This window comes from Anomalospiza imberbis, chromosome Z, assembly GCF_031753505.1.
Source record: "Anomalospiza imberbis isolate Cuckoo-Finch-1a 21T00152 chromosome Z, ASM3175350v1, whole genome shotgun sequence".
NCBI classification, from domain to species: domain Eukaryota; kingdom Metazoa; phylum Chordata; class Aves; order Passeriformes; family Viduidae; genus Anomalospiza; species Anomalospiza imberbis.
This window is the reverse complement of record NC_089721.1, coordinates 51,175,297-51,319,475: the sequence shown is the minus strand read 5'-3', so window position 1 is coordinate 51,319,475 and position 144,179 is coordinate 51,175,297. Positions and strand designations below refer to the sequence as shown.

The following is a 144,179-nucleotide window of genomic DNA, read 5'->3' as shown; positions in this document are numbered from 1 at the left end:
TTCCTACAAATGCTGATATTAAACATAATGTGTACCAAAGCCTCTCCCTAATCCTTGATTTTGTAAGATGTGGATGTGTTCTATGGAAGCCAAAACAAGGCAAAATGTTATTGACTGAATTACAGCTCTGCAGCCAGCTAACTGAATTCAAACACAAATTCAGATCAACTTAAGTCACCACTTCCCTTTCACATTCCTCCTCATTAGGGAATGCAAAATCCTTATAGCAGCCTTTAAGTAATTCACTTTCATGCATAAAGATCAAACATATGCTTTGAGTTGCAATTACCCAGATTTTATGTTTAAAGAGCAAATTAACAGAGAGTGTGAACACTAAACAACTTCTAAATCAACTTTCATCAAACTAAAAAAATGATGGCTGCCCACTCATGCATAATCAGGGTCATTTGTCAGCATATCATATTAAAGAACATAAAGTCATAAGTAACAGTACAACTAAATATCTTATTAAAAAGAAAAATTTTCTTTATGATTCAGGTGAGGAATCCCTGTATCATGACTTTTTGTACTACCCTTCAACAGATTTCCAGATAATTTTGACACTGAAAATGGCATACAGTGTATGGCCTATTCACATAACAATGTTTTCTGCTGAAGGTATATTGTGCTTACATCTTGGACTAACAACCACTCTCATAAGTTTACTGGTGACTTTCAAGTGCTGTTTTATATCTAAAGTTTAGAATGCTTACCAGCACCTTGGAACAAAGCTGTTTCTTCCACAATTCCATTTTGCATACCTTCTCAAAAGGTATGTATAACCTTCATATAAATTCCATAAAATAGCAGTAAGATTTGTTTTTTGTTTGATGATCTTTTTGTTTGATTTCATAAAATTCTGTTAACCAATTTATTCAAAAAGTTACTTCTGGTGTGTTGTCCTCAAAAAAGTCAGCCTCTGTATTTCAAATGTCATCCTTCAATCTCCTATCAAGAATCAGATGGGTAGTGAACAAAGTACAACACCTAGGTACTTGGCAGCCAATGAAGATGATGCTTGATAGATTTTTCTAAAAAACAACGGTGGTGTTTATAAATAAAATAATTATAAGCCCTAACTTAGAAGTTCAACCTAGTGTTCCATTACACAAAGTAACTAATACCATTTGCTGAAACCAAAAGCAAGAAATAAGGTCTCCTAAAATTCACTTGAAAAGAAGTTTCATATTCATTGAGGATGCACATATAAAATATGATACATGCAAGCTCATATGACATGATGAGACCTTTCAAAGTATATAATCAGACAGAAATTTTGGATGGAAATAAAATATCTATATGTAAAGGTTGTGTTCTGTAAGAAAAATAATATTCTGTAGGAAAAATTACTTATACCTGCAATCTTTGCCCACTCCTCCTCCCACAAGTAAAAAGACCACCTGAAATAATGTGCCCGATGCTAAAAAAACACAATAAGTCATATAACAAGTTTCAGGCAAATGCATTTTCTAATGGCTGAGTTATAAACCCCTTGAAATCAAGCTTTATAATGAAATGCTGATAGACCCTCAACTTTAATGGCTCTTCCAAGTGTTTCTAGAGCAGGCATTACTTATAGTGATGTTTAAAATGCTACAGAATTTTCTCAAGGCAAATAAGCAGGTGTTCAAGAGGGCAGTGCTATTTTAACTTCACTGATTTATGGATGTGCTGTATGAAAAACCAATAAGCTTTATGGAAGCTCACAGCAGAAACTCCAGACTTTCGTAGACAGTACCACCATTGTCTGAAGATCACCAATACACATTAATTTTCACATTGTAATATTTGAGCTCCTGTGTTTTGCTTGTGTTACCAGTAGTGAAATATATACCTTAACTGACAGACTAGGGCTCCCTTTTACTGGTGCACTTTTCATAGAATATTGCATGCAATAAAATCCAGTGCTCAGCTACTTCATCATACATGGTGATGTGAGTCACCTGACACTTAGGCCTTTCACTGTTATTCAGCAACACTTCTTCTTAAGTCTTCCAAAATTTAAAGTCACTGCGTCACTTCCCTCAAAATTTTTAGGCAGATTTAAAAGAAGAAGATATATCAAAATATACCTGCCATATTATCCAGTGGTCAAAATCGTCCTTCTGAAAGTCATTTATCAGAAAAGCAACTAAGAGGTCATCAAACCAATTTCTGTAATTGATTAGCATTTTCTGTTTGTTAACACACACACGCACACAAATCAGTAAATTCATGGCTATGGGATCCAGCCTTAATGATTGAGTAAGACAGTAATTTAATCCAGCAAAAACTAAAACAAAACAAAATAGTGACAAGAAAAAAACCAAACCAAACTAACAACCAAAAAACTGATAAAAAACTTCCAATCAAACAAAAAACCAAAATTAGATATCAATACCAAACTCCATTAATGAAAACTGGTAGGAAAAAAACAGATCATTACTCCTTAGGCTGTAGTTAGCACTAAAACACCTGATATATGAGGAAAATTATTTCCACTTTCTCTTCAGGAATGAAAGCAACCCTATATTTTTAGTTCTACAAGATAGCACACCATCAGCTCCATAGTGGTGCAAGTGAGAAATAAATATTAACTGAAGAGTTCAAAGAGAATAAAAAGGTAAATTATGACAACAGTTCAATTACCTGAAAAGCAAATATGATCTGCTTTTAAAATGCTTTCTAAAAATCAACTAACCAGAATATTCCTTTAATTCTAATAAGCTTATAAAAGGTTACATGAGAATTGCAAATTATATGCACGAACAAACATCATTTTCCTAGTACACAGACTGACTGACAGGGAAAGATCACAACACATTTTACTCCCATTTGTCCCATCACTGATTGATTCTACTAGAAAACATGCCGTTTACACACCAGTAGCAGAAATAAAATGTAGACTGTAGTTACAGATGCAGTAACTAAGTCCCATTCAATCAAATAATGATTTGCAGATAGAGCATGCAAGTTAAAATTCAGATTTCTGTCACATAGTTAACATTTCTCACTGAGAAATAGTTGTGCAAGCACACAAGTAAGAACCACAAGAACTTATCCAGCTAAATATTTACCCAGAACTAACCCAGCTAAATCCTTTGACGGAATGCTATGCAAAGAAAAGATACCTTATGACTATCACAAAACTCAAAATATTTCTCAATATGGCCACCATTGAGTTATGCTTTGGCAAAAGCAAAAATCAGCACTAGAAGAGGTACAATGAGTCTAAGGTTCCCTGAGTATTATTTTCATTCATAAGTACATACAGTAGAGTCAAAACCAGTCTTCAGACTAACTACAATTTTACAGTATTGAACATTTTCTCTATACACTTGACCTTGTCTGTCATATTGACTTGGTAACCAAAAGAAAACATTCAAAATTTGGGAATTAAATTCCCATGCCCTGAACTCTCTAGTGCACCTGAAGATTCTATAGAGAAATGTTTATGCTTTCTGTGCAAGGCTGAGACCCAAGATGTGAGGCAACAGGAAACTGCCAAGAATTAAGAAGTGAGATAGTGATTCAGTGATGCTTTTCTTCGTGCCCCTTTGTTTAGGTTATTGTAACAGTCAAATTAAAGTAATGAAAAGGCCATACTTGGGATCTAAAGGAAGGTCTGTTAATGAGTACGAATTTTGATGCACTTTACTGTAAAGAATAATTTCATATTAAATTAATGTAACACTTAAAAAAAGTCTGTGTTTTTCATTTTGCCTAGGTGGTTGGAAAGGCTACAAGCCTACTCAGATCTTTCATCACAAGTAATACAATTTTTGACTGTAATACAATGACAAGGAAGAAACCTCTGAGTAGTCTTACGTTTCACAGTGGAGTTTTTTTAATTTATTTTCTTCCCAACTTCTCACTACTTTTTTCCCTGTTAGAGCTTTGCTTTCGTTAGCTTCACTCCTGAAAAAAAAATACATTGCCTTTGGGTAACAGTGAAGGATAAGAAGGGCAGGAGCAAGGACAGAAGTCCTCTTCCACTGACCTACAGAAGGGGTCACAATAATGTTAAAATTACAGATCCTTTAAAAGGTGATCAAACAAACCATCCAGAGCACAGAGGTTTGATACCATCATGAAATATTGTACTGCTACTCTGCTCTTCTCTTCCTATTCTTCATGTCAGCAGGAAACAGAATTCACAAGACTGTAGCCTTCTGAACACATCAGTAAGTTATAGCCTTGTCCTTTTCAGTCTCCTGCTGGTTCAAATAACAGGAGCCAATAGAAAGAATAGTTCAAAGATCTTATGAATGGCTGCAACAAATACAGAATCCTTGGGGTAATTGTTAGGTACTCTATACCAGCAAACTTAACAAACTTAATGTGGTTGCAGTCTCCTTCAAGTTTTTCACATTCTCAACAGAATTTAAGAAAAACTCTTTTCCCTCGGAGTGAACAAGTGATCACTGAGGGAGGACAAGTCTAGAATGTGGTTACACAAACTGAGGTAATATGAACTCATCCTTATCCTTGTTATCTCCTCCTATTTCCCTCTCCCTCCATCTTAATACTTCGGGGTTTAAACAAATGGCAAACAGAAACTTATCTCCAAACTCAATGAAAATATTTTCATCTCCTTTTCTTCTGTAAAGTTTTAGCACAAATAAGCATTTCTATCAACAAAGTGTACATGCACTTGGTAACCCTATGTACCTTTTCTAATCCTTAATTCTTCCTTCAGTTATCTTTGACATATAATAAACATGCATAAGGAATCTGTACCGTTAATTGTATTTCTTTTGTGGACAAGTCCTTAGTTCCCTTTTCATCCTAGTTCACTCACTTTATCAGTAACTCAATTGCAATTCGCTTGCAGAATTGGAATTGCAGTATTTTTTTCTATTTCCATTTAGCAAATGCTATGAGGGTAGAATTGTTGCATTATACCTCAAAGAAATTGCCTAAAGAATTAATTAGAAAGGTTTTCATCCCAGTTTTATTCAGCAAATGTTGGAGTGTTTTGCCAATTCTCACAGGAGATCAGCACAAATCTCTTTAGCACAGGTGTTTCCGGGACTGGGATTTGTTAGCAAAAGTATCTATCTATTTAACAGCTTATAACCCTTTTAAAGACAAAACAGTCTCTAACATCTTTCAAGATCATCTTGAAAATACCTGTACATTTCTTGCAGGGGCCTTTGCCACAAATCTGATGATCTGAAAATCAATGAAAATAATTTCATATGTTTCTAATTCTAAAGAGGACTTTATTTTGTGCATTTTCATTTGTTGCTTTCATACACACTTGACAGTCAATTAGCATAATCTTTAATCACAGATTAAAGATTACCTAAACAAATTATGTATAGAAGTAGAGCTGGGCTTCGGTGATGGGGAGTTATTCTGTTAAAAGCATAAGTCTATTAGTCTTATTTTCATTCCTTTTAACACACAATTTCCACTGACTTATTCAGTTATTGCCAGTCGTAAGAGTTACTGCAGCACTGCTTAATAACAATGTGTGGTTTCTGACACTTAGTTATAGTATACTAAAACCACAAATCAGATTGGGTGGTAAGAGTTTTAGACCACCTGGGATGCCTTTAAATCTTCAGCATGTGTTTAACTGCTGCAAGACCAGAAATAATCCCAAATATGCAGTCATTACACTATTGGCTGATTCACCCTTTAAAATTATATATTCATTTCAAGGAACTATTTTTCCCAAATGTCCTTTTAAAAAATAGAAGTAGGTTATTATATCTTCATCACTTAAGGGATGGAGAAATACTTGGGAAAAAAAAAGTGCCCAGTAAAATTTTATTTTAAAGAAAGGCATGTGTGGACAGCAAATTGATAGATTTTCCATATTTAATTTTCTTTCTTTCACCCTCTTTGCCTTGCATGAGAAAAGAACTGTACATTTTGTGTGAGACAACATCAGTTGTTTATTTTTACAAGTGTCTAGTTGTAAGCTTAAAATATGCATCATGCAGTAACTGTTTTAGGAAAAAAACTTATACTTTCTTTCAAGATATTCATTTAGTATTTCCTAAGTATCTGAGTGGTGTTTGAAATTGGTAATTAGGTGATAGAGTATGCAACACCATGTTTAGTAACCATGTTACAAATAAATCTACCTGTTCTTTCACCTGTATTGTCATTTTAAGTGAAGGACACCATTTTCCCCTGTCCATCAAAGCACTTAAACATTTGCAGTCTCCTTGACTTCAGTAATGCTATTCTACATGGGCCCAAGGTGAAACATATTCCCAAGTGTTTCTGGTGGATCAGAGAGCTGCTGAGCAAGGGCAGCAAAGCAGAACCTAGTAGAGCCTCTAGTGCTGGAAATGTTGCTTTGTTGTAATATAGCTTTTTCAGGTGCAATGGTTTTTAAGTTTTAACAACAAATTTGAGTGAAAAGGGAATTGTGAAATACTTCATGTTGCTATTTTAAAGAATATAATTAAAATAAGAGGAAATTTGTAGTAACCAATGTTAAAAAGCAGAGAAACCAAAAACAGTTTGATACACAGTTATCAGAGCAAGACACATCATTGATATGAACTGGAATAGATTCAGAATATTGAAAATTTCCTAATCAGTGAGGAACCTTCAATTTCTACCAGTCTCATACAAGTGTTAAATGTTTATAATTTAATTTATACTGACACTCAATTACAAGGGCTTTTCTACACTGCCAGTAAAAAAAGCTACTAGGGAAAATTAGTAAAATTTTCACATACTAAACATATCTGTAAATAAGTAGTTGATGGTTACTGTAAACAAACTTTCTTACCTATAGCTTTTAAATTATGGACTAAATAGTTTAAGTTTGAAAATTCTTTGTCTGTGAACAACTGTCAAACAAGCACTCATTCCACTATCACATTATAGCTTAGATTTTCAAGTTAGAAGAATTTCTTCTGGTGCACATTAAGGTAAAATAGTGCTTTCTTGTCTTTATTAGAGGACAATAAAAGAAGGACAAATATATTCCTGAAGAACAGCAGTACAGTAAATCTCTGGGATTTACTTTTGGTTATTTTCTTAATTTGGTTTAATTTAAGAAATGTAATCACAGGAGACAATAGCAAAGGCAAAAGCAGAATAACCTCAGATGTAATGTACTGTCTCAATTAATACTTTTCATGCAGGGTAGTTATAGTCACTACTAGTATCAAGGAAATACAGATGACATAAATACATTCTTTGAGAATTGCTCCTTTAAAAAGAGAAAAAAACAGCCAAAAAACCCCACAGACAGTTTTCCCACAAGAACCTTACTTTTAATCAAACACATTTTACTCTTCAAGCAGGAAGCCAATTTGATATTATAATTTTTTTTGCCAAGTGATGGAATGCGCAGTCACGCACCAGCAATTGAATCCTGAAATTCAGTTTGTCCATGTTTGACAAGAAATAGCTTTTGGGTTCAAGCATGCACTATATTACAAGAGGAGGCACTTAAATAAATAAAGGGGAGGCCATGCATTTTATTCCAGAAGACTGCAATACATCTTGCAGTGTGGGGCTTTGATGTTATTCATATGCCAACAATACACCATTTCCTCCAAGTGCTTGATACATCAGAATAAAAAGACATAATTTGCTGACATTGTGCTGAACACTTCCTGTCCAGAATACTGATCAATTGTCATTCAGCTTTCAAGGCAAATACACCCAAATTAGCCTTCAACATAACCTTTACATTACGCTTTTAACACTTAAAAATTCCAGTTAAAATATTTTTCGTTTTACAGAATCAAGCAATGAAACAAAGACCATAACTGTATTTTCACTCTGCTTCTAAAATGCAATTCTAGTGCCCCAGGGACTTCTTTCATCTAGTGCAAATGCTGGCATATGATGTGATTGTTAACATAGCTGGCCACCAGATGAAGTAAATTATCTGAACTGCCAAGATTCCTACCTTCATTCCAATTTAAACATCAATTTAACACAGAAACTGAAGGGTATTATGAAAGCTTTAGTATAAACCATTTCAGAAATGAAAAAGAACAGATAGATTTCTCAAGCCACCAAACAAACAAATATGTAATTCATTGAATTTGAAGACGAGTTAAAAAATGATCAGTGCACAAAGGTATTTCTATCTAATTTACTTAATGCTAGTAAATTAGAACAGTATACCCTATGCACCTTGCAAAAAAGGAGTCATCTGCATGAATCCACCATGGCATTATCCAGATTCATTTGTTATATCAAGTGGTTAAAAAGGGAACCTATTGCCAACAAGTATCTGGTTCCTTTTTCTAAGGGAAAACACTTTGAAACATATTTGAGCTGTGAGATTGCCTTACTCAGGGAGATTTTTTTCTCCAGTTTAAACAATTTTATTTCCGATTTCTTTCTGAGAGTAATTTAATCTCCTTTTTTTCTCAGCTCTTTCCTTCTCCATAGAACACTAATGCTCTAATTCTATTCAATTGCATTCCTACAAGGCTGAGAGCTCTTCAATGCAGCAGCTCCCTTTGCACAACACAAAGCAGTTAGTTTTACATAAGATACTGACACATTACCATGGCAAGGTCTAGGCAATCCAGGAGACTCCTGGAAGGCACAGAGGATATCTTAGGTCACAGAGTACAAAGCTATAGCAGAAGGGATGCATTTCTATATCCATTGGTCAGCAATGTAAGTGAACTAATTAAGGATATCAAGACTGGAGACAGCCTGGCCTGCAGTGATGAAAGGTGGAATTTGCCATCCTCAAGCTTATAGGTCAAGTAAAGATATGTCCCTGAACTTTAGCAAAGCAAACTTCCATCTCATCAAGGAGACAGTCAGTGAGATACCCTGGGAAATTTGGATAGATAGCCACCTCCAGAGGGTAGTAGTCAATCGCTCAGAGTGAACGTCAGTGGTAAGTAGTGCCCTCAGGGGTCTGTACTGGCACCAGTGTTATGTAACATCTTCATCAATGACATAGATGAAGGGATCAAATGCACTCTCAGCAAATTTGCAGATGACAAGTTGAGTGGTTCCTTCAGCACTCCTGAAGGAAAAGATGTCATCCAGAAAGACCTGGAAAATAAGTGGGTCCATGGGAACTTCCATGTGGTTTAACAAAGCCAAGTGCAAGGTACTGTCCTGTTAAGAAGGACTTGGAGATGCTGGTGGATGAGAGGCTGGACATGATCCAGCCATGGGCACTCACAGCCCAGAAACCCAAATGTGTCCTGGGCTGCAACCACACCAGCGTGGGCAGTAGGGGAGAGAGGGGATTCTGCCCCTCTGCTCTGCTCTGGTGAGACCCCATGTGGAGTGCTGTGTACAGTTCTGGGGTCCCCAGCAGAGAAAAGACATTGACCTGTTTGAGTGACTCCAGAGGATGTCCAGGAAGAGGGATGGACCATTTCTGCACTCAGTCTGAGGAAAGACTGAGTGAATAGAGATCACTCAGCCTAGAGAAGAGACAGCTTCAGGGTGACCAAATTGTGGTCTTCCAGAAGGGAATTTACAGGAAAGATGGGGAGAGATCTTTTGCAAGGGCATATAGTGACAAGAGAAGAAATAATTATTTTAAACCATTTTGGGTTTAAATTTTTTTAAACTTACTCCCAGAAGCTGTTCAGATTAGATATCACTAATAAATTCTTGACCATGAGGTTCATAGGAAACATGCTCCCAGAGAAATTGTGGCTGTCCCATCCCTGGTGTGTTCAAGGCCAGGTTGGATGGGGCTTCGAGCAATCTGGTCTAGTGGAAGGCATCTCTTTCCATGGCAGGGAGATTGTTACAAGACTGTCGGGCCTCACTCCCTGATTGGGGTGGCCCGGAAAGGTGGAAAAGTCTCTCCTTCAACCCGTGCCACCAAAGAAAGACTCAGTAGTCTTCAGTCATCCGGTCTCAAGGTAGTTTATTGTATATTATCTAAAAGATTTTCTTCCTGAACTGCTGCGGTCCATTCAGCAGTCAGGCAAAGGCACACTCCAATACCGAGGGGGCTGGTGCCTTCTTTTATATCATACATTACGTGTTAAATGTTTATGGTTTTTCCCCAATGCCCATCACCTATATTGAACAGTGACTTTCTACTCTAAACCAATCACTGAGTGCCAACATCACCATGAACATGGAGGTTAGGAAGAAGGAAAGAGGACAGGGCACGCCCAAGTCCCTCCATCTTAGAACTTCTGACCCCCATGTACAAAACTCAGACCCCTCTGTACAAGGCCTAAAACCCCCCTGTACAGCACTCAAAAATTCTTCCTTTCACTTTGTGACTACTTCTACTATAATATCTAAACTTTTGTGATTTCTTGTTCTTCCTGCAAGGTTGGTAAATTGTTCCATGGATCAGGTTCAAAGCCACAGGGGTCTGTGGCTGCATTCCAGGGTCTCAAATGCTTCTAACCTGGGCCCAGAACATCCAAGAGTGTCCAAGGGACATTCTGGGTTCCGACACAAGACAATCTGTACATTCCTTTCAACCCCAACCATTCTATGATTCTATTTTGTTAGATGAAAAAAATAAGCATAGGCATTATAAATCCATGTGCCAAGATGTTCAAACCTCAAAGTGTGTGAGAGAACTCTGAAATATTCTGGGGCAAACAAAGCTTTTATAGAGACAAGGGTCCAACTCTTCAAGGACTTATGTGACTAGCTAGTGCTTTAAAAAGGAGTGATGAGTGTTAAGATGTGATTCCTTATAGATGGTCTAGAAAGGAGAAGGAAAATAAATTTAACCAGCAAATGTACCCCATAATTCTAGTAGCCATTCCTCCAGTACTATGGAGTCCAACCAGCCATGTAAAATTGAGAAAAAGATGTTTCTAATGAGGTTAATCACAGCACACCCAGTGGGTATGCATGCAGTTTCTTGTTTCTTTCTAGGTTTATTACCCAGGAGCATATATAATCTTTGTCCTCTAGTGGGAAGAAATGGTCTTTCTGCATTATTCCTGAACAGAGGATTTTATCAGTAAACTAGCCTAAGATATGACCAAAGGGAAGGACATCATTTGAAGAAATTCCTATTATAATGATTAATGTGTTCTGGCATTAACAAGATTGCAATGGATAAAATTTACCTGGTTTGATCAATATATTGCAAAAAGGATAATAATAAGATTGCAAATAGCTCCCAAAATTATTAAAGAATGTTTTTCCTACAATTAAGGGGAATGATACAAGTGAAAAACATAATGAGAACATGAAATGAGGCTAACCTATAAAATTGACTAGATCACTAATTAAGACAAAGTAGTCCTTTTGGAGTTAAATGGCAGAGGTAAAAAAAAAAAAGCATAGTCTGACACCATTTATGTGAACAGTGGCTGTATATGGGACAGAGTGCCAAATAAAGAGGTGGTGACAATCACTTTGAAGAGATTTGAAAATTTTAACAAGATAAAATTAGTCAATGTATCAGTAAACGATGTTTGTTTCATGATTCTGTAATGCTCTCAGCCAAGTGGGTTCCAAAACATCAACTCTACAGTGTAAGCAAGAAAAAAAAAAAAAAAAAGGCGCCATATCAGAAGGACAAACACACTACTTATTATTCAGACAACATGACTGTATCAACTGCAGGGACCACTCTGCAAATACTTCAGTGCAAATCCAAATGTGTACATCCAAAATATTGGATTTACATGCTTTATCTGCCAGATCATTTTCATGCAAACATCCACAATTTTCAAAGTGCCTATGAGACAAAGGAACTCAAAAAGCTAGCAGCATTTACACCCAAGAACCAAAATTTTAGAACTAGATCTTAAGGCCATCCTCCCAGTTTATTACTTAAATATAAACACAAATATTGTCAGTGGAGCTTAGATTAGTATTTATAAAGGCAAGACAGTCTTCAAGAGAAGTTCCATTTTTGCCATTCATACACAAGTGTTATTCAGCCTATAAATAAAGTCAATATTTTCACTATCCAGTTTAACCGACCTCTTCTGCTTAAGGGGTACTGATGTGGCTGGAGGAAGTGCTAACCAAGACACTTTGAGAGGGGAGGGTCCAGTCAACTGGAGATTAGCAAACACGACCTCCATCTAAAAGAAGTGTCAGAATGGAAGGTCTGGCCTATCAGCCTAACCTCAGTGCTGGGGAAGATCCTGGAGCAGAGACCTTGAGTGCCATTATTCAGCACATACAGGACAACCAGAGGATCAGGATCAGCCAGCAGGGGTTTATGAAAGGCGGGTCATGATTGAGCAAATTCATCTCCCTCCATGACAAGGTGACTCATTTGGTGGATGACAGAAAGGCTGTGAATGACAGGCTGTGGCTGTGTATACTTGGGCTTTGCTGATTCCTTTGACTTCACGTCTGCCAACACTCCCCTGCAGAAACTGGCTGCTCAAGGCTTGGACAGGTGCACTGGGTGAAACCTGGCTGTGTGGCTGTGCCCAGAGAGCAGAGGGAAGTGGTGCCACTTCCTGTTGGCAGCTAGTCAATAGCTGTGTTGCTCAGTGTTGGGGCTAGTCTTGTTTAATATCTTTATCCATGATCTGGATGAGAGGATGGAGTGCACCCTCTGTCACTTGGCAGGTGACAGTAGGTTGGGATGGAATGTTGATCTGCTGGAAGGCAGAAAGGTTCTTCAGAGGGATCTGGACAGGCTGGATCGATGTCAGAGGACAAGCGGATGAGGTTCAATAAGGCAAAATACCAGACCCTGCACTTGGGTCACTAAAATCCCAGGCAGTGCTCAGAGTGGCTGAAAAGCTGCCTGGTGGAAAATGATCTTGGGGTGCTGGTCAACAGTGTCTGAACATGAGCCAGCTGTGCCCAGGTTGCTAGGAAAGCTGATGGCATCCTGGCCTGGATCAGCAATAGTGTGGCCAGCAGGCAAGGGCAGTGGCTGACCATAACCCTGCACTGGTGAAGCCACCCTCAAGTCCTGTGTTCCGTTCTGGGCCCCTTTTGAAAAGGAAGACATTCAGGTATTCAAGTGAATCCAGAGGGCAACAGAGCAACAGAGCTGGTGAAGCTTTTGCTCTCTACAACTGCCTGAAAGGAGGTTGTAGCAAGGTGGAGGTCTGCCACATTTCCCAAATAACAGGTGACAGGACAAGAGGATACAGCCTCGAGTTTCTCCAGGGTAGGTTTAGATTGCATATTAGGAAAAATTTCTTCACTAAAAGAGATCTCAAGCCCTTTAACAATCTGTCCAGAGAGTCATCATCTCTGGAGACAATTTAGAAGACAAGTAAATACGGCACTTAGAGGTATAGTTTAGTGTTGGACTTGGCAGTGCTGGGTTTACCATGGGTCTTGGTGATTTTGGAGGTCCTTTCCAAATGGAATGATTCCATTATTCTATAAAAGTGTTGAAAGAACAGATCTGAAACCCGCAGTCACTTCTTAGTTAAAAAGGAGAAGACACAAGAGCAATACATACCAGCTGAGGAGAACACCAAACCTGTAAACAGCAGCAAGCTGTCAAATAACTACTTGTTGGCATGACTATTTGTCTCTGACAAGTGTAGAGGGTAAGCTATCATTTTCAATTTGCAGAGTTACAGCCTGGTACTTACATGGCATGGGGATTTTTTAAGAGTAGCTACAAAAGTTTGTAAAACATACATTTTAAGCAAAACTATGGTGCATAAGTAGGTTTTGTTCTTATAAAATAACAACAAAAGCCAAGAAAGATACTTCAGTAATAACCTGAGAAAGGAAAGGCAGAGGGAAGTATAGAGAATGAATAGAGAGAAAAACTTTGTCCCTCTCAGAAAAAGAGATGGGATGAAGCTGGGACAAGGCATAGAATTAAATACATCATACTAGACTGTGGATTCCATCAGAATGGATCTTTGTTTTTCCCCTATCTCTCTTTTCAGAAATATTATAAACACTATGGGGTTTTTTTTAATTCTTAATTCATGCATCCACCGGATGCTTAGCCCCAGGAATAAGGGATACATTGTACTGTGTTATCATGTACTGTGTCATTTATTTTTACTAGTTATTGTAAAAGACATAAACAAATCAAATATTGATCATTTGATACCAATGCCATCCTACATGCAAATATTGCAAAGTTCTGACCTTCCTATCAATGTTGTGACTCTTGCGGTCACAATTTAAATGAATTAGTATTTTACCCTTACCTTATACACAGATAAATTTCCAGAGAGATGGAATTCTTTTAAACACAATCCACATTTTTGTGCATTTTCATTCTTCTTTTTCTGAATCACAAGATTACATGTATGTGTGTGCATTTATATGTATTTGTGGTTTATAATTACTTTGTTAGTTCTTTCTTAAGGGAATTGGCTCATTGAAAGAGAAGTCACACAAAAGAAGCACATGTCCTGGACATGCAACTACAATACAATCAATGCTTGTAAAGTGTGGAAAGGTAGGTACAAAAAATATGCAATATACACAGGATGCTTCCTCTCTAGCACTCCTTTTCAACTTCCTGATGTTGGACATTCTGATCAAATATCAAGCTATTTACATTAGTTCCAAAATGCTGACTTTGTTAATGCACAGACCTCAGCAGGACAAGGACTGTTGAGGATGATTGATTGGAATTCATAACATGTTGCAAAATGATTTCTTTGAGATAGCCAGTAGGGAACTCTTGTTTGTTGAACTTATTATTCATTCATGTATTCATGAAACAAAATACAATAAAAGCATAATCCCTCCATAGCGCCTGAATGATCACATTGAAATGAACCCAGAGCTTTGCAGTGCTAAGCAAGGTCTTTACTTTGCAACAGAACAGTTTTATATTGCAATATCATTAGCTGAGCCTAGAGTTTACATTATACTTAGAAATCAGCAAGGGAAATTTAACCTGCATTGTAATCTAAGGTTATGCTGAAAATCACATATTAAAAATACACATGCATAATAACAACTGCTTATGGGACTTTTTTATTTCCTCCTTCCTAAATGATTTAGCAATTACTGTGTTGAAATGTAACTAAGACTGTGAATCTGCTTGCATTTGGCAACTAAAATATGGGTCAAAACAAACACAGGAATAATAAATACATTTTGGTGATTTGAAAATGCTTAAAGTATATCAGTAACAGGAAAATTGAGTTGTCAAACCTGTTATTTGAAAAAAATTACTGACAAGGTTTGAATCAGACTTTCCTGTGTTTGAAATACTGATAAAATAAAGGACTAAAGTTTAAAAAGAAAATCACCGTAAAATGATCCAGCACTGAAAGTGTTTATATTCACAAATATAAATGGGATATGTATACATTTACTGTACAGAATGCTACAAAGCAACACTTGATTTTTCCATTCCTTACTAAACTTTCCTGTTGCTTCTCTTTCTAAACTAAATATTTACATGTTTATATTCAGCTTGAGCTAGTTTTGCATTCTATATTCACATCCTATCTTATCCTGAGAAGAAATATATTTACACACTGTAGGCATTAGGTTTTGCATTACTAATTTCCATAATTTGTCATTAATTTTCAACTATAGTTGATGGAGAGCCACTTGGCAAGGCACTGTTACTGACCTTGCTGTTGTCTAAACTAAGAGGACTTGTGGAAATCATCTTGACAAATTGTTTCTCTTGCTTCAAAAGGAATCCTCCCTCCTTTCTGCAAAATGCTTATAACTTGTGATAGTAGGATAAGGAGTCCTTGACTTTGAAAGGTCTAGGTCAGCTTTTCATTGAATTCTTCCTATTACTTTTGATCAGCTAGACCAAAAAAAGTAAAAAAAAACTTGAGTTAACAAAGTATATCTGGCTGCACAAATTTAATTTGATTTTGGAAGAGATAGAGAAAATAATTAGGCCCAAACATAATTTTCCAAAGTTAACCAGATGGGTAGATATTAATCTCAGCTCTCAACATAAAAGATGAAGGATCCCTGTTTATGGGACACCTAGCTGATTGTCTTTCAAAAAAACTTCTTTCTCTTGCATTAATCTGTGTTCTTACCCTTTGAACTGGGAAAAGGACTTTAGGTCGTGTGAGCTCTGTTCAGCTAGCAAAGAAAGGTAATGGATACCAAACCCCATGAGAAGCTTTTAGGTGCAGAAGACTACCTCTTCACTTTCCTTTGATCTAAGCATAAACAATTGCATGATGGCAAACCAGCAAAGGGAAAAGCATAGTTTGATCTCTGATTGGATGCACTTGCACAGCATAAGCCTGTAATCAAGAAAGATTTCAGCCTTTTTGAACAAACAACAGCCTAAGACTTGAACAGAGAAAATCACTTAAGTTTGACTTCAAAATAGTATGTCAATGAGATTTAACACCACTCACAATCTCAATGTTGTAAAGAGTGTTGGGGGGGGTTTACTTGCAAAGATATAAATATTCTCTTTTATTTACAGTTAATGTCTTGACCTGCTGTTACTCCTGGCAAGCACTTTGTTGTGTTAACGCACGGAATGATTAATTTTAATGCCTCAAAGACAATAGTATTTTCCAGATAATGGTGAAAAACCAGGATTTTAAAGTAACTTTTCTTAAGTTGGGAAACAGTGACAATTGTTATCAGTTTGCCAGCGTTTCACCAACTACTTCTGAAATAACTTCAATTTTTTTTTGCATTCTTTTCTCCTACATGTTGTTAATGGTATAAGCTATAAGTCCTCAGGAAATCTAAAAGTATTACAAGCAACTCTACATCAGCTGACAAGACATTCTGCTAACAAGTCACTTAACAATAAAGCTTCCAAGGCAGTTGGGACATCTAAAAATGTTATTTCACGTGCAATACCATTACTTCAAATGATGACTCTGACTTGAGTCAAATGGAAAATTTTCAGAAAAGTAAATCTGATTAACAAGCTCATAAATTGGAGATATTAAAATAAAAGGATATTATTTCAGTCAAATAAAACTTGTAAGATTCTTGCATTAGAATTTAATTGTGAGGAAACAGAAATGAAAATTTCTGAAACATATATATACCCTCTTAAGAGTTTCTCTTAACAGAAAACAAGGTCTTTGCATGATGAGATGGGAGAATCTTTCTTCAGCTCAAGAGTTTATGTTCTCAACCATTATTCTCATGACAAGATCTTTTTCTCATTATCAAGGACGTGCAATCTTTCATGCCAGTGTATACTATGCAGAAGTATACTCATATACCTGACTAGTGTACCTACAAGGCAGAGAATACTGCTAGGCAGGGAAGGTAGCTCAGTTTGCAGTAATTGTATTCACCCTGAGAAGAAGGATTAACTGGCTCAATGGTACTGATGAAACACTATTGATGCAGCTATAAAGTTTTCAGGACTTTTATTAGCTCACTTAGTTTTGCTTAACACCACACTGAATTGTGCATCACAAGCACAAATGTGGAATACACACACACACACACCAGAGCCCTTCTACCAGTCCTTCTCCTGCAACCAAAGCCCTTACCAGCAGAAGATTTCCTTTTGAAGGAATTAAATCCCTTCATTCTCAGGCTGTCCAATCATACTTCTGGAAGTACCACTCTCTAAAAAGCTGGATCCCTCCCTCCTCTCTTAAAAGATGTCCCAACACCTACATAAGATAGTCAGATGCAAGCCTGTCATGTTCTAAACCAAATAAGACCCTAAAAAATTAATCTTATTGTTAACTTCACACTGAAGCTGTTTCATCCAATCCTCCCCTATGTAAAGCTCCAGCTTAACTCTTGTACCTCACACCCCATGGTCATTGTGCTTGCCTTAATCTAGGCAAAGATAATTTAACCTACTTAACCAGCAATTGCTAATCATATATATATATATATATATATATATATATATATATATACATTGAATGGTTGCTTAAATTTTTATCCTGTTCCATCTTCAGGGGTTACCATCCACCATTTCCCATATAAAACGCTGACACCGGCAAATGCAAGATCTATGATGGTTAAGAAAAAGTGATAAGTCAACATTTCAGACAATAACTGTCTTCTTTAGGAACCCTCCCAAGTGCCACTTTGAAAGACTCCTGTTAGATTCTAATTATCTCATTTTTGTACATTCATTCATCTTTAACTGATCTTTCACATTCTTAGTCAGTTAAAATTGGGCTAAACATCAGAAAGTGAGAAGATCTCTGAGAAGGACTATACACCCTGTGAAGACAGCTTAGGAAAGCACTTGAAATGCACCTTTTGCTATGGTGGAGGCCTGGTCAATGGTCACCCACAATCTGTGGGAGTATATGGATTTCAGAAATCTTGCTCATTCATATTACGAAAAAAGGTTTGCCCTGTTTAGCGCTCAGTTGTTACTTATTACGAGCACAAACACTAGCTAAGTGCTCAATTCAGCCATTACTAAATTTCTTAACTTTTTACGAAACTACTCCAAACAAAAACTGATTCTGGCCCAAGAGCAGAGATAGTAAGATTTAAGTGTTTCAGAGCAGCAGTCTTTCCTGCTCATGCTCAAGTGTTTTGCATGCTGATTCCAACAGGGTGTCAAAATGACAGTGATTGGACAAGTGTACATCCCCATTTTCATGTGAAGTTCATTTTAAGATCAAGGCTTCAGTCAGTGTAGCCATAGCAATTTTATTGTAGCACTCTAATATCCAAACTGTTACCATGGAACTGAGTTACAAAGACTTGGACAATCAATTCCACTTATAATAGCTAAATGGTCATGACTTAAATCATACAAATGGCAATTTTCATACACATATTTGAATTAAATAATTCTATTTATTGAGAACAGAGAGAGTTGTGCTTAGCATTGTAATACCAAAGCATGTCATTCAGGATATAATGATATAATTTGCCCTGATATTCACACATGCTTCTTTTCTTTTTCCTTTTTTATCCTATATTCAAGTGCCATTCAAAAAGGTAGACTCCTGCTGTCTTTAAAGATCAAAGAAGCCAAGGAAATTACATCCAATCTGATCCTGAGCAATCAAACGTTCATATGTTCGATATTTCAAAAAGCAAACACATCAGCACCAACTGGAATTGGATTTTACAAGGTAATTTTTTATCTGGAAATCAAATAATAGTACAATTAAATTTCCCCATTCGTTGATTTTGGAATAAAGCAGAAGAAAAAGAATTGGTCAGGATAATCCAAAGACAGAAAGAAAAAGAATAAAAGAAAAAAAGGTAATTTTAACTTTTTTCTTGGTTGGAAGCAAGAAGAAGGAGCAAAGAGTGAAACAAGAGACTAGGCAAAATAAGTCTCCTTGACTTAATCCTTCCTTCTAGCCTTGACAGGAGACACTGAATACTTTATTAGCACATACCTAATATAATGTCAGAGAACGAAATATTGCAGCTATTTCAAGGGTATCTTTGTTTTGTGAACTCTGACAGGAAAACAAGAATTGTGAATAACTGCTTCAGCAGAGCAAGTGAAGCATTCTCCACTCACAGTCAAAGATATTTTGGAGCCTAAACATTAGCTACACTTATTGCTCATTTGGACAAACAACCAAACCAAAGCATACAGAAATCAAACGGCGGGTTGTTTATTACGTGCCATCTGCCACCAACATGACATAAACTTGGACAGCGTGATCCATTACCATTTATGCAACAATAGCCTGGATGTGTTTACTAGTGGCAAGCTTTTATTGAGAAAGTGAGTCTATTTTGCAATTGTTCAAAAAAGATTCCAACTTGCTTATATAATTTCTTGTGTAAATGTTGTGTCCATCAAGTGCCTCAAGTCTTGTTCACCTGGAAAATCAAATGTATGACAAGAACAGAAAAACTTATATAACAGCATGACCATTATGTCTCTGCAAAGTAAAAAAAAATCCTGCAGTGAAAAAACCCCACACTGATTTAAGCACTGCTGTCAATATTTGCTTCTTTTAGGCCCTAAGGACCAATAGGCTCTTACAGGGAAGCAAATCTGGGTCTTACAGACCAGAACTCCTGCTACTGATTATTCACAGTAGGGTTCCCAGAAACTTTCACCACATTTCATATTTTTCAATTTGAAAGAATCCACTGCTTATATTGAAGCCTCCTTTCTCCCAGAAATTCAGCCTATCAATAAAAACAGAACATCAGAACAAAAAAACTCACAACCATTAAAATCCCACCAACAACAGAAAACCAACCCTTCAGAACTGACTTTTACTTCTGCCTTTCCCTTAAGTGTTCAGTAAATTAATATATGACTATCCACCTGAAAAATCATTATCCACCAATATTGTCCATAACCACGAAACAATACTATTCACTGATGTGAAACTAAGCTGGAAACCTCTATAACTAACCATCTCTGTCTCAGCCTCCTTTCTCTTAATGGCATATGTATTTTGCTTTTAGGGTAAGCAAATGACACAAGGGAACAAAATTTGACACATGATTTATTGTTACAGTAGTCAATTATTAATTTATTGTAGCTGATTTTTCCATCTACTTGAACAGTAAAATGAAAATTAGTGCCTTAAAGGTTAATGCTATATTAATGGGAGGGGACAAAAAGAAAGGAATAGAGAAGAAATAACCCTGTAATCAGCGACCTGAAAACTCAGAGATTAGCTCAGAGACTTACTGATGTTGATACACAATCTACAGTATTATGGTGAATTATATCCATTCCCCTACTCTAAGAGCAAAGAGGACAACGCATAACACATTTACAATAATAAGTGTTTCTCAAGTCTACAGAATTTGAATAGAACTAGAAAGAACATTATTGATGTTTCTGATTTGTAACAAAAAACCCTCAACCAATTAAAGACTTTCTACATTTCATTCCAAATTACACCATATCAAATTTCACTTCCATACCAAATATCTTCCTATTGTCCTATTATTCTCCCAGGCAAGAGGACGAGAGGACACAGTCTTAAGCTGCACCAGGGAGAGTTTAGGCTAAAGATCAGAAAAACAATTATTTACAGAAAGAGTTGGGTACTGGAATGGGCTGCCCAGGGAGGTGGTGGAGTCGCTGTCCCTGGAGGTGTGTAAAAAAAGACCAGACATGACACTTAGTGCCATGGTTTAGTTGATGGGGAGGTGTTAGGTCTGAGGTTGGAGCTGATGATCTCCAAGGTCTTTTCCAACCTAGCTGATTCTATGATTCCATGATTCCAGAAGAAGCAGCCAGAAGCTGTATTCAGGCCAGATGGAGCCAATGCCAGCCTCCTTTAAGCCAAGCCCCTCAGTGAGAGTGGCAGCACCTCTGGGATAATAGACTTAAGAAGGGGAAGAATTTATTGTGGAGAAGCAATTGCAGCCAGAGAAGAGTGAGAGAGCAACAAGCCCTGTGGATACCAGGGTCAGTGAATCACAAATATAAACTCATTAAGGTTGAAAATACCTCCAAGATCATCAAGTCCAACTTTAGACACCATATTCCCATGCCCACTAAAACATATAATGAAGTGTCATGAAGAGGGAGGAGTTGTTCAAGCACTGGAGCAGAGATTCCTTTGCAGCCCGTGGTACAGACCACAGTGCGGCAGCTGTGTCCCTGCAGCCCATGGAGGTCCACAGGAGAGCAGAGATCTACCTGCAGCACAGGGAGGACCCCACTCCACAGCAGATACCTGATAGAAGGCTGTGATCCTGTGGGAAGCTCACACTGGAGCAGGCTCATGCAGGATTTGTGAGTCACAGAGAGGAGCCCATGTGGGAACAGGTTTGCTGACAAAACTTGTGGCCACATGTGGATTCCATGCTGGAGCAGCCTGTTCCTGAAGAACTGCACCTTCTGGAAGGGATCCACACTGGAGCAGGGAAAGTGTGCGAGGAGTTTTCCTGAGAAGGAAGGAGCAGCAGAGACAATGTGTGATGAATTGACACAGCCCACCCCCCTGTCCTCCTCCACTGCTGCCATGAAGGAGGTAAAGTAACACAAATTAAGATCTCCTGAGGAACAAGTGAGGGGTGGGGGGAAGCTGCTTTGAGTTTCAGTTTTACTTCTCATTATCCCACTCTGAGTTTTTGGGCAAAAAATTAATTTCCTCAGGTCCAGTCTCTTTTGGCCATGATAGCAATGGGTGACTGACCTCTCCCTGTGCTTATCTCAACCCATAAATGTTCAGTTGTATTTTCTCTCACCTGTTCAGCTGAGGAGCAAAGTGATAGAGCAGCTTTGGTGGGCACCTGTCGTCCAGCCAAGATCAAACCACCAAAACACACAATTAGGCATATTTCATCCTACCTAAGTAGTTGTCCAAATCTTGTATGCTTCAGTAGCAAGTGGACTGATTTGGTATCCATTCTGTAGATTCAAATGCATATTCACAACCGCAAAAACCTGGGAAAGCAAAGATATTCTATGGAGAGGATACAAACAAATTTAGAAGTAAAATTGCATAACTCATTAACTATAGGCGATGCCAAATCCTCCACAGCAGAATGATTTCTCTTCCAAAATCTTAATATGTTGTTTCCTTACTTTTCACAAGGCCTTCAGTTTTATGAATAAATGTTTTCCATACCACAAGCAGATGCATTTAAATACAAGCTTTTTCTTATAAAAGCTAAAGAAAAACATTAAAAATTGGCCTAACCAAAGAAAAGTAAGCTTCAGAAAAACAAATATTTCTTCTACTGTTGTATGCCGGGTTAGTTTAGTTAGGAATTTTAATAAATGCTAGTTAGTTTGGTTCTCTGTACCCTTTTTTTCCCCTCACAATGGTCTGCTCCAAGCTGGCTACCATAGGAGCGCTTACATGTCCATTTTATAGCCACCCCCTCTTTTTTCCTGAAAGTTCTGTGTCAGTCACCCCATTCTTGCAATCCTATTTGTCCCAGAGCGCTGTACCCACCTCTGTTATGTTCCCGTAGGTTGCCGTGATCCACATCACTCCCCTGTCTTCTGTCCCCATTGGGCGAGGGGGGCTTCCGCTCCTATGTCTGCCCACCCCCTATTTAACCCCCCGCTTCCTTTGTTCAATCGCCATTTCGTCCACGCGCGCAACCTGGGAACACCGCACCGACCACCACTGCAGCCACGCAGGAAATAAACAGTTCTCAGCCACGCGGGACAAGGTGTGCCTTCTCTCTCCCTTTGTCTCCTCTCAGCGTGTGGCTACGAAAGCTCCTTACCCACTCCGGAGTGCTCAGCCCTAGAGCCTCCAAGAATGCAGCAGCCTTGGTATCACCAGAAGGCAGTGCCTAGTCAGGCACCCCAGCTGTCCGAGACCAGAGCGAGAACAAAAGCCACATTCTACTACAACAGTTCAGATTCTGTGTTTGGGTCTGATTAAGTTGTTTGGTCAGAGAAAATCTCATACATTAAGAATAATGAAAATAACCAATAGTCCACATATGTCATGGGTTCCTTAACATTCTGAAACCCTAAATCCCTGTCATCTCAAAATCGCTCATCAATTTTTTTAACATTAAAACACTAGAGATGTAAGGTGTTCCCTGAATGAAGATGAACTGAAGCCTGCTTTGAGGACCAGCTGTACATTAATACATACATGATCCTGATGACCACTAGGTGGGTTTTGTATTAAAAATGCCTACAAGAGAAAATGGTAACCATACTCACAATATAAAAAACATAGTTTAAGCTCAATCAAAAACAGGGTCATATTTGTATTCAATAATGTTGAAATCACTTTAGGCCTGCAGCACTATTTTTAGATTTCAAGGGCCTCCTTTAGACTATTTTAACCTTGAGGGGAAATGGTGTAGGAATATTTGGGGTTGGTAATTTGGACAATTGAATTAGTAATAAGAAATAAACACCTTACATATAGAACTGATAACAATAAACATGAGGTATTTAATTAAGCCTCCATGTTTATTCATAAAAAGTTCAGTGTTCCTAAAATAAAAGGTGTTTTTTTTTTTCTGAAACAGCAGCATGCAAATAACATTTCAGTACACAAATGCAACCATTGCTTAATAAGCTGTCTTCATTAAAAAAACCAAAAACGATCAAAAAACCCCACCAGATCTAGTCTGAGTCAAATTTTCATTGGAATTATTTCTACCTCAGAATAACAAAGACATTAGCAAAATATTTCAGTCAGGCCTTCCAAATCCTACTATTCTAAATTGTTCCAACTTAAACACATTTAAATCATGTCAAAGCCCAGCAAGTATAATCTAAGTCATACACCTACCGGTCTTCTTCCCACAAGCCTTGCAGTCTGAAAGTTACCATGGAAACAAATACTACATTTCCACAAACTGGAAGAGCCAGTTAAAAACAAAACAAAAATAAAAAAAAATATTAACTCATTGCTAACCATGCCTTAATCAATGTATTAAGATTGTGGCTAACTAGTCTTTTAACAGCAATAGTGCGAGTGACACTCTAATTAATTAATTAATTAATTTTCCAGGGATTCAAAGCAGAATGGCTTTCAAGAAAGAAAGAAAGAAAGAGAAACAAGCTACAATGTTTCATTCACATAAGCATTTTTGACAGTGCATTTACAACATGCCATTGTGTCTGTTAATATTGCCACTAAAACACAAATTATTCTGTGACCTAGGTGCAGGCAGAGGCAGAACTGCTGGCTGACGCTTTAGATTCAAGCAGTGTATACTCAAAGTATGGCCTGCATCAGAGAATTACAAAGATATAATCTCTCACAGCTTTGGTTTTCTATCTATAAAATAGGGATGGCATAGCTTGTAAGAGCAGATAATACTTGGGAAAGGGACTGCTTAATGTTTATCTGCATGTCATACAACGTCATTCAATTGCCATATTGTGCTGTGCTTCTATTCTACGATGTTTATCTGTGACCTTGGGCAATACAAAGCAGCTGAACTCCCAAGGTTGTCTCTTATGTCCACAGCGGTGAACAGATGCATCCCCTGATATCTATTTTAGAACAAGGTCCAACACACTTCAGATTATACATGACCTAAAAGTATATGAAAAATTAAAACACAAGGCCTGAAAACCAAAACATGCTCAAATGAGGATCAGCTATCCCTGCTTGACCTAAGTCCACGAAATTTCTACAATTGGATAAATTACTCCTGGAATATTTCTTAGTGCAGCAGTCCTTTTCTTATCCATAAGACACAAAAATAGTCAGAAATGGTTCTGATATAACAATTGCTTGCAGAGTATCCCGCCTTTGGGAGACATTATTCCTAAAATATCCAACACTAAGGTGCATCATCATCTTCCTGTTCAGTTTAATATCTAATTTCATAGAATCATAGACTGGACTGGGTTAGAAGGGACCTTAAAGATCATCATAAAGATTTGAATGCCCTTGCTACAGACAGGAACACCTCCCACTAGCCCAGGCTCCTCAAAGCCTGATCTAGTGGAATTTATCCTCCGAATTCCCATCATTCATTTTAACCTTTTTAATCACTATATTGATCTTACACATTGTGTCTTCTGAGAATGCCCCCAATATGACAGTCCTGGCTCACACCACGTGAATTCCTATCAAACCAATTTCTAAACGCTCTCAACGAAGTACATCAGATAGTTATTGTTCTTAACATAACCCAAAAATAAACATGCAAATTTTTTTTCCCTTTATTTCAGCTGCTATTTCTAAGAGATCTTTGAAACATGGCTAGCCATATACCAGGAATTTTGGATCGTGCAGTAAAGAGTCACATCAACTAAAAAAGTTTAAGATCAGGAGTTGGCCCGGAGTCAACAGATCTTTGGAAAGCATTACAGTGCTACCCTGGCTGCACTAAGGGAAAAAAAAAATTAAAAAGCCATCTCATTTCAACCTCGCTTTTTTCATTACTATTCTTTATTTCTCACAGTTAAAAAATTTATTATAAAACAAATGTTTTCTTCAGCCTCAATGCCAAATCAATAAACATGCAAAAGCAAATATCTAAAGAATCTATACTTTCTTTACTTAAAATGTATAAACATTATGAATTAAGCAAGGAATTGAATTGTTTACTTTAATTGTATATTAGACACAGACTAACTTTTTCCAGTTCTCAAAAATAGGTATGGCTAAAATGGGAGATCTTAAATACTCAATGTTATTCTTCCATGCTGTTTCAGTACATACAGTAAAACTATTACTAGAAATTTAAACTCTTTTGAACCTATTGTAAAATCGAGTTCTTTTTTTTCCCCTTTGTTCTAAAAAACATTTTTCAGAGGAAAACCAAGAAGACATATTCTATTTTTGCTATAAAAAATTCAAATCTAGAAAAATACTTTTTTGGCTTTATGAATATCAACTATAATAGCAAATTCCATCAAATTTCCTAGGACTGTTGGCACACCATAAACATTCACTTTTCTTATTTAGAGGTATGTTTCAATGTTTGCAGATGATAAAAATTAGGTGTTTGAGTGGCTTTAAGATATCCTTCTAGTTTCAGATGAGCTACTGCCTCTAGTCATTAAAGAAAATACACAACAGAGCTGATAAGTAAGAGCATTTATCGTAATAAAAGAAAAAAGTATCAGATACTAAAGGAAAGGGGGGAGAGAGGGCAACTGAGAATTGAGTGTCTCAAGAGATACAGCACAGAGGATGCTGATTAAGTACTACCATCTAAACCAAAAAAAACCTTCTTTCCCAGCTAAAAGAATATACAGTAATCCTAATAATAAAAACACAAAACAAAACAAAAAAAAACCCAAAACAACCCAGTCTTCGATTCAGTCATCTTAGGTTTTTAAATCTTTAAAGCACCTCTGCATTTTTCTTCTCAAGTCCATTCTTCTTCTAAGGTTTGATCACCTGTAAAATTGTAGTCTCCTTCAGGCTGGAGATTCAACATATGTTTTTTCCTCCATCTTCTGTCATGCAGAAAAGAAATAAGAGCATCTTTCATTATACTTAATTTTGTTAAGTCTACCCTACAATTTTGGAAAGATTACTCTACAATTTGTAGTGTGTTAGTACATTTTGAAACTGGGTTTTCACCCAGCAATAGGGTGTGCACACATTTGATACAATCTTTAATGTGACATGCTCTAGCAATTCAAGTCATTTATACAATATTCATATGCCTATTATCTGCATTGGCAATTCATTTAATTTCCAGAAATCAGTATACGCAGAAGTTTAAAATTCTGGTTTTGTAATTTTAGAATAATCATCTAAAGTCCACATAGCTTTAACAAAAAAATCTTTGCCAACATTGGACTACAGTCCTGACGTTACCTCAAACTGATCTTCATGTGTAGGATCATCACCAGTTTGCAATTTCATGGTGTTTCTTGAAAGTTTGCTTCACCTTTGCTTCAAATTCACTTACTGCTGATCCTAGAATACTCTCTACAAATAATCCTTCTTTCCTGTATAGGAAATATAAAAACAACTTATTCCCTAAATAATGCACATTTTATCTTTAACCAGAAGTTGAAAAACAGTTTGGTTTCTCATAAATATAATAACTTGGACTAAAAGCATGTTATTTTTTGACCTGTGTTCTCTTAATGTCACAATTGCTCTTCACACAGCCTCTTGACTAACCTTGTTTGTAAAGTGTAGATTACTTCTTGTGGGAGTCCATGCCATGGCAGGCAGAAGTGGGGATTGACTGCACCAGAGACATTCCTCTCCACACCCCCATGCCAGTGCAGATAGGGGCTGAACAGAGCCAAGGCAGGGATTCCCTTTGGTCACCGCCCCTCCACAGCAAGTGCAAGCAACACACTGCCCATTTCCTTTCATCAGCAGTGGTGGGCAAGCAAAAACAGAGCTGCATTGCGGCAGCGGCAGAGCAGCGGTGCCGGAATTTTTCCGTGGCATCGATGAGCCTGCAATCACATGGTTCAACTGCAGTGCATGTCCAAAAATGAACAACAAATACACAGCAGTGCCCAGAAACCACAGCAGCCAAAGCAAACAACTTTTTACAAGCACACGCATTGCATCAAATGTCCTGCGGCAACACTGAGCGACCGGACCTCAATATTCACCCCGAAATGCGATTCAGTCAGTTGTCTTTTGAAACCAGTGCAACACAAGGCCTTCTCCAAACTTCTCCAATGTTTCTAACACCAACCCCAGAACCTTCAGTTAGGTCGACACGACCTGGTCAGCAGCTGCACCGAGCAGGTGTGGCAACAGCGTCATCCAATGACAGAACGGCCAAATGGCGACGGTTTTTTCATACCATTAATAATGAACAGATTTCCAGAAACACTCATCTGCCACAGTTTCAAGAAGAACACCAACAGAAAGACAACAGAACTCATGACATTTCTTCTCATGAGCAACAACAACCTGTGTCATCTGAGATTCCACGGGAATCTTTTCCATTTACATGAGACTTTTTGCTACAATCTTTCCTCCAATTAACAGGCTGTCCTCTTGGAACTGTGTTTACATTTGGCAATGCATTTTTCCCAATTGTTCCTTCCAGCAGAAGGTAGCCACACCCTTCCCATATCATCTGTAAATATTCCTTTTTCATCAGCACCCAGGCTACCTGCTGGACTGATGGCGGTTTCGGCTGTGGTTTCCCCTGATTGTGCTGCACAGGGACTGTGTGCTGCACAGGGAAGGCAGCTTCCCCTTCCTCAGCCAGGAGGAGAAGAAATGCCATTGCGGATTTCCAATCATCGTCCAAGAAGGAAAGAGATACCTAAGGTGTCAATACCCCTTGGGAACAGAGAGCAAGGTGGAGAAAGGCCAAGAACTTCAGTAGTCCTCCAAGATGAAAGAACCACATCTTGGCAAGGTGCAAAAAGGCCAGAAATGTCAGCGAACTCCGGGATGACAAAGGATGCATCAAGAAAACAATTTGCACAGGTGTCTGGTGTCACAGACTGGGCAGAAATCAGAAAGAGAGCATTGAAAGACAAAACCTTTGATATAGTGAACATGGACAGCATCGTATTACCAGTGACTCGTAGTCCACAGACTGCAAACACGAGATGGGAAAGACTGGACTATGAGGTTGTGAGAGACTTAAAAACAGCACTGCAAGATGGATTGGATTCTAAATATTTTAAACAGTTATTAAAGGGTACATTTGAAACACATGATTTAACACCGCACAATCTCAAATACCTCGTTTCAGTGATTTTCACTGAATCACAGATTTTTATATGAGAAGCGAGGTGGAGAGGACTCTTGAGGAGCTCAAAAACAGATATGAGGGAGGACCAAATGCAGCCATCTCCGTAGTGCAGATGGCAGGTGAACCCCTGGGACCAAATGATAATACAGGACAAGAGATTAAAGAGCTACCACGGGGTGTGTTGATTGACATCAAGAATGCAGCATGCAATGCAATTTTACAAACTCCATCAGCAGGAACACCTGAAAACATCTACACAGGGATCAGGCAAGGATCTTCAGAACCTTTTACTTTATTCCTTGAGCGTCTTACACAGGCAGTGAATAGGCAAGTGAATGAAGAAACAGCCAAACCACACCTGATTCAGGGTCTTGCTTTTACAAATGCCAACAAAAAATGCGGATAAATCATCAACACACTGCCTGGTCAACCCTCGTTGGAAGAAATGGTGAGGGCCTGCAGCAAAAATGATACACCTCAACACACTGCATCAATTCAGACAAACATCTGAAGAGAGCAACTTGAAAGGATCCTCCAAGTTCAGGATGGAATATTTTTCACAGCACTTCAACTACTGTTTCAGCGAAATAATTTTACAGAAGACACTTGAAGATTGTGGAAGAGGACCAGAAGAAAGAATCACAATCACTAGTTCCTTTGTTGTGTGACAGGTCATCATTGTGTGGGATACACAATGTGAGAAAGGGACATCTTATCATAATGAAAATTGAAATAGAAAATTAAATAGCATGAATTTTTAGTAATTTATTATATTAAGGTTTAAGTTAGGTCGTATTTTAACATTTTATTAATGATGCGATTGATTTTTATATAGTTTGGTTTAAGTCAAGTATTGTTTAATTACAGTCTATTACTTTAAGTTTTATTTTAGGTTTGGGGCCTGAAGAAGTTAAGTTTTATAAAAGTTTAATTGAAAACTAAATTATATATTATTAATTTGATACATATGGATTTTGTAAAGTTAATATAATTTAGGAATTTTTTACCAAGATTTTTTTTTATTGAGTTTAAGTACTGTTTGATTCAAAAATTATTTTAAGTTTTTCAAAGATCAAGTTCATTTAGCTAAAAAAGTTTAGTTGTTTTTCTTAAAGAATGGGAGGATTTTGACTGAAAAGGACGTCATGAAACATTGATGAACATTGATTTAAAGAGAATACAGTTTGTTGCATCCTTGGTTTTGTTTCAGTCTTTTGTGTTTTATTGTAAGTTTATCAATATATAAGAGTTTTAAAGGAATTTGTTTTGGGTTTTCTGAGATTGATTTCATTGTTTAATAGTCAGTTTTTATAGTCTGTTATTTCTTTGTATAATAATACAAAGGGTGTTTGTTGTTTTCAAATCCTTTCTTTTATTTTTTAACTATTTAAGTGTTTTTTAAATGTTATTGTTAAGAAATTTTATCATATTATTCGGTGAAGCCTTGTGGTTTGTTTTTTTTTTTCATAGCAAATTTTCGTATGTTTTACTGTCCTTTATGCAATCTTATCCAGGTTGCATGCCATTTTGAAGTCTCATTTTGGTTTTTAACTGTATTGTGAGTTTTTCTAGGTGAACCTTCTGGTTTGTTTTTATATCTCTTGTGAGTGGAATAATTGCATTTCTATTTTTTATCATTTTCAAATGTTTTTCAGAAGATCTCAGAGGGAGATGCCTCAAATATTTTGACAGCCTTTTGTCAACTGTTGATCTTATGATTTCTTCCAATTGACATCCTTTTTCCCTCAAAGAAGTTTCAAGGAAAATGAATCCTTGGGTCATCTGATCGATTTATTATCTTGAACTTCAAGTGTTTATTTTATGTGAAAATGTTATGATAGGTTGTTATGTTTTAAGTATCATATATGTATTGTTGGTACAAGCTTTGTTTTAGATAATATATTAGGGGACATCACTCCAATTTAAAGTTTGGGTCCTGGCCAGGCCCTGATTTTAACTTGGACAGATGAGTTTGCCAGCAAAATCCAGAGGTTTCTGCACAAAAATGAATAAGATGCAGGTCATTTTGACCTACCAATTCGATCCTACAGATGTAACAGCTGATGCAGCTTTGAGGTGAAACTTGCCAGCCTTGCCCGGGAAAGGATGCCAAGGATTTTCATTGGAAACAAATGTTTCAGCTGTTTGCAGACTCTGAAGTGCTGGCACTATGTTTCTAATGATTGTGCTTTGTTCAATTTTATGTATGTTATTTAGAATCTCTTTCTTTTGAACCTTCATGAATTGTTGTTGGTTTTGATAAGTTTTATGCATTTTATCATTGAGGTATTTTGTCTTATTTTATATTATGTTTTATATTTTTCAACCTTCCTGTTTTAAAAAGGAAGGAGAAAAAGGTGAAGAAGTGCCTGAAATAAGGCTGGAATGAGGCTGGAGATTTTGTGTATTTTAATATTTTGAAATAATTATTTTGTAAAGCGCACTTCACTGATCATCGAGTGAAATGTGAGGAGAGTCCCAGACACTGGACAGATCAAGTTGAAAAAAACATTCAAATTAATAACTTCGGGCAAGGATTGTGTTTGTGTTTTCACAGGGATTGAAAGTGGGTGTCAGCAGGATGTGTGAGATCTTATCAAGTTCAGAGGAGAGCAAATCCTGACTCCAGAAGCAGAGAAGTCAGCACGCAGACGTGAGCAGGTGTCAAGACAGTGGACATCTCTTCGTTCTACATGCAAAAAGAGGACTCTGGGACTTGGGTTTCTTTTGGAACTTGAATTGTCGTATTTCCATTTCAGGAAAGGGAGATGTTGATGTTGCATTCCAGATTCCCACAGGGAATGAGGCCTGCAGTTTGATCAAGTGTTATACTTGTGCCTCATCTTCTCACTGATTGCCTTAGGCAATGGGGTGTTTTTATCCATGTTTCAGCCAAGGGAAATGTTTGTGAAACTCTGGGCAGCACATCAGGTTGACACCATCAGTCTGAAACACTCAAGGCCAGAAAAGCCCTTTTCAACATGTTTGAATTTGCCAGTGAACAAATGGCTGATTCCAAAAGACATCCCTCCAACAATTTTGCAAGTGCATTCTCAGTTTGGAGAATAGAGGTGGGGTTTGGATGGGGTTTCTTTCTTCAGCTCCTTCAGAGCCTTGAGAACTGGAAAGTTGTGGCAAAAATGAATTTTTATATAACAATTCGGCTTTTTGGAGTGGCACAAAACAAAGATAAAATCATAGAAGTCACTCCAAACCACAGAATTTGTAAAGAAACATCATCTTGGTGTATCTACACTAAGATGTCGAACAAACCATCCAACCAGGTTTCAAAATAATTGCCACGGGAGATCTTTTTCATTTGTAAGAACACAGTTTGATTTGCTATCCCTATGGACGTCAGGGGCAGTCCATGCAGCACTGGGAGATTTTTTGTTAACATGCAGTATGACTTTGATAAAAGAGCAAGAAGGAAAAAATCTAATGAATGAAGTGATCCAGATTGTGACAATGATAATGTTAACTCATGGAAAAAAGGCTCAGAAAACTGGAACGGTTCTGCTTTCACAGCAGGTGGCATCAAAAAGAGCCTTGGCACAGTTGGATTAAAAGAGGTTGTGGGTGAAGTAAAGATGCCCATGCCGTTTCTTTTGCATTGAATGATTTGTTAGCTAAAAGTGTGAAATGAGAACAAAGCAGCAATTGAACATCTATTGCAGACACGGACACAAGAGTGATAAGTTTGAAGAGGTATCATGAGAGAAAACACACCTGGAGGAAAATTCAATCTTAGATGGATGGTGGGTTCAATTTGTTTTACCTTTCAGAGTTGTAGAAGGAAATTTTGAAAACAATTGTATATATTTATAGGGTATTGTAATTCTTATGATGCTTCTGCCGTGCTTGCTTCAGTGCATGCAGCAGACCATGGAGAGAGTTGTCAGAGAAGTGTTTTTGACTCAAAAAGGAGGGGGAGATGTGGGAATCCAGGGCATCCCTCTGGCTGCCCTGGAAGGTCTGGGACCCTGGCAGGGGGTCAGGAGCCCCCCTGTACAGAGCCCCGAGAGACACTGTCTCTGATCTCTGTCCCTGGAAAAGAGTTTTCAATCATACAGGATGAATTACAAGCTTTGAGTGTTTGATATAAGTAGTAATTAGTGTGGCATGGGTGCAAAAGTAGAATTTTAGGATTCTAGATAAGGGGCTCAAAGGGGGCAAGATGGAGGAAATTGGGCAAGCCTCGTCCTTTTTCTTCTTCTTCTTCATGCCCTCCATGTTTCACTGTGGTGTTGGCATTTTTCTATTGGTTTAGGCTGGGGACACACTGTTCAACATGGGTGATAGGTATTGGCATGTGATTGTAAATATACCACACGCAGTTTTTAGTATATAATGTTTGCAACATCCCACTGAGGGGCAGAGCCCCGCACACTGTCCTGTGAGACAGACCTGCTGCAGGTCAGAGAGAACTATTATAGATAAGAAATAATAAACAACCTTGAAAACCAGCACAGACAAATTGCGACTTCTTCTTTGATAGTGGGGCTGAAAGACAGAGACTTTCTACAATCTTGGGATCATTTAAATAACACAGATTCCAATACTTCTTACAGCATCCACTAATACTTTCCTTATGCATACCCCTAGAAACATGTAGCACTCTAAAACAGACAATGTGTTGCCTTTTTCTTCAGTTCAAGGCATGTTTTCTTATGTTCCATAACATGGAAAATTCCTATGCATTTTTAAGTTTTAACCAAAGTGTTCTTACATCTTGCATACGTAAAACATTCCACATCTGTCATAACATTCTCACCTGTTACAAAGGAAAAAAACATTCAGAGAAATCTGAGGTTTTCATTTTCTGTGACATTTCTGCCTCTCTGAAAAGTTTGGACATGCAATATAATTTTTACAGTCTTTTGTTCAGTCTGAAAACTTCATTCAAGTGAACTTCTGTGGATTTCAATGCGGTGTCTCTCCATCTTCTGAAAACTGGCTTTTTATTTACGCTAATTTTAAACTAACTAACTTCCGGTCATATCCCTGTTTTTCACTTGACATAAGGAACTTTAGGCAACACATGGGAAATACCATAGACTGTAACATCTCCAAGTCTCTCAGACAGGAGACAAAAATCAAAGAGAGCATTAGCATCAAGCAACATTTTCACAGACCATGAGTGGCTAAACCATCACATCTCTAAACATAGGTGACAGCTTGCTCTTATTTAAAGAAGCATTAGCAATGCCTTCCAACAATAGGCCCAAGTCTATTACACTTCTTTTCCACAGCTATATAAAGGGTTAGAGATCCCATATTCTGCTAGCTGTGCAGATCTTCTTAGCACATCCGAGATTGCCAATCAGGGCACAAGACAAAGATCAGTTAGGGTAGGTTCCTCAGTGTCATACTCCTGGTGTCATGTCATTAAGTGCTAGAGAAATCATTCTATACATATTCAAATTGTATCTATGGAGAAAACTGAAGCAGTGTCTCTTCTTCAAATCTACTTTTTGCTATCATAATACCTGCTTTAAAATTATATCCTTGCAGAAAGGCCTTCCACATTTTAATATTTTCTTCCTTGGAAAAGCATCCACTAAACTTTCAACTCACATACACACATATTTTAACTACTAAAAATATAGTACAACTGGAGAAGAAATTTAGCTAAAAAAATTTCTGTTGGGAAAAATCAGACCATAAAGTCTAACAAATAAAATTATCCTGCAGTTATGACCGAACTGACTTTTTTGCTGCTGTCCACTGAAATGTTTAACCAGCATATTATTAAATTTACCTTTTTATTAATCTTATCTACACTGTCATGTTCCAGACTACTACAAACATTGCATGAAGTCTTGTATTTATGGTAAATAAGCACTATCTGGTTACCTAGGTGCAACATAAACTATTTTCTATGAACCAAAGACAAAATTAAACATCTGAAAATGAAAACCTTAGGGAAAAAAGAAAAGTGAGGTTTGCTGCCAGAATATATTCTTTATAGTTATGCATTCATTTTTTCCTGTCAAATTTTCAAGCAATTATAGTAAACAATATTTAGTGTAATTTAATTTTAAATCTTATGCTAATTGTCAGTGACCTTTGAACCTTGGAAACAGTGCTATGGCAAATGTAATTACGGAATCTGATTTCCTATATGTTGTAAGAAATGAAACAGCTTTAATTGACACTGATATATATTTGCAATAACTTTTGTGTAAATTAAAAATCAATCCCAATATTAGCTCCCTGTATCCTATTTTTATCAGACTGTGTATTTCTTTAGAATTGGAGATATGCAAGAGCAAATATTTTGCAGAATGTACAATATATGTTTTAAATCCCAGTGTAGTTTTCATGCATGCCATTTATGTGAAAAGCTTGCACATCTCTCACTTATGTACACACAAATAAGGACAAATCCCGTCAGATCTAGGCTGCCTTCAGGAGATTTTGCTTCCAGCTGATTTTTGATTGATTGTCAAGCATGCTTCACCATGACTAAGTGGGATATCATTGTATTATCTGGTGTCAATGCTGCAGTGCATTGTAGATAGCCAAAACAGGGTTACAAAAGAAACTAAAAGTAGAATTATTCACTTTGATTGGGTTTTTTCCCAATTTTTATAGGGCATTCTAGATTTTAAGCCCTTCAGTCCTGTTGTGTATTCAAAGATATTCTTGGCAAACATTGCTAATATTTCTCTCCTATTTTATAATTTTTCTTTGTCTCTGTACTCTTTGTTTAAATGTTGCAAAGCAAACTACAAATACAAAGATATAAAATGTATTTAAAACTTTATACCAAAAAAGATATCTTTATTCAGCATCAATAAAAACATTCTGCCATCTGGATGTAAGCATTCATTAAGAATTCAGGTAAATTTCAGACTAGGCTTTGAAACAGTCACAATAGCTGCTGTGGGGAGTGGAAGGAAGGTGGTCTTTGTGGTTTGAGCCCTCTAAACCAGCATCCTGGACTGAGCATTTTCCTATTGCCATAAAAACCACAAAAAATTAAAAATTTTCCCAAAAAGCAAAAATGCTAAAGTATATTTTGAAAGTATGGTGTTAACTGTATAAGCTATATACTAAATAAAAATTGAGGAACAATGAAAAGAATAACAACACTCAAAGGTCTTGCTCTCAGACACAGCACAGGGCCACATCTGATCTCGCAGTGGTTTACCCTGCTGTGACTGCGTAGACTTCATTAAGCTTCATCCTTTATATAAACACAAATGAATACACAAATAGAAAGTAAAGATTGCACAGATTTTACAGTGGGGGGAGGTGCAGAATCTGAATTGGGAAGCATCCAGCTACAGCTCCAGTCCTGTTTTCAAAGGCTGTTTGTTCACATTGTACCCCTTAGCAAGGAATCTAATTTACATCATAGCTGCAAAGCAGCAAAAATAGTGCAGCATTATCAAATATCAGGGAAATTTTGCTTCTCAAAGAAATAACATTTTCAACATGTAATTGAAACTCAATGTGATGTAAATTAGGTCTTTATATTAGAAGCCTTAAACCATACAAGCCCCTTGTAATAATTTCAGCTGAAGCAAAGGACTCTCTTCTTTTCTAGCAGTACTAGTCAGACGTCAGGACGTACCTGATGTACAACCAGGATTCACACTCCAGAGAAGGAATCATCACCACACTTCTCACTCCATGTTCTTTGCAGCAAACTGCATTTGGGGAGAAGGAAAAATAGGGGGAAAAAAATCAGACAGCTTCACAACATTAATTAATTTTTTTAGCTTGCAGAAAGAGGTACATTTTTTGTGATCAGTGAAATAATCCGTTTTAAAAATACATCAAAGAAAAGAAAAATTCTATAAGCTAGATTTTGTAAACACCACAGAGTCCCAGCACAGTCACTGTATCTGTACTTATATTTTACTTAGAAAACAAACGATCGACCTGTAATTTGCTTCTGATGTAGCCTAAAAGCACGTTATAATATTAAAGCTTATTTATGCCTGTGAAACCCTCTTACCTACAGCTATTTCAAATGTAGTGAAATAATGCAACACTAATCACTAAGACTTTTATTCCATAATAGATGTTTTTCTCACTAAATCAATTCAAAGGCTAATTGGGGTGGAAGGTGACTATCTCTGGTGGTTATAAATACATTTGCATTGCTATCAATCTTTTACCCGGCTGATGTTTAACGAGGCTGAACCGGAGCTCGGCGCGGTGCCGCCGGAGCCAAGGCGTAGCCAATGCTGCCATCCAGTGGCACAGCCAGCGGGGGAGGACAGCCACCAAGGATTCCTCCAGGTGGATGACCGCCGTAAAGGATTCCTGCGCTCGGCTCCACCTTTGTCCTGAGGGGCCGAGCGTCCCAGCAGCTCTTCCAGCCTGAAAGTAGCGCTGCCCGAGCTCCCTCAGCCCTGCTGGGCTCCGGGAGCTCGACCCAGCTACTGCAGCCGGATAGGTGTAACAGAGCAGCAGACACCCCACGACAATTTAAAACAGACAAGCCTAGCCTCAAGGAAAAGAAAGACCAGAAAAGATTATTGATTCCTCCAGCGTGTCGTGGACCAAAGCCTATGTCTACCATATATTCTGAGTCAGTCAAAACACCTATAAGTACGTTTCATCCTCCTGCCCAGCGAGAAGTCTCTTGTCACTTTAAAAAATATGCTTCCATTCACACACAATCAAAAAAAAAAATAAAAAAAAAAAAAAACCAGAAACAAACAGTACTTTAATCAGGCACATAATTTAAGGTATTATTTAAACTCTGCAAGTTTCAGGTGTCAGAGAAATATAGAAGCCCAGATTTCTTTAAGAAAAAAATCAACCCTGACTATGTCTGAAACAGGTGATACGACTTTCCTTAAAGAAACTTAAATAAACATTTTTTGGCTGAAGAATGTTAAAAAAAAACCATTCTTACAGCATTTGCCTAATGAGAAATATGGAGATATGTGATAGAAAGCATCTGGTTTTCTACCGGATAAGTTATTGGAGGAAAGAGCTGTTTTATTTACTTAGCTTGTCTGTGAAATAGTGAGATTATCCGAGTCAGCTCAGCAGTGCTTTTCTCTGTGCATCATTTCTGTGTGGACAGCTTGCAATGAAGTGTATATTCCCCTTCAAGACAGGAGGCTCTAAATCAAGTATTTTGCATACACCTGCAAATTTTACCCATCACCAGCCAGATTGCTACAAGCATTATCCACAGAAGGATCATACATAGTCAATGGCAAACATACAATAAGCAAGCAAGCATACAATATTTATGCAGCTACATTATTACTAGATGCTCTCTAGAGTTTTACAACCAGAAACTTGAAGTAGCCAGTTGCTGTTTGCTAGCAGTCTGCATTAAGTGAAGCCAGATATTACGACTGCAGAATTTTGCTTTCATGTGCCTAATGTTGTAGTAAACGGTTCATAAAGTGTAAGTTATGATATTAAGGCAGTGGGCAAAAACCTTGTATTGAGATTTTGTACATATAGTGTCAGAAGACAGTATTTCCTCTGAAATATTAATGCTGCAGCATGGTACTTTACATGGCAAGTAAAGACAAGACAAGCCTTTGTGTCAATGAGTACACAGGCTAAAATGAGTACAGAAATAGAATTGGAAGCCCAAGGGAAAACAGCATCACAAAATGAACAAAATCAAATTAGAATTAACTACAAACACATATGCATAAGGGTAGTTAATTGCACTTTCTCTAGCTACAGTGAGAATATACATTGCTGTTTAAAAGGAAAGAGAGGGCACACTTGTTAGATGATAAAAAATATATTTAAAAAGCTTTCTCAAGACTTAAATCAAGAACACACATTGGAAAAAAGTCCAGAATAAAAGTTCACTTTTGAAAGCCTGTGGCTAAACAGTGAGTGAGCATTACAAAGAAGATCAAACTCTCTACAAATGTGGTGCATATGTTGTAGCATTAATTTTTTTTTTTAATGTGTTCAGAGATCACAACTGATGTCACACTGATATTTTTAATTTCTGCCTTGAGGACATTTAAATAGAGATGCATATAATTAGAAAGCAACTGAACAGACTGCATTTTCTCATTTATTAGCTGCTCAGAAATCAAGACCTTCACTGATTATTGAAAGTTCCAAAACATGACAATTTGAGACAAATCTATACATGGTGTAAGCAGAAATGAAAAATTAGAAACTAGGTGGAGACAAAATATGCCAGGTGTCAAAACAAGAATTCCAAGTAGGAAAGGATAGCAATTGTCCATTTCAGATTATTTTCCTTGACATTGTGAAATATTGCAACACATTCTGAACAGCAATTATAACTACCAACAACCACCACCAAAACACACACATAAACCAAAAAACCAAACCAAACCAACAACAACAAAAAAAACCACAAAGCCTAGAACATAAAATAAGCATTAAAAAGTGTTCACAACTATACATCATGAAAAGTTAATGTGTCAGGGCAATCAAGACTGCAGTCAAAACTTGCCAATTCAAATAATGTTGTACCTGTTTCTGAATTTTCTTACCACTGTCTTGTCACAACAATAGACGGGACATGTGTGAAATCAGGTCCTTTGACTATGACCAGCTAAAGCTATTCAGTGACAGTCTAAGGTACGTTTCAAAAAATTCTAGTAACGTCTGCACAATGACAAGCAGTCATTGTTTTACAGTCAACAAAACTATCCAATTCAAGGGTAGCATTTTATGATCTTGCATTTCTGATTCTCAGCTTCTCAAGTTCTGAAATTATTGCACAGAATTATCACTTATTTCCTACATTTATTTCCATATCACTCATTTCCTACATGTTCTAATGCACATTTTCAGAAAATGTGAAAAAAAAAATTTAAAAACCCAAACAAACAAAAAAAAGACAAAAAAAAATCCCAGTAAAAAACAAAACCGCCAACAACAAAAAATACCCAACCCCCTAACACTAAAAAAGAATCCCAAACAAAATTAAAAACTCCAACAAATCAAAACTAAGTTTTGGATAAGCTCTGGATAAGCTCTTTTGGATAAACTCTGTTTGAGAGCTTACATGTTGAACTCATGTAGAAAGACTAACAGCAAGACTTTCCATTAATCTAGTGTCTAAAAGAGGTACATGCCAATTCACAAAGCAATCAGGCAACTTAATCAAAGAAAAAATAAAATTCAGTGAGGTCATTAAACTGGTAAGTACTGCTCATGACTGAGAACATTCCTGAACTACTTAATGCTGAGAGAGTTGATTACCTGGAGAAATACTAGTATAGTATTTCCTTTACTCACTCACTTTCTTAGGTATCTGATGGTAAACACTGACAGTGACAGACTACTCTGCTCAATACACATTCAGTCGGCTGCTACATGGCTGTTCTTCCAGTGTGACTTTCAAAACTTTACCTGCTTTCACTCTTAATATGAATTAAGCATATTTGGAAACACTACATTTGAAAAAAACCACAAAATTTCATTAGAAATGTCCTTGCAATCTCTTGACTACGCTAAGACTACTTGTGGTTCCTGATAAGCCATCTTAGTTTAAGAATATTTCGTTAAAAGCTTCACAGTTGCTGATCCAGACAACCTTGCATCTTCACATGACACACGGACAGGAAGTGATCTGCTGAGTTTCCATGCAAACTGATTTTGCACTTCAGCTCTGCACCTTCATTCACAGGCTGTGATGTCTCACTGCCACACTGCTCTGACATCACTGTGCTTGCTGAAGGGAAGGGTGCAAACAAGCACGGTGTTATTGATGTCCACACAAGAACACTTTACCTCTGCTAAAAGGAAATGTCTGAATTTAAATCACTAAAGCACTTCAGCAACTACAAAGTTCAGTGCATGGGTATTCTAAAGTTAAAAATTGTGACAAATGTCTATTTATTTTTGTTTTATTTTGTTTTGATCTAAGAGCGGCATTCATATTTTTTAAAAAGTTAGTTTTTTCTTGCATGGTAAGATCATCCACATAGAAGCAGATGCAGTTTTTCTGCTGAATCAGATACTAATTTATAACACATTTATCCAGCAGAAATGCACTAGTTTAGTTGCACTATGTCTATTGAAACAAAATTGTAATCTTTTCAGTACAACAGATTTCCTTAAAAGGGTCGCATAGCCAGGTTTGATCTTTATATTTTAAGTTTCATTTCATTGTAAGCTCTTACATTTATATTACTGCTTAACATGAACTGTCACTGAAACGTAACCTGAAAATTTATATCTGTATTTATTCATGGTAAGCTTTCTGCTTCACAGCTACTGAAAGTGTAGTATATTCATCGCAGAAATAATACTTCCTGTTATTTCCAACAATGAAGATCACACCAAGCTTCACATGAAAGGAAATGTAATGTTTTGTGTTTTTCAGTTGAGGCACACCTTTTAAATTCCTTGTTATAATCATCTTTAATAGAGCATTTCTGTACATTTCTTTTTTCCCTAACTCCATTTTCTCTCTTTTAAGTCAGGAAAATAGTTTATGTACATGACCCAAATAGGGGAAAAATTAACAAACACAGATTAAAAACTTACTGAGTGATACAGTTAAAAACAAATAAAGCAGCCCAAACCACTGAGACTTAGGCCTGTCTGTGCCTGAGTTTCATTCATGTATTCTTATCCCATTAGCAAAATCTTACATTTTCAGGGTATGCAAAGAAAAGATCCCAAAGAGATCCATAAGCTGTTGAGCTTCGTGTTCATATTAAACCAGATCAATAAGAATAACTGCACAGCTCTAGTTCCATTATGAAAGATGTGGTCGATTTTTAATTCACTTTTATCTGCACACTAGTACCTCAGTTCATAGCTTGTCATCAGTACACACTAACCACAGCTACTCTGCTAATTTCTGCATTACACACTCGTACATTACACTTCCAAAGATATTGAAGGCTCAGAACAATAGATATTGCTTTCATGGAAAGACAGCTTCTGAAAATTTGAGTGCGTTCTGGTTAAAAACACTGGTTGTTTTTCCTTTCTGTATTTTGAAATATGCAGATATCATTTGTGCTCTGTCAGTATGTTTCAAATGTTCTATCATATAAAAATGCTCTAATGTATAATTTAAAACAATAATAGAAACAATTTGTAAATAAAAAATATTTACAGGCTAGTTCTTAAATAAAAAAATGTACCATTTTTGTAGACTAGTTATATGAGACATCTGCTGAACATTATTAGGGTGTCTACATTCACAATAGTTTAACATACTTAACGCAGGATCAGTAGTTGGGTTGGGGTTTTTTTGTGCATGTTGCTTGCTTGAGGGGATTTTTTTAAGTTAAATTTTTTTTCTACTAAATGGAGCATTTTCTGAAGCACTTACTAAATTCCTCATGATATCGCTCAATAAAGCATATTTTATTTGAAAATAATTATTTCCATTCCAAAATACATATAATAAGAAATTTCAAATGTTCACTTTAAGTGGCAACATCGCAGCACAACTGAAATGACAGTATTTTAGCACCCATAGTAGGAAATCTGTTAAAAAATAAAAGAAACACCATTCAAAAACTAATTCAGCTGCAATGTGAGTGTTGTGCCTATACAAGTGGTAAAAAATGTACTTTAAACCCCCATCATTCCCATCTTCCCAGGCTCAGCTTCACTGCCACATTCTCTGCCTCCTTCACCCTACAGTGCAGGGGGACGGGGAACAGGGCCTGTGGTCAGTTCAACACACGTCTCGGCAACTTTTCCTCCAAAGGGGGAGGACTGATCACACTCCTCCCCTGATCCATTGCAGGAATCCCTTCTAAGGCAGACAGTCTTCCATGAACTTCTCCAACATGAGCCCTTCCATAGGCTGCAGCTCTTCACGAACTCTCCACTGTGGGTCCTTCACAGGGTCACAAGTCCTGCCAGAAAACCTGCTACAGCATGGGCTCCTCTCTTCATTAGGCCACAGGTCCTGCTCCAGTGCAGGCTTCCACAGGGTCAAAGCCTCCTTTGGGCACCCACCAGCTCCAGTGTGGGATTCTCCCCATGCTGCAGCTGGATCTCTGCTCCACCATGGATTTCCATGGACTGCAGGGGAACATCCTGTCTCACTGTGGTCTGCCCCAGGGGCTGCAGGGGAAGGAATCTCTGCTCCTCCCCCTCCTTCTCCTCTGACCTTGGTGTCTGCAGAGCTGTTTCTACCACATATTCTCACTTGTTCTTCCCTGGCTGCAATTGCTCCCACACAAAAACTTCTCCCCCTGACCAATTTGTCATCTCAGAGGTGCTACCACCGTGACTGACTGGCCCAGCCTCAGCCACCAGTGGGTCTGTCCTGAAGCCAGCTGGCACTTACTCTGTTGGACATGGGGGAAGCTTCTGGCAGCTTCTCACAGAAACCACCCTACAGCCCCCTGCTACTGAAACTTCACAATACAACCCAAATACAGCTGTGGTGTTATCCTTTGGTTTTCAGCCTCAGCCTTGAACTTTCAGCAGGCAGAGATAACTCCTATCAGCAGGACACAGTCTCCTCATAGTTTTCAGGAAAAAAAAATGTCCCATTTACTTTTAAAAAGTTAATTCTTATGAAATATGTCAACCTTCTAGGCCTAATTCCCTGGATACTTCAAACTTCTGAGTAGCCACTAGTTACTTTGAGTGACAGCAGGCCTGCAGCCTGCTTGGTGGTGAAAACAGGATAATCATCTGTTGCTGCTCCAGATACATCAGCAGATTCAACTTCTTCTGTCTTTAAGGATGAGACAACAGAGCAAACAGAACACCTTTTGATGCTTAGCATCTACAAAGGGTTTTAAAATAATTTCCAGGCAGGCATGAAAGACAGACCAGAGCAGAAATATTCTCCCAAAACCTTCTTCCTCAGTATCTCCTATAGGAAGTCTTGGTTGCCAAAAGAACCTTTTTAAAACAATTACATCAAGCAATCTCCTGCAGTAGTTCTCACGGTAGCCATAATTTTTGTACAGTTCTGGTACTACTTCCTGTTTCAATAAAAAATACAGGTAGAAACCTGTCCCAGTTGCCTCCTGTTGGCTTGGCCACCCACACATTCTCAGCAGACAGACACTGCTGCCCTTCCTTCCTACGCTATTGAGCTGAACAGTACCACAGGGTACTGTTAGCAAAGCCCAGCTAACGGGCAATCTCCATCACTTCCCCTGCACACAAACTGACTCAGAATTATTCTGGCACAAGAAATTCACCTTACAGTTACATAAGCCTTGGCACTGAAGGAGAGGATGAGGAGGGCAGGAAATTTTCAGAGATTAAATTCTTCCTCTTTTCCCTTTCTTCTTAAGGGTGTTCATTACTTAACAGAAACCCAGCACAATCTTTTGGTCAGCCTAAGCTTTAGGTTTCAAATACCCATTAAACTTCTTCAAGACCCACATTGGTCTTTCACAGTCATAAGGCCCAGTTCTCCTATCCTGGTGTCCCCAAAGGCTGTCAACTACCTTGTACTGCTTTTGCAGATTTTAGTTACTATTCTCCTACAACCCCATTTTCAAGAGAGATGATCCTCACCTGCTCGAGAGGTGCAAGCAAACAGTCATCTGCCAGAGGAAACCAACAGCTGCATTTCTACAAGCTTGGCTTTGAAGGAAAACTGCCCCCAGAGAAGCCCATAAGAGCTGGGTGGGGCAGCTGCTGCCAACATGCCCCCTCCCTTTTACCCAGACAGTGCTGCTAGGCCCAACCTGCCCTCCAGCAAGCTGCTTCTGCTGTATTTGCTCCTTCACCAAATAATAGCACACCTTCCCAAAAATAGCTGGACACCTTGCACACAATAGCTTCATGCCATTATGACCAAATAGTGAGGGACGCTTCTGTCCTAATTAAGGTGCAAATGAGACCATATGCCAAAGTCAGTAATAAGAATTTTTTTACTGTAAATTTTTTAACAGACATCAAGCAGAAAATAGTCACAACACACGGTTCCAGCAGTGTCCCACTGGTGCTTATTCACCCTGGGCCTCTCAGTGGGGGGCATCTTGGAGTCATTCTTCTGGGGAACCACCTTTATACACTCTGAGTTCCAGGTGTCCACAGGTTGGTTGCTGGTGTTCCTATACCTTGGGGTGGCACATGTGTGAGCAGTTGCCTTCTTTCCCAGTTTGCCAGAGTGGGATTTGTCTGGATATGTTAACTAGGTTGAGTTAACCCAATCTCACCTCCATCAGGCTTGAAATTAGCATCTTCCTGTTGTAAATTTCTCTTGCCTGTGTTTATCTCAAGTTCCTGCTTGGGTGATCGATCTTATAGGAAGTTTCTTCTGTGGCTTTGACTGTTTTCAGATGGGCAACTGTGGCCTTTAGGTCCTCACATCCAGCTGCAGTCACACACAGGAGCTCTGCAGGCATATGGGGCTGGGCAAAGCAGGGGAGGGGACATGAACAAGACAAATGACCCAAAAACTGACCAAAATATTCCATACTATACAAAGTCTGCTCTGATATAAAGCTGAAAGGCTACAGTTTATCTTCCAAAAGTCCAAGATGGCAGTTATACTGATCTGCCTCCTCCTTTCTCTGAGAACCAAAAACTCATTTTGTGATCTCTGTGCCCAAGACAGCCTCCAACAACCACATCACTCAGCAGCCTTTCTTTGCACACAAGTCCACTGGGTGCCTGGACCTAATCACCCTTGAAAGCCAAAACCCTGCTCTTCCATAATCCTGGGTAGTAGCTCTGCTGGTATTTTTTTTTCATAGTGCAAGTATCTTAAACTTAACATCTTCATAATCAACTGTGACCAAGACAGCCACCAATCTTCACTTCACCCATCAGACTATCTTTAGTTGCAAACAGACCTAGGAATGGACATTTATCGAAAGCAACCTTCTGTGTACTTTAGGACCTTGACAAACATTTGGAGTGCACTTATGCAAACTCTCTGAAGGACAGCAAGGACAAGTGAAACATCCGGCAATTGTCCCAGGGCAACCACCATCTAAGTACAGACTGGTGGATGAAGGGTTTCAGACCAGAGAAAGACTTGGGGATACTGATGAATGGAAAATTAGACATGACACAGCAATGTGCACTCAGCCAGAAAGTCAGCTGTGTCCTGGACTGCATCCAAAGCAGCATGGGCAGGAGGGTAAGTGAGGGGATTCTGCCCCTCTGCTCTGGTGAGATCCCACTGTAGTGCTATGTCCAGCTCTGGGGTCCCCAGCATGAGAAACACTTGCAATCTGTTAAAGAAGGTCCAGAGAAGGCAACAAAAATCACGAGAGGATGAGAACACCCCTCCTATAAGGAAAAGCTGAGTATTGTTTTTTTTCAGCCTGGAGAAAAGATGATTCTGGCAATACCTAACTGTGGGCTTTCAATACTTGCAACATAAAACATGGAGACTTTTTACCAATGCCTGTGACAGAACAAGTAATTAAACTGAAAGAGGGTAGACTTAGACTGGATGTAAGGAAGATCTTTTTTTCCCATGGAGGTGGTCAGACAGGCAACTGGAGCAAGTTGCCTGAAGAAGTTGTGGATACCCAATCCTTGGAAACACTCAAGAGTCAGGCTGGATGGGGTTTTGAGCAACCTGATCCAATGAAACATTTCCACACTTACATTAGGAGGGGGTAGCAGTGTTTTGTGTTTGGACTAGATGTTTTGAAGGGTCTCTTCTAACCCAAAACATGCCCTTTTCATTCATTTCCTAGACCTCTTCTGGTCTTTTTTAAGGTGGCACAGACAGCATAAACTTCAATCCACGAATAGATTTCAAATGTGTGCATTGAGGTCTCCTCACTCCATTGCTATTATCAGATCTATTAAAGCATGTAACAGTAACATCTGTTAAGTAAGCAAACATAACTGTAAGTCAAGATAGAAAATCATGCTTTCAAATTCATTGACATCCAAGGAGATTAAATTTGTTCAGAACACCCTAAAACATTAGTTCATCTAAGATTGTAGGAAAGGGGAGGGAAAAGGCAAATTTTAAAAAACTATCTTTATTTTTTTTTTTTTTACATTTAAACAGGGATTTCAGTTTTAGACATCCAGTCATTGTTTACTTCATTACTGTAGACAGGAAGAAAAAAGTATATAAATGCAAATCATACTGGCATACCTACATTAGTGCCAACTGCTTTACTAGAAGAAAACCTTCTTCCACATTAAAATCAAGCACTTAAATTGCTGAAAAGCAAGCGCCTTGCTAATCATTTCAGCAAATAAACAGCTTTTATATATTCAATCATTGTAAGTCCCTAATATTCACACTGTCTTGTTATGGAGTTCAGATCATACAAACACTGTAGAGATTAAAAACCTCCAAGAATAAAACTCATCAGGTGTGTGAGAAATACACATACCACATGTACAAGCAACAGATTTGGTCAAGTACTACAAAGAAGGATGCTTTTTCATAAGAGAATGGTCAAGTGACCTACTTCCCAGCTCAAATAAAAACAAAGAAATAACTTTATGAGTCTGAAATAATCAGTAACACTCTCGTGAAGTGGAAACTTATGACCTGTTACACAGTGTGCTTTTGTAGGCCAAATTCAGGTTTTCTAAATCAAAAAAATAAGTGCATGAACAGTAATAATGACAAAGATCAAAGTATACATATGAGCACATAATCCAAACAATAAAATACACTTTTGGCTCTTAATGAAAAATAAATTACAAAATAAAATTAAAATCCTTGTAAATGCAATGATTAATTCAGAGGTATACCTTTGCTTTTATATACATTTTAAATGCTACCACAAAACAGAAGAAAAATAAATAAGTATGCCAAAAGATATTTATGGACAGAAAAAATATGCTACTTAGCTCCAGAAGAATTATAAAGAAACAGAGATAATCTGTGTTTTGGTCAATAAATTTGTCTAGTCACTTCCACCTTCTACAGCCCTTCTTCAATAACTGGCAGTTAAACATGACAAAACCAGAACTCTGTTACTATGGCTTTAAAAGAAGCATATATTTTCTGAAGAAGAAAATACAAAATGGGCTGTCTTGCCTACAGAACTGTTGGTTTGTTCATATTGCAAGCACTTCGTTGGACTGTAGAGAAGCATCTGACACATCCTTGCCATCCTATGATACTAGTGACCTTACACTTCAAGACAAGAAAATTCCAGGAAAAAAAAAGGAATTTTGGGATGCTCTGGGCTAGTATGCAGTGAAGGCAGAAGTCCAACTTACTTCCATTGCATTTAATATCTAAATTAAAGAGCAAAATAGTACACTGCTAACTTTACATGGCATGTCCATATTTTCAAGTTAAAGATGCTGTCAACCATCAACTACCTTAGTGAACATATAGGCTTTCATAGTTATTCTGCTTTAACCAGATTCAGCATTTGCTCTATAGAGCTCTTTTGAAGGTAACTCGATCTTGTTAATATTACTAGATGTACAACTTAAATTATATAAACATTTGTATTCTTGCACAAACACTCTTCTAATTTCTACTGTACTGCAATATTCATTGTAGGCAAAATAAAAGCAGGTTTTCAAATCTAAAAGACATTGGAAATACTTTCTGTTAGTAGCACCAGCATTTTGACAACGGTCAACAGTTAAATCAGCATCCCCAGTATCTCTAGACAGTGGCAATTTGACTGGAGTAACAATTTGACTAAGCAGTAATACTGAGGCAAAAGAAGAAAAACAATGCAAGTGTCATAAAATAAATCTTAAGATTTTATTATTTTGCATTATGGTTGTGTACCTGTGTTTTTCTTCTTAATTTCTGAAGAAAACTGCTTTAGATACGCTGCTACAAACTCAAATAACTGATTTATGACATCCATCTTCATCTAAGACACTGCTACTACTTCCTAGGAAAGAAGAAATACTTCTCAAGTTCAGTTTTGCTCAATATACTGTTCATTTTCTATCATTTCATTGACCCATATGTTGATGGTCAAAGAAGCACTCTTATTTGACAATATCTTAAAGCTTTCAGAACAGATGAATTAAAAACAGAAAATGGATGCAGAAGAACAAAATCAAAGCACAGAGGCATGATATTGTTTCTCAGGGAGTCCTCGGAAAATGTGTTTATTATGGAGGTTTTTGCTTTGGGTTTTGTTGTTGGGTTTTTTTAAGATCACATGACAAGAGGTGAACAAATAAGCATTTTCCCGTGTTCTGTTTGGTTCTAGTCATTTGTTGCGCTGGATGGTTTTCCTTTTCCTCCGCTTGAATAAGCAGCAGCACCTGCAAGTGTGACATGAATTACATATGATATAAAAGAAACCACAAAACTAAACTATTTACTGTATGTCTCATTAGCTCAGGTATAGCCAGTGCCACAAGGAACTCATTAAGCTCTATTGCAGGCAATTGATTTATTAGAGAAAGAAACCAAAGTAGAGATATTTTTGACACATTTCACCTTTTTTGGAAAAAAGTATCAAACCAAAAAAGCTATAATGCAAGTAGCTATTAAGCATGGAGTATTGATGAGGGTATCAAAAGCACAGGTATTACAGGCTGACTTAAGAATGCAATTGTAAGAATAAAGAATATTCCATTACCTGAGTACTCTTTCATATTAACTGGCAATATGCCAAATGGAAGCTTGTGCTTATGACTGTATCACCTGAATTAAATTAAGACACTATTGTTGCTGAAACAAGAAAATAATTCGAGCTTCCTTTGTCAACCAGAACTTAGAAAAACTTTCTCCAAGGTTATTCCACAAGACATTTTAGAAGAAAATCCTAATGAACAACATAATTAATGTTCTGACCCAGTGCTGTGATAATAACTACTACCATGAAAAATCACAGCTTAAATATAAAGAACACTGATATTCTCTCTTCTGCTTTATTGCATACTACATGAATGAAACTAACTGACAAACACTGTGAATTTCACTTAGCAAATAGAGATAATCTGAAAGTACCTGAAAGAACACTACAAAATGAAAAAGAGTTGAAGGGAGTTAGACATAGATAATATACAGAAGGACTGCAAAAGTCTGGAAAGTACTTTTGAAAATAAAGAGGAAAGCACACACACACAGAAAATTCACTTAAATTGTACTGTTAGGCTTATTTTAAGCAACTCCTAGATCCTGAACACCACCTTTAAAAATAAAGCTTCACACTAAAGTGTTCACAATGTGTGCAACCGAAACTCAACATGCAAGCTGTATACTCTAACAGAGCTTGTCCCATGGAGTTCTGTGGTTTGCTTATTGAATTGAGTGCCACTTGCAGCACTATACACTGATGAGTCTTAAACTATGAAGTACAGCAGTAGTGAAATATAAATGTACTGCATCAATAGCCTTGATCAGTCAATCCTTAAGTCCACCAAGCATTTTATATCACTAAAATTCAAAAGGAAACCAAATTATTTAGTTTGGAATATGGGAAATGGGGAAAGCATTTAAAAATCAGGGAGAATAAGGGTCTAAAAATAAGGTTCTACAGGGGGTGAGAACAACATCCAAAGTAAGGGGAGACAGAAGTTACCTTCTCAAAATATCCAAGGCACCCTGTTGCTCAGTCACTGAAAAAGTAGCAGTGGGCAGAGGCAGACCAGAACTGCTCTGAGAGTTACATAACTTCCAGTAGAAAAAAACATTGGTTATTGATGAAGAGGAAGCCCAAAATTAAAATTCAGGAGGGGAAACTACATAGATAAGTACTTTTACAGCTAGTAGAAGTATCATACTGTATTTATTAAATTTAAAGTACTTCTTAAAGAAGAGGTATAATTGGTTTTGAAGGGTAGTAGCCACTGACTGTAAATGAAATTCCTCCATAACTACTAGCCCTTTTTTTAGCATCTGCCTATAACCACTAACATTCATCATCACTTAAGCTTTGAATTTACTTGTAGATGTGTGAACTCCAATTCAGTTTAATTCCTTTTTCACTCCAAGTATTTTACATTTGTACATGCCATGTATCAAAGCAAAGCAGTGCTCCTCCCTTTCAAGATGAATTATCCTATGATCCTGTAGATGAGGAAATCCTACCCTCAACTGTGATGGTAAATCACTTTTATACTTATTCAAGATTAGCATGCCTTAGGGAAAGCCCACAGAAAAATTCTGTCTTGATTTATAACATTAGCATATACAGAACCAGGTTACATAAGTAACTGTAGGAAGATGGAAGTTCAGCGGATAGTTAATTTATATTCTAGAACAGCTATCTAGAATTTTAATTCTTCACTCACTTATACAGATCACAACCCAAGCAGATCAGACTTCTTAAATGTTTAGGACTACTTGGATCCTCTTTGGAATTCAAGGACATTTTAGGTTTTCTTGCTTTTCTTATTAGAAAATTTAAACTCATCTTTTCTGCAAATCTCATACTGTTTTTTATTTCTTCTGCATAGGCTATTTAGTTTGCTACTTCTCTATCAACCAGAGAAAAAGAGCATCACGCAATGGTAAATTCAAGAGTTCTATTTTTAAGCAACATAAAGCACTGCTTTTTTAATCCTCTGGTCTTCTGGAGTTTGCATAATACTACTATGCTAATATACTATGAGTATAATTTCTATTAACAGTTCTTTGAGTTTTTTAATTATATAAAGTATTCAACTGTATTTCAATTCAAGGAGAAATCACTAAACACTGTTAACTTTTGTTTTAGACTGTTTTGTAAATCTGAACTGAAGTACACTGAAACACTGTGTATTTCTAAATCTAGAAGTGCTAGACTTCAAATTGGCTTCCAAGGCCAAATAAATGTAATTTTAAAATATATGCACCTTTACATGGGATTATGACAGAACAGACTGTATTGCCTGAAAATAAACTTTATGAAAGAAACATAACCCTGAGTCAGAGATTCATAGGGTACAATCTCTCAATGAGTATAATTCATAACAGAAATGTAGACTTGTTCTAAAGCATGCTGTCGCTAGAGGGTGTTATTGTCACTTATACATAGTACAGATATTGCATTGCTCAGAGCTGTATTTAAAGCTATAATTAGGTACATTATTAAGGACTATTAAACCACAAAATCATTATACTATTCAATATGCAGGCAAAATACAGAAGAGGTAAGTTTTAAAAATTTCTACTTCTAGGAAATTAATTTTTTTAACTTAAGTATTTAATGACTGCTAACCTTCACCTGTAGCTTATGTAACACTTCTGGAGTTGGCAGTATAACAGCAACCTATAAATTGCAAAAACCACTGCACTTTTCCTGTACAATCTAAAGTGACCTTTGAAGTATTATCTGAGGTAGCAATCTCAGCATTATAGTTTTGAACACTTATTGTCCTTCTTAAGACATTATCATATCTTTTTTCCTGTCAAAGACCCTTCCTTCCAGTTGAACGGTGCCTTGGGCCAAAATTCTAAAGCAACTTAATTTGTCATTTGTGTTTAGACAGCTGTGTTTTTGTATTTGTCATCAAGCATGTGGCAAGTACTTTACTGCAGCATTAGTAACATGTTTAAAGTGGCAAAAAAGATGCAAGATGCAAAAAGGACAGATCATATAATCACTTCCAGTTTGTCCTTCTCTGCCTTCCCACAGAAGAGCCTTTTGGTTATCCAAATCACACTTGCTTCACAGAAGCAACTGTTCTGATGGCTAGCAAACAGGAAAGACAGGTTAATTGCTCAGTGATAAATAAAAGAACATCTGTAGAAGATTACAGATAGATCTGTAGATCCCCAAGTGTCAGGGCAGCACAGTGATCAGGTTAGTTGTCTCCTCGCTTTGTAACTTCAGTAAGTAAGAACTGAAATAGGGCAGAAAGCAACTTTTCTAAAAATCCAAACCAACAAAAATAACCAAATCAACAACCCCCTCTAGCCCCAACACTCCCAAACAAAAACCAAACCCACCAAAATTCCCAAAACACAACACCCACTGCTAAGTCATGCTAGCTGCATACCCACTGTGAAAATGACATGGCATAAGATTTAGAATATATATGGCATGTGAGTAGATAAATAATTATCGAACAATGAAAAGTTTGGTTAAATGTTGGTTAAATGTCCCAAAACAATAAAATCCTTACTGAAGAAAAAAACCCCAAACTTATCCTTTCTGATTTACAGGATTTCACTGAAATGGTAGCAGAAGCTCTAATATTCAGCTAAATTACACTTGTGTTCATAGTTAAAATCATACATAATGGGGACAATCCCACATGAGGAGCACCCTTTTTAAAATCATTTAAATGAAGATATAGTCATGCTAAGTTTCTATAACTAAGAACACATCTAGAACAAAGAATGAAGCACTTCTAAGTAAGATTCGAGTTTGTCTTCTCAGAGTATGAGGAAATGTTACAAATAGAAAATATGAGCAAGAGAGTTTAGCTTTGTTCATACTTTCAGGTGGATAAAAGATTATGAAAGAGGCACAAAGTTAGAGTCTTTTGAGAAAACAATGTCTCCTTAGAACAAGAAATATCCATGTCACAGACCTGAAGGATACTAGAAATCCCATTCCCTTAACCTGTTCTGCAGTGTAAAATCCATAAACAAATGTTTAAATGTCTCACAAACCCTTTTTATATTAGGCTTGTAATTATGATATTAAATGTAAAAATTAAAATCTTCTGAAGTGCTCTTTCTGAAAAATGTATGTACCTATGAATTGATGTTTGATAGCAAAGCTGGAGAGGGGGTGAGAGTGAGTGGGCATGCATGTATGTTAATTACTGCTAAAACATAAAACAACTTCAAAATATAAAAAACTAGCCCCAGAAAAACCTCTCCTCACTGAGGAAATTGAGCTTAAACAGACAGTGCTGAAACACTAATTTGAGTGTTACATACTCAAAAACAAGAAAATCAATCTAAAGAGTAGGACACTGAGACTAGTTATTTTGCCTTTAACAAAACCAGTTAAGAGTAAGCCAAAAAGGTCAAGGATAGCATATTTGTCCGTTATGTATTCAGGTTAGAAAAAGTGAACTTCTACACTGCTCAAGCAACCGAGCATCTTGACTCCTGAGAATTCTCTTGACTTTCTGCAGATAACCAAGTAAAACAGGGTACTAAAAATGGGTTTTATTGTGCTAAGCACTACTCAAAGTGCAAGAAATTTAATTTTTTTCTGTGTGTACATGAGCTGAGCATAAGGAAGATTATCACTGTGCTTATCTGAAGAGGGAATTTATCTAACAATATGCTTGTCCCTTTGGATTTTTTTTTTGTTTCAAATACATATGTATCAGAGGACTGTATTTTCAACAGTAAAATAATACTGTACTCCACAAAGATGGCAGCAAAGAATTTAGTTCTTCTCAGTGCTCAGAAAAAACTAGTGCGAAAATGTGGCCCTACAGACACCTCCATCCAAAATTATTAATTTGCAGAACAATTGCTTCCAAAAAATTTGCATTTGGAGAACTTTCCCTTTTCTCTAAAGTCAGGAAAATAGGTCCTAATTAATAACTTGCAGAACAATTGCTTCCAAAAAATTTGCATTTGGAGAAATTTCCCTTTTCTCTAAAGTCAGGAAAATAGGTCCTAGAAAAATTTCTTCTACTGAATTGCTCTGCTGCTAATGTATCCTTCATACCTGTGTGCCTCTATTTTATGGTAAACTAGATCCATACCCTTGTAAAATCCTATCTCAAGCACAATTATAAAACGAAACATGTTGGAATTCATACCACCTTTAGCTATCAAGAATATTCTTCTGTACTATTTTGCAAGTCTAAGTTTACTACTCAAATATATAAATATTAGTTGTCCACCACATGGTAACAGATCTTAATATTTTTCCCTTTCATTACGCTGTAACATTAAGGAACTCTGAAGTTATGTTTTAGTGATTAGTTAGAAAGTTGTCACAGACTAATACTTTGGTAAATAGCTTGTTTACAGAGAGACCTGGAAAAGTTCAAACATTTACTAGCAATTATTACTTATTCATGCAAGTTATTTTCCAGATGTTAATACACTAGCTGAATGCTAAAATATTTGAAAAGAATGCTTTCCCTTTTCAAACAGAATAGAAAGTAAGAAAAAATATTCTAGTACCCATTAAAAAGGTTGATGTAAACTATATCACAAACTACACCATTTAAAAGCAAGCAGGCTTTGAAGCAGGCAGAACAGCTCCTGATGATGGCTTTTTGTAAAAGCAGTTAATTGTTTCACAGAATTAAAATGTATTTTGTCATTTCTACATAGACATTTTATTTTTAAGTTTTCTGAAATTAGTTTTAAACCCAATAAAAAGAACAAAGCTCCCGGGGCTATTTCTGCCTGCCTGCGCTGTATAACTCACCACATGTTCAACACTTTCTGGCAGCTATACAGAAAGAGAGTAAAGGAAAAAAGAATCAGAATACAATACAGAGGAAGAATTTTACATCTTCCACACATGGCTTCTGGTAGTCAGAACACTATCTTAAAATAAGTATTTCAAAATGAGTTGAAACATCAAAAATGTATGCACTTCTCTAGCCAGCATAGGAAGACATGTCATTGAAGGCTTAGCCTAAAAAAGCACACGCTATAGGAACTCTACTATTTAGAAACTTAAAGACAAAATTAAGTATAGGACTGTAGTTTTGCTCCTCACCAATGGATATTCAGTTCAGACAACATTTTCTGAAACACTCCATGGAAAAAATATTAAAGCAGCTGAGCAGAAAAGATTCAAAGAATATAAAAAGAAGGACATACTTTGTTTCATCCATTACTTCTACTTCTGCAGGAGCTGTGATGGGTGCATTTGAACGACCTGCAGTTGGGTCATCTGTGTTCAGTTCTCCATTTGTTGAGCTTACTACCTGAAATCACAAGAAAGACCTGAAAATATTCTAGTGCCAGACATACATTTATTAATTCCTACGGTTCCAATACATCTTAAAAAACCAGCATTTTTTGTTATTTCCATATTTTGTCTTCCAGTAACAGTATCTTCTCCAGGTTTTATTCTAGCATCCCCGTGCTTTTATAATTTTCCTTTCATATCTACTAGTGCAACTAACCTCTACAATGGATTCAAAGTGAGTGGGCTAATCTCCCCCACATTTCTTCAGCACCTTAAGGAAAGGTACTAGGCACTTTTCCAACCAATTCAGTCAGTTTAACCCCATCTCTGCTCCTTCAGTTTATTTATGCTCCTTAGTTTAGCTTTTTATATTCAGAAAGAGTATGATGGACTGATTCAGTTGTACCTCCTAGGACACTCACCAGAAATAGGTGAGTGTCTAGGCTAAGGCTGTCTTCTAAACCTAAGAGCATAGATGGTGTCTGGTTTTTAGGACATGAAAACATCTACTGCCAAAAAAATTAATAACAATTAGATTAATCTTCATCCCTATTAGTTTACCATCAAATTTCTATGTAAATTGTTCAAGTCACCATGAAAGCTGTGGCTCTCTGGGAATATTTGTTCGGACTTTAAACCAAGTGGAACTCAATATTCTCTCTCTCAGTTCCTGTCAGCCTTCCTACATGACAAATGGAGCCATTCCAGAAGCCTCTCCATTATTCACCCCACAGAATACAAAAAGGGAGATGGTTAACTAACTGGCTGGAGACAAGGGCCTACCTGATCAGAGCTGCTGACAGTGCTAATTGACCCACCTAAAGAGGTGACGACACCATGAAGAGGTCTACTAGCTACTAAACAGCAGCAACTGCTTGGCAAGGTAGCAAGCATAAAAATATAATTCTGGACAAATAGTATAAAAGTTTGCAGAAAACATCTGCAAACAATCAGCTATAGAGACTGACGAGTAGTCTGTAATTCAAAATTACTACCAGCTGTTGCCTGATGGTCAGAGATTAAGGTAGATGAAAGGAAAGGGGAGGAAAATCACCACTATAATATTATTTCACTCAGTCTTCCAAACTCTCCTCTTATTACAGCAGATATGTCTCATCTATTTATAACCAGACCTAAGACCCTAGCCTATTGAGGTTTGTTTTGTGGTTCCTATTGTAACTAAGTACAGTACCTCAGGAGTGTGTTGCACTGAAGGCATTTTCCATGCCCTTTGCTGACATCAGACCAAGTTTTCTCCTTTTTCAAATTTCACTATAATAGGAACCACTACCAAAAAAACCCTGCAGGCTTGCAACAAAATAAAAGACATGTGAGATTGCAGGAATCTGACTACTTAAATTTTAGTTAATATAACTGAAGGAATCATGGGAGACTGGACTTTATTCCTACAATGGTAAGTAAGTTAATGGAGTTTCAACTAGGTGTCTTAAGCTTAGTTTCGTATCACTGGGCATGACAGAAGCACTTCATATTCACTGGCAGAAATAGGAAGGAATTGTACTTTAACAAACCTTAAGATGGTGAGGTAGGCATCCTCAACCAAACACCCTGGTTTACTAGTTATTGGGTTTTACAGAGTCACAGAATATTCTGAGTTGCCGTCATTACATATTTACTGAGAACGGGGATCTAGTATTATCCCAGCCACCTCACCAGGTATCTTACTGTGAAGGTCATTTCATTGCTTCTTGTAAAATATCCAGAGTGGAAAAGCTCATCAGAAGTATTTGCTAAGACAGGAGCAGTCTTAAAAATGTAAGGGTTAAAAAACCTTTGCTCAGCTTGATTACCAAATGAGTTTGGTTCCAAAGGAAGCACAGGAGCACAGAATGGTTATGGTTGGAAGGGATGGATCACTGGTGGGGTCATGCTCACGTGGAGCTCCCCATGCCTAACTATATAACTAAGCACAACTATAGCCTGCACTAATCCATATACAGCAATGCCACCCAATTAACATTGTGGTCAACCTTACCTGCAGCCCTAATCCTGCCTGCAGCAGCAGGATTTCTGCTCCATAATCTAGGCTTAAAAATGAATTTTCTAAAGAGAACCTCAGATCCACGCTCAAGATTGAGTAAGAGTGGTTGATGAGAAACAGAAGCCTTCAGTTTACTCGAACAGAAGTAGGGTACATCAAGAAATAGCAAGACAGGTATCTGGCCCTTTCTGAATGGGAAGCAAACACAGTACAACTTAGCATTCCTGACTATTGTAAAGAACAGGTCACAGTCTGCAGAAGCACTTGCAAGAACTCCTGTTCTCTTTTCCTAAAAACAAATGGAAAAAATGAATGACATTTACATAGGTATCAAACATACTGGTCAACTGTAGCATCTGTGGGGCATTCATATGACACTCATACTTCTTTCCCAGGAGCACCTGTTCAATGATATCTACCTTCTTGGACAGCACATTCAAAAAAAGAGATTAAACTTAACTACATACAGATCTCCATTTGAATTGGAAAATATGCTAGTAGGTATCTAAAAGTCCTTCCTACATTAGTAATATTGTAAGTATTATGTATGTGCTGTACTAATCTAAGCTGACTTGCTCTTCAAAAGAGCCAAAATCATCCTCTGCTGGGGTCAATGCACTACTGTCTGGTAACAAAGAACAAAGCTTACTGCAGCTTATTCTTCAAACTGACTTCAAACTCAGCCATACACATTCACCAAATACACAAACAAATACTATGAAGTGTCTATTGCATGACTTAGTTCAAATGGGAGGAACATGAAGTTCTTCTTTCTGGAAAGAGTTACAACCACTGAAAGCATAAGTGAACCAAAGCATATACAGCACAAATCCAAAATTCAGCACCAGTCGTGCTTCTCCAGAACCACAAATGCCCTGAGTTTCACTCAAATCTACTACTGCCGAAAGCAGCTCTAGGAGCACCTCACTAAGATGAAGAAAATGAAACTAACAAAGACTCATACAAAGGAGTACAAGAGATAGGCAGGACTGCTTCAATTCCACTGACAGTAAGACTACAGGTATATGAATTTAATTTCACGTTGTATCAGTAAAGTACTTTGCAATATGACCTAAAAGAGCCATTAATAAGGCAAATCATTACATTTTCCTCTCCAACTATGAGCCAGTCATCTCAAAAATCTGCACAACACAGGCAGGAAGATATGAGAACATAACAGAATAAGTCATCCAGAGGATACTGTGTGCACTGAAGGAGTGGTACACCAAATTCTGCAGCCAGAATGTACCACAAGTAAGGCACAATGAAAATTCATCACAGTAGATCCACATAAAAAGCTATAACTTTAGGACAAAGAAGCTACCTGAAACTAAGTTTGCTTTAAGAGAAACTTTTAATTTAATTTCTTTACTTGTGACTCAAGTTGGAATGGATTTCCCTTGATGAAATCAATAGCCTGATGAAAAAACAGAAGGCACAATTAATCTCTTAGAAGACTTGAATACAACTATAGTGAAAAAATTTGGTATTTTAGTTATGGTTTTGCATCTAAAAATTCTGTTACAAAATGTATATGAACACTCTTCCCTGAATACTAACATAATTATATTTAAAAAAACCAAGTATTTTTAAAGTTTCGAATTAGAAGTATTGCAATATTGAAAATTAATTTAAGCTACGCAGCTATTTTCAAGTGGGAGAATAACTACTAAACTGAAAACCTAAAACTACTTTAAGCATTTTTATAACTTCATCCTGGTTTAAATTTAATCAGTTCTTTAGAAGTTTAATATAAAGAGCACCTATATGAAGACGCATATGCATCACTGGTTATTTCTTGATACTCTCTATGCCATGAGGTAGAGAAACAAAAATTCCACCCACTACCCGTTAATGACACATTGATTATAAAACAGACTGATTTCTTAGATACATGGTCATCTGGAAGCTTGACAAAGGCCATTTATAACAAGACACAGTTAAGCCTAAATGCCAAAGCCCTAAATGGCGAAATTAAATCTTCAGCCTACTTTGTTCTGGATTAGTACACAAACTGATCTTTTACTTGCTATATTCAATAATCAGTTAGAAAGTCTGCCATACAAAACAAATTTTGCTGATTTTCATTACTCTAATCACAACAAAGAACTGCAAAAATTTAGAACAGACGTAGGAAAAAAACCCCTGAATTCCATTAAGAATTTCAGTAACTGAATTCTCCACTCAAAAAATAAAGCCAGTCTACACCTCTAAGGAATTCATAAGTGATATTACACAATTCTTTATTTTACCTTCAAAAAGTTTTCAGTAAAGACAAAAGAATAAAAGTCATCACAATACCTTTTTAGTTCACAAAAGCTTAGCAAAATTGATTTGTTTCATCTAACACTTTACTATCTTGACTTCTTGAAGGAGAGGAATCTGGCAACTGAAAACTACTTACATCAAATATAAAAATCTTTCAAGCAGTTCCTAAGTACTTTCCTGGGAATTCTTAAACCCAATCTTTCCATCTAACCTCCTTTTAAAGAATTTCCCAATGGGAAAAAAGAAAGAGGAAAGATAAGAGGAAGAAGATCAGTTAGTAAGTGATGAAAAAAAAGTATTGGAACAGATTAATACAATCTTTATGAGTGCACAAGCAGATTGCAGCTCATGCAGAGAGAGAATTTCATCTTGTACAACTGACATTCTGAGAAGTGAGACAAACTTAAGAAAACAAAGACACAAAAGTTATTGAACAAATGGCTGGGAGGTTTGAGGTGATCATTGATAAGTCTGCATGAACTAAAAAAATGGACTGAGGTAAGTGGAAGAATGGATGTCTTCCCTTTACAACTCAATTTCCTAGTACTATTTGAACTTTAATTGATTCTACAAAGTAAAATCAGACATGTCCAAGCACATTAGGATCTTTAGAACACAAGCCTAGGGTCTGGGAAAAATTAAATTAGTACAAAAAATAGAACAGTATCTGTAAATGAACAAACCAGTTTGAACCTCAATGGTTCCCACTTGACCTTATCACTAAGAGCATACAAATGTATGCTAACAAACATATACACTAATACTCAGTTCCCTTGATGTTAATATGTCACAGAAAATAATTACTAGCACAGTTTAATAATCACCTAAAAAAAGAGATGACATCAGCAGTAGTATTACAGATGACTAATAGTACTGACCTAAAAACATTCCACTGTCACTTTGAAATAATTGGACAGATTTTCATATCTTGCAGAAAATTGGTAAAACTGATCTCAAAGAAGAGCAATGGTTCACTAACATCACAGAAAAAAAATAAATACACTTTAATTTCATACCTCAGATTCAACTTTACCTTTGAACAATTTTCTGTGGGACTTTTAATATTTGTTTTCTTGAAAGCAATTAGGAATCCTACTAAAGTAGCTAGCTAATGTACCAACTTAACAAACAGCATGATTCAGTTAGTATCCCTGCAGCAAAGAGGTATTTGATAACATCCAGGGGCTATGTCACAGCGTAAGTGGAAATACTGTGCAATTTTATAAGTGCCCTTAATAAGGAAGCATGACTACACCACAACAAAAAGTAATCCAATATGAAAACATCCTGCTGCACAACACTTGATCTTCAAAGACACAGACCATGGTTGCAGTTTTACACTGTGCTTTTATTCATGTGGCAATTGCATAGCCTTAACAGATCTAAATTATCTGAACTCAGACAGACCACCTATATCCTGGGAGGAAAAAGGATAGAAACTACACTATATTAACAGTAAGGAACACTAGTGTTATTTGCGTTATTTCCTAGAAAATGTTCTCCCCTTCCCCAAAGGGTATTTAGCGTATTTTACAATGGAAGAAAATTTCTTGTAATTGTTACATTTTACTTGACAAAGAATGAAAGGTTTCTGAAGTGCCACAATTGCCAACAGCGTCATATGACACTTTGAAAGTTCTACTAACAGTAATTTAATGAATTCAATGTGTATTTTTCTAACCTAAAATATGGGAAAAGAAAGCTTTTTTAAACATTTGTTAATGGGAAAAACAAAACCACTTTTACATTTTTCTTTATACACTGTAATAATTATCACCTACTACATTCTGTTACATTACATGACAGTTGTTTCTAAAGCAACAAAATCTGGAGAATGTTATCACACTGACAGGACTGCAGCCTTGTTTTATTTACCCTGAACTTTTCATTCTTTCTTTAGGCCATGACAATCTTTTTACAAACCAAAAACTTCAGAAGAAACATAGATTGTCATAATCAACGTAACTTAGATTGTCATAATCAAAACTGCAACAGACAATTTCCACAACCTCCACCCAGATAAGACTTCACAAAGCTAAATCATTTTCATTTTGGACTCAGAGCTCAAAATCTCATTTAGACTTCACAGCTGGTATCTTCAATCTCTCAGTATTAATTCCTCACACATTACTCCAACTATTTTGCACCTAAATGTGTTCAAAGAGTGAGATCAAAAATTTCAAAAATTAATTTTAAAAATTGAAAACAAACCAGGAAAAGAGCTCTTTGAAGATGAAATAAACTAATCATATAGGAAAAACATTTGGTTTCTACACATTTTTTCACTGAGATGTGTGATGTGCTGCCCTGGGAACATTTTTCTAGTCAATTACTATTTGAAAAATGGAGTGAAGTTTAAGCAAACATCACTAAGTAGCATTTTAATCTGTTTACTTAAGGAACAAAAAATATGGCTTGAACAACAATGAATTCAATGAATAGTGGGTTTCAGTTGCTAATACAATTAACACATTTAATGTCTAACCTTCAGTTACTTTCACTGAGGTAAATATATATGCTGTAAAAAAGACAGCTCAACTGTTTTATGTTCGACTTTTACTAAGAAACATGCAAGAAAAATTCCATCAACAAAAAGTTCCATAGTTTCAGCACCTGTTTTCAGTCTGACAAACAAACTGTGAAATAATAAATAATAGCAGCATTCTGAACATTACTGATAAGCAATCTTAATATGAAAACATTAATCATATGATACATTACAGGAAAGTAGTTATATAATGCAAAACAAGTGATTTAAGTCATGCAAAGAAGCAGAAAATACCTGTACAGAGCCACCATGTCTGTCAGATGCCAGGTGAGCCCTCAAATGATGTGGATTGGTTTGCTGTGAGTCCCAAGCTGCCCTATGGTCTGCTGACTATCATTTTTGAATGTATTAGGATTTATGCAAAAGAAGAAAAAAATTTAAAACAAAAAATTTGTGCATTAATTGTCATATTTTTAAAAAGTCCAGAAGCACTACACACTCAATCCCGTATTATACAGACTGCACTTCAACATTACTAACATACTTACACATGCCTTCATAAAAATTTTGATACAGAGCGGAAAAAAGTTTAAAAAAACTAGTTTTTTTTAAAACTAGTTTAAAAAAAGTGAAAATGTTATACATACATGTCAGAACAGAAAGAGAGAAAAGAGTGTATGGAAGAGTGACAGCGAATAAAGAAGTGTGAGTAGAGAGAAGATTCACTACTAATTCACTACACTACATCATAGCTTCAAACAAGCAAGCTTTTAGGAGATACTTATGTATCTCTACATATATAGACTTTACCTAAGATCTACTTAAAGTGCAAACAAAGAAAACCTAGAGTCAATTTTATTTTCAAGTTCTAATAAAAACATGGCACAAATCATTAGACAAAAGACATAGTAATGCTGACAATCTTACATGAGTTGTTTACCTGATTTTTGGATTGTTGCATTCTGTCTCTGTGCTGATATGCTTCTCTGTTTGAAGAGATTGCAGGGTCTGAATGTATTGAACCCACTGGAGTAGGCTACAAATATAAATAATATGTAGCAACTGGTAAAAAAAATAAATTTCTAAGTCTCACCAAAAGTTACTGGTTTGTAATAGAAAATAATATTTAAGTCTGACAGTTTCAAATAACACAAATTTATCAGATTAAAGCAGAAGCAGAAGCAGAAGCAGAAGCTTCACTAGATGTTTACTAATACCAACAAGAAAAAAAGCAAACCATGACTTACAGAATGTATTGAAGTAGCAATTCTAAGTATTACCATGCATTAATTTTCTAAAAGACTTTAGGCTATTACTTTCTGCAGTTAGGAGTTACGACATTCTGATGAAACCTGATGAAAAGCTTAAAGCAATTTTTAATGCCAAACATTGAAAAATATATTTTGCAATAAAATAAATGCTACAATTCTTTCAGAATCACACAGAGAAGAGTGAAGTGCATAGTCTGAAACTGGTCAAACATATACGTATTAGCCCTCCCTTCCCTACGTAATAAAAAGAAGTGAAAAAATTTGAGAAGATGAAGAAAATCCAATCCTTTACAATTTCTTAAATTATACAGAGTGTTTCCTGAAACATTAGAGGCACTGCAATGAAATATTCAATGAAATATGCAATATTTTATCATAGTGAACTGATAAATACCTAGAGTACGCCTCATATGCAGAGAAGTTATAGATCTGCCTTTTAAAAATACTGGGAAAAAAATACATGCAGCAATGACAATTACTTGCAAAATTTTAAGTTCCTTCAGAGAAACAATCTGAATTTCTACCATCTCATTTTGGATTTTGCAGCTATGTACTTTGATAATAAGAGCACATTTGGAAAGAGAATGAATATGAAGCAGTCAAGCCAAAAGATAATGTTAGAACATGCATCTGCAGATGGGTTTGTAATAGCAACTGCTCACTGCTCTATTAGCACCCTTGAGAAGAACATGTCTTATGAAACTCAAAACTAATCATAGAAAAACCCATTCTATTACTGACAGCTGAACTGTACTCACCAACTGTTTGCCAATCCAGTCATATTCATAATCAAACATATAGCCTTTGCGATCAAGTAAGTCTGTGAAGAGCTTTCTTAAGTAGTCGTAGTCTGGCTTTTCAAAAAAGTCTAACCTTCTTACATAACGTAGGTAAGTGGCCATTTCCTCTAGATATGTAAGAAATATATACATATGCTATTATCTGTTTTAATGGAACTCAAAAAAATCCCCAACCTTATTTCATTTTAAAGCAACTTGTAACTCTCACCATAAAACCTGAACAGTTGTTCACCATGGATCTGTGAATTACCAGACAGAAAAGTTACTTAATAATGTTCTTTGAAATGCTACGATATTCTGAAATATACTACCATATTCCAAACATATCCTAGCAAGTAACACCCCACTAATTTTTCCTTCAAGTTATCTGTTGAGATCTTCTGTTCAGTGTTCTAATTCGAATGCACAGTGTGCAAAAATGTGTAGAGAGAAATGCCTCTACTTCTTTCTTTCCAACCAAATTTACAGAGAGAAGACTAAGGAAAGGTAAAGAACAGGGTATACAACATAAAGCATCAGTCTTATGTCCACAACGCCTACTGCGGACAGGACTTCCTTTCATTTGTCATGAGCTACTTTCAGCAAATCCACTTTGCCTATCAATGATATTTTGATTACTTTTCAAGGCATTCAATTATATTTTGGCAAAATCATGTCCAAGTCATACATGCTCCCTGTTCCAAGCACTTTATGACAACTTTTAAAAAACATCATATTCCTTCTGTCCAATTTTCCAACATCTCATTGATTCAACTTGTACTTATAGAGACCTAAAAGTGACACCTGAAACTTAAAAGTTATTTTAAATATTAGTTCAAGCTGTTTCTAAGGCAGCTTGTTTTTAATAGGGGTATGATACCAGATTTCAGCTGAAAAGGCTTGTAAAATTTTCAGTGTGAAGATACAAGGGCAGACTAGCTGATCACTGTAAGCACACATACAGTATTTTTTAAATGTTTCCTTTAGAAGAATCTATATTTGAAGAACAGCATTAGCTTGCTGCTGCTTCAAAGGATAATTCTTCTGTCTGGGCCCAGTATTGTTTAACTTATTCAGACAAAGAGACAGAGGCCTCCTCAGCAATTTCATTGACAACACAAAGCTGGGAGGAGTAGCTGATACCCCAGAGGGCTGTGCAGCCCTTCAGAAGCACCTCAACAGCCTGGAGAGATGGGTAGAGAGGAACCTTCTGAAATTCAGCAAAGGCAAATGCAACGTCCTGCACATGGGGAAGAATACTTCTGTACAGCAGCACAGGCTTAAGGCCAAACCTGCTGGGAAGCAGCCCTGCAGAGAAGGACCTGGGAGTCCTGGTGGACAACAAGCTCTTCAGAGCCAGCGGTGTGCCCTGGGGGCCAAGAAGGCCAATGGAATCCTGGAGTGCATTATGAAAAGCAGGTCAAGGGAGGTGATCCCATCCCTCTACTCTATGTCCATCGCTGAGTTCCTCAATACAAGGGAGACATGGAACTCCAGGACCGTGTCCAGCAAAGGGCTACTAAGTTGATCAAGGGACTGGAGCATCTTTCATATGAGGAAAGGTTGAGGGAGCTGGGCCTGTTCAGCCTTGAAAAGAGGCAACTGAGAGGGGACCTGATTAAAACATATAAATATCTAAAGGGTGGTTGTCAACAGGATGGATCCAGGCTCAGCCCAGTGGTGCCTAGCACTAGCAGGAGAAGCAATGGGCAGAAACTGATGCATAGGAAGTTCCAGCCAAACACAGGGAAGAACTCCTTTACTGTGTAGGTGACTGAGTACTGGAACAGGTTACCCAGAGAGGTTTTGGAACCTCCTTCACTGTAGATATTCAAGCATAGTCTGGGCACAATCCTATGCCATGTGCTCTGGGATGGTCCTGCTTGAGTAGGGAGATTGGACCACATAACCTGTTGTGGTCCCTTCCAACCAGACCCATTCTGAGATACTGTGAGATCTATTATACATACTGTAATTTTAAACACCGGCAATTACCTATGCCAGTTTCATTTTATAAATCAATACACAACATTTTTATTAACAGCAGACATTACCTGGGAAGTTTTCACACAATACTTCTATAGGAGTTGCTCGTTTAGTGTCTCCAATTTTCTGGTAACGTTCCTTTAATGTATCCGCCTATGACAGAAGAACAAACAAGCTTCTGAAGTTATACAGCTTGCAGACACACATTCATAAAACCCCAAACATGCCAATAAAAGCTGATGATCTGAAAAGAGGACAGAAGCAGATATCAAAACTAACTACCTTTAAACCTTGCCATGGAAGACTTCCTCTGAGAAAATACATAAACATATGACCCAATGCTTCCAAATCGTCTCTTCTACTTTGCTCTGAAACAAAATGCAAATATTATTAGAAACTTCCATTGGTGTAATTTTACATTTAGAAGACTAGCTTCCAAATTATATAAAAATAAATATTAGGTATAAAGTATTTGAAACCAAACTGAGAATGTGGGGTCATTCTTGTGTACTACAGACTGCCTTAAGAACACAGCTAAACCCAGAAAAAAAGCAGATGCAGACTGCAGGTATATTCATCTCAACAGCACTTTAAGCAAATTATCTTGCTGAAAGAAATAATTCTCAAAAATGCAGAAGGTTTTTTGGTTTTTTTTTGAGCTACTGGAAAAACCTCAGGATTTAGTAAACTTTAGGATTTAATAAAATGTTAGGACCAAATGTTCATTGTTCTTGCAGTAAGAAGTTAATTAAAATTGATCCAATGTAGAATTATTTGTGGATGGTTTAGAGTACAAAGGAGTCCGGTCCCTGCAAAACTGATTCTTAATTTAGAACCTATGACAGCTCTGACAAGAGAGCACATGCACTAAATGTAAGAATTAAGTTTTCCTAGTTTTTAGGATAAGGACTTGTTTAAAGAAATTGGCTTCATTTTGCCTTTCTGTTCATATTAAGAGCAGACTTCATTCCCAGAAGAGTTTCAAGTATTCGTTGTACGATAATTAACCTCTGCCTCTGCAATAATTAAGCACTATCATGAAAAGACCAATACAATCAAGGATATGGGCAGTTCCCCAGAGACCATTACAGATGGCTAGATTAGAGTAAGTTATAACTCCATGTGAGTATACTTTCTGTAGCCAAATACCTTAGACAACATTTTAACACACTGTTCTTCTGAATTTAGGGAAATCCCAAAATAATTACCAATTAATTTACATATCCAACAAACACAGAAAATTGCAGAACTTTTACAGACGTAGATCTTTGTCTTCATTAACCTCACAGCCAGAATCTACACTCTCTGAAATCTCACTTTCCCTTCCTGAAAATTAAATGAAATGGATAAGAAGCAGAGTAATTTTATCCCTAAAAGAAATTATCTTATTGAGAGGTAGGGCACCAGTGACATGCTAATAAGGGCTGCAGAGTATTTGTATTTCCTTGAAATAGCTCTCTGAACAAAGCCACATTATTCTTCATATCGACAAAATACCTTCTATTCCATACACAAACCCCTAACTTGGCACAAAACTACCAGAAATACTTGATCAAATGTCTTTTCTGAAACAAAAGATTATTGACTACAAGATGTTCAGTATCTACGTATTTCCTATATACACCTTAAAATAGTGGGCTTTGGTGATTTTGAACAAGTTTTGATTACACTTTTAAAGTCTTTCTAGTAGTTATGCATTTGTTATGATAGTTTTAAATACTATGGGTTCTAAAACACACTTTTTATTCAAGGACAACATCTTTCCTTACTCATATGCACTAACAGATCTTTACACATCAATAGAGACATATTAAAAATAACTTATAAGAGAAAGTGAACCTGTCAGCCTCCTTCTTTACTGAAAACACTTATTTTTTTACAAGGGTCAGCTGTCAGACCATTCAAGGAGTTCAGGAAATTATCTACAGACTAAAAATACCACCCTAAAAAACTGTCCTATTACCACTATTTTCAGAGCAAAGTGTATGCTATATGCCACTGTCCCTGTAAACACAGAGCTTGAGGACCTGCAGCACTCTATATGTCTCACGGTATGAATTAAAAAATATAATACATCTTTAGAGGAATATCACAGAACATTAAAAAATTGTTGGAATGGAACAATTCAGGCTCTTTAGGAAGGAGAGGCAAGGGAGACCAGGACGCAATGTCACCCCACATGGCAATAGCCAGCTGAGCATATGGATTTTTTCCTGGGGAGGAGCTGACCGAGAGCTATTGGGGAACGATTAATTGGAGGGCAAGGTTAGGTGGCCACAGGCCCTTCAGCCAGGAAGACTGAGCAGCTGAGTCCTCATGGTGGTGCATCCCTCCCTCACCCCTTCTAGGCCACACTGCCTGAGCTTGACAAAGAGCACCTGGGCTCAGCTTTTCTTGAGTTTATCAGAAATTCTTTGCTCCCCAGAGTCCCTGCTGTCTAACAAGCTCATGTTTTCTTCATGAACAGCCTTGGAAACTATTTTTCTTGCTTGCGTAGCATAACATCCCTGTTCTCATGCTTTCAACTGTGTGCCAACTGTCGTGGTTTGACATGGAAGTGAATTCTTTCAGGAAGTTGGGTCAAACCAATCAGTGGTCAAGTTTGGATATTGGCACCTGGAGTGACCACTGAAGGTATGGATACGCCTCTGAGAACACAGGGGGTTAAAAACAGGAACTCCCAAGAGCTCGCTCTCTTTGGTTCTGGTCAGGGTGCTGTGCAGATCTCCCCTGCCCAGCCATGGGGCTGGGTGGGGGAGGAGAAGCCATGAGGCCTGGTCGAGGTGAGCCGAGGGGGTTGAGGGACTGGAACCGAGCCTGCTCCTGTGGATGGAAGGGTGGAGAGAAGCGGAGATGCCTTTGTTGTCCCCCCCCGCCCAGAGGGAAGAGACAGAGAGTCCGGACGGCACCTGTAACTTTGCCGGCTTGGAGGAGAAGGAGGTGGGAGGAAGGCACCCAGCCTTGGCCTTGGGAATCGGCTGCTGGGCAGAGATTTCAGCCGTCCAGGGAGTCTGAACTTTTAACCCTTTCCTGAGAAATTAAGGCATTGTAAAATATTACTCCTCCTTGATCTGAAGTAGAAGAGAGACAGTCTGGGATCCGAGATGATGGAAAAGGAAAGTTTTGAGTGGGAGGAGATGAAGGAGTGGCTTGTGGCTGGACTTTTCTTGTTAGCCATAGACTGAATCAAATTCTCCTGACAGAGGCTGCATTTAGGGGGATGCGTTGGTGGGCCAAGAAACCTGTTTCAGTGATTTCCAACAGAGGAGTGGAGAGAACAGAGGAAAGTTGAAGAGGGTGTGGAGAGGTCCTCTGTCTTCAAAGAAGAAGAAGGGAAGAAGAAGACCTCTGTTCTCGAACCCTCGGCCCCAGGGGGAAAGGGGGGGGGACTGTAGTCCCAAAATGAGAAACTGAACTGTTGTTTTTCTTGGTCCTTGGCAAAGCATCCTTAAAGGAGCCCCATGAGCATTCTGTCCATGCACGGTGGTGAGAGCACTGTGACATGGAAAGGAGAGTGTCACCATGGCAGATTTTCTCCAGGTGGTTGCCATGTGTGACATGGAAACACAAGGGTGGCAATTGTGTTTCCTGGGGGGTCTGTGGCACAGGAGAGACTGGCACAGGAGAGACACTCCCTTGATGGACTGAGTATTGATTATCTGAAGTGTGACAACTTGATCAGGATCCTGGGTGGTGTCTTATCGTGGGTTTGTTTGGAAATTAGGTGGGAGGAAGAGGGGTGTTTTGGAAGGTCTTCATCCGTGATTTAGTGTTTGTATGTTTATAGTAGTAGTAGTTTAATAAAGTTTTTTCTTTGTTATTAAGCTTGGGCCTGCTCTTCTCTGTTCCTGATCACATCTCACAGCAATTATTTAAAAGGAAGGTGCATTCTCATGGGGGTGCTGGCATTGCGCCAGTGTCAAACCATGACACCAACCCACACTGTGGCCACTTACGACCCCATAAATCAGTGGTCCAAAATGAGAACCTCTGAGTTCTTCTGGACTGCAGCAGCTGTGACCAGCAACCTCTCTCTGAGCTGGGCTACTCAGAGCCCACAAACTCCCAAGTTTGCTGTACTCAGACAACTGCTGAACAAAAATTAATTATAGGCTAACACCCCCACTCCTCAAGGCTCAACTCTTGGCACAATGAAGAGATGCAAAAGCACCCAGAGAGAGTATTTCACTGCCTTTGAGGGGAATTTTTTCACAGGTACTTTGCACTAACTCTGCCTGTGTGCATATGCTACAGCAAATTTTGTGAGAAATGCTGCTCTCTTAGATGTTGAAGTATCTTGGATATCAAAGTTAGGCTTGTAAGTAAGATTAAGTTATAAGTTAGATTATATACTGTTAAGTGTTAATTTCTATGTTGAATTGTTAAGTTTAAGGTTTAAGTAAAGGTGTAAGTTAAGGTTAAATACTTCTGAGCACTGTTAAGCTTTTAGGCTGTATTCTTTTCTATACTTGCCCTCACTGTCCTTTTGTGACTTGTCAAACACTCCTTAATGCACACACAGGACTAGACAGTTCTCAGTTCATTTCTGTTTTGATTGTCTGGATTTTAGTTGGGGTTTGGGTTTTTTTCTCTTTTTCCTTGGTGTAACTGACTAATAAGTAGCAGAGTGAACCTTGCAAAGAACTTTGTCATTGCTTAATATTAAATCAGGTTTTTACTGATACCCTTGCTGATGATTTTTTAAGTGATCTCGAACACTCATTCATAACAGCTGTCTACCAATATACAGGAAGAACCTCATGCTCACAAGCCCTGGTCCTCACAGGGGAAACTCAACCACTCTGATATCTCCTGAATGACAAGACAGCAAGGCATCAGCAATCCAGTAAGTTATCCTTGATGATAGCTTCCTTCTCTAAGTGACAGAGAAGGAAAAAGGAGATGCACCATGCTGGCACTTGTTCTCAACAACAAGGAGAGGCTGGTGGGGAATGTGAAGCTCAAGGGCAGCCTTGGCTGCAGTGATCGTGAAATGCTGGCGTTTGAGATCCTAAAGGTAGTGAGAAGGGAGCAAAGCAAACCCAGTACCTGAATTTCAGCAGATGCAGCTTGGCCTCTTCAGGGATCTGCTTGGCAGAGTACCATGAGATAAAGCTCTGCAGGCAAGCAGGGTCCTAAGAAAGTTGGTTAATGTTCAAGCATGAGTTCCTCCAAATCCAGGAGCAATGCCTCCCAACAAAATTGAGCAAAAACCATCAGGAGGCCTACACGGATGAACAGTGAGCTCCTGGATGAATCCAAAGGAAAAAAGGGAAGCATATAGAGAGGGCAAGCAAGGACGGGTAGTCTGGGAGGTATACAGAGAAACTGTCCAAGAAGCAAGAGATCAGCTTAAGAAAACTAAAGCCCTGATAGGATTAAATGTGGTCAGGGATGTCAAGGGCAACAAGAAGAGCTTCTTTAAGATGGTGACAAAAGGAAAACTAGGAAAAATGCATGACCTCTCCAGAAGGAAAACAGGAAACCAGGGATATGGAGAAAGCAGAGGCAAAAAATTACTCATGTTGTGCCACAGGAAAGTTTACATTGGATATTGGGATCATTAAATTACTTTTTTGCCTCCATTTTCCCTGGTATGTATTCCAGTCACATCACTCATGTCACAGGAAGAAAGGGCAGGGACTAGCAGAATGAAGAACATTGTAGATCAGGTTGGAGCCCATTTAAGGAACTTGAAGGTGCACAAGTCCATGGGACCTGCTGAGATGCATCAAAAAGTCTTTACGGAGTCTCAGGCAAAGACACTACCCATTACATCCACTACATCTGAGAAGTAATTACAGCCCAGTAAAGATTCCACAGACTAAAAGAGGAGAAAGATAACCCCTATTATTACAAATGGAAGAAAAGGAAGGCATGAGGAACTACAGGCCTGTCAGTCTCACCTCAGGGCCCAGCAAGCTCACACTGTAGATCCTCATGGTAACTATACTGAGGGACATGGAAAATAAGGAGGTGACTGATGATGGTCAACATGGCTTCAGTAGGGGCAAATCATGCCTGACAAATTTGGTGGCCTTAACACAACTATAGTGCTGGTGCATGATGGAAGAGCAACCAACATCATCTACATGGGTATGTGCTAAGCATTTGACACTGTAACACAGGATAGCCTTGTCTCGGAACTGGAGAGACACTGATTTGACAGATGAAACAAGTGGATAAGGAATTGGCTGAGTGGTCAAACTGTAAATCATGGTCAAGAACTCCCTGTCCAAGTGGACACTTGATCCTTAGGGGCCGTACTGGGACCACTGCTGGGCAACACCTTCAATGGTGTCATGGACACTGGGATCAAGAGCAACCTCAGCAAGTCTGCCAATGACATCTGGCTGCGTTGTGCTGTCAACATGCTGGAGGGAAGGGATGCTACAGGGGGTCCTGGACAGGCTTAGGAGGTGGGCCTGTGTGAACATGACAATGAAAAGTGCAATGACCTCCACCTAGGTTAGGGCAATCCCAAGCACAAATACAGGCTGGGCAGAGAATGGAGAGCAGCCCTGAGAAGGACTTCCACGTTCTGGTGGATGAGAAGTCGGACATGACCCCACAATGTGCACTCACAGCCCAGAAAGCCAAACGTGTCCTGGGCTGAATTCAGAATAGTGTCACCAGTAGAGCAAGGGAGGGGATTCTACACTTCTGCTCTGCTCTGCTCTGGTGAGATCCCACCTGTTGTGCAGCAACCAGCTCTGGGGTCCCCAAGATACAAAGGATATGGACCTGATCAAGTAAGTCCATGAAGACATTCAAGCAGCATCCCTCCCATGAAAGTAGTCTGAGAGTTGCTGCTGTTCAGCCTAGAGAAAAAAAGGGAGACTCCACAGCACCTTCCAGTACCCAAAGGGAGCCTGCAAGAAAGCTAAGGAGGTACTTTTTACAAGAACATGTAGTGACAGGACAAGGATGAGTGGTTTCATACCAAAAGACAGTAAGTTTAGATAAAATATTCAGGAGAAATTTTTCAGTGTGAGAGTGGCAAGACACCGAAACACCTTGCCAGAGAAACTGTGGATGACTCATCCCTGGAACCATCCAATGCAAACTGCATGAGGCTTAAAGCAACCTGGTGTTCCAACCTATGACAACAGGGTCAGAACTGATGACATTTAAGATCCTTTCCAACCTAAACCATTCTATGATTAAACAAGTTACCATGAGACAAAAATAAACACTTCATGTGTAAATATCAGACATGCAATCAAAATTCAGTTTGCTTTTCAAGCGATTACCGGTTTTACATTTTGGTTTATTTCTCTTAAAAGGTTTGGATGAAATCTTCTTATTTAAGGAGGAGTGAAAAATTTATTTGATTTTAAAAGTGGTTGTGCCACTGTTGTAAATGTTATAATAATCAGAAGTCTAAACTGCCTAGAGCAGATGAGAGCCCAGTGTCAAAAATGTAACAGTCACCTTAAGCTGACATCACCGTTTATGGCTGAAAAATACGGTGGATGCTTCTTTTATGTGAAGAATCTGAGTTCCAAAAGTTAGATTTAGAAAGCTCAAACCCTACACTTGAGATGCTGGAGTATGCCCACTAAAGAGCAACAAAGCTGCTGAAGGGTCTGGAGCACAGATCCTATGAAGAGCAGCTGACGGAGCTGAGGGTGTTCAGAAAAGGAGGTTCAGGGGAGAGCTTATCACTCTCTCAAAATCCCTGAAAAGAGGGTGTAGCTATGTGAGGGCTGGCCTCTTCTCCTAAGGAACAAGGAATAGGACAAGAGGGAAAAGTCTCATGTTTGCCATAGGAAAATTTAGAATGGATATTGGGAACATTTGCTTCACCAAAAGGATTCTCAAACATTGGAACAGGCTGCCCAGGGAAGTGATTGAAGTCACCATTTCCAGAGGTATCTTAAAAGCTTTGTAGATGTGGCACTTAGGGACATGGTTTAGTGGTGGATTTGGTTGGCAGTGCTGGGTTAATGGTTGGACTCAATGACTTTAAGGATGCTTTCTAACCTAAGTGATTCCATGGCTCTGCTTTATTGATAAGGCACCTTATTCCTGTCTAAGAAGTGTGAATGGTTTCTCATTTTCTGTATTAACAGTCATGCTTACTGTTAAACTGTAAGTATTGTGCAATGTTCTTATGATCAATTAGAAGAATAACCTAATTAGTGATTACCATGCAGTGATAAGCAACTGGTTTACAGAAATTCAAAGGGGTTTAACTAACTCTTTTCACTAGAAAACCTCTCTAGCTAGAATAAACAAAAGATCTCAGTGCTCATACCTTTCTCAAGGTGAATTTATTCATTCAATAGTAACAACTTTCATATTTATATACATCCTGTAATTTCTTTAGTTGGCATAACCTTTAATGACTCTGATAAAGCCTTATTAACAGTGTAAGCACTAAAAAAAAAAATCAAGAAATCAGCATAATCTCTAAGCTATTTTGTTATTTTATGGAGCATTTCTAAGAGATCAGAAAAGCAAGGAAGCATTGAAAACCCATGCTATTGCCACCCATTGACTTTTCTGTATTTAATACACACATCTATTTCCTGGACACTTCACCCTACCATGGTATACTTAAAATGTGAAGATATTATGTCACAAGAAGATACACCTCATCTTTCTTTTAAGGAAAGCTAACAAGGATGACAATTCCCAAGACATGATCATGATGATTAGAGATTCAAAAAAGATTATTCCCATAAACAGTACTTCCATAAGGGCAAACTATATTTTGCACAATAAACAAAATTTGCAGTTCTTAATGACTTTAGACTGAGAAAACCTGTAACTTGAAAGCAAGATGGTTTATGACATATCACAGCTGTTTCTGTACCTAAAAAGCACACGTACCTTTTCCTAAATGTGTATTTATACTCATGTATCTAGCTGTTCCTGTAAGGCTCTTGTGTTCTCGATATGGTATATGCTTCTTTGTTTCTGGATCTATGTACTCCTTTGCCAAACCGAAGTCTATAATGTGAATAATTTGCTGGGTTTTGTTTCCAGGTCGTCCCATTAAGAAGTTCTCAGGTTTTACATCTCTGTAAATCAAGTTCTTTGAATGGACATATTCCATACGAGAAATCTTCAATTAAAAAAAATAGACAAGGAAGCTTGTCTTAGCTTAAGCATCAGGTTGCCACATTAAAATGTGTTAGAAGCTAAATATCTTATATTGGCTTTACACATAGAAGAAATCACCGCTCCTAATATCTTAAGACCAAAGCAATATTGTTCTTAACAAAGTATCTCCCAGTTAAAGTCAATGAAAATTGTACACTTTTCCACAGCAGATACACCAACTGGCAAATTGGAAACTTTCACACTGGATATTATTCATGAATCTTGCACACAAAAGAAGTTTTTGTCTCTCAAAAGAGCTGGCACAAATATATATTCTGTACACTAAAAGCAAAACCATAAATTACGTCACCAAGCAGTAAGCAGCAAAGTTTGATGTAGATTTATTACATGTTAAAGATATAAATGAGAGAAGCACGGAAAGTTCATCACTATGCATATAAAGTCCATTCTAGCTGGACTGCTTTCTATCAAAATTTCCATATTCAGAAAAGACCAGGAAGTAATAAATAAAGCTGTTCTTTGGACTTGTGAGAACTTGAGCATTTAAAAAAAGAACTTGGTCATTTTGGCTGTAAATAAGTTCAATGTGTCTGTATGTCTGTAGTTGGAGGCCTGTTATACAATTACAATCATGTTTTAAACAGCTATTTTTAACCATTACAGGTAAAAATATCACTATTTAGGGAAGTGGAAATCTGGTAAACTTGCACAGGCTTAAGCATCCTTCTTTCCACTTCCACCCACCCTCAAATCAGAACCATATAAGGAAATCTCCAAAAATGAGAATAATTCTTCATTGAGTAATTTTGTGCTATAATTTCTGGAAGGATTTGGGGAATTTTTTCATTTGTTTGTTTGCTTTCTTGTAAGGATGCCCAGGAAAAAAATACTTATTATATTTAGGAGTCTCATAATACAACTGCTTGCATGGGCTAAAATTACTTTTATTTCTTTAAGGTTTTCTTTTTTGAAAGAGTATGTCAAACTAAAATTCATGATTTTAGATTGTGATGAGAACTCAGAAGACACAAGTAAATACATTCGTGAACTGACTTGAAAAACTGAAACAAAGTAAATGAAAGTAATGTAAGAGCATTCCTGCTTAAACTGTATCACAAGCATTTTAAATACCACCAACACTAATTTAAAACATGAGAAGTGCAAATCTCCTAAGTGAAGTAAACATTTAATCCACTGAAGACTGATTTAGTTATTCTAGTGAACACTCAAATTAACATCTATTCTACTTACCAACTGTATGGCTATCATAAGAACGGTTTTAAGAGAAAATGTCCTACCACACAAGTCAAATAAATCTTCCAGACTAGGTCCAAGCAGTTCTAGCACCATAGCATTATATTTGCCACATGGGCCAAAATAATAAACCTGAGGTATTCCATCTGTAAAAAGAAAATACAAAGTAATGATAAGGGGTTAAATAAGATTAAGGTACATAGCAATACAATTCCTACCCAACTTCAAGTGGATTGTAAGTTAAAAATACATTTTTCACATAAAAACAAAAATAAACCTCATAAAAACTACAGGTAAAAGACAACAGGAATACTGAAGATAGTCACAAAAATTTTAATGAAAATGGTACTATTACATATTTGACTTGTGAAAGATATTTATAAAAAATTAGAATTAGAACCTCTCAATTAAGTTTTGTAACCATAAATTGAAACAAGGTTTTGAAATGCTGTGAAGAAAGGCTTAAATAAGCTCTTGTACAAAAAAATACTCTTAGGTTAAACTTTTTTAATTAAGGCTATTCCTACCTTTAGGAATAGGAAACCACCTACAGAAATCATTTAAAAAAAATCAAAAAGAGATTAATGAACCCAAGAGTATAATGACACATAAGGTCTGGACTTGATAGTTTTAAATTAACATCTGCCTTAGGAAGACAGGCAATCCAGAAGTTTGAAAATATAAATAATTAAAGCCTTATGATCCAATTTTACTTCCACCTTTTTGTAAAATATGCATTGTGTATCTATTTAATTAAAAATAACTTGATATAATTGCTTCTACTCATCTTGTACTTTTTCACATGCACAGGACACATTCCTCATGCAGCAGAATAAATTTTGTTTACTTAGGGAAGCTAGTTATTCCAGATCTTTGGTTTTTTTGTTCTTTAGTACACATCCTCTGTTTCACTTATTCCAAATATTTAATACTCTGAAAATGTATTCTTTTCATGTGAGCTTTATGTACAGTGTCCAATGTTTCAAAACTGCACTACACAGAAGTACCAAACCTGTTTTCAGAACAACTTAATGAAACACAGGGTTTCACCTTCATTCTCTGTAGGTCAAATGTAACCCTAATTCTGAGTGTCTTCTGAAGTACATAAAACCTTCGATTTTTCATACCTTACTACAGAGACACTTACACTGAGGGCACAAATTTGTAATTGTATTCTCTACAGCTTTGGGTAAAAAAAAATGTAAAAAATGCTGTTTTAGCAAAAATTAACATAAAATCAAAGCACTGTTTTTAAGAGGTTTTTCATTAATCTCTTTTCCTACCAGTCAGAATATTTAGAAGCCCTAAAAATCCAGCTTAACTGTTCAGTTTTCAGAAGACTCGAGCTACAATTTGGTTTTCAGTATCTATCATCACACCCAACCCTATACTAATATACTTAAAGTGCATAATCTTACCCACTTCAGAAAGGCTTCACAGGAGTAGCTTATTGCTGCTAATGAAGAAGCACTGACCATATTACATCCGGTATCAGAGTAAGGTATGAGACAGTGTCCTTCAATTTAAAATTATCATTCTGAATTATCAGATAGATACCTAAAACACTTGATCTTCTGATTAGATGAGAATTCCAAAATGTCCCAAAACTGTGTTTAACATGTAATAACTCCTGCAGTGCATCTGGAGCATCCTGTCTAAAATTACCCATGTTGAAAAAATAATTTGATATTAACAGTTCAAAGTACTAGAAGTTAGGGACTTTGGTTCTTAATCAAAGCACTCTTAGTACTTTTACTTAAAAGCAGTAAGCAGGTATCATTCTGCTACTTACATTCTTTCTCCATGTCTCTAAATCTCCAGAAGTCAAAAAGTAACATGCTACTAATAAAAATGTATATGAGGCTTTTTCTCCCACTACAGAGAGATAATGTAAGCTCTCTTATATAAAGCTTTAAGAGATATTAGTTCAGGTAAAAACAAAGAAACTCTGATTTTTAAAAATTTAAGAAACCGCAATTTTGTTGACAAGATATTCCACTACTTATTACCAATTAAGAGGATGTATTTTATTTCCATTTTGAATTACTCTAGCTCAGGCCACTGAAGAACAAAAGAAGAAAATATGCTGAGCTTTTAAGATGCAAGACAGTTGTCTTGCTGTGAATTTAAAGAAGCCACTGGTCTTCAGTTTCTTAATTAACAATTAATTTGATTACCATTCAAACCTTTCTAGTACCTTGACAGATCTTCTCCCCATTCTTAAAAATCCTTTTTAAAAAGTAGTATCCCTCCCCAGTTATAAGCAGAATTCAATGCTTGTCACAGAAATGTCACTAAAAGTCATGTATAACTTCCTCTTCTTCCACCAAAAAGGAAACTTACTAATAGCCAAAAAAGTAGATTCACATACTCCCACTTATTTACTTTAACATTTAAATATCTTTCCTTTCTAGGTTTAAAACTCTGAAAATAGAATCCTTTTTTTAGGTACGACTCATATTTCCCTATCCCTAGACACTTATAATTGTTGACAAGTAAAGCATTTTCATTTGAATGGGCTCAATTGACTAAAGCAATCTACAATACTTAGATGACTTCCTTGTCATAAAATTGTAAATCCATGTTAAGCCAGTATGATTTTAATCCTATTTTACTCTTGACAAAAATCAAAGAAGTTTTGACTTGGAAATTAACTATTTGAACAATGCTTGGATTCCAGCTTCTTCTAAAAAAGTTAACTTTCGTTAGCCACCTAAAACATTACTGCTGTACACCTCTGGTCTCCAAAATCATGTCCAACTTCTCCAAAAGTACCTCACTATCCACTGAGAAGGGGGGGGTGGGGAAGGCAGGGGGGCAAAGAGAGCCCCCTAAAACAGTTATGTGAATTTATGGATTATACTCTTTAATTTTCACTCAAATACTTTAGTCTACCATGTTTACGTATATGATGTCCAGAAAGTTTTTAAAGCTGACAGACCTGACTTCCTCTACAATGATGAAAGGATAAAAAAGTATTAGAATACAGGAAACATGACTAGTAGATTAAACAGTATCTGCCAAACCTCCTTAAAATAAAGAAATAAGCTATTTCTGCTTTGGGACTATTATCCACCTTAGTTGTCTTTTTCAAGAACTTCGTCACTAAACCTGACTTAAGCTTCAGACTGCATGTTTTTCAGTTATCTACAGCAATATGCATGACTAGCACAAACACATTTATTTCTTAAGGAAATAGTTCCATTTATTTGCCTTGACACAGATATCAAGTCATAGCTTCAATTATTTTATGTGTGTGTCCTCATTCAGGAAAAAAAAATTAACTAGATAAAGAGGCAGCAGAAATTGAGTATGTAACCCAAAGGAATATGTAACCCACAGGTCAACGGCAATACCATTTGCATTTCACCTCATCTATCACTGACTTAATTTTGAGCTGTATTGTGGCAAAACGTCTCTATACAAAACAATCTAAATCCATAAAGCTATTAAGCTAGTAAGTAGCTTTACAGTGCTTTTCAGTTTCTTGTAATACCAATTTCCCTTTAGAGCCTTCTCTAAACCAGTCAAGAAACAGACTAATGTTATCTGTATTATATCCTATTGCTGTTAAATTAGACACATAAATGCCAATAAAATACACCAGACTGCTCTTGCAGATCATGGTGTTGTGTATTCAGCTTCTTATACTACACTGCCTTTTATTTGCAGTTAATTTTCCTATGTGGCAATTCATTGGACACAAGCCAAATACTTTAAACTATTTGGAAAATTTGCAGTAACAACTGTCTTTCACAGCACATTTATACTGGTACTCTTGTCAAGGATACGAATCGACAAACTGCCACAAACACAAGTATTCCCTAGTTAGTCTGTGGAATCTGGTTTGAATTCTCTCAAAGGAAACGATTATAAAACTCAGGGTAATGTGTTCTGACTTGAGCCAAAGCAGCATACAAAGAAAGTCACACAGCCTCTGGAAACACAGCACCTTAATGCTACTGAAATCATGATGAGCCACGAACTCTAAAACTCTAAACATAGAATGAGATAATGACAACACAACACTTAGACGACATCTCTTACTTACAAATATAAGTTACTTACAAACATATAAAATATGTTTGCATAAAGAAGAAACAGTAATAATTAGATCTATTTTAAAGGAAAAATCTTCTTTAGCTATTTACATTACTAAAACAGAATTAGAGATGCATTTTTTGTAATCATTATTAAATCAAATATCCACTTATCTAACATTCACTTGGTTCAGTGAACTGTCTTATCAAGCTTCCTTTCACAATTACAGCTATCTATTGTAGGCCTAAAAACACCCACATCTCTGAAATCTGTGTGATTTCACAATACAAAACCAATGTACATTTTTACATAAAACCAGTCTTCTTATGGCCAGTAATACTGTTTCTCAGAAACATTATCATTTTAACTCTATTATGCAGGTGCCATTCTTACCAGATCTCTTGTACTTATTCCAAGGAAAAAAATTACTTTAAATTCAGAAAATCCTGTACATGTCCTTAAGCTAAATCCTAGAAAAGGACTGGCATAAAACAAGAAAAACTGCAAGCAGTATGTTTTTAATTTTGTTGGACTACACTTAAAAAATAAATTAGGTATTTCATTTATGTTTATTCACATAAACATAAATATTAGCATATTCACATTAATGACTAAGCAGCTCAACTTCCTATTAAATCAGCAGCAAAAACTCAAAACTAAGTCAGCGTTTTCCCCAAACAATTCACAATACCACTGCAGCAGTCATCAGTACACAGATTAACAGTGCCTATGAACAGATTCCTCTTCAGTCAGGAGACTCAATATTTGATTCAGTTTAAGTGCTCTAATACTACATTCTTAAATTATGCTTAGAACTTTATTTTCTAATATCACCTGCATGTTTGGTTTTTTTTATTTTATCGTGATTACCAACCACTTACAACTAACTGCTTATTGTTTATTTCCCACCATAAAAAAGCCAGTCAAATTAGAATAGAAGTAATAAATCAGGACAGTACGACTAAAAAAATTTCAAGAAACAGTCATCAGTATAAGACCAAATTATCAGCTACCTACCTAGAAGTATAGTTCAAAGCAGTATTCACATGAAGTTACTAATAAAACTCACTTTGCATTAATACTGAATGTTGGCTAGCAAGACGTATAGAAAGGATATGAAGTGCGACAACTCAGACATCTTTGTAAGAACTGATAAAACGTTATTTAGATATCTAAACTAGGACTACCCTGAATTGACTTACTTGCTAACTCAGTAGTTTATAGCTAGGTATTTTGTCTTCAATATACATTGTCCTTGATTATTAGAAATATAACACCCTTGTTTTAGAAATTAAATAATATTCTAAAATCTGAAGTTCCAGTAAATTATTGCTGCTTTAACTAAGTAGTAGAAACATCCAATTAATATAGCCACATGTCATGTTCATGTTTTCCCACAAAATCTTTTCAAACTCGCTTTAAACGTTTGTAACTTTCATAATGTTTATCCTATAATAGCAGCAAGACATGAGTCCCAAAATAATTTGAAAAATACAGAATGAGATAAGTTATTTTAAATTGTTTCTAGAAGATCCATGTACAAAAATGATCACTTGGCACAATAATCTAGCTGTAGTGCTTTGTTTCTAGCACTACACTCAAGGAGACTTGCCATTGAGACACTTCCTCATGGTATGACAGAATATCAATCTAGTAAAATATGTTACAGTCTACCAACTGAGAAAGAAATTAAGAAATTATTACACTGAAATTTTTGTCTTGGGAAGAGTTATAGCAGAACACAGATGCTGATACACCATGGTGAAATCATGCTGGGCTGACTTTTCTCCCAGATGCTAAAGTGGAAGGCAAGGTGGCTACGGCCCAGGGGATGAACTAGAGATGGTATCACTAGCAATCTGAGATTCCACTGCCTTCTCCCAGTGGTTCACAGTGACAGTGAAAGTTGCCTGTAACTATCTTAAATACAAAAGACAGCTTGTCTTTCACAGGAAAAATCTGCTTCACAGATTCCATACCCTGAATACAGTTGTAAGAAAATAATAAATAGCTGTCACTGAACACTCAGATCTCACACACCAGCTAAAGCTGGCCTGAACTGAAATTAAATGAAGAAATACATTTTCTCACCTTAAATATTTTTGTCTTTACCTAGAGGAAAAAACACCATACACTGACATACTGAACCTCATTCTTGGCCTTCAGCCCATCAAACAAATTTCCAACACAAAAAAGAAAACCATAAACAGCAATTCTAACCTACTAGTCCACATTAAACTGTATATAAGGTACCTCATAACAAAGAAGTGTTCTTGCCTCAGGGTACTCTGCCCCTCCTCAAAATCAGAAATTCAAAGTATTTCAAACTCACTTTGCTACATTCCCAAACCAAAATGTAATTATCAATCTGGCGAATCTGGACATGCTCTAACTGCTACAATAAATATTCTACTGAGCTTGACTAGAAAATGGTGAGCAGACTCCACTTATTGTACAGGAATATTTCTGTATCTCCCAAAAACACATTATGCCCAAACCGAAATCTTCCTGAATCACTAATCCAATAGTAACTGTGTAATTACAGCCGTCCAAGTACCGTGATTACGTTGTGCCAAAGGCAGGTTCACACAACCTCAAAACCGAAACCGTGTTTTTAGATACCAATACAGAACACATTACGTGAATGTTGGTACCAAATCACAACGGTTCAGGTACAGAATGCAATACTTAGCAATCATTTCAAAACGGCCATGACCTTCTTAAATACAACACCTTTTCCCACTGTAGACAAATATACCCTATACATTGACTAGTCAATAGTAGTGACCCTGTAAGTAAAGTGTGTGGCTTCCAGTTTTTCAAGTGGAAGATTTAACTAGATTTCAGCTAAAAGAACAGATATACAAAAGTTAAGAAAAATAAAACCTGATTTACAACACTGAGCATCTGCCTTGTCTGAAATATTAATACAGCAGTTTCACCAGTAGGTTAATCCACTGCTGAACAGATCTGTGACCTGTTTTGAGATCTGTGACCTCAAAATTATCTTGAATGAAAAAAATCAAATCTAATAATAGATACCCCTCGCTGCTATAAACAAGACCTGTTCTAAACCTGTCCTAACACCAGCATTACAAACAAGAGTTCTACTAATTCACTTTAAGCAGCAGAAGTTGCTTGCCATTCTTCTGCTCCACTTGTCAGGTAAGTAAGTACAAAAGAGTTCCAACTCACTTGCAAAAACTCATAGACATTATGATAACGACTCATTTAATAAGAGAGATTAGAAAAATCAGACAATGAAAGCTGAATTGTTTTTATGCTCTTCAACACATAACTTCTTTCATTTACAGACTCCTTTCTGCAAAAGGAAACGAAACCATACTGCAAATACCATTCTGTCAGTTAAACCACAGCATAGTGCATGAAATACACCTACACCTTATCTTCTAATCATGCAAAGAAAGGCTGACAGCATAAAAGATGAACTCAAAAATCAATAAAAAATACGAAACTGTTTTCTATTAATTCCAAAAGCCATAGTGCAAGTTCAGGTAAGAATTCAGCAATCATTTTATTTGGAGTGCACTTAGGATAGTATAGTTTACTTATATCTCATACTTGCATATTAAGACAAAACACATTAAACAAAATTTATTAGAAGCAAAGATATTCTAAATTTCATCCATATTTTCCTCATTCAATTGACTAGAAACTTCTGCATACTGACTAATGATCTCAAATTCCATGAGGAAAACAACCTCATAGTTACTAAATGACAAAATTATCACAGAAAAAAGAAAGCAATTTTCATAAAAATCTCTATTTGTATAAAAAAACCTAAATGAAAGCTAAATAATGAGACTAAAATAAGCCACACCTTTAAACTAAATTTAAAAGTTGTTTTTAATAAGTTTGAGGTCAATTTCCCTAAAAAATTAAGAACACTTCAAAAAGCCCAAAAGCACTGAAAGTATTTCCTCTTTAAGAAAGATTCTTCACATTTTTTTCCTGACAAACACCTACATGTTGCTGCACATTCATAGGCATTTCAAAGAGCATATTTAAGAGTAAAGTTACAGCTAGACCTTCTTTATGAGCAGATCCTCTCCAAAGGAATACAGTTTTGAAACGTTCATTCTTATTCATGCAAGACAAAACCACTTTTTATTAAATACAAAGAATTCATACTCTTAGTTCCAAAGCCCTGTGTATAAAAATTACACATCTATCACATTTCATGCCTATTTTCTTCTTGTTCTCTCAGCAAGCAGAACTGTAAAAGAGCCCTCTGATCTTTTTTCCAGTCAAGAATGTCTTCCATCTTCCTGGTATTTAAGACACGAAACAGTGTGACTTAGCACAGAGATTAATAATACAAATAAATATTTTTTAAAAACCCTGAACTACAAGGTCATTAGAAAAGCAAGAAAAAGGGATATTATAAAAAATAAATGAATAAACTTAGTAGACAAACACTGGCTGCAGATAAGGAAATAGCAAGAAAACATACAATTTCAAAATGCTACTCTTTTCATCGAGGATGCCTACAAGATCAGAGGAAGTACAAAGATGCTCTGTTAAAAAGTGCTCGAAGGTAAAATAATCTGTAAACACAATAACATTTTCTTTACTTGCTTTCAGGATGATATTGCCAGAAAATAACCTAATTTTCTTCTAGAAGTATTCATTCACATGTTAATGTCTCTCCCTCCTCCTCCTCCTGCCACCTCCAAGTCAAGTAGGATTTCACAGGGCCTAAAGAAATTTTATCCCTTAAGCTTCAGGTTATTTCACATTAAGCCTAAGTCAATTTGTAGCATTAACTGTGGAATCTGTAGTTCTTATTTGTGAAAATCATGGAGTTTTTATAGAAAATAATGGCTATGCCTACAAGAGTGGAAGTACAATTCCCTTTTCACCAATTGCTTCTGAAACCATAGTTTAGTAGTCACTTGCTATTAATACACAAGTATATATGTAAACGTGAGGAAAACAAGGGGAAACAAAATTTAGTACAATTAAATGCAAACTACTCAGTCCATATAGTTATAAAGCTATCAGACAAATTACTACGAGTTTGTGCAAATAAACAGAAACAGCTAAGGAAAAGACTACTTCATCGTAAGAAAGGCTGCAAATGTGGATTCTTAGAAGCTTACAAGATGGAAAGCTTCAGACAATTGTAACTTCTAGTACGGTGCGAACCTGTGTATCAGAGAAACCTTCTATCTTCACAATTACTGTATTTCAAATTTCTTCCAGCAATGGCAGCTATTTTTATAACTTGTACAACAGACTCTTCTGTAACTTGCATACTGAAGACCACTCACTTCAATCTATTCTCTCTCTGATCAAAGAATAACCGCTGCCCATAAAGCAATGCTGTCTATATGGACAGACCTGGCAAAAGTTTTTTTTCACTATCTCCTGTTTTACATAGGAGCTTTACATACTTGCTTCCTGAATTTATCACTTGCTAGATCAACTTTCCAACACTGTGTTTCCAATTGTTCATGAGAGAAAATTACTTAAATCTATGTTTGACAGTAAAAACACATGTCACAAGAAATCAGTAAACTAAAACTAATTGTCACAGATGACATGAGAACAGAAGCTACATAATAATTCAACTTTTTTTCTGAAATTCATAGGCTGTGTCACTTCTTCTGCTTGGGGGCCCAACTCCTAAAAACATATAAAAAGTGACTGCTGCCAGAAGATAAGGAATCAGCAATCTTTTTTTAACTTCTATGTAGATAGGAAAAAGAAAATTACTTTCTTCATAATGAGCCTTTGCCACAAAACCCATTAAAACAGGCCTCAAGTAGAGTGCCTGAGAAAGGCTCACAATGGAGTTTTAAAGGTTCTGTGCTGGGAGAGGCTTTCACTTTTGAATAACAGCAGGTTATTGCAAAAATAAAGGAGGTCTATAACGAAGTCTTTCATAAATATTGATGATGCTTAGTAAGACACCAGCTCTATCTTTGCATTTTCACCCTAAAGGTAACCTCATCTTCATGCAAAGAATCAGAGAGGTGACTCTCAGTATGTCAACAAAGCATCAGAGAAAGAGATAAAAGTTGTTGCAACCAGCAAGTAGGGTTAAGAAGATTGAATGATAACTGAAGTAAAGCAGGATAAGTCTGAGTTGACTATGCTCTTACACTAAACACAGTTCCCAGTCTTATTCACTAAATAAAAAGGTAAACATAGTTACACTCACTAAGACATTTTCCCAATAAATACTCCTATAAGGATTCCTACCTCTGAGAAGCACTGCCCAATTTCTGCAGTCTGAACTAGAAATTACAGCTTTATTCTTACCTCCACTACACAGCTCCTTTGCAATTTTAGGTAGTTACACCTCTATATTCACAGATAGGTAATGTACCTAGCTTGTGGGTGGTCACGCCCCATTAGTTAAACACTTAAGATCTCAGCTTTCTACTAATCAGCTATTTCACAATGCTAGTGTATGGTATGCTGACAGTTTATAACTACTTACAAAAAAACACCCATACACCATACTCTGATGATTTTCTCCAAACAGCAACCATAGAGACTCAAGATTTTGACTACCTATCTACAACATTATTTTCCATCTAGGAAGACAAATCAACAATGTTGTGTTTTGCCAAAAGTAATCTCTAAAAATTCCTGGTTGCAAAGCATTCATAGTACAGCAGAAAAAAAAGTCTATATTAATGGAACATATTAGAAACTTTGTTTCACCAAATGAAGTCTTTAAATTAGTAGCATGAAGTTTTGAAAGCTACCTGAGAAATACTATCCAGTCAGTGCAGCAATGAGCATATGATCCCAAATTTTAAGGAAAAAGGCGAAAATAGTAATTATAAAGTATTAAAATTCATCATAACACACACATTCAAGGTAACAAAATCAAAGTGGTATGGGCATGTTCATTGTGTGTTTCTTTTCAGAGACAACTTTTCATACTAAGTAGGATTTTATTCTAGTTTAAGCACAATCAAAATCAAGGTTACAAATTCCAGGCTGCCTTTGCTAAAAAGCCCCTGAACACATATATAGAAAACCACTGTCCACTCATAAAATAAACTTCTACATTAGTAAAAAAATGTTAATTACATGACCTATTCTAGGAATAATTTCAAGGAAAAGATGTCAAAAAAATCATGTCAAAAAGATGTCCTAAATTATAGCTGATTTAGAGAATATCTGTACTCACTTTATTAGGGTAAGAAACTTCACATCTTCCTAACTGATTATATGCAGTTTTGTGAAAGGCACAAAAATATTTGAGAAGTTTTAGGTATTGCTCACCTATAAAAACAAAAGGTGACAATTGGATCATTCAGGCCACCACCATAAGAGTACTTCCGTGTATAAAAGCACCAAGGGGAGTTAAATGAGAAATTCAAATATTAAACTGCATTTAAACTTCTCTTAGAGGTGTTTAAGAGGTTTAAAACTAGTAAGCAGCAATATATACTGCATCAGTAAAAGTGAAGTAAAGTAAAACTGAATCTTGAGGAATTTAAATATCACATCAACTATAATTCAAAATATGTGATTAGTAAATTAGCAGTTTGGAGATCTGCAGCATATTTCAGAGTTGTACTTGGAATAGTCTTAGTTTAAGGTATTCCTGTATGCACACAAATGCTGTGATAGGTAGGATTTGTTAAATAGTGAAGACTTCATAGACACACTTTATTGAGTAGAAAAAAAATTGTTAGAATAATGAAATTTACCCATTAATCCACTATATCCTCAGGCTTTTTTTCTGCTTTAAGTTGTAAGGAACACTTTATTAAATAGATTTATACCTCTAAACCAGAAAACTTCAGCCAAAAATGGACCCTGGATTACATCACAGTAAAATGCATTATACTGCTTTTTACCTCCAGATCCTAGCTGCTTGTAGAATCTGTATTCCAAATGTAGCTGTGGTGCTCTCGACTTCATTGGCTCCTGATTTAAAAACAAAAACAACATTTAAAACAAAGCCTAAAAACTAACACACTAACCTACTACACCAGCCAAACTAGCCCAACTGCTTCCAAGCCACACAGAAAGTTTGAATGTTTCTTCTGAAATGACTGACAACTATGAAACAGAGAAAACTAAACCTCCTTCAGGTTAGAGTAGTGCATATATGGATATTTATATCTTGTATTACTCCACTGGGCCAGAGTCCAACATGCAAATCAAATAACAGACACATGATGGAATAGCTAAAAAATAGTATGTTTCTCCAAAGCATGTGGATGGTATGTCCTACATTTCTCAGAAAGTGGCATTAATATGCAGTTTAACAGATTGAAAAAACCTCCAAATACTTAATACTCGAGAGATGTATCTTTACAAGAAGTCCTATCCTAGGATCTTAATAAAAAATACCAAATCCTTCCACCAAATAGTAACAGCTTAGCAGAAATCAAGTATCACCATTCCAAACTATAAATCCAAAACAAGCAAAAAAAAATAGCTCCAGAATAAGTCTGTGGTTTTCACACATTAATGAAATCTCATTTTGGTGTTCAACATGCCCGTGTGTCAGGGTCTTGTAGAACTAAATTAAGTGACATGAGATTAAGCAGAAGAATACACATGCAGCCTCTACAACACAGCCTAAATGGAATTCCGAACTTTTTGAGTATCTCCCTATGCAAAGAAAAGGTTCTTTAGCACAAGATTCTTGAAGTCATTTCCTAGGGCATCTTTCAGAAGACATGCCCTGTTTCTTATGATATGTAACATGATCTTAAGATTAAGCTCCACCAGGGGAGGTTTAGGGTGGACATTATGGGGGATTTCTTCATAAGAAGGGTGCTTAGACATTGGCATGGACTCGCCAGGGAAGTGGTGGGGTCACCATCCCTGGAGGTGATTAGGAAAAGACTGGCCACAGCACTGAGTGACATTCTGGCGTGGTGGTCTTCAGTCAGAGGTTGTACTCAATGCTGAGGTATATTCCAGCCTAATTGATTCTGTGATCTTCAAACACATCAGTGATAATCTGGAAACTAATTCTGTAACTACTAGAACTGCAGAACATAGTTAAGTAACTCTTAATACAGTTATCAGCAATACTTGATACTTGCTGAACATCAATTTTCATAAAAAGCTTGGGCAAAGTGCTCATCTTTTTTCTCACACCATCATCTTAAAGCTACAAGTTTATAAACCTATGTAGTTTCTCACTGTCATATTCAGGACATAAAAACCATGAGCCAATATGCAAGAATGAGAAATTTAGTCTTCTTCCTCAACCCATCGCCCTCCAAGACTTCGTTGTTTCCTATTGCTGCTGAAGTCTCTGACAGTATATTTATGCATTTGATCTTGCCAGGATGCCAAAGGTGGATGCCTAAAAGTAAAGAAGGACTAATGTAACAGTTTCTGCAAAAAACAAATAGAATTTACTGTATCTTTCTTACACTCCAAAGCAACCAGCATAACTGAATGCTGTATTCTTTGCAAAAAAGTGAGAAGTGAGCAAGAATTTCCTAAAATAAGCAAGTGTTTATTATTAAAAAAATTAATTACTAAGCAAAACTAACTGGGCTACCAAAGGCCTAGTTACAGTTTATGAGAAGGACACATGCAATTTAAGGTGAAGTATTGAAGAGAGATATTCCCTAAAAAGACTTTAGTGTAAACATGAGTCAAAGCAAATCAGCACAACTATCAACCTTTAGGACTCAGCTATCAGAGGTATAAGGAAACCCACTATAAAGTATTTGAAATATTTTACACTTTTAGGAAACAACATAAATTTAGCTTTTGCTTGTAGTATACAAGTCAGTTAGTTATAAAATACACCACACTCTACATAATGCCTAAGATAGGATTCTGCCAGCTAAGAAGAAAATATTTTAGTCCACAAAACTCTGCATGTCTGCTTCTTATAAAAACACAAAACCCTGGCTTACAGGAAGTTTAATTTTGTTCAATTATACAGTTTTGTCTCAATTGGTGGTACATCAACAACGTAACCCCTCATGGTTGTAACAGGGTCCCATTAAAAGGATGAAAAACAGGTTGTATGTATTAAAATTACAGAAATAGATTTTTAAAATTCTAGGTAAAAGAAATAACTTCCAATTTCTAACACACACACACCCTCTTATGAATGTTGCTTGTCCCAGCCATCAGCAGAAAACAGTCCTGACAAATCTCCAGAAGGCAAGGTCCTTAAGCAGTCAAACACAGAGCCAAAGCCTGAAGCTAAACCTTTGTTCAGCAGAGACACAAACACTTTTATCCCCTCCAGAAGAAGTGAAAAGAAACATGGCAATATGTACTTGTAGTTCATTTATTGAATGACAGCCTTTAGGAATTCCCTTATTTTTGTAAAACGGCTTAGATAGCTTCTTGTCATTCCAAACATGCAAAGAGAACACATCATCTTGTTCTACAAAACTTGTGAAAGGGCAAGCACAATAACCTCTTCAGTTACAATTATTTTATTTCTGCACATCCTACTCTACTGTACACAATAACTACACATAAATGAGAAAAGACAGAAAAAGATAAATCAAGACAAAAGTATGTTAAATGTAATCTTTCACCATAATGTAAGAGTGAAGAATACAATACTGTATCTACAAGTCTAAAAAGAAAATTCAGTAATAAAAAAAGAAATGGCAAATCATAGTTCTTTGGTTTCACTAGTGTTTTGTTACATTTCACCATATAAAAATAAGCCTGAATAATACATAACTGTTCAAACATCACGTTAATCCCAGAGTGGCTTGAAGCCAACTTTTCCTCTTACCAAAAGAAACTACTGTATTTTCTTTACTTAAATAAGCCCAGGTCTTCACTGAAGTACCCTGGAAAAATTGTTCTGGGATCTGCAAAGTTCTGTATACAACCCTCCATATATTGCTTTTACACTTACATCTAATTATTTCAAAGCTTCACTATTAAAACAGACAAATTCTTTCCCCTGCAAAAGACCATTCCTTTCTAACTAAATGAGGAACATGGGCTCTTGCTGCCATCAAAGAACTATTGTGCAGCTTACTGAGCCCCAGCTACCTGAGCGACAGAAACAACTGCTTCTTAGTTTATCAGAGAGGTTTTTACTCCCCTTTTTTCTTCTGTGGCATGCTTATACATTCAAACACAACAATAAAGACACCTGAAATGTGAAATCTGTTTTACATTCACTATTAATTCTTTCTACAATTTTTTTGTCCCAGATACATGTAATAAAATGGTATTCAATTTTCAAGTTACTTCCCATTAAAGGGGCTTTGAAAAAGCAGTTTACCTGAACTGTAAGGTTAGTAATGTCCAAGAAGACTAATAAGCCAAAGTACAATACAGACATTCAGCTATTACCTACTTTTCATGGTTTTAGTAATTCAGTGAGAACTCATCTCAGTTTATGTTCTGTGTCTGCTTTACACATTTGTAAGCAATGGTAAACAAAAGCCATTTTCAAGAAAAAAAATCCTTAATAGGTAGGCTCTTGTTACAGGAAAAGAACAGTCTATTAAACAGACTTGCACTAGGTTTGGATTTACTACATAGCCTAGAGGGACTCTGAAAAGGTGTGACTCTAGACCACAGTTATTCTTTAAAAACAAAAACAGAGAGAAAAAACATTACAACCTTGAAGCAAAGTACAACTTTCTTTCTACACACAGCCTTCACTTATAATTTTAGCAATTCAAATCTTAAGAGTGGACTAGTGAATTGGTGAATTAAAGATTACAGTTTAAAAGGCAATGATGACTACTTTGTAATTTACTATCTTTCACCCAAAGAAAGAAAAATTGATGTATTTCTAGAAGCAGTTCCTCGGAAGACTAAGCATAAGCATGTTTTGTCTCAAATATTCTGACTGTTATGACAGGAAAAGTGTGAGTAAAACAAAGAGTCCCATGGAGATAGAGTAGCAGTGTTCTGAGCCAGCTTCCTGCTCCTGCTCAGTCCCTCCCAATTGACTTCCCAGAGAAAGGCTCAAAAGGTTGCCTGTGGATGTGCAAAGAAAACAATGTGAAAAGTCTCGTTTACATGAAAGTCTGCATCAGGTTAAATATAAAAGGAAGTGCATTGGGCCCCTTCATGACTTTTTCCGTATCTTTCCCTTTCTTTATTTTGCAATTGTAACTCTGGATCATCCATGCAGCAGGACTGACTGCAGGAATTTACAGACGGTGAACTTCTTCATTCTCCCTCTCTCTTTTTCACCTTAATTTCCCTCATCCCTTCCTTTGCCTGGGCAAAGCACAGTGCTCATATTTTTTCCCCCATCGTACAAAAATGAAGGGGTTGTTAGCCAACACCTTTTGAGTCTAATAGTGTGGGTTCCAGTTATAACAACTGTACAATAAAGCAACAAGAGCTCCCCAGCATCACACTCCTACCAATGGCTTGTAACAATAAATTGGCATCACAGACAGGAATCTTGTGAGGCTAAGAGGGACTGAACAGCTCTTGAGCTATTTTTAGCTGGCATGGGCTCAGATATCTCCATCTCTGACTGGGGTACAGGATGGATCAGGAACAGAGAGGAGCAGGACATGACAACTCAGGAAATTCCAAGCATGGACCCCTTTCCCTTTATGGGAAAGTATGACCTACGCTCATCTTCATATGTGCAGTACTGTGTGTCATGCTAATGGAAACATAAAAAAAGATTAATGACTCCTTACTAAAATGTCTAGATTGCAAAAAGAGAGAGACATTTCTATAAAATTTAGTTGACTTCTTTATAAAAATGTTCATATAGAGAGCAAGATGAGACAGGTTTTTTTTACAAAAATGTTTAGATAGCAAAAGAGAGAGACAAATTGCTACAAAATTCAGCTGCAAAACATCTGCAAAAACATCTGAAAGTCTTGGTTGAGCTCTTAAAAAACATCCAAGAGATGTGGCTGACCACTTCCAGAGATGTTTGGATAGAGAGAAAAATGAAAGAGCAAAATTGGAATCTTTGCTGAATATAGAAAGAGACCTTACCCAATTACTACACCTTGAGATCTGAAAGGCTACAGAGCAGGAGAAAATACTGAGAGATGTGCTGGGTACCACAGTAGGGATGACAAGTTGGCCTTGGAAGCACAAGGACTTACACAAGTGCTCAGATAAGGAACTAGTATGTGAAATGAAAAGGCAAGTTTAGGCTGCTACATTTTTAGGAACAATGAGAGTGACGCACCCAAGTGAAGGAATCAAAAGTAGTGATGGATGAGGAGAAGGAGAGGACCACAGGAGTGTTGAGCAAGGAGACAAAGAGCTGTGGAAGAGGCTAAAGCCAGAGAAGTGGCTATAGGTAAGACAGAAGTATAGGCAGCTGTCGCTGTAGAGCAGAAATAAGCTGCAGAAGAGGAGGCCAAGGGACACTGAGAATCTGAGGTTTTCATACAGGTAAATGGTCCTTAAAGAGTCCTGGACCCTCATGCAGTGGGCTGCCTTTTGGTCAAGGGGTTTAGGTTTCCTGGAGGGAGAGCAGGCCTCAGGAGATGGAGCTACTTGCTGCTGAGAGCAATCAGGAAAAGAGGCTGAAGGCAGAGGGGCTGTTTGCTGTCAAACATGGTCATTTTAGCAGGCTTCCAGCACAGCTTCAGGATGTGATTAAGAGAATCTATCATGAGGAAAAATGCAGGATGTAGAATCTGGATTCTGGACCATTAGTTAAAACTGAAACCAGAGATGATGGACAGGGTCAGCAAACTGCAACCAAATAGTGCCATATACCAGAACCAAAACATCAAAGTTATTGCAGGGTAAGTTAAATGAGGGGAAGGAACAAACTGTATATATTCCCACCTCAAATATGGAAGTTCAGACTAATCCAAGTGGAATTTTTTAGTTCAGGCACAGGCAAAAGCACAGAGTTTTAAAGCAGTGTTTCAGGTATTTACTCAAGCACAGTTCCACCCAGTGAGACAATGGCAACCACTTTACTGCTCCAGTGGTACAGGAATGGGCCACAGGAAATTGAATCAATTGTATCTTTCACAAAAGGAAGAAAAGAGATCATATTAAACTTAAGCAATTAAACTTAAACCCAGGACAATCAGTTTTAGCAGATTTTTTCACTACTGGAGCAGTGACTTCAGAAAACTTTCAGCAGTTACTTGTGGATAGCTATCAACGCCCCTGATAAAGAGCACTGTGTTCACACCAGTGGATAGTACCTTCTTTTCAACCACTGGTTTAGAACAAGGCATTTTCCCTTTTTCTTTTCCTACAAGAACTATGACAAAGCAATGACTGATATTAACTAATCAAGCATTTTGCTGTATTTTTGAATACAGCATGTTGCTGTTATTTTATAATCTGTACCTAGCACTACTGACCCGAGATATTTCAGCAATGTGTCCTTTTAATCTTCATCCTGTTAAACAAGAACTAGAGTAATAAGACTCCAACTCAGCTTGGGAGCTAATACAAGAATAAGTCTATGGAGGCCTCACAGCCAAGGGATTTGTCTTGCCCTGCTTCACCCAGGAAGGAATTAAGATTCTTTCTGTTGCCTTTGTCTGCTGTGATGTACTTGTAACATCTGACCTGAAGACCTCCCATGAAATATAGTTCATATTTGGTATTATAACTTTGAATAAAACTTTTTAGCAAGACGTACTTGCTAAAATTTTAATAGAACCAACACCCTGTACATTTTTCAGTTTACTTCCTGATGGCAGGAATTAGCTTGCCACAGAGCCACAAATAATTATCCTAAATCTTACTGATAATTATAATTAAAATTAAAGAATGACAAAAGATACAACCCCTGTGGGGTTGGCTTGGAGGAGTTCAGATGAAAAATCTTATTCCTAACAGTAGAATACTATGCTGCATGGAAATGTGGTGTCTGAATTCCTTCCCTGTGTCCTATCAATGTTCAATTTGACAACTCCTCGGAGATGGATGCACCACCAGCGTACCCGTTACTGAACAAGCATTACATGGGATGCTCAGCCTCATCAAAGGGGAGTGCTCTGTCACCATCCACAATACTACAACTTCCACTGAAGAGGCCTGAGCAAAGATGAAGGAAGCTGCTGACCAGATTGCTGAACAACTCCAAACACTGCAACCAAAGAACTTGTTCAATGAATCAAGCCTTGGATGCCAGATTTCTTCTGGTTTAAATCATGGGATGGGGAAAGTGTTTGATACAAATGGGGACTGTAATATTGGTGGGATTTCTGGTTTTAATGACAAGCATAACCCTTTATTGCAGCTTTGATTAGCTGCGTACTGTCTTCTGCTTCCTCCCTGTCCTAGCCCTGCGTCCAATATATAGAGATCACCACAGTCAAAGACGAGCCGTATGCCCAACCAATAGTAAGGAATGTTTGAGCCACTCAGTGATGTGGAGGACCTTGCATAAGCATGTTTTGTCTCAAAAATTCTGACTGTTCTGGCAGGATAGCTGGGATTGGAAGATGGTATCGTTGAGGTGGGGCAGCACAGTGCTGAGCCAACTCCCTGCTCCACCTGGAGACTTGTGCTCACTTCCCCACCCTGCGCTCATTCCCCGGAGGAGGGCTCCAAGGGCTGGCTATGCATCCAAGAACAAAAGAGCACAAAAAATCTCAGTCACATAAGAGGCTGTACCAGGTTAACTATGAAAGGAAACAGACTGGGCTCCCCTGCTCTCTTTTTCCTCCCTTTCTCTTTCACTGTGTCATAATTCCCAGCTCTGAACCAGTCAGACAAGTGAGACCAAGGCAGGATCTAAGGACTGATGATATTCTTTTGTTCTCTTCTTTTTCTGCTTTTATTTCTCTTCTCCCTCACTCTGTCTGGGCAAAGCACAGCTATCATTTTCTATTCCATACTCCATATTGAAGTTTATTGTGGGAATGGGGAGTTGTGGAATTGTGGGGTTTGTGAGCCAGCACCTTTAAGTAGTGTGCTGAGAGTTTATTAAAGTGTACTGTAAAAATTACAGGCTTGCTACCCAGCACTTGTGGAAGCTTTCAAATGTAAGGGCATGTTAGCCAACACATTTTAAGTATAAATAGTGGACTGGCTGCCAGACACAAGGTGATCACACAAAAAAAAAACACAAGAGCTCCCTAAAGCATGTCCAGTGTCTTTGTTAAAAACTGATGAGCATTTATAATGAACATCATGGCCCCTACTGATGGGTCATTACATGCTCAAGCAGAAATTCCTTTAGCTAGTCTTTTGGTAGTAGTTAAACATTTGCAGAGGAGGTAAGTTTGAGCAGTGGAGAAATATGTCAAAGGGAAAGGGAAAAATAATGAAGGAAGGAGAAGGAAAAGCTGAATAGTAAATAGGGCGTTTATGTCAAGTACAGGGTCATGTAATAAAAGTAGTAAATCTAACAATAAGAAGAGCTGAGCAGGAAAGGTACAGCTTTTACACACCAAACAGCTACTGCTAAAGAACCACATGATCACAAGAAAGCAGTTTGTATACTAAAAGACCAGCAGAAACATACAAACACCGCTACACAGCACTGAACTGGTAGAAGCCCAGCTCTTAAGAGTTTCATTATAGGTCTTGAAAAAGTATATTCTGACCTCTCAAACTGGAGTATGTGCCCAACCAGAACAGGCAATAATGAATTAAGACAAATGAAGAGGCAGATTCTGGAACTGTAGCTGTTCTACCAAATTAAATATGCATTTATGTATAAACATTATATTTAAAAATGCGTATGTTGTATGACCGTCAGACCTCACATAAAAAAACTGTTTAAGCTATTATTTTACACAAGTCCTGAAGCTGCCCTAAGCACCATAACAAGAAAATGTGTGCATAATTTTGTCCACAAGGGAACCATTAATTCAAAACAATTAAAAAGTTTGAATCAAAAGAGCACTTATAAAATACACTTATTTTAACAACACAAGCACTCCTGAAATCTGCTGTATAAACACAACCATTCATTGCACTTGAGAGAGACCCACACAATCCTTCTGCACCAGAGTATATGGTTACCATTGATATACAAAACATCTAGCGTAAGAGATGTCTTGCTGTTCATAAGACAACAGTAGGTCAAAACTGGAATGCTACCATGAGGAATGCAAATACAATTTTAGTATACTGCAGGAGAGATTACAACAACCACACCTGCCAAGTGTAACTGCTTAGACTGCAACATAAACTTAATTCAGGTAACCCCATTCAGGAAGGCTAAACTTGAACTACAACAGGTGCAAAACAGAGAGGGAGTTAAGAGTGTCTCATTTACAAAAACAGAACAAGAGCTAAATTATAGGCCTAATGACTGCTCTGAAAGCACAAAAGTATTAAGTGCCAGAGAAAACAAAAGCTTACACTTAAAAATGAAAAGGATGATAAGCCACTGTATCTATAACTGTTAGAAAAAAGTCCTGGCACTGTCTCAAATAGGAGAAGAACAGGAAAAAATACAAAATCCAAAAAAATCCCACTGTTTGATGCAGCTGCTTTTAGCAGACTGAACCTTGTGACTCAAATCCCTTCCAATCTGGAAATAACTATGTATCTGAAATACGTACTGAAATAAAAAAAGGGAGAACCATATTAGAAGAATTCACTAGTTCTACCAGCTAATAAATGTGTTTTTATCTTACTATGATGATGTAAGCTACAGTGTTGATTTTCATTATGATTCTTTCAAATGTTTTTCACTGCAAAGACATTATAACTTTTCATGCCACTAGTGTACGAGGAAAAATGGAAAAGTCCACTACATACTCAGAGTTCTTTCAGCACTAGTAGTGAATTACATATACACTTAACTGTATTGGCTCTTTAGTGACTTCAAACTAAGTTAGTCAATAAAGTTGCTTCAAGCTTTTTACTCAGCTGGGAACAAACAGCTCTTAAGATTGAGATATTTCAAAATCAAAAAAGTAAATGTTGACTATGACGAGCACCACCTGTGACAGCTGAAATGGCAGCCAAGCTTACTAGAGTTGTATATGTCACAAAAAAGTTTTTAGCAAAACTGATCAGATAAAAAAGTTGTCTTGCTCTACATGATCAAGTAATTAGTGCTTAAAAAAACCCACTACATTGCAATGTATTTCAACATGCGCTTTGTAGTAGACAGCCTTTAAGTAGAAGAATTCTCAGACTATTTTCAACTTTCACCAGACACACCAGAGTAAGTTCAAGATAACATTGAAAGAAAATTAGTGTAAATCTGATTTAACACACAATAACCCTCAAAACTGCATCCAACGTTGCTCTCTCAATTTGCATGTTTTACGTAATTTGCATGTTTTAAAAACTTCTACTACTTCCAGAATAAGTATTTCCCAAAGCAAGGAGAGTGATACCAGTATTTTTCAAGAGTTTATTATGTTTGTAATGCTTTTCAGATTTCTTATCAAAAGCCATGTATTTCTGTTCCCAGACTTTACCTTTCACTTTATGAAACCATAACTATGCTATGCAAAAAGTTCTGTGCTACTGCAGCAACAAGAAATCAACTGGAGTCCTAAAAATCCTTCAATGATAAGAAGTAACCAAGTGAATTTCATCATGAAAGGCTTCAGTTATGAAAACAGTCATTTACCAAAAAGTTAAGAAAAATCCAGAAGCAAAATATGGTGTTGCCAAAGTAGGTCCGATGATTGAGAAAAAGCCAAACAATGATGTATTAACACAATATCCAAAAGTATCATGTTTGCAAAAGAAATAAACATATTACACAGCATTGCAAATAAAACATGTCTACCAAAGTGATGTGTAAATACCAGCAGTCAGAGATGAAAAAATAGTTGGAAGCAGGAGTGTGGACATTAAAACACATGCAGTCTCAAGAATTTATGGAGTTTCTCTACAGTCACCTGATGTTAAGATTTACAGTAAACTTCTTGTTCCTCTACTTGTTGGACAACAAAGGAATCTACTAAGATGACTGCCGTAGAGCACATTCTTGAAGCAGCATTAAACCATCACTGACTTTGCAAACACAGATTTAGCCTTGTAAACAGTGACAACAATTAAAAACTACTCGATATGGCCACACAACACAATTACATCTATCACTAATTGCTTTTATATAATTCAATGAAATCATACAAAACTGTTAAAGGTTTCAAATAAAGAAATCAACTCATTAACATCTGAAAGGAAAAATCCAATTAGTTTCTCATCCCAAATCCTTTAAAAAAATATTAACTTACCAGCTTAATTGCCACATAGTCATTTGTGTATAAATTTTTTCCTTGAAAAAAGAATAAAAACAAGAATGTGAGACACTGGCTTTTATGTTCAAGTAAATGCTATTTAAATACCAAAAAAGTCTTCAAAATATTTTTCATCTAAGGCGCTAGTGTTCTGGCAGTGACTTAGGAAATGTTGTTTTATTAATCCAATACTTTAATTTTAAAATTATTTTTCTCTGAATAGTGAAAGAAGTGGAAATTTCACAGAGAGTTTCAGATATTTCACCAAGTTTGTGATATTTTTTTTACTAAAAAAGCTTGAAAAATCACAATAACAAGAATGGGATATTTTCATAATTATTGCTGAAAACTACTTGAAATTTATTTTTAATTTAACATGCAATTTTGAAACATCACCACGAATTAAAATTAGAATTAACTAGTTAATTAATTGAGGACTGGTTTTCGCCTCAATTATGTAATTTACTAAGCTAAAATTTATAACAGGACAACAAAATTCCTGATAGGCTTACACCACATGGAAAATGCATCTGCATCTTTAAAAGGGATTCTGTAACTGGATAAGAACTTTTCAAGAATCATCACTTCAAACTGTATGCGATGACTAAAATGTTAAACAACTTTTACAGGTGTAAGATTAAAAAATAGCAGATAAAGGATAAATTAAGTTGTCACTTCCAACACATTTTGTTTCTTTACAATCTTCAAATGCATTTAGTGTATGTTATTCTTCATTATAATCCTCCTTTTTTCTCTGTAGTATTACTCATGTCTGAATTTCCTATGTTTAGCTCAGTTTTGTTGAAGAAATGAAATGGGGAAAAGGCATGGACCAAGTCTAAAAACTTCCCTGTGAAGACAGTTACACAGAATCATAGAATATTCTGCTTTGGAAGGGACCCACAAGTCCAGCTCTTAAGAGAATGCCCCACAGAGGGACTGAACCCACAACCATACTTTGATCAAGTGAGTTACACCAACAGTCAAAGACTACGAAGTGCTAATGATTCTTTTTTAAAAATAGAGTACTCCTGTAAAGCTGAAACAAATGCATTAAAAGCTTACATCTCTTAGTGGATCAAACTTCACAAAAAAAAAAAAAAAAAACAAACCAAAAACCTGAGGGCTTCACAACAACAAACACATAATTAATATGAGCAGTATGCTGTAATCTGACCCACAAAAGGGGTCATAGTCCCCTATGTAGGGACTAGAGTGGATATCCAGGCATCCTAAGTATTTCTTATTGGATGATCATATCAGTTACAATTTTTGATAAGAAGTCTACTTTGCAGTTGTTTCTGCATCTTTGCATGGTATTAGAATCTGCAAGACACTAATAGAAACTCTTACAGGAGCCCTGCTCATTCCATCTCTTAGCTATATACATCACCTACTCTGAGTAAGTAACAAACCTAGTTACAGTTAAGTAATGGGATATTGAGTTCCAAAAGCTGTAATGACATTCTTATTCTGAAGTAGCATCAGAAGGGACACTAACTTTCCAGGTGGTCAGTCAGGACAATCGTCTCTTTAAAATACAAAAGATACATACATAAAACACCACTGTTGATCTGTCCATAAACATATAAGAGGTATTGAGTAATTCATCACTTGCAACAGCAGCAAGTTTTCTCTTACTACCTTATCGGTTTATCTTAACTGTATCAGTTTAATTTAACTGTAACACACAGTCTTAAAATTAACAGCTCAATACTCAAACCAGATTAGTCCTTTGCAAGCTAATGGTTGAAGATCACAGACAGTGATTTGCAACACAGAGCCAATTTCCCATTTGATCCCCAAGCCACTAATGAACTGGCTTCTTCTCAGATGCAAGAACAACAGCTCCCGATATATAACTGAATTTTTATCTTCTGAGCATAACTTCATCCCTCTACAATTTTATTCCCCCTTAAAGTCCCTCAGGTCTAAACTTAGGACATATGCTCAAAATATATTCCCATTTGCAGAAGTGCATATAAAAAACTAAGCACTGGTGTAGAAAGGGTGCACACTAAGTACTTGATACTGTAGCAAAGCAAATAAAAAAAAATCAGAATCTATAATAGCAATATTAACTCTTGCTTTCAGTAACTTACATTTAAAGCATCTTCCTCACAAAAAATAATAAATAGGGATTTGAAATATCTAGAATATAAGCAAAACGTGATATCAAAATCAGAAAGGCTACATGTGTTCTGGTGACTGCTGCAGGACAATACACTGTCCCATAATGTCCCTCCTATTCCTTTTATTTACTTGTTCTATTTTATTTCAGTACTATCAAACTGTAAGTTTTAACTAATTTAATACTGTATTTAAAATAAAATACATTGTTTCACTGTAACAGCTGCAAGTAAGTAAGTTAATCAGATATTAATTCTTAATCAGCTCTGTACTTTGTAGCCAAAATAACAGGCAGACAAAAAATTACTAGTTTGCAATTGCCTTTATGTAGAATTAATCTTGCTGGTTTGATTTAGTTCATTGAGAGGTTTGAAACAAAAGTTAAGATTTGAAGGCAGTACGCAAAAGTTTGGGAAGTGAGGAAGAGCAATTTTTCAGCTTTATTTGTGGACTGCAAAGGCATGTATGCAACATTGTAAATGTCAAAATGTATCAATTTTGCATAACTATTAATAGTAGTAACAAGAGTACCTATTAGTGAGACTGCAAAATTCAGTGTCCTAAGTCAGAGCTGCAGAATATTTTCTTAAATCCCTCTACAGTATTAATTTGCTAAGTTTGTTTACATCCTGACAGCCCCCAGAATGTACTATATTAAAAACATATTATATTTTATGCAAACACTGTATCACAAATATTGACTGAAAGGCAATGAGTATTAGTTCTACCACAGGCAATGATCAACAGAAACAACACCTATATAGCCCACCAACCTCTCAAATATCTAACTGTAAAATCCACCTCTATTTAATGCATGATGCACTTTAACTCAAGCCTTCTAACAATACTAGAATAAATTCTTGCCATTAAGTGTCAAGATGTATTTATTAACATGTAGTTGAACTTACACATCTTGAAAACCCTAGATAATCATGCCGTCCATCCTGGAAATGCAAGTGCCCAAAACTAAAAATATAGTCTTCCAAAACCACACACCCATTGGTGTCTATTTTAATAAACGCTAGCATTTCAAGCTTTGCTGCCCAAATTCTTCAAAACTCTATAGGTCCTTCTCAGTCTGCCTTTTCCACCATCTCATTTTCAGCCATCTGTTCAGCAGAGAACTAGAGTCACTGAATTATGCCAAATTTTCTCTACAGATGGATTCTCACTCCCTGTTTAATAGTAACTCAAGTCTTTAGCCTCACTACATTAAAAAAGAAACCAAGGAACTTCCTTGCTCACCGGTATTAAAAACTCTGTAGTACCTGGTTACAGGTACTAAATATAATAATTATTTAGCCCTAAATATAACTCAATAAAGCACTTCACGAAGTCAGAAAAGACTGCCACAATAGCCATGATGTAGCTTCCAGCATCTTGGAAGAGAAAACTGACTGAATTTAGGAGAGCACTGGACATAGCAAGAAAACATTTTAGTCATAGAAGTATCCTGCTATACAGATTCTTCATGTCATCAATCTTGCACTGGCTGGGGCAAAACCACAAAAGATGGGCTGAATATGCCTTGCACATTTGAAGCTTTGAGGCAGTCTGAAGAGCTGCACGGTATTCAAAGAGAAATTTTCTTGCCTATACTGCATAAAAATGGCCTTGAATAACTTAAACTGAAATAAATAAATGAGGATCTTACCTAACCGTAGTTCTCCAAAATTACCGCATCCAATTTTTTTACCAACTCTGAAGTTAGGGCCAACCATTAACACTCCAGAATTTGAAGAACCAGTTCCACGTGGATTATGGCCTGATCTCCCACTAGGCCGTGCCATTCTTTCATCTGGTTTGTCTTTGTCTTTCTTTTTATTTTCCATGTCAAGTTTACGGTACTCCACTTTGATTTATTCCTCTTTTTAAAAATCAGTATAAGCAAATTCCAATTGGACAAGGTGAGAATGAAAACATCGTGAGTGAAATGCCCATCTGGTTACTGTCAGTAAGCAGTCAACAGCAGCATGTTCATCCTATTTGCAAAGCCTTGGTGGTATCTGTAGTAAAACGTATTTCCAGAATGCACGACACCAGTAATGTTTCCTAGTCTTTAGAGGAATTCTGTTAAAAGAAAAACAAGTTATTCAAGATACTAAAATTCTTGTACAAAATCACCTTTCCCTTTAACTAGCCACACAATTAAGCTATAACTAATTATATTTAATTTATAGATCTATGAAAAGCACTACTTTAAGGTTAATTCTATTTCTAATATGTAACAGCAAGTGATATTGTTGTGACTGAAGTGTACTAAAATTTCAACACTTTCAAACATTAGTTATTTTTTTTAAGCAATAAAAAAGCCCTATAAAACTTCCTCTTGAATAAACACACTTAAAATTGATGCTTGGACACACTAACTTCACCTTATGCCAGCTCTTCAAAAGAAGGTATTTTATTTAGTTTCCCTCAAATAATATCTGCTGTTTTAATCAAATGCTCAAGCTGCACAGTTATTGAAGTTATGGAAATATATTGTATTTTCTGAACTGTAATTTCTGAGATGCACAAATTATAAACTCATGGCAAGGACACTTGAGTTCTTTCAGTAACTCCTAGAATCTAAAACTAAACTATATTTACTTTTCTCCCATACTATACTTATGTCAAAAATCTGTTTCCCTGCTCCACTTCTCCCGTGTTTAGCATCATTGCCTAGACACGAATTCCTAGAAAATTCATGCAAAGCAAAAACAATGTTATCTTACTACTGCAATAAGAAGCATAAGAAAGCTTTTGTTTTTAAATTCACTTATAAGAACACTAGATACTGTTTTCTATTTGATGACAGCAGCGTAAACCCCGTAATTCAGAAGTTTCTACCCCGTAATTAAGAAGCGGGAAAATTCCACAATGAGTTAAACGTCTGTCCAAAATTATTTTCCTACATTTGCTTCAATGTTGAGAATACACTGCAGTAATGGAGAACATCCTCTGGAAAAATGTATTTCATGTTCTACAGCCTATTTTAAAGGTAGTCACCAGGACCTTATTTTTCACACTTTGAGCTGAAGGCACTTTTACTTTGTAAACCAATTTCTCACAAAATAAAATTATTACTCACATCACAGCTTACCACAAAATTTCAAAGATCAAAGTGATAGTAGTGAAAAATACACAAAATAATATGAACAGTCACATGAATAGTTGCATCTGCTAAATCATACATAGTTATAGCATAGTTATAACTAGGTGAAGCAGGGACCAAAAATAAAAAGGTGATCTGGACAGGAACAAAAGCAGATCCAAACCAATATGGTTAATCCGACATTCTCCCTTTATTGTTTACAGACAGTAGTTTATATACACTTCTAGATAGTTTACAATTGTGAGCACACTCTCATTGGCAAGCAAACATTGTTTGTTCCTATCTTAAGGTGGCTAAAGGTTCACACTGCAGACCTATACTAATTCACCTAGATAGCTCAGTACACTGTGTTATACCTTTACATAATTTCTGACTGCACCACAAATTTATTCTTAACTGTGCCACAGGCTCCAAGGCCTCACCGAGGCCCACATCTGAGGCCTAGGCTGGGGTAGCTCAACCTTCACTTGAAACATATAAATCATGCACATCCAGATCGTGACCCATTTCTCTCAGAAATTGTTCTACAACTAGGTGACATTTAAAAATCATTAATCAACAGCTGACTAACCTATTACCTGAACAATGAAGTACATGGAAATTTGTTTGGCAAAGAAATATGACCACAATATTGTAAAAGGGGGAATGAAAGGCTTGTTCTGAGATCAAAAAACACAAATGCAGGTTACAATTAAAAATGACTTGCTTAATGCCAGGGAAAAGGACTTCAGCAGTGAGTAATGAAAGCTGTGGTGTTTTATGGTACAGACAGAAGCATTTAAGAGAAAACAACAGGCACATACTACATAATCTTGCAGGTTTTCAGATACCCTAAAGTCACCTTCTAAACCACAGATCTCAAAGGATCTGACTCAATGGGAAGCAATAGGTAATTGTCCCTCAACCACTATGCTACAAAAGCTAGGAAAGAAATAAGAAAGCTAGACTTTAAGTGTGTTGAACTAGAACTTCAAGGTCAGCACGTTTGATACAACAGAATGCAACTAGATGTTTTAGGTACCAAAGAAAAGAAGACTTCCATATTTTACTGTCTTTTTCAGAAAGAACTAACAATAAGCAATCCTAGAATTTTTAGTGTACCAAATACATGACAAACAACAGCAATTTTGATTTCCAGAAATGAGTCAAACCATGACAGTCTACTATATGGACAAATGTATTACACAGTAACTTATGTCCTCCCCTTTCCTCCTGTTGAACCAACAGATACTCCATTTACATTATAGGTAAGTTGTCTTATATAAACTGAATTTAGTACCTTTTTATAAGATATGTGCTAAATAAGCAACACAAGTCCCTCATGTTTTTCCCACACTACATATCAAAAGGAAGACATGCAAGTATTCCCTGTCACAGTTTCTCCAGGACACATGTGTTCTCTTACATTTTCCTAACAAAATAATCTGCAACTAACTAAAAATAAGGACAGTGCTTATGACTTTATTCATTTTGAAGTTCTTGTGCAATATTTTATGATGTATTTATCTTAAAAATACAAAACTTTTTCATGGTTATATTTATTTGTATTATACTTACCTATGACAGTATTGTAGTGTTGATGGCAGAATATTGTCTTCACCATAATGCTTACATTCTAGAGGAAAAGCATCAAAAGGCAAAGGGATATATTTATGTAGTATTTGCAATTACTTGGCATGTAAAAAATTCTGATACAGAATAAAAGTACAGTTTTTGGAACTGCATTCTTTTTTAGGACTATTAAGGAAGATGCAGCAGATTTGTCTCAAAGACTCAACAAAATTTTTAAGGCTCAGAAGTCAGACATCATTCAAAGGTGTGCATCATCTGAAGCACAAAAGGAATACATACAGTGTAAGCATTGAAAATTATTTGCAAAATAATTTTCTTGCTATACAATAGTTTTAGGCTATCTGTGTGAAAAACACACCATCCTCATTTCACAGCTTGATTTTCTGTTTAATTTTCATTTTTTTATTTCTGTTTAAATTTTCATTTCTGCTTAATTTTCATTTTTTCATTTCAAATGAGCACACTTAAACCACAAACTTCAGCCCAACATCAGGGAATACTGTTAGGATTGAAATAGTTGTTCTTAGTTCAAAAAGATGTAGGACTAAATATCAGGACAATGGCAAACACCATCAAAGCAAAGTTGACAAAGCAGTATCATAGGAGTGAAATTACAATGTTCAAGTGTGAAGAGAAAGAAAAGGCAAAAGAAGCTATCAAAAGAAAGTCAAAATGGTATTATATAGAAGAAAAAGTAATTAGATCTCAATTATAAATTAAATCTGTAATCTGTATAGACTAAAGATAAAAAATAAAACGACTGGAAGAAAGCAAGTAACTTCAAAGTAACTGACATGCACAACTAACAATAGCTACCAGAGGTTTCTTTTTTTTTTTGTGTAATCTGATAGACTTTTCCAAGCACTGCAGAGAGACTGTGTGAAAAGTAAGGAGAGGCACAGTGAAGAAAAATAAGAAAAATTACAACAGGGTTTCAATTGACTGCCAACTCACATATCTAACAACTGCAAAAGTATCCCTAGAGCTATAAATCTACATATCTCTCTAAATCTCTGCTTGAAAATGTCCCAATTAACACTACTGAAGACTATATGCCACATAAGAACCCTATTCTGTAGCAACAAGGACTCTCTAGGATACTACATAAGGCAGAATAGAAGAACAGCTCATTTAATATCTTCTTTATTCATACATTTCTCAAATGCCTGATCCTGCAGCAACAGCAGGAACACCACTGTAATGAAATGCAAGCTTACATGTTCCAAAGTGTTGTCGTGACAATGTTCATACTTGTCACCTTTAAAAAAAATAAACTTACTATCTACCTCATTCCTTTTTCATGTTCCAGATTTAATCCTAAATAAACTAATTATGAGAACATTAAATTAGCTAAATAGAAAATTCCACTGCCCAGGAATGACAAACTTAAATGACACATACAACCATAACCACTCCCTTAGGTAACATAAGCATTACCCTTCACATTGTAATTACAAGATCATACATCACTACTAGTATCAGTATACTAACATTTTTCTCTACTTTTAAGAAAAGCATAAAGCAGCAAAAGAGCTACAGAGGAAAATTTGATGGAGCTTTAAACTACATTGGAAGAAGGAAAAGGACACAAACAGGTTTGACAATGATAAGCAATGGGATGGTATGCCAAAACTAAAGGAACTGAGTGCTAGTGAGATCCTTAAACTGGTCCAGGAGGTGTTAGCTACAACGGATCACACCCAAAATGTTTTCACACCAACACACATAACATGAGGACCATCAATGGAATAAGTGAAACCTGGTGGATGAGCCCCTTGATTGAAGTGCCATGTTGGATGGTCACAAACTCTCCAGGAGGGACAGGCAGGGCAGGTGAGCTGGAAGGGCTGGAATATTGCCCGAAGCCAGCAATGGCAGGCTGACAGTCTCTGGGTAAGGATTAAGGGACCAAAAAATAATGTGGACTTCATCGTAGGAGTCTATGATAGGCCACCTACCCAGGACAATGATTCCAGAGAATTACTCTTTGAAGAACTAAGAGACATCTTAAAAACAGCTGCCCTTGTCCTTACAGGAACATCAACTTGTCAGATGTTAATTTGGAGCACCACACAGATGGCACAAATAGATCCAGAACAGTCCTAAATCTGGATAGTCTTATGGTACAGCAACTGATAGAGCCAGCTACGAAAGGTGCCCTCCTTGATGTGTTGCTTATTAACAGGGAGGATCTCATTAACTAAGTGGTGACTGGTGGCCACCTTGGCCACAGTGACCACAAAGCAATTGAGTTAAAAATCTCCATTATCAGGAGGAAAAGTGACAGCAAAATTTCAGTCCTGGGCATGACAAGAGCTGAATTCATGCTGTTTAGGGAACCACTAAGGTGCCCTGAGAAAACGGTTTTGTGGGTGCTGGGGTCCATCAGGTCTGATTATTTTCTAAGCACCACCTCCTAGGGGCACAGAAACAGGCAGTTCCAAAATGTCAGAAGTCAAGCAGAGGAGGCAGAAGGCCAGCATGGCTGAGCAGGAATCTACTCTCATAAATAAGGCAAAAAAGTGAGCTGTATGCCCAGTGGAAGCAAGGTCTGATGAAGGGAAGAGCTACAGAGATGCTGCAACCAGTGACAGGACCTGAGGGAATGGCCTGAAGTTGTGTCTGGGGAGATTTAGGTTGGATATTAGGAAAAGTTCTCACCCAGAGGGTGGCTGGGCACTGAACAGGCTCCCCAGGGACATGGGCACAGCATCAGCCTGACAGAGCTCAAGAAGTGTTTGGGCAACACTCACAGGCACACGGTGTGACTCTTGAGGTGTCCTGTGCAGGGCCAGGAGTTGGACTTCAATCATACTTCTGGGCCCCTTCTAACATGAGATATTTTATTATTTTATGAATGACAATTAAGAAACAGTCCTGGTTTCAGCAGAAGGCATTTAAAATTCACTCAGCCTTCTGGCATTTTCAAACTTCTGCAGTTTCTCACCTCTCAAGTATCTGTTCACATACTTCTAATCCCAAGAGCACATGATTTCTGGCAGTTACAGTAATTTAGCAACACAGCTTCTTCTCACATCTTCTGGAAGAGTGCAGAGAAAGTTTCTAGTGCCTCTGCCACAGATTTCCAAGAGACTTTCTCTAACACTATATGTAATTTTTATTGAATACTTCACCAACTACAGTCTTCAACTGAGATGAAGAACAGTTACGTTCACTTTCCAATTATCATTTCCATGTTACAAACACATTTGTACTGCAGAAAAAATAACACAAGATTCCATCCAACAAAACTGCTTAGAAATACTTAAGAGTAGAATATCTGAAATTCATACTGCAAATCTGAAACCAAGCAAGAGCTTTACTGTGAGATTATAATACAAAACTTAAATATCTAATCAACTGTTTCTGCTATTTTTCTCTGCTTCATGGAACAACTAAGCTATTCTTTCTAGATTAGTTATTACTGCATTATTTTCATTCATTTTTATAAACATGCCTCCATGCAACAGAGGAAATCGACAAAATTCCAAATCCAGAGCAAACAGGCTCATAATTGAAGAACCCTTGAAAGTTTAGGATAGCAGTTTCTAACTGCAAGAAAGTTTTCAGACAGAATCTGAATTGGAAAATATCCCTAAAATTATATATTATTTAGTTAGATCCACTGTTTATTTAAAATGAAAAATAAACATTTAATGATAGAAGAGTGGATTTCATTATTTTCTCTTTAGTCCAAGAAGAGCAAGGCAAGCTTTCACATGACTTTTACATGAGCCAAAGTTGAGTTGCTATTCCAATGATTTATATTACAAACAAATGTCTATAGCTTTATTTTTTGTATAATATTTTCCTAAGCAAAAACTAAAATTCACTGCATAACTCAATTAAATGTAACCAAATTATTACTTCATTATTTTTTGGATTTCCAAAGCAGAAACCATATGCAAAATCATTAGCACTTCAATCAAAACTAAAAACAAAATTAGTGTGCTGAAATATTCAGTACTTAAAACTTCCACAGATGGTACATACTCATGATATCAGCTTTGAAAAAAAACTAACATTTCCAAACAAATTTCTCCTAACACAATTTCTCTCTCCAGCTATCAGGAACCTGTATCAAAATTGCTCTTTACTGAATCATTTTACAAGTCTTAGATGGTGATCTTCATATGTGACCTGAACACAACGCAAACTTCCTCATCAACAACTCATTTTGCTCTAAACAATATTATCTACTTCATACACCTGGGGAATTCCAAGACTAATGACATCTGATTTTACAGTTAAAAAAAAAAATTAACATAAAAAACCAAAATACAGCTTGGCATTATCTGCTCTTCCTATTTTCAGAAGTTAGTTAATTCATCGAAGACTATTTTATTCTCCCATTCCTTAGGTACTTATTCTGACTTCAATTAGGTAAACAATTACCTTGGAAGCACTGTAAAAAGAATATGTAAATTCTCTGAAACAGCATCTTCTTACAAAAAAAAAAAAAAAAAAAACAAAACAAAAAAAAAACCACAAAACAGCAGTTTGCAGCAAATGTGAACTAATCCAAGAATTCAAGAATTGAGGATGGTCTTTTTCAGCTTCACATGGGAAGACTGCTGTCTCCACAATAATAAAATAGGAAACATACAAGAAGTGACAATGCACCTAAATAAGATCTTCAGCAGGATCAACATTCAAGCCATCAAAAATCATTGCCACATCATTTCTCTGCCAGTTTGCCTTTCAAAATACTGAACTATAGAACCCACATTTGCTACATTTCCTTCACAGAGAAAAAGTACATAATAACACTAGTAAGTCTGAAATCCTTCCTAGAGTTTTATCAGCAAAGAGGGAAAACACACAAAGCAACTGCTACTTCTTGATCACACAGAATCTTTCACACTTCAAAAGACACAGCTGTTTATTTAAGAATGCAAATATAATAATCTAATTGCAAAGGCAAATGAAATTTCTTTATAACAGATCATGCAGGAGCTCAACTGTGCAGTTTATTTCTCAGTGTGCATGGCCTCAAAACACTTCTGATTCATGCCCTTCAGCACTCCAAAGCAACTAACAGATCACAACTGCATGTAAATTTTGTTTTCATTACCAGAACTTCCAACAATACAATGTTTGTATCTCAAGTACCTTTTACACTACCATTTCTTTCTTACTTAAAAGTCTCGGTTTTCCACAGATTCTTTATTTTCACCTTCTGAAACTCAGACAACAGTACTGTTCTCGCAGCATTTGGTCTTTTTCCACGTCTGCCTTCTGTAATACCAACCTATTCTAGACTCAGTTAAGTTTTGCAAAACCAAGAACAGAACTTGTTAAGTTTGGTGTACAAATTACTCTCAGCATTCCTAAAAAAAATTATGGTTGTAAAATATGTATTTGCTTACTCTTACAGATGCGTATGATTTTCGTCATAAAACAAGGATTTAGATAACTGAATGTAAGTCTACATACATACAGTCTCCATCTTCAAATACATGTGAATGAGATGCACTCAAAGAAGCAGCTGAAATGAAAGTGTTAAAGTAAATCCAAGTATCTTCCTTTTGAACAAATTTACATAACCAAGCCTTCTAAAAAATCTTGTTTTCATCTCCAGTGGTAAATATATTAAATAAAAAATTGCATTTTTCTCTTACCATATCAACTGCCAAACACTATTTTCAACAAAAATAATTAATTCAAGATTCTAGAATAAGCATTTCAATTTTCATGTATATAGGCATTTCCCTACAGAAAGTACATCAACAAACCACATATGGCCACATATAATCCTCCTTTAATGCACAAAATCCAACAGAGCTTTATTAACACATTTCATCAACCACCTGCCTGTACAAGAACTAACCAAAAACCTACCTCATCCTTATTGAAGCTTGTTTAAGAAGTCTGTTCTAGTTAAACTAGTGTAATTTTTCTTGTACCAAGGTTTAAAGTCACATGAACACATCGGAGGGCTGCCAATATCCAATTTCAGTATCTGCTCTCTACATTTAATTTTGTCAGTTGGAAGTCTACTACCTAATGAACAATAATGCATCCTTCTGCACCATCAACTGCCAGCTCTGGTCAAAATGCTGTCACATCAGAAGACATGCACAGTACTGAGAGTCACCCTAACTCAACACAATTTTTCAACAAATGACTGCCTGGAGTAATTATGTAGCAATTAAGATCTCCAAGCAATCTCTTCATCTTTGTTAACTCTAAACAAACATCAGCTGAGATGGCTCTGGTCACTGCATAAACATTTCTATTTTCTCATTGATCTACAAGGCAAGTTTGGTCCTAATCTACGAATTACACTTCATCGTAGACTTTCACTACAAAATCCTACCAACTTCAGCAAGTGCATGCAGTTACTTCGCTAAAACTTCTGCTCATGTATCCTTCTTGCACTTTCATATAATCACCATTTCAAAGTAAAAGCTGAAAGTCAGTTTTCAGGAAAGAGAGCCATAACACAAGGAATAATTTTTAAAATCTAATGACACTATTAAATCTGATTTACTAAAAAGAGCACAGAAAGGACAAAACTGATGGTTAAGCAGTATTTAAATCATTTATTTCTTCACATTTCCACCACTACAACCATACAGACTTAAATGGGCTACATTGTCCACAGCTGGCAGAAAGCTGATGCTGAGCTAGCTAATACTACATAATGGAGGCATCAGTTGTTCCACAGCATACAAGTATTATAGCATAACAACAGAAAGGTTCAGATTAGTCTAAAACTAGGCCAGAGAAACTGTGAAGTTAACACATCTAGAAGTTAGTAAAAAAAAAAAAGAGTCTTGTATTTCATCTAACACCGTAAATATACTTGAAGACAAAATTAAGTAGCATTGTGAAACACCCCAGTGCTACATGGAAAAAAAAAAAAACCCAAAACATTTACAGAAGTCCAGAATACACTAATTCTGTCTTCAGGTTAGATTCTGGATAGGCTAAAATGCATAATGTGCTCTAACATTCCACAGTAATTGAAAAGATCAGTTTTCAAAATTAAAAGTATTTTTAGTTCTCTGACACAATTCCCTGTCATTTAACTTTAATTACATGGTCAGATTCTACTTCAAGAACATAAGACAGGAGCTAAGTTCAAATTTAGTAACTCCACATGTGAGGAAAGGGATAACTCACAGTACAGGAAAATATCTCTAGAGTAAGTTTTGCAGCTATGAATCTGTGAAGGATTTCTAACAATAACAAACTACATGGCAATCAAATGATTCTGCTGTCTTAATTGTCTCCATAAACTAGATAGGTACCTTCTACAGTAGTTCCAAGTATTTCACTACTACACACACTTGCAACTCTCCTCTCACTTGCATGACTTTCACTGCAATGTATACCTAAAATGTCTCCATTAAATTGAAACTGTAGTTCTATAGTCTTCAAAAGGCTATAAAGCTTTTTTCTTCTAAGTTTAATATAGAATAAAATGGTATGGATAAAGTCTCAGATACCACACCAAATGGAATCATGCCTGAAACTTTTACACTGAATGCGTAAGATGCACAGTGACACAAATTTAAGGAGAAACACTAGCTATAGCTAAGATCTTGGATTCATCATTAGTGATGTAATACAAAACATATTTAGACCAATGTCTTCCTAGGGAACTCCAAGGAAAAAATAAGTCTCCCAGTGTTTTACACAAATTCAAAAGACACTGAATATGAAATCATCTGATGTAAATTAAAAGTTCTGAGAACAATACAACCGGATGCTGTTGATAACAGTTTTGTCAAGGACTGATGGCAGTTACTTAACTACATTGGTTTTAAATCAAAACAAAATTCTCAAGCACTAAAATGAGAAAATGTCAGTATGTTGATGTGGGCACTTGTGTGTAGTGAACTCTTGATGTATTACTTCAGAAGATTAAAATACAATCATTCCTCAAAGCATCAATGTTAACTAAACTTAGCCGTCTACAGATTAGTGTTCAACACCCACACAGCCCCAGTGTAGTAATTTCACCTTTTTGTTTATCTTTCACATATCCACAGTATTCCCAGGCCATCCTCTCATACATCTTCAGCTCTCTTTCTTCACAAAAACCCTTCTTTCTTCCCACATTAAAATGTTCCCTTCTTGCTCAATGAAGAGAGATGTTCTGTTGCTTGCCTAGTACTACAAGCTGCAAGCTGCACAGCTCTTAAACTACTACCACACAAAATATACAACATTCTTCCTTCACCATGGTAATGGTTAATAAATATCTACTATCTAAATTGGTTTTTATGAAGCTTATAGGAACTTATCTTCACAGGCATAACAATCTAAGCTTGGTTAAAACTGCCCTAAAAATTCCACATTTCTACAGGCAGCAAATGAGAGAGCCGCAGATCAAAAATACCTCATTTCCTTATAATACCTTAAAAAACAGACTCTTTTTCAGGAGAAAATTCAAAGTACAATCAACAGAATTTACTTAAAAGCCTCCCAATGTTTTACATAAAAACAAGCAATAGTAAAAATACTGTTGGAAAAGTTAAAAGCAAAGACAAAGAGCATTTCTGTAAAGACAGTTATGTCTCTGACAAAAGCTTAAGAGCAAATTTAGTTATTCTGTCTTCCTCTTGTCTGTTGGAAAAATTGCCCTCCCTCTTTACTGTTAACTATAAATTCAAGTTTTATAATTTTTTATTTCTCCAGATTTAAAGATGCCTCAGGCTACCATCAGCAAATGTTACACAGAAACTTTAACAAACTGATACACTGAGTGTCCTGGGGTGACAGGACATTTTCATGCTTTGTATCCCAATTGTGTATTCCTGTTCCCGTGCTCTCAGTTTGTTTTGCCTATAGCCGTGTCCCTCCCCCGGCTGCTTGCTCTGGCTTGCTGCTGCTAGCTTTAGGCCCGCTTCGCTTGCTCTGCTCTCTTGCTTTTGTTTCGTTTTTTCTTTGCTTGCCTTATTTTGCCATTTTTCTATCTTTGTTTTTCCCTTCCTTCCTTCCTCCCCTTCCCTGAAGACATCGGACCTGCTTCGGACCTTGATTTGGGAACGTCAAGGAACTCCTCCGGAGTCTGCATGACAGAGAAGCTCAGCACCCTCCTCAGCAGACTGCCCAAGCCGTTTGACCTCTCTTGGACTGGTGAAAACGTTTGTTGTCATCTCAGGCTGCTTTTCTTGTGTTGGGGAGTGTTTTTTGTTCTTGCTTAATAAACAAGTTTTTTCCACTTTTCCTCCAAGGAAATTCCTCCCGAACCCGGTGGTCGGGAGGGGGGAGGAGTTGTGGAGGTTTGTTTCCTTTAAGGGGCTCCTTTGGAGATTTTCCCCTAATTTGTCCTAAACCAGGACAAATATTTTTTGGTGGCCCATACGGGGACAGTCGACCAGACAAAGTGGAAAAAACTTCATTCTAAATAATATTTTGGTCTCAATTGTTTCGTGGATACATTGGTATGTCTGTTTTTGAAGTTATAATCTCATTTGGATTGAAAGCCTGCCTCTATTTCTGGTCATTAGGGTTTTTTGGAGTTTTAATACCTTTGTGGTCCCTAGGTTTATTTTCTTATCCAGAAATAGCTCCGGTATTGTCCCTAATGCATAGCTTTTGTAGCAGAGGGGCACTAACCAGAATATTTATCGGGCTGGGCTTGGTTGTGATGATTTGCAAGAGGTTTATAGAAATGTTGCCATCGGTTCCAGGAATGTATGGTTCATGGTTGTGGCTGTGTACTCAGTTTGTTAGGGGAGAAGCAGGGGAGAAGGCTTTTCAGCCTTTGCTTTCCTTCTTCTCCTCTGAATTATTTACATCTCTATTAGAAAATGTTCGGTTCTCCCTGACTGCCAAGGACACCATCTTTCTGGCATTTAATTTAGTAAGCTTTCTTTATACTGTCTGCAGTTTATATAAGATGAAGGCTGAGATTTCTAGAGGCGCTGGTGAGACTCCTGATTTAGGAGTAAAACCAAGGGTGAGGAATCCTGAGTGGTGTGAGAAATGGGAGGATATGGGCCGAATTTTAAAGGCGTTTTCTGATCCTATAGACTGGAACTTTCCATCTGAACAAATTCAGAACCCAGCTGAGGTGGTAAAGTACCTGAAAGAGAGGTGCCATGGTAACACTAAGGAGGAAAGGATCATTGCAGTGAGCTGGGCCCTGGCACATGCTTATCGCACCCTGCTAGACACTGTAGGGCAGCAGATAGAGGAAAGGGAGCAGGGAGATAAGTTAGTTACTATCCCAGTCACTCAGGCTGCAGCCAACATCCCAGGCTCCAGGCCAGTAGTTAAACCACAGAGTAAGCCTCAACCAATGGCTGTTGCTGCTAATACAAGAGGTGGAAAGTGCAAAAGCAAGACTGACCGAAGGGTGGAGGATGATGATGATGATCCAAGAGAAGGACCATCACCAAAATCAGAAACCACACCAAGTGGCACAGATTCCGGAGCCGATACTGATTCCTTCTCCCTGAAGGACCTTCGAGGCCTAAGGAAGGGTTATAGGTGACAGTCTGATGAATCTATAATTAGTTGGCTAGTCCGCCTTTGGGATGCAGCAGGGGAGGCTACCATTCTGGATGGCACTGAAGCGAGGCATTTGGGATCCCTGTCACATGATCCTGTGATCGACCAAGGCATGATGAAGGGGGCTAGCCCTCACAGCCTCTGGGAACGGGTCCTGGACAGCGTAGCACAAAGATACCTGTGTGCAGATGACCTCTATATTCAGCAGACACGGTGGAAGACCATAGAACAGGGGATCCAGCACCTGAGGGAGATGGTAGTGATAGAGATCATTTTTTCAGATGACATAACAACTAGGAATCCAGACTTCGTACCGTGTACACCTGTAATGTGGAGGAAACTTGTGCGACTTGGGCCACCTGAATACGCTTCTGCTCTAGCAATAATGAAGCGGGATGAGGTATATGAGATTGTACTCGATATGGCGAAGAAGCTTCGAGCATATGCGGATGCTGTACATGGCCCGACTCATGCCAGAATTGCAGCTGTGGAAAAACAACTGCAGAAATTAGAAGGCAAAACAGAGGAAAGTCGTAAGAAACCCAGGGAAGAGATTAAAGAGGACCTCCTCCAAATCTCAGCTGCACAAATTAGAGGCCCTGGTATCCAAAGCAAACATTCCATTGCTGGGGAGAGAAGGTACACCCCACGAGCTGAGTTGTGGTTCTTCCTACGTGAGTCTGGAGAAAACATGAGGAGATGGGATGGGAAGTCTACTGCTGCTCTGGCACAACGGGTGTGAGAATTGAAGGAAGGTAAGAAAAGGGAAGGAGCTCCAGTTGCCCGTAGTCGAATTGTCAGGCATAATGATGACGATGATTTGTCTGATCCCCTTGAAGGAACCTCCAAGACATATGTCTCAGGAAAGGATAACCAGGCTTAGAGGGGCCCTGCCTCTAGCCAGGTAGAGGTTAGGGAAAACCGAATCTTTTGGACGGTGTGGGTTCTATGGCCTGGCACATCAGAGCCACAGAAATATAGAGCTTTGGTTGATACTGGTTCGCAGTGTACCCTAATGCCTTCAGGACATGTGGGAACAGAACCTATTTCCATTGCCGGGGTGATGGGGGGATCACAAGAATTGACTCTGATGGAAGCTGAAGTGAGTCTGACCGCGAAGGAGTGGCACAAACATCCGATTGTGACTGGCCCCAAGGCTCCGTGTATTCTTGGCATAGACTATCTCAGGAGTGGCTACTACAAAGACCCTAAGGGACTCAGGTGGGCTTTTGGAATAGCTACTGTGGAGGCAGAGGGCATTAAGACATTGAACACCTTGCCTGGATTGTCAGAGAACCCATCTGCAGTAGGACTCCTGAAGGTAGAAGAGCAACAAGTACCTGTTGCCACCTCAAAAGTGCATCGCTGGCAGCATCAAACGAATCGAGATGCTGTGATCCCCATTCACAAGATGATTCAAGAGTTAGAGAGCCAAGGGGTGGTTAGTAAAACCCACTCACCCTTCAACAGTCCCATTTGGCCTGTGCGTAAATCTGAAGGAGAATGGAGATTGACCGTGGATTACCGTGCATTGAATGAAGTGACACCACCACTGAGCGCTGCTGTGCCGGACATGCTGGAACTCCAGTACGAGCTGGAGTCCAAGGCAGCAAAGTGGTACGCCACAATTGATATCGCCAAAGCATTTTTCTCCATTCCCCCTGGCTGCAGAATGCAGGCTTCAGTTTGCTTTCACCTGGAGGGGCATGAAGTACACCTGGAACCGACTGCCCCAGGGGTGGAAGCACAGTCCCACCATCTGTCATGGACTGATCCAGACTACACTAGAAAAGAGTGAGGCTCCAGAACATTTACAGTACATTGATGATATCATTGTGTGGGGAAAAACAGCAGCAGAAGTGTTTGAGAAAGGAGAGAAAATCATCCAAATTCTCCTGCAAGCCAGCTTTGCCATTAAGAAAAGTAAAGTTAAGGCACCTGCTCGGGAGATCCAGTTCCTGGGTGTGAAGTGGCAAGATGGGCGGCGCCAGATCCCTACCGATGTCATCAACAAAATCACAGCTATGTCCCCACCAACCAATAAGAAGGAAACACAAGCTTTCTTAGGTGCTGTAGGTTTCTGGAGGATGCATATTCCTGAGTATAGTCAGATTGTGAGCCCTCTTTACTTGATTACTCGTAAGAAGAGCGATTTCCATTGGGGCCCTGAGCAGCAACAAGCTTTTGCCCAGATCAAGCAGGAAATTGCCCATGCAATAGCCCTTGGCCCAGTCAGGACGGGACCAGATGTGAAGAACATGCTCTATTCTGCAGCCGGGAACCATGGCCTGTCCTGGAACCTTTGGCAGAAGGTGCCTGGGGAGACCCGAGGCTGACCACTGGGATTCTGGAGTCGGAGCTACAGAGGGTCTGAAAGTAACTACACTCCAACAGAGAAGGAAATCTTGGCTGCCTATGAAGGAGTACAAGCTGCTTCAGAGGTGATTGGTACTGAAGTACAACTCTTCCTGGCACCTCGACTACCCGTGCTGGGGTGGATGTTTAGAGGAAAGGTTCCCTCCACCCACCATGCCACCAGTGCTACATGGAGCAAATGGATTGCCCTCATTACACAGCGCGCCCAAATTGGAAAACTAAAGCGTCCTGGGATTTTGGAGGTAATTACAAATTGGCCTGAGGGTGAAAACTTCAGTCTCACTGGTGAAGAGGGAGAAGAGCAAGTGACCCATGCCGAAGAAGCTCCACCGTATAACCAACTGCCGGCAGAAGACATACGTTACACTCTTTTTACTGATGGTTCCTGTCACCTCGTAGGAATGAACCGGAAGTGGAAAGCAGCCGTATGGAGCCCCACACGACAGGTTGCACAAACTATCGAAGGAGAAGGTGGATCGAGTCAACTTGCAGAACTCAAAGCTGTTCAATTGGCCCTGGACATTGCTGAAGCAGAGAAGCGGCCAAAACTTTACCTTTATACTGATTCCTGGATGGTAGCCAATGCTCTGTGGGGATGGCTGAAGAGTTGGAAGGAGGCGAACTGGCAGTGCAGAGGAAAACCAATTTGGGCTGCTGAAGAATGGAAAGACATCGCTACCCGGTTAGAGAAACTACCTGTGAAGGTTCGCCATGTAGATGCCCATGTCCCCAGAAGCAGGGCTAATGAGGAGCAGCAAAACAATCAGCAGGTACATCAGGCTGCAAAGATTGGGGAGTTGAAGATAGATCTTGACTGGGAGCACAAAGGAGAGCTGTTCCTAGCACGATGGGCCCATGATGCCTCAGGCCACCAGAGTAGAGATGCCACCTATAAGTGGGCACGAGACCGAGGGGTGGATCTAACCATGGACAGCATTTCTCAGGTTATCCATGACTGTGAGACGTGTGCTGCCATTAAGCAGGCTAAGCGGGTGAAGCCCCTCTGGTATGGGGGGCAGTGGTCCAAGTATGGGGAGGCTTGGCAAATTGATTACATCACGCTGCCTCAAACCCGCCAAGGCAAGCGCCACATACTAACCATGGTAGAAGCCACTACGGGATGGTTGGAAACCCACCCCGTGTCTCATACTACAGCCCGCAACACCATTCTGGGCCTTGAAAAGCAGGTCCTTTGGAGGCATGGTACTCCTGAAAGGATTGAGTCAGACAATGGGACTCATTTAAAAAATAATCTTATTAACACCTGAGCTAGGGAACATAGCATTGAGTGGGTGTACCACATCCCCTACCATGCACCAGCTGCAGGTAAAGTGGAGAGATACAATGGTTTGTTAAAAACCACTTTGAAAGCATTGGGTGGGGGGTCTTTCAAGAACTGGGAGCAGCATTTAGCAAGGGCCACCTGGTTAGTTAACACTCAAGGTTCCACCAACCGAGCAGGTCCTGCCCAGTCTGAGCCCCTTAATATAGTGGATGGAGATAAAGTCCCAGTGGCCCATGTCAGAGGTTTGTTGGGGAAGACAGTATGGATTAATCCTGCCTCGAGTACAGGCAAACCCATTAGTGGGATTGTCTTTGCTCAAGGACCAGGTTATACCTGGTGGATAATGCAGAAAGATGGGACAACCCGTTGTGTACCTCAGGGAGATCTGATTGTGGGATGATACCATTGTTTGCTGAACGTTACCACCATTGTCTGTATGTTAGATCATACAGACATGAGACAGAAGGAAACGTGAAAGTGTCAAAGGCCTGAGCAAGTAAGATGGAAGGAAATGTGTAAGTGTGGAAGGTTTGAGCATGTGAGATGAAAGGTTTTACATTGTGTTCATTAACATGTTCACAATATGGGATAAGGGGTGGAATGTCCTGGGGTGACAGGACATTTTCATGCTTTGTATCCCAATTGTGTATTCCTGTTCCCGTGCTCTCAGTTTGTTTTGCCTATAGCCGTGTCCCTCCCCCGGCTGCTTGCTCTGGCTTGCTGCTGCTAGCTTTAGGCCCGCTTCGCTTGCTCTGCTCTCTTGCTTTTGTTTCGTTTTTTCTTTGCTTGCCTTATTTTGCCATTTTTCTATCTTTGTTTTTCCCTTCCTTCCTTCCTCCCCTTCCCTGAAGACATCGGACCTGCTTCGGACCTTGATTCGGGAACGTCAAGGAACTCCTCCGGAGTCTGCATGACAGAGAAGCTCAGCACCCTCCTCAGCAGACTGCCCAAGCCGTTTGACCTCTCTTGGACTGGTGAAAACGTTTGTTGTCATCTCAGGCTGCTTTTCTTGTGTTGTGGAGTGTTTTTTGTTCTTGCTTAATAAAACAAGTTTTTTCCACTTTTCCTCCAAGGAAATTCCTCCCGAACCCGATGGTGGGGAGGTGGGAGGAGTTGTGGAGGTTTGTTTCCTTTAAGGGGCTCCTTTGGAGATTTTCCCCTAATTTGTCCTAAACCGGGACACTGAGCAACCTGCTCTTGGAACACTGCAAGAAATGAATGAGTGCCAATTGAAGTGATCTTCCACAGAAGGTAAAACACATTCTATACTGAACTTCTCTGTTTCCACAAGAAAGCATTTGTAAGGTGCAACTAAGAAAATACAAGAAAATACTCGTGGTTGAGGTTAGAAGTGAAACATGTCTCCCACAACCGTTAAAGCAATCATGTCCCTGACTTTAGCCTCTGCAGTATTACTTCATCATCCCAAGGTTACTGCACAATTATGATTTTAAAAAGCAGTATTTTTATCAATTTTATCTACATTTAAACTGACATCAAAAATATCAATACTACGTGAAATTAAATATGTTCACTATAAGCTAGCAGAACTCCTCTAAAGCAACACTGAATGCCTTTAAAGATTGCTTTATATCATTATATTAAAAAGCTGTTGAAACAGGATAACAGTCATGTTAACTACTTCATTCAAACATACAGATATAAAATGGAAAATGCTGGTGCCTTAAATACAGAAAGATACTCACAGGATTCTTCTACATAATAACACAATTTTTAAATAGTACTTTCTTCTAAGCTGCAGACATGTGTCCTATCCTGGACTAAATCACACCTTCCAACATCATGAAGGGAACCTGTCAAGAAGCCCATGCTTTCAAATTTTGTAGAAAAATACTAGAAAAATGGAAAATGCAGCCAATGGAGCTTTAAAAATGGAACAGATCCAACATTCACCAGGTGACTAGCATCTCAAGCTCAAAGACAAACCGAATCAAAAAGAACAATTTTATGGGTTCAACAGAACCTATGTCTGAAATTTGCAAAATGCAAACGACAAAATGCAATTAGACAATTTTGATGGGTAACTACAATGGCTCTTCTCCTACTGCATGCAGCACACTACCTGCTGCTCCCATCGCTTACCAGCATCAGCACTCCTACGCCTCAGTGAAGCCACTACTCACTCACTCAGAGTACCAGAAAGCTCACAAACCTCACTAACTCTACTCAACAAAAGCTGAATCAACTCAGTGGGTGATACAAGAGATAGGATGGAGAGCAAGAGTGGAGCTACAAAACTGCACAGCCAGAAATGGAGCAGGGAATGCCCCATATTAGAGAGAAGGGCCTTTCCAACACCGGCAGCACAGTCACAATGACTGGTATTTCACAGCGCATCAAGTGGATGCCTTCAAGGACATCACACCCCAGTGACCTCCATACACAAACTGCCAACCCAACACCACCTTCAACTCTGCTTCTGATGGAAACTGCTCCATCTATATTCTGTTATTGCACAGTGTTTATTGAACAAAGAGCATGGCAAGTCACAAATTACTCAATAACTGCAAAGATCACTGTCAAAGTTGTGACAAACTACATACTTCAAATTGAAAACCAGGCTCTGCTTGTCATAAAACATCTGTATTTTTGGCCTACTGAAAAGGACATCATCGTCCACTGCTGTGGTTCACATGCTGTCTTAATCAAAAATAACATAATCAAAACACATGGCTGATGAAGAGTATAAATCACCATGCAGGGAAACTGGAGGAAAAAAATTATTACTAGGAAAATGACATTAAATTTGCTTAACTTAGTAATGTAATGACCTTTAATTACTAAGTTAAGTAAAACTGTTACTACAAAGTCTTAGTATGTTAAAAGCTAAGCTAGCTAGTAAGCTTACAGAGAAGATCCTAAAGCATAATAAAAACAGTGTTAGTTATATTAATGATGCTACACACAAAGTCAAATTAAGTAATAAACTTACTTGAATATGCAAATCTTACTTGGGCTTCTGTGACCTACAGTTATCTGAGTAAACATTTGGGCAAAGACATTTCTGATTGATCAGTATGTTTCCCATTCCCAACTACACAGAACAAGACAAGATACCAGACACAAATGGCAAGATAACTGTTTTAGCTTTTCATAGCTACAGAATATATTTATTTTGTATTAAATACCCTTATTTTAACAGCCAAATGGGGATTTTCAAAAATGTTTCCTACAAAGTCAAAAACATCAGATAAAGGAGGTGGTGAAGAGAGGGAAGTGTAGATGCTTAAAATGTCCTCTGTAAGAGATAAGGAACAAGCAGTTCAATAAAAATGGTAGAAGAATGCACTGGTAAATGCATTTGTAATATTGTGAAACTTTTATATATTTGATATTATATAGTTACCACAAATAGCTTTATTTTTACATGTATGTATATTTAATATATAAATATTCTCTCACCTTTTGTTAGAAAGAAACCTTTTCATAAATTTAAGGTAATGAATATATCATCTATAAAACAGTAGAAGTAAATATTACAGGTAAGCTAAATCTCACCAAAATAAATTATTCCATACTATACAACTAAGAGTTTCATAACTCCCTCTGAAAGTTAAAGTTTCAGGAAGATCCCTAAGTAACCACAATCCAAACCAATTCCACAGCATGGATCGGTGTGTGATGTCTCCTCTTCTACATTCTCCCAATGCCAAAGAGGGGACATTAAAGTGTAAGTGGCTTACATAAGATGACAGGGAGGGACAGATGTTCCAGTCACTGTCTTTATCTATCATCACCCTAGCTTTTAACTACCTTCTCACTAGACTGCTTTTATTTAAGCAACTATTTAGCTTAAACACAGATTTTTCTTCACCCAGCTGTTTCAGCTGTAGCTTACAAACCTCTAGGACTCCAGTGACAATGTCTGGGAGGCTACTCAGAATTACACTTACAAAAACAAGCACAGCAGCATCAGGCTTGATCTCATTGCACTGGTTCTGCAGCAGCACTGAGGAAGCATTAAAATGCCTACATAGCATTAAAAAAAATAAGGATTGTCAGAAAATATACAACAATTACTTCAAAGTTACTTTTTTACCTTTTAATAGATCAGGGAAATCAATTATATAGAAGTCTCAAAACTTTTCTGAAAGAGTGTTAAAAGCCCAGTGTGCACTGGAAACATACCATTCCATTTACATTAATAAATTACTCCCAAGTATCACGGTCAGTTTTAGATCATTTAAACCCAGGCCATGGGTGAAAAGGATTGTTCCATTCTTCCATTAAGCACTGTCAGGTAGTTTGTTCACACAACCTCAGGTGAGGTATTAAGGGTTGACTGAGAACTCTAAACATTAATTTGCAGTTGAATCAGTGAACCTAAATTGTGAAGAAACAGTATGTCAAACTCCCTTACAACTTTGTTATTCCTAGTTTGTGTGTGGTTTTAATTACATTATTATTTTTATGTACAACATCCAAAAAAAATCACTCAATAGTAAAATGAAAAGCCTGAGGAACAAGACATAACTATATGTTTTGTCTATAACAGACTGAAAAAATATTCAGCTGGAGAAAAGTTAGATAAAGACAGTTAATACAGATGATTAGTACCCTGTTCTTTAGCAATTTCTTTCTTGTAATTAGAAGATATTGGAGAAAAGTAACTACTGTCACTTCCCTATTCCTTATGATCCATTTATTGTTGTCTCAAAGGCATAACTAAACTAAATTATTCTTAAACATCAGAAGATTTCCTAATCTTTTTTAAACAAATTTTCAAGGCAAGAGTAAAAATGTTAGAAATACATGTAACTTAGATACTTCTAATTACAGAACCACTTAAGCACAGTAACTATAGTGAACCAAGAACAACTCTATTTCCTTAGGACAAACTTTATGGATACAGTGGGGACACTAAGATTTGATACAATGCATGACCTTTAGTAATTCAATTAATTTAATTATGAAAATTTTAATTATGAAAAATTTACAAAAATAAGTAAATTCAGTCTTGTTAATTGTACATAAATAGGCTGGACAAGGGAAAAACGCTTTCATAGGTTCAGCTACTTTTTTTTTAGGGGAAGAACAACTTCAGAAGGGTTAAGGCATGCCCTGTCACAGGTTGTCTTAACTGATCTTGAATATATTTATCTTGATCATACAGAAGAAAAAAAATGCTCTACAGAAAATGAGATTTATCAGATCTAGTACTCTAGATTCTGAAAATCATTGACATATTATAAGCCAATACATCTATTTGATGCTGAGTGGCAAGAGAAAAAGATTAATTTAATTAGCTGAAAATCATTCTCAACTGATGTAAATACTCTGCCATTTGCCAGATAATTTCTCCATTTCAGGTCAGCACAACAAAATACCACTTTTTTTTCCACTGAAAATACTGCTTAACTGTTGAAACGTCTCAATTAAAAAGAAACTGACTAAATGATATTGAGGTCTAAAGAAGACATCTCCTAAACTATAGTTAGCATAGAGACTTCTATCTCATCTATTCCCTTTAAAACAAAATTGCATTACTTCCATCTTGGATTTTAACTTCCCAATTGCAGTTCGGGATAAAATGCATTCACTAGATAGGTGGGTTAAGAAGAGACGTGAGTCTAAAGAGTAGGTAAGTTGTTTATCCTTGTAAGCAGTCATAACCCACGCAGCAAGGCTTTACAGGCTTAACAGTGTGCTTCACTTATAATCATGCCTAAACATATACACAGTATCTATTTCTAACTATGCATGCACTTTAAAATGATCTTAACTGTAAAATTCAGCAAGCAAAAAAAGTCTTCGGTTATATTCCAATTTCTTTTTACACACTGCATGTCACTTTAACACTCATTAAAGGTCTACCAGTAAAATGAATAAGAATGCCTGAAAATAAGGTCTGTCCGAGTTCCATAGTGAATCACTGAAAGATCACTTTTAGAGATTTTAATTAATAAAATTTAAAACCACTACATTCAGAACGTGCCTAAAAATAACTTCCTGATAAGCAAAATAAAAGAATAAAAGAGTACTGGCAGCTCAGTTTGCCTCTAACCTGCTGATCTGCTAAACCAGCACAATCGCACTCCAGCAACCTGCTTCTACAGGCCAGGAAAACCAATTTATTTGTTCCTACAAATCCAGTTTGGCTCTCGGTCGGAACAACCACGGCCAGCAGCACCGACGCTGGCCGCCACACAGGGAACCCCACCGCCGCAAGCAACTCCTGCAGGAGAGGGCATTCGGAGGTCTCACAGCGACGGCTTTTGCCGCCCGGAGGCGACGGGCCCTCCCAGCGCCGGCCGAGCCCCGCCGGCACTGCCGGCGCCCCACACCCGCCTGGGGCACGGCCCCGCACAGGCGCCGGCTGTCTCAACCCCGGCCCGGGCGGCCGCCCCCGGTCGCTGCCGCGCTCGCAGGGGGCTTCGCGGCCCCCGCAAGTCCCGCGAACGCCAGGGAAAGGAGGAGAGAGCCAGCCCAAGGCTTCGGCCCACGGGGGTGCTGCGACCGCTGCAACCGCTGCCGCTCCGAGAGGCGGCCGGGGACAGCAACCTACCGGGGAGCCCAGGGGAACGGGACACAGGCTCGGCGTCCGGCCCTTCACCTCCGGGCACTGCTTGCCGACCCGCCCCGCCCCGCCCCAGGCGCGGGGCTCCGAAGCGGGGCCGGCCGGGGCGGCACCCCGAGGCGGAGGGGAAGCGGCGGCGGCCCCGAGCGCCCGCCCCTTCCCACCGCGGCACAGGCGCCCGGGAGGGCGGGACGCGCCGCGCGCTCCGAGCGCGGGTGATTGACAGGGAGCGCCGGTCACTCGGGGGCGGGAAGCGAACGTCAGGTTGGGCGAGGGGGCGGGGCTTGCTGGTGGGCAGAGCCGGCAGCCAATGACGGCCGGGTGAGGCGCGGCAACGCGGGGGCGGGGCGGGGTCGGGCGCGGAGTGCGGGTCAGAGCGCGGCCGCGGGGCGCCTGGAGCCGAGCGGCGGCTCTCTCCCATCCTCTGCCGGGTGACAGTCCCTTAGTGCCAGCACCCTTAGTGGCCGGGCGGATCGCGCCTGGCAGTTTCACAGAAATGCTGTGCCCGCCCTGGGTCCCCTGCGCCTGGCAGCTGCCACACCGTTTGTTCGGCACTGTCACCACGCGTGGTGGAGGTTACCCTGCTCGACATGCTCGGGCATCCTGCATTCCCTGTCCTGTGTGTCCATGCGGGAAACGGGGAAATCAGAACTCCACTCTCACTTGATGTGTGCAAGACCTGCCACGTAATTATTAAAAAAAAAAAAAAAACAGCTTATAAATGCTATGTAATAGACTTTGTGCCAACAGTCGTGCAAAAGAGAAGATCTTTAGGCTCTTTCCTAGCTCTCCAGTCAGGAGAGTAGCATTTTAAAAACCTTGACACTTGAGTATCATTCAGGCCACTGAGGGTCTAAGGCTTTAAGTATTACCTTTTTTATATTTGAATACATAAGAACAACTTTAAAAGTTTGTTAACAACTTGTTTTACAGTCATTATAAATATGGAGGAGAGAGGATGCAAAGGATAAGTGTTGCACGTTCTGACAGATCTTGGAGTATTGCTTGTTCAAATAATTTTTTAGGTAAAGTTGGCAAATTCCAGAACATTCTATTAGTCCTTGTATAAAAAGAAATTAGCAGCAATATATCTTCAATAAACTTTCAGAAGTCATTTGCGGAAGCTTCATTTCCTTGTCTCAGTAGACATTGAATTACTTTTGCCAAAAAATCCTCCATAGGCAATCTGTACTGAAAAGATGCCTTAATCAAAGAGGAGTGAGAATATACTTAATTCCAGTTAGTTTTACAGGATCCTCATGGACACAAGCATTCCACTCTCACAAGCAACTAAGCAGAGACAAAAACAAGTTTTGCATTACAGTGATGCTAAATTCATCTTGTAGCATTGTCTTGAATTTTTCCATCAAATTAAATCAGTAATGGACACGTATTCACAAGTACTGGTATTGTTTTTCCCAATGTTTTCTAAATATACTCTCATGAACCTAACAAGAAGTGCAGATTTTTTTTAATGTAAATGCTGTAGGATATTTATCCAGTTATGATTTGTTATTTAAAAATATCATTAGCTGTAGAGCAATTTCTGAGAGGAAGGGGTCACGATCTGTATGTTTATGATTTATATGTTTAGAGTGAAGGTTGGGCTACCCCAGCCTAGGCCTCAGATATGGGCCTCGGTGAGGCCTTGGAGCCTGTGGCGCAGTTAGGAATAAGTTTGTGGCGCAGTCAGAAATTATGTAAAGGTATAACACAGTGTACTGAGCTATCTAGGTGTGAATTAGTATAGGTCTGCAGTGTGAACCTTTAGCCACCTTAAGACAGGAACAAACAATGTTAGCTTGCCAATGAGAGTGTGCTCATGATTGTAAACTATCTAGAAGTGTATATAAACTGCTGTCATATAAACAATAAACTGAGAATGTATGATTAGCCACATTGGTTCGGATCTGCGTTTGTTCCTGTCCAGATCACCCTTTAATTATCAGTCCCTGCTTTAATTAGCTGTTGGCTCAACTCAACAAATTACTTAGTAACCTGTAATTCTAAGATTTAGGTGATGAACATAAGGCAAAAGACAAAGATGTCTTATACATGTCAGAATTTACAGAAAGGTGCATCAGTTTGGGGTAGTTAGAATTACAGTCAGGCTTCAGTGGTGAAGAAAGTGGATGATTGCTACTTTAATCTTAATCTCCAAGGGCAATGGAGACATACCATGCCATATATCAAGCACATAAAATAATATAGGTATAAAATAAAATAGAAAAATCATGCTGTGGCTTCAGCTTTACAGCATTCTCATGGTATAATCCCAGCCAGCCACCAAGTTCCACACAGCCACCCACTCCCTACCCCACCAGTAAGATCAGGGAGAGAACTGGAAGATTAAAAGCCAGAAAAATTGTGGGTTGTGATAAAGACAGTTTAATAGGGAAAGCAAAAGCCACACACAAACAAAGCAAAACAAGGAATTAATTCACTGCTTTCCACGTGCAGGCAAGTGTTCAGCCATCTCCAGGAGAGCAGGGCCCCATCACACGTAACAGTGACTGGAGAAGACAAACACCATCACACCATCCCCCCTTCTTACTCCTTCCACCAGATTCAATTGCTGAGCATGACACCACAGGATAGGGAATATCCCTGTGGTCAGTTGGGATCATTTGTCCTAGCTGTGTCCCATCCTAGCTCCTTGTGGACCCAGCCTACTAATGGTGAGAGGCAGGAAACCAAGCAGCCATGAAAAACAGACAGAAAAGGCTTTGACTCCTTGTAAGCACTGCTCAGCATTAACTACACATACATTAAATGCACGTGTTATCACACACTATATTTCTAGCACAAATATGAAACACAGCCTCTCGCTAGCTACTGGGAAGAAAATTTACTCTGTCCTAGCCAAAACCACCATGTGAACATCCCAAAAGGTGATATAACTTGCTGTATATACATATGGTTGCTGTTCTAAGTGAAGGAAGTACTTCCAGTGTTTAGTCCTAGACAGCATTATCGCCTTCATGGAATCCTTTGACAATTCCTGCACACACAGCATAGTAACAGAAATTGCCAAGTGCCACACTTCTTAACTTTCAAAAACTTTTTATTTTTTTAAAAAGTACTTAATTATAAAGGTGCTATGATATTTCATTCCCTGTAATATTTCACTTTTCATTTTAATATTCATAATTTGGTAGTATTTCAACAGCTGCTTCCATTAGCCCACACCAGTTTATTTATGCTGTATTTCTCTAATGAACTTATTCCCCCTTACCATGCTGAACTATTTAATTACTAGATACTAATAAATTAAATTCTTGCACTAGAAACCCATGTCTGGCTTTTAGGTATTATAGTTCCACTTTCCCTTCACATCTTAAAAGCTCTTCCAGCTCCTTAGGATCTTTGTTCATGTCACACATGGAAGAAATAAATGGGATTCCTCTTTCCACCTTGTGTTTTAAACTCAATTTCTAAATATTGGTTCAATATTGATTGCTAAATATTGGACTTTTTTCTACAGACAGAGGATTTGAGCCAGTCAAGCTCATTTAGAATGATTGTTCTCAATGTGGTATCTGAAACACAGTTCCTTAAAATTTCATCCATTCAGGATCCTGTAACTTAATCCATATGCCTAGGTGTCGAAGTGCGCGCTGGCGTAGCGTGCTGGGCAGCGACGGCAGGGGCGCTATCACGGCCTGCGGCCCCGGGGGTCCGTCTGGCCCCTTGGGGCAGCTGCCGCCGTAGGTGTCCCGGATAGCGCTGTGCTGATGAGGCACAACGTCTCTGGGTCCCTCAGGCTAGCTCCCAGCCACGAGCAACCTAAGCAAGCACTCTTAAGTGATTCCAGCTCTGTGAGTTCAGCTCTTAGTGATTCCAGCTTTGTGCTCGCAAAGGTGCCTTGGCAGACGCAGGGATTGAGAGAGGAGAAGTCTGTGTAGAGTTCCACAGCGGTGTCTTTATTATCAGGGTCCTGCGAAGGGTTCCAGTGACAGCTCTCCCGCTGAACTGGGCCGAGATGGGGGTTTAAGTAGGCTGCTGGGGTGTTAGAAATTGTCCAATGGCCAGGGTTCAGGAGAATACAACCTATAGTCTTACAGAGAGATAACAAGGGTGCGAAGACGGAAGAGGGGCTACTTTGGTCCATTCATCATGACTCTGCGTTTCTTGTCTTAGGCGGGTTTCTTGTCTTAGGCCAGGGAGGCCTTGCAGGGCCTCTGACTGCTACAGGGCGTGACCTTCCCCCCACGAGCTCTGCTATTCCCAGTTATCGATCGGTCCAGTGCAGAAACAGATAACGATGACATGGGACTTGGGGTAGAACTGGGTGGATTTATTAAGAAGATTATACAATGATTCAAGACCTGGGACCCCAAGACAAGACTTAGCTGGTCTGCACAGGTTTTTATACAACAACTTAGGGGGCGTGGTATGGGGCAACCAACCAATGAGGGCATAGCAGGGGAGGAGTCTAAGGCAGGACAAACATTCTCTAAACCTATCAGGGAGAGCAGGGGAGGGGAATAGTACAAAATAACAAATGGGGTATCGAACACTACTAGATAGACAAGGAACACTCTGGAAAAAGGGGTAGGGATAGGGAAGATTGACAAGGAACATTCTGGAGAAAGGGGTAGAGATAGGGAGGATTGACAGTTTGGGAAGGAGAAAGTTAGGGAAGGGCTTGGGGAGATTGGCAGCTCGGGAGGGGAAGAGATTAGGGAGGAGAATAGTGGGCAAACACAAACTTAAAGCGAAAACACACCACAACACCTAGGAAGACCTCAACACCTAAAAATAGACAGAACAAGCTGCTGCAATAAATTAATTCTTTTTTATGAACCATCCAAATTCTGTTTAATTACCCTTTAGTTTAAGTTCTTTGTTCTGAACTAAAAGTTACCAGTATGTGATAAAAAAATTACTGCAACATAGTTAAAGTACATTGCCAAAAGCCAGCACTGCACCAGGTCTGTGTGGAGAGGCAGTGGAGGGAATCTTTTCCTGGCTGCTGCAAATATGTGCCTACAAACAGAAAACAAACAAATGTGAGTACTTTTCATTTGTTCTAAAGTTCATGCAATTTGGCAGTAATGTTGATGTGAAGGAGAAAGCCTTATCTGGCTGGACTTAGCAGTATGCATTGCAGACTGGAGTCCACTTGTAGGTTCCAAAATTTTAGGACTACAAGGAGCATTTTATAGTCCTTTTATGAATGTAGAGAGCACAGCAAAGAACCTGCATTTGTTAATACCATATGAGAGAAAAGTGAGGCTCATGCAGTTCATGGTATAGTGCTGTCATTGCTAAGGATGGTTACATGACCAGTTAGAGAATTCCTGTAATACATCAATCTCATATATCATACAACAATTAAAAAATTGTAGAATGTCATTACCTTAAATAAAAACAGTAACTCACTTCAGCTGTTTATGTCATCTGACCCACGTACAAATGTTCTACTACTTTCTCTTCACAATCCTGAAGTTGTTGGTTGAGCTAAGTGCTCAGCAGTTTGCTGGTCACCATTTTTCTTTGGAAGAACTCCCTATAACCAAGGAAGAGTACTCCTGCATGAGGGAGAGATGTGGAAAAATTCTGTTATCAGGCTGATCCCCTCCATACTAATGAACTTTTAAAAGGTGGTGGAAATCAGAGTTGCACCAAAACCAAAACAAAACAAAAAAAAAAGGACATGAGGACATGTAGAACTTCATTCGTGATATGCTTCAACTGCATCTAAATCTGTTTCCATACAACTGGTGAATTATCCCATTCAATTGTATAAAAAAATGTGAGTCATGTCAAGTGAAAGGACTGAAAAGGCTACATATGTAACAACCACATGATATGGTACAGAAAATCCAGTACTTTGGCAAAATGCTACAATTGTGGAATTTGAGATAGTGATCAGTGATCTGATTGTTGATCTAACACCACTTCATGTACAGAGAGGATTTTGTTTGTTTTAAGCATTTAACCATGCTTAACCTATTGTAATCAGTTTGTCATTTATCCAAGAGGTTGAACAGAACACACATATTTTTTTCATGTAATTAAGAATGATCATCAAAGTTCAAAATCTAGAAAAAAAGAAAGCATGGAGATTGAAAGTTTTTGCAAAAAATCAAAGAGGTATTTGAAAAGATTTTCTATCTCATAAGCCCTTTCAAAGCTGAGCTTACCAGTAAATGTTGAAAATAAAACTAGACCCTTGTGTCAGAATATTTAGAAATAATCTATTGATTTCATTATAAAGGTACTTCTTTGTTTTCATTCTATGATTACACCTATAACTATTTAAATTTAAAGCTGATACAGGCTTTTTTTTTTTTTAATGAGCTTTCTTTTACTAATACAGAGTATTTTTAAGAGTAGTTTCTCTTTTTTGGCAATATAGGCTTCTCTGTATTATCTTTATCCCATTTTCTGTTTTCAGTATGTTTTAGAAGGGCCTCCATAATTCTGGAAAATTACTTTTAAAAACCCAAACCAAAACTCAGATGAATACTGCTATAATGTAATTTTTTTTCAATCCTTTTCAGGCACTGAAATCATATCTTAGTGATTATTTTCCTCTTTTACTCTAACAGTAAGGAACTACAAATAAACTATGTGTTTCAAGCTAGTCTGAAATATTTCCTTTCATAAGAGTAGTTAGTAAGGTTCAAGGTTTTTAAAATGCTGCATTTGGTAATATATCACAAACTGCACTAGAAATTGTACTTGATTTTTGTGCCAGCTGCTAAATGATTTGTGATTTGTCTTTGCCATTATTTGTAGTTCTTCTCAATCCTTCCCCTTGAAGAGCAGCAACAAATAGTCCTTCGAATCTTGATTTTTAGCCTTGTTACACCCAAGACTGTGCTCCAATCTGTTCTCTAGGTTACTAATTGTTTGAATGCTACTTTAGAAAATCCATTGTACATTAGTCGCATTAGGGTTTGGCTTTCTAATTGTCTGCCCAATCAATAGCATTCTGCTCATTGACACTAAATTTTTTTTTCCTGAAATAGAGTAATTGATCAGATACAGAGCTACAAGGCAAAATTATGGCTGTCCTACCTAGACCAAGTGGCTTTTATATAGTAGAAGCTCGAGAATTCTCTGAAGATTTGTATCCTATTATGAACTGTACTGGCTCCTATGAAAATTAATGGGAATATGTGTTTCTTATTAAAGTGTTAAAGAGAAGCAGCTCAAATCCATCATTACTCAAATCATGCTTTCCTGTTGGAAGTAACTAGTAGTGGTAAAATGCATGTTCAGATTTGTGTTGCTTTTGCTTTGTTTTTCAGATGTAAATATTGCACTGGATTGACCACAGTATTTTACATTTTATTTGAAAATTGAGATCAATGGACTTTATTTTACAGATAGAAAATCAACTGAATCTAAAAAATAACTTTGTTGTTAAATCACATTCAAAAGGGCATTCTCCTGGCTTTATGTTATTATCTATCCTAGTGATTTCTTAAGAGTTTCTTCCACTAATTTTGACCCTAAAAAGCCCTATGATTCTTTTTAAGATATGAGTATTAAATTTCTGAAAATTGGATTCACATGGATTTGGAGGAAGAAATAAGATTTCCTGTTCAATCCTGAAACAGAAACCAGTTATACTATCAGATGTAATATAAGGGATGACAAAGCTTGGCTTCCTTAAAATCACTGCCTTTTCATTAATTCAATAAAAATCAGTTTTTAAGGGCTGCTTATGTGCTCTATGTTGCTGATATTATATAATTTTCTCTGGAAACTTGCCAATGATGTGCTGAAAACATGGATATTCCCACAGATCTCCTCTTCTTTATTCATGAAGAATAGTAGTACATTCAACAAAATGCTAAGCTCTGGGGATGATGATTACTATTACAAGATCAAAGACATTTCTGTGAACAGCCTTTCTGTGAAAATCCTTGAATTTATAATCTAAAAATTCTGCAGCTGTCGCTGTACTGGAAAAAAATACTGTGTGTGGGAAGGTAGATAGAGAGATAAGAGAAATACAATGTGAACTTTTTTGTTTTTACAAATAGTTTCTATACATAAGTTATTAGACATGTTTGGGGGTTGTTTTGTTTTGTTTTCTTTGAGTTTTGAGGGTTTTGTTTTTCTGGGGAAGGGAGGTTGAATTAGTTCTGGGTTTTTTGGGTTTTTTTGGGGGGAGGGGGAGTTCTGGTGTCCCCATAATGCAGTTATTACTTTAATCAGTTAAACTGAAGGGAGAAATTTTTTAGTCAACCCAAAATCATGCAAGCAAATTTCTAGTTCTAAGAATCATATTTTATCCTCTTTAAAGTCTGTCTCTAAAGGTTGCCAAGATGAAATATATCCTGATTTATACTCTTGTATGAGCAACTGAGAGAATGGGTTATGCTGTCCTGAAGCAGCTAGTGGATCCCTGAATAGACTGGCTTATATATTTCTTTGTTTTTTCTCCATTGTTCTTCCTTCCAAAGACAGGGATATATTACTGCCCAGAGGTATCATCATATACTTCCCATTTCCATCTGAAAAAAAAAAGTCGATTTTTACAAAACTTCCCAAAGTTTTCCCCTACGAAAATTACTTTGATAAGGTACCTTGTAACCACTTTGTATTCATAGAAACTCCCTCTGAAGAAACTCTAAAAGTAAGATAACACCAGTCTGATCAAAAGGAATACTGATGGATTTCCACCTGAACCAGCAAGATTGGAACCCTGCAGCATCTTTTGAAATTAGCCCTTGGCCTTTATATGAGAACAAATGCAAACAGCATTCCACAGGATCTTTGTTATTTGTCCAAAGGACTCAAACCATCACTGCCCAAGGATTAGTAAGAACATAGCAGTCACTTATGAGGCTGCCCCCGCGTATTTTCCAAGCCACTCATTGCTTTCACATCAGGGAGTTCCTTTGTTTTTTCTGTTTAGTAGCCCTCAACAGATCTCTTTTGCAATGTTAGTCCAGGCTGTTTGAGCTCATGTCAAATCTATGCACTGACAATATCCTGTAGTGGGGAAGTTCACAGAAAATGTAGCTCCTGTCTGAAGAATTTTGCTTGTTTTGAGCCTGGCTCGACTCTGCCTTGACTCTTGTTAGAAATCCCGCTTAATTTACACCACCAGTGATTTTGCAACCTCTGCATAACCCTTACTAAATTGTTCTTTTGGGCAGGAGGGGGTTCTTTGGTTTGTTTGGGGTGTTTTTCCCAGACTGAAAAATCCCACCACGTTATTTTGTTCCTTGTAAAGAAGTTTAAAGAAACTGTTACATGCATTTGTCATGCTTGTTACACTCCTCTGAATCCTCCATAATTCCAATACCTCTTTTCTGAGATCAGGGGGATGAGGATCAGGATGATCCTCCTTGGTTCTTTCCATCTTATTTTCAAACTATTTTTAATTTCCAATTTTCTTTTGTTTTGGCCTCTATAGAGTATTAAGTTGAAGTGTTGCACACAAACTAGGGTCCATCTTCTGTATAGTTATGATCAGCCCAACTTTTTATGTGTGAAACTAGCATTGTTTTGCCCCAGGTCCATCCTTTCGCATTTGTCTGTTTTGAAGTTCACCTGGCATATCAGCTGCTATGTGATTTGGTATTATAAGATGCAGGAATTTTTATCATTAGATCATTAAAAAAAATCAGATTGGTGCACATTTCTAAGACACATTTAAAGTACAGATCAAGCTTGGGTTTGTAGTTCTCTTTTGTTTTGAAAAAATAGAGTGACATTGTAGGATGAAAAGGCAAAGGACAAGACATTTATCTTAAGAAAAATAAATTCTATCATGCTAAGTACAGTGTAGAAAGCCATTGTACTACTGAAGATTTATCTCTGTACATCTGACTCAAAAAAAGCCCAACAACTCTTTCCAAAAAGTAAGCAATTTACTCTTTTTCAAAACATTGCAGTTAGGTTATTTTTTTTTCTTATTAAAATGGCAGTAAGTTAATATCTTTGTTTTATCACGTGGGAAAAAAAATCCCTGCCATATAGTTCCAGATAAAACCCACACTTCATAAAGGCATTTAATCCCATTTTCACTGCATACCTAAAGGTTCAAAAGAATGTGAATGTCCACTTCATGACAATAGAAGCTACCTAGTGGGATGTCGCTTTTTAAAGTTTTTGACATTGTTGAATTTGAGGAATTATGAAGGTAAGTGTTAAGACAAAGAAAATATACAAAGTTATTTTCTGCTGGGAGAACAGTAGCAGAGTGGAGGAAGGAAATCCTTTAATGTGTCTGGATCAACACACTTCTGTTGGATGAGAAGTGTGTCTCATTTGTTCTTAGTGTAGTTAATAAAAGCTCAGGCAGTGTGCACTGTATGCATTTTACTTCCCATCACATTCTGAAATGCAAGAAGGAAACAAGAAAAATTTAAGGGTTTGAATTACCAAGACATTGCTCAGGTTAACAAAATCTAAACAAGAAGCTGTCTACCACTGCTTGTGGTATAGACTACATTGTATATTGATAAATATGGTTTTTACACTTATCTTGATAGCTCTAAATCTGTTCTAATTATTCTTCAAAATCTGTAAACTTCCATATATTCTACACTAATTATATTTTTGTAGAGTAAATTCTCAATTATTTCACTAGCTGTAACACATTTTTTTTCTCTGGCAAGGCTAACAAAAGTAGAACCTTGAGAATTTGAAGAAACTATGACATCTTCTCTTATTCCTGTTATGCCATTAAAATGCTATCCATTCTCAGACAGTCTACTGTAAAAATTTTGATAGCAACTAGTTTCATAATTATTTAGATCATTGTGACAAAACAAACCTACAAGTAAAAAATGAACACAAAACCCCAACCAACCAACCAACCAATCAACCAACCAAATAAAAAACCCCAAAACAGCTAAGCAATTACCGCAAGAGGAACTACTTCTGTGTCCACACACAATTTTGCCAAAATTAATTAGTGTTGCCTACCCAGTGTATTTTTAACGTTCAGCCAAAAGATACTTTTATCCTCCATCCAAACAGTACTACTATTCAAAGGAATCATTCCCCCCTCTCCTCAACTTTGTAGCCTTCATGGGAAAATATACCAGCACTTTATCCTACTTTGCCACTGGATCCAGCAGTCTAACAGTGCTTTTTACCGCTAATAAATTTATTCCTGAATTTTTGACCTATACTTATGTAATTTCTTGAAATCATAAATTAATTAAATCTTAAAAACACCAGTTTTAAATTGGCAATGCACATACTGTAGGTATGTAAAAACAACAAAATTAAAAAATAATGTTCTAAGAGGCCCATAAACATCATCATTTCCAATTCCTTGTCTCAAGACTACACCTACATTAATTCAAGCCAATGCTTGTCTAATCTTTTCCCAAAAGATCTCCAGTGGTCATATAACTGGGCAAAAAGGTCAAAACTCACCCTTGCTTTTAGTACTATGTCAACCTATAAATTCTGTACTATTGAAAACCGGGGCAAAGAAATCCCCATCTTCTTTATGGGGATACTATTTATAATATTATGTTGCTTGCCAACTCTATCAGAGAATGATAGAACTATAAGTTTAGATAAAGTATATAATCAATACTTGCAGGTGAATTTTTGTGCCAAAAAAGAGGAAGATAGAACTGAGTGAATAAATACTTGATCTGAAAGAAATTAAATAATTAATGTCCTAATCTAAAGCCTTTTTAAAGTCAATAGAAAAAATGTCGAAGGTTGAAATGCTATCAAGCATTCAGGTTTAGAATTTGATCCACCTTTCACTTGAAAATTAATTATTTTTATTCATTTAAAATTATTTTTCTGCAGTAACATATGTAATCATTTTGTTTTATCATGGAACAAAAATATGAGATAGTCATCAGATATAATTTTCTTTCCTACTATAACCATTTTTGACATCTGGAGAGGATATACGTTTCTCTACCATGTAGAATTACTGCGAGTCAATTGTAAAGTTATATGCATTCTCACTATAGAGAAGAAGTCGTGCAAAAAAATTTAAGACCTGAACACTCCCAAGCATATGAATAGCTTTTCTTCCACATGAATTATTCTGTTGACTTCACTAGGACTGCTTACATTTTTCAGGCATGGCAGGGTAAGGATTATAAATTTTATGATTTTTAAAAATCACTTATTAAGATATAACCAAGACAGGAATTTCTTAATGTTAAGAAATCACAAAAATATGTCAATTGTTCCCAGAGTACCATACAGTAAAAAACAAATGCAAATAAACCAGATTTAAATATGTAGGTATCCAGTAAAATGAAATATTTTTAAATCACAGACTTTTCTGTTTAATTATCATCTCATAAGTCAACATTTATCAGTGTATCTTTTGTCACTAAAACATTCTTCTCACTAACACATCTCAGCCCTTGATTCTGATCTTGCCTAATGCATCAGGTGGAGTCCACCACCCATCAGTGCAAATAGGCATTGAGACCCTGACTTCAGACCCAAAAATTCCTAATTGGAGCCCTGGTTACATGCAATTAATAGGTAAATTATTCTATTCAAGAGATCCATCCTTATTGTGCAGGTATTATCTGTATTACAGCAGGTAAAGCAAAAATACCTGGTGCTCACACTCTATAATGCACAACATCGGTAAGAAAGTTTTCATTACATTTTTTGGATTAATAACATAGGAAAAACAAATAAATCTTCAAAATGCCTGCTGTAAAAAAAAATACTTGTAGTACCATTCCTGTCTTTTCAGTAGGTTGCTATAAATACAAAACTGCAGATGAAAAAAGTTAGAGAATATCTGGAAAGGGATCTGCTTCTATAACCTAGTAATCATTCATTTTAGCAATACAAGTAAAGTTTTCAACCACTTTAGAACATACTTTTAGATATTATTTGAATTTACATTATTATATCATTCACTTACCATTTTCCTATTAAAAGACAAGCACTAGAACATACTAGAAATACTTTCTGAATCAGCAACTAATGAAAGATTCTAGAATTTTAAATAAATAGATTAAGGTCTTAGATTTTTTTTTTCAGAGGCCTTGTTGATTTCCTATGGAGAGAATCTTGGGGCTTGACATCTTAGCATACAGCAGAATGTATTAACTTGCAGATTAATGCAGTATATTTATTCACCCAGAGGTGGAATGATATGGAAATCATCTTCTTACAATTCTGTCTATTACCAAAAATGTATGTCTTGAGTCCAGTGTCCTTTGCAATCTAGTTATTCTGGTTGCATTTCAGTAATTGTCTCATTCTATTTTTTTAAGCTTATTTAGAGGATGCAAAAGAAAAATACAGGCACTGCTAAATTTTGCTTATCTGGGACTGTGAGTACTATTGATTTTTACACAATGCTTTTATAACCTTATAACATTTAGATTGAAGACAGGGGCAAAACTAAAACTCTTGCTATCAGTAAAGTGTATATGTATTGTATGACTGTATTTGTATGATGTGTGCACACATACACACTGTATTTGTATATATATATCCACTTGTACAATATATATATAGTGTGTGTATATGTAGTGTGTATATGCATATATATCCACTATATATGTATATAGTGGATATATATATATATCTCCACTATATATATATTGTACAATATATATATTATATACACCTAGGTCTATATACTGGGAGCTCACACCTTAGTAGTGAAGAAGAGAGCAAGAAACATTGTTTTCCTTTAAAATAAGTCAATATTTTGTACTAAGGAGCCTTGATCCTTTTTTGAAGCATCTAGTAAATAGTACTACAGAAAACAACTCCAACCAACTATGGTTAATTTACAAAAGTCCTACAGTAGCTCTGAATCTGTACATTCTCCTGCCACACTAGATGTGTTCAACACTATGAAAATCTAAATAGTTAATATTCATGGCCATTTTATGATAAGTAATAATGGCAATGGCCACACTTCAAGTTTCCGTATCTCATGTACTTCCAGTAATGGTATATGTTTTCTAACAATGGTGAAAGAAAGAGACCTCACACAAAACATTACTGAGTCAGCGTATCTGTACACACAGGCAGAGATTGCAAACTTTGAGTAATTTATTATGCCTACAGAAACATTCTGTTTGGTTTAGTCTAAACATTGGTCTAGACTAGGCATTTCATCTAACCACTTTACCTGGATTTTATTTTTCACATTAAAAATATATTTAGCAGTAGCCTTATGCAGTATGGTTCAGCATCACTGTATGCATTACAGAGAAATAAAAATCAGAATGGCTAATGTAGTGTGAATTTATTTATTTATTAGTTTTTTTGCAATTAATAATACTGCCTTAATTGGGCATGACATAATGAAGTAGGATTAAGACAGTTTATTTAAATCTAATTATCCCTAAAATATATCCTTTTTTCACCTCGCTGAGTGCTATTAGTCATCCAGAAAACATGTAAGATCAAGTGAAGACAGGCCACTGGATTCAGCAACTGCTGATGGTATTGCAATGCCTATAAATATGTATTTAGAGAGGAAAATTATCATTCTGATAGTGGAGGAAAGGATTTGCCACCAAAACCATTTTAACAATAGCAAGCTAAGTATTAAACTACTAGTAACTACAATTACTTCAAACTAATTGCAGGCCACAATTATGAAAGTTGCGGTTATGAAAGTTGCGGTTATGAAAGTTGCAGTTTTGGTCTTGGTATCCTTATGATACTTAAGGTGTAAAATTCTTGCTATTCCTGTATTAAAACTATGCTGAAATATTTGTTTATATTCCTTCTGTCATGTTCCAGTCTGAATGTAAAAATAGGTCCCTTATGAAGTCCTAAAGTATCAATATGATTAAATCAACTGCACATCCATATACATCTCTTGTTGGTATAACACACTAAAATGTGGTTGGCCAGTCCATAAGTTTATAACATCTTACTTGTAACAACTAATCTTTCACTAAATGTCTGTTTCAGCTGGATTTTGACTATGTGGGAAATAAGACGTGACAGATCTTGAGAGACAAGGTGTTTATTTTACAGTTGTGTGACGATCGCTGAAAATAAAGAGTTACATGTTTATATTATTTCATTTCAGCTTCTTATTTCTTAAAGACTAAGTGAATGATGAACTTCTAATAACTAGTATAGGAAATAATATTAACTACTATATAAAAAAGTAACACTCCTTTGTTTACTGCTAAGAATTGTAATAGAAATCCTAACACAGCTGGAAAGATTTTCACAGGAACACTTCTGAGCATAACTCCCTTATGAATCAAAGTAGAAAACTATACATCACACATTTACTTAAGAATTTATATCTGCTAGTTCATTTTTCCATAATGAAAATTCAAAGGAGATATTTTGGGTTTTTTTTTTTAACTAAACTAGGAAAAATAAATTGTGTCCTGTCTGCAGTTCTTTTGATAACTACTTAAAATATCGGTAGCACCTCTGTCACTGTCTGTTGGACTTTCCAGTGGCATGAAAGGAACATGTGTATGTATTCAGTGCACATGCTAATTTGCAGTGAGCTTTGGATACTTGATAAAAGGCTGATTGTGCAATGCAGGACATGATCTATCCTTTTCTGCATTTCATTTTTACATACTGAACAAAATTTCTGAAGTGATTAGCTTGTAAAAAAGAACACGGATGTTTCACCACAGCATATTCTGTTGCACTTTCTTTCTTGTTTTAATCTGCTCCAATAAAGTAAAGAGTCTGAGAGATGACAAAAATGGGTAACTGGGTCAAGCTTCTGGTTTCTGTGTCCTTATAGACTGACTTTGTGGAAAACAAAATTTTTGAGCTCCAAAAGCAAGATCAGGAAAAAAAATCAACATTTCTCTTTGGATATCCCCTAGAGTATTTCACTCCAGGTCCCTCAATGGAGTGAAAGCCTTTGATTTTGCCTTCTTGTTCAGGGAGGATGTAAAAAACTTCTGGGGATGCTGGCAAAATTAATGTACACATAAAGGATTTATATCTTTGGAGCACTCAAGCAGAAATATAAAAGAGTTCAATGAATAATCTGGATGGACAATTGTAGACCCTTCAGGAGAGACCGGCAGGGCAGGCAGGGCATAGGGGTTGGACTGTACAGTGTTTGCGTTAAAGGAAAAGCAAATAAAGCAGATGTTTTTGTGGGAGTTTGATATAGATCAGCCAGCCAGGATGATGTCACCAATGTATTATTCTAAATGGAATTAATGGAAATCTCCAGAGCCGTTACTCTGGTCCTTACAGGTAACTTCAAATTCCCAGAGGTTAACTGGATCTGTCGTACAGTAGACACAAAGAGGTCCAGGAAATTCCTAAAGCACATTGAGGAAACCACTTAGGTACAGATACTAAAGGAGAGGAGTGCAGTGATCTCTTTTCTCTGATGTCTGGTGATAGGACACAAGGGAATAGTAAGGGGGATATAAGAAGTATCAGGGGAAGGTAAGACTGGATGTTAGAAAAAAGTTCTTCTATGAGAGGGTGGTCAAGCACTGGAACAAGCAACCCAGGGAAGTGGCCCCAGGCCTGTTAGTGTTCAAGAAGGAGATGACTTGTCTTTAGGTTGCCCTGTAGGAGTTGGACTCAATAATCCTTATGGGTCCCTTTCAGCTCTGGGATTTCAATTCTGTGATTCTGTATCCTGTATTTAACTGTCTTGTAAGTACTATTCACTCAAAGAGTAATATTCATTAACTTTGTGAGTCTGTTCATTTATGTTACAGTTGTAATTTTTTGCACCATTTTGAGAATTTAGAAATTTTAAAAAAGCTCACTTCTGGTCTGCTCATCAATTAGAAGAGAAAAAAAACCCTATATATATAACACAGCAAACACTGTCTAGAAGCAAATGAATTTCACAGCACGTGATAATTAGCTCCAAAAGTACCTTTGCACATAATGTGTTCTGGATAGGACATCGTAATGGAACGTGGAGGCATAAACTAATGTCTTTATTATTCTAAAGCATCCATGGACAAGGCATACAATCCTTCTATTAAAGTTATCAATCTCCATAATGGGATTAAAAACCAATATCTTAACTCTCTGTCCATCTGGTCCATCTAAGACCAGATGCTAACTCATACTGGCAGAGTTACCAGTTACAGAAATAGTTTGTGTGAGCAAATCTATACAAATTCAAGTATAGATTATTGCTTGCTAGATTTAT

At 37.4% G+C, this 144,179-nt stretch overlaps 1 protein-coding gene and 1 long non-coding RNA gene across 7 annotated transcripts; one reads left to right on the top strand and one right to left on the bottom strand.

Moving 5' to 3' along the window:
- Positions 1 to 48,363: 48,363 nt before the first annotated feature.
- On the bottom strand, positions 48,364 to 127,290 carry CSNK1G3 (casein kinase 1 gamma 3). 6 transcript variants are annotated; one of them, XM_068175927.1, is made up of 16 exons: positions 127,103 to 127,289; positions 106,431 to 106,488; positions 103,431 to 103,846; positions 99,644 to 99,684; positions 88,421 to 88,490; positions 76,530 to 76,678; positions 75,045 to 75,279; positions 66,489 to 66,574; positions 66,275 to 66,359; positions 64,200 to 64,348; positions 63,111 to 63,206; positions 62,465 to 62,560; positions 55,322 to 55,428; positions 54,921 to 54,944; positions 50,166 to 50,257; positions 48,364 to 48,900 (listed from the first exon to the last, which is right to left on the bottom strand). In XM_068175927.1, the coding sequence occupies exons 3-15, from the start codon at positions 103,606 to 103,608 to the stop codon at positions 50,200 to 50,202; spliced, it is 1,374 nt and encodes a 457-aa protein (XP_068032028.1). In that variant the 5' UTR covers positions 103,609 to 103,846; positions 106,431 to 106,488; positions 127,103 to 127,289; the 3' UTR covers positions 48,364 to 48,900; positions 50,166 to 50,199. The 6 variants fall into 6 exon arrangements, with proteins under 6 accessions (XP_068032028.1, XP_068032029.1, XP_068032030.1 ...); XM_068175928.1 differs by lacking the exon at positions 50,166 to 50,257; XM_068175929.1 differs by lacking the exon at positions 54,921 to 54,944.
- LOC137464543 (uncharacterized) lies at positions 53,992 to 54,380 on the top strand. Its single transcript, XR_010994277.1, has 2 exons — positions 53,992 to 54,065; positions 54,152 to 54,380. It is a non-coding gene; the product is annotated as an uncharacterized lncRNA (long non-coding RNA).
- Positions 127,291 to 144,179: the final 16,889 nt, after the last annotated feature.

What these genes read in the sequence shown, in the direction of transcription:
- CSNK1G3 (XM_068175927.1), bottom strand. Translation starts at nt 103,608, where the DNA reads ATGGAAAATAAAAAGAAAGACAAAGACAAACCAGATGAAAGAATGGCA. An exon ending in TTCCATGGCAAGGTTTAAAG is followed by an intron (nt 66,360 to 66,488) that starts GTAGTTAGTTTT and finishes CTTCTGTCATAG; the next exon opens with GCGGATACATTAAAGGAACG. An exon ending in GAAGTAATGGATGAAACAAA is followed by an intron (nt 54,945 to 55,321) that starts GTATGTCCTTCT and finishes CTTTCTGTATAG; the next exon opens with CTGCCAGAAAGTGTTGAACA.